The following is a 144,179-nucleotide window of genomic DNA, read 5'->3' as shown; positions in this document are numbered from 1 at the left end:
TGGAGTCTATTTAATGATTAAAGGAATTTATTTGGGGGTAAACTCACAACCACAGGAGAGTTATTGTAGGGTCCAGGAAAGCTGACCTATGTCCCATGCTGAACTGTTTGGTCCAAGATCTCAACATCCAGAGCCAAGAGGTAGCCAAGAGGCCCAGCATGCCTGCATCCCAGGTCTTAAGGATCCCAGTGGCCATGCCCCAGAGGCCGGTACCTCAAGGTCATGGGCAGGTGTAACAGCTACATCTGCCTCACTAGGGGTGGTGCTTCAGGGCACGGCTCACACAAACCCACAACACAGTAACACAGCTTCACAGAGTTAAACAAATGCAACATAAACAAAAGTAATACACCTTAAAATATTCCTCTACACAGGGGTGTCTAGGGTTTCTATTGCTGTGAAGAGACACCATGACCACAGTAACTGTTATAAAGGAAAGCATTTAATTGGGGCTGGCTTACATTTTCAGAGGTTTAGTCCACTATCAACATGGCGAGAAGCATGGCAGCATGCAGGCAGACATGGTGCTGGATAAGGAGCTGAGAATTCTATATCTGGATGTGCAGGCAGCAGAAGGAGACTGTGTGCCAACTGGGCTGAGTTTGACCATATGAGACCTCAAAGCCCACCCCCACAGTAACATACTTCTTCCAACAGGGCCACATCTCCTAATAGTACCACTCCCTATGGACCAAGGGTTCAAACACAGGAGTCTGTGAGGGCCATTCCTATTCAAACCACCACAAGGGGTTAATAGAAAGAGAAGCACTTAGGGCAAAGGGCAGAGCCACAGTTGTCTTCACAGTAGTTGGTTCCAGAGTCATGCCAGGCAGGATTACACTTGATTTTTTTTTTTCCAGAGCTGAGGACCGAACCCAGGACCTTGCTCTTATTAGGCAAGCACTCTACCACTGAGCTAAATCCCCAACCCTACACTTGATTACATAAAATACTAGACATAGGAAAGCAAAGTTAGGATGCATTACTGTGAATTAGCTTATAGTGTTTTTAAAACAATTGATTGATTGTGTGTATGTTTTTGCATGTATCTCTGCACATGCATGAGGAGGTCAGGGGTCAGCTTGAAGGAGTTGATTCTCTGCTTCCACCATGTCAGTCCAGGTGATGGAACTCAGGTCAGCATAAAATATAATATAATAAGATATGATATGATATGATATGATATGATATAATATAATATAATATAATATAAGTTTTGTATGTGGGATTCCCAGAAAAAATTCTAAGAGAGGAGTGAGGCCCTACCTGAGGTCATACACAGGCCTTAAACCAGGTTTATTGTTATTTTACATTCATATCTGAAATTATTTCTATATAGAAGAAATATTGCCTGTGGTGGTAACCTTCATACTAAATATTGTTAACCTGGATGGAATTCTTTTTTTTTTATTTTTTTCTGAGTCAGGGTTTCTCTGTGTAGCCCAGGCTGGCCTTGAACTCTGCCTCCCAAGTGCTGGGATTAAAGGCATGCCCCACGACCACCTGGCTAGAGTTCTTTCTCTTTTTTTTTTTTTTTTTTTTGGTTTTTCGAGACAGGGTTTCTCTGTGTAGCTTTGCGCCTTTCCTGGAACTCGCTTTGGAGACCAGGCTGGCCTTGAACTCACAGAGATCCGCCTGGCTCTGCCTCCCGAGTGCTGGGATTAAAGGTGTGCGCCACCACCGCCCAGCATAGAGTTCTTTCTCTTTTTAACATTAAAAGGTTTATGTTTAATTGTGTTTGTCTGGGTAGAGTTATGTGCATCAGAGTGCAAGTGCCCATAGAAGCCAGAGGCATCAGGTTCCTGGAGCTCAAATTGCAGGCAGCTCTGAGCCAATAATGGTCCTCTTGAAAGAGCAGTACAGGATCTTAACCATTAAAACTCTCTTCTGGACTAGAATTATTTTTAAAGGCTTATTTTTATCTCATGTGTGTGAGTATGTACCTGCTAGAATGTATGTGCACCATATGCATGTAATGCCCATGGAAGCCAGAAGAGGGCACTGGATGCCCCTGGAACCAGAATAATAGCAGGTTGTTAGCTGTCATATCGGTACTGAGAACCGAATTTGTGTTCTCTGCAAGAGCAGTAAGTGACCACTTAGCCATTACTCTCATCCTGGGCTGGATTTTATTTATTTATTTATTTATTTATTTATTTATTTATTTATTTATTTATTTATTTATTTATTTATTTATCTACTTATTTATAGCATGAATTGTTAGAAGGTCTTGTTAATAAAAACAAACCCAGAGCCAGGTATTGGGGTGAAGGCTGAATTATCAGAGAAGCAGACAAGCCACAGCTTCCTCACCTCTCCAATTCCTCAGCTGATCCTCTTTCCTCAGACTGGAAGCTTCTGAGTCCTCATCCAAATGGATCTCAGCTGCACTGCTGCTCAAAAGCCTAAAAGCTTAACCAGCAAGTTCCTGGTTTTCACCTTATTACCTTTCTGCTTTCTGCCATCACTTCATGGGATTAAAGGCTCTTGTTACCACACCTGGCTGTTTTCAGTGTGGCCTTGAACTCATAGAGATCTGGATGGATCTCTGCCTTCAGAATGCTAGGATTAAAGGTGTGTGTGCCACCATTTTCTGGCCTCTGTATCTAGTAGCTGTTCTGTTCTCTGACCTCAGGTAAGTTTATTGGGGTGCACAATATATCAACCACACTTATTTATTTATTTATTTTTAGTTTTTCAAGACAAGGTTTCTCTGTGTAGTCCTGACTGTCCTGTCTTGGAACTCATTCTGTAGACCAGGCTGGCCTTGAACTCAGAGATCCATTTGGCTCTGCCTCCTAAGTGGTGGGATTAAAGACATGTGCACCACCACTCCCAGTCCTGCACTGGAATTCTTGATTCTCAACTGATTAGAGGCGTTAGCCAGACTATGGAGACAGGAACTAGTTGTCCTTGTCTTTCCTGTCTCAAAACCTAGGCATCAACACCATGTGCTGTCAAGTAGTCTCCAGCCACAGGGAGTCAAGACAGAGGAAGTGCCCAGCTCCCACTGCCCTTGACTCCAGGGTGTCTTCAGCAGTGACTGCTCTACCTCCTTGCTCATTTCTCCCAGACTGACTGGCCCCCACTTCCCTCCCTCTGCCTCACTAGCTTAGGCATGGTAGGACTGCTGGCTGATGACAGTCCTAGAGGTCTTCTTGACCCCTTTAGAGCCTTGACTGTTCTGTCCCAGCCAACTTGAAATGCAGGCCGGATTGCACAAAGGTGGAGCTGTGGAACCTCCTAGGAAGGATGCCCAAAATGCCAAGCAGAGAGAGAGATTTGGGTGCAGAAAGCTGATTGTGGAAATGGGCTGGCTGGTAAGAGCTAAGAAAGGGAAGGATGGCATGAAGCAGAGGGAGAAGTTGAAATGATGTTGTGGTGCTTGATTAGGCAACACATATACTAAAATGAGAAGAATACAGAGAAGATTAGCATGGCCCCTGGGCAAGCATGACACACAATTTTTTTGAAGTATTTCATATGTACATACACATATACTTTTTAAATTAATTTTACTTTCACTATCGTTAATATTCTGACCTGCTCCTTGAAAACTTGCCCCTTAGGGCCACCTTGCGTCCTGACATAAAGGAAAAACTCCTCCCCTTCCTCTCTCTGTTCCGCTCTCTCTCCATTCCCACGAGGGGTGCACACCTCCGTTTTCTCTCCCTTCTCTTTCGTCCTGTATCCCCCTACCCCATCTGCCCAGCGTGTTTTCCCTCAGGAGTGGGATGCCCTGGCCCGGCCAGCTGGGTCCCCCTAACAACGATGGAGTCTTGGCTGGCCTGGAACTCACAGAGATGCATCTGCTTCTGCTGGGATTAAAGGCCTATCTCATCACCAACCACATTCCATATTAAAAGAGAGAGAGAAACAGACAGACAGACAGAGACAGAGAGAAAGAATGAACAGAAATGCAATTGTGACAAACGTTTTAGCTTTAGCAGTGTGGTGGCTCAACCCCAGTTCTCCGGAGACTGATGCAGGAGGATTAATGTGAATTTGATGCCATTCTGGTTTCAGTATGAGACTGTATAAGGAAACAAACAAAAAAAAAACCCAAATAAAAACCCACAACCAACAGTAACAGCAAACCCATTCTCCGTTCCACACGAGTACTGAAGTCAGTGTGGCCTGTATTGAGGCAAAAGAAGGATTTTGCACCCCAGCTCCTCATTCTCAAGGCAACACAGCTGATCTGAATTTGGCCCTAAGAGGGGACCAGCTCTGTCCTTGGCACCTTCGTTCAGGCAGGGCAGTTCCTGGGGAGGGAGTGGCTGTGAGCTACCATCAGTCCCCAAGGGAAACCGTGCGGAGGTCACAGGGTCTACCAAGATTCAAGCCAGCTCTGGTCTACACCAGCTGGGCGACCTTGACCTGGTTCTGATCCTTATTTAGCGTGCATTTCCGTTTCCTTCTCTGTAAACAAGGCAGGAACAAGGATTAAATGAAACTTTGTTCCTGGAGGGGTAGGAGGCTCACCACACCCTGACCTGGGTTGGCCTCCCTCCCAGGAACAGCTGTTAAGCGCTTGGTCTGGGGCCCTGGTGTGGCCTGGTCTCCCACTTCCTGTTCTTGGGGTGGTTGGACTTGGCTCTCCTGGCTCTTCTCCAGCTCTGGGGACAGGAATCTGAACCCATAGCGGGCTTACTTACCCTCCCTTCTCTTCCTGGCCGGAGCCCTGTCAGGTTGGGGGCCGGGGGGGGGGGGGGGGGGGGGGGGGGGGGCAGGGAGGGAGTCTCTGGTTCCTGGATTTGTCAGCCTCGATTGCTTTTCCACCACAGAATTCAGCCTGAGTCAGGCTGTGGTGGCGCACACCTTTAGTCCCAGCACTGGGGAGGCAGAGCCAAGGAGATCTCTGTGAGTTTGAGGCCAGCCTGATCTATGGAGCAAGTTTCAGGACAGTCGGATACTACACAAAGAAACCTTGGCTCAAAAAACAAACAAACAAAAAAAGAATTCAGCCTGAAATGTCACCTTAGGATCTGGCCATTTGCTTTTGTCATCTACGTGGGGATGGGGTGGAAGAGCTGTTAGGATTCTGCCACCACTCCAGCTGCATGACCGTTCATGCGCAGTTCAGGAGCTAAGCAAGCGGTCTTGCATCTTACCATCAGTGCATGCTGGTGATTACGTGCTCGGCGTGGTCACGCGATCAGCGCATGCGTGACATAGATCCTTAAGCCCGCCTGCACATGTTCACGAGAATCCTTAAAAAGCCGGATACAGCTGGGCGGTGGTGGCGCACGCCTTTAATCCCAGCACTCGGGAGGCAGAGGCAGGTGGATCTCTGTGAGTTCGAGGCCAGCCTGGGCTACCAAGTGAGTTCCAGGAAAGGAGCAAAGCTACACAGAGAAACCCTGTCTCAAAAAACCAAAAAAAAAAATAAATAAATAAATAAATAAAAAAAAGCCGGATACAGCCGGGCGGTGGTGGCGCAAGCCTTTAATCACAGCAGAGCCAGGCGGATCTCTGTGAGTTCGAGGCCAGCCTGGGCTACCAAGTGAGTTCCAGGAAAGGCACAAAGCTACACAGAGAAACCCTGTCTCGAAAAACCAAAAAAAAAAAAAAAAAAAAAAAAAAAAAAAAGCCGGATACAGATTCCTCCTCTTTATCTGTTCTCTCTCCTCCCATTACCTCTGTCTCTCTGTCTGTCTCTCTGTCTCTGTCTCTGTCTCTCTCTCTCTGCTCTCTGCACGTGCTTCTTCCCCAGGCCTGGTTCTTTTGCCCCTCCCCCGCCCCCCAATAAAGCTCTGATACTGAATTTTGTGGTAGCTCGTGCCTCATGATCTTTCCGAATGGTAACCAGCACCGCTTATCATTTTAACAAGAGCCGCAGCTGAATCCAGGCATTTCTGGGTCCCCTACATCTCATCTGCACTCTCATTGGTGGAAAAGCTGAAAAGACAGGATAGGGGCATGGGGAAGTGTGTCTCAGGACCCCCTGGGCATACGAGAACCTGTGTGAATTGGGCTTCTCTGAGCAGACACAACTTAGCAGACAGTGCCTTTGTATAAGCTAGCAAAGCTTGTCGTCCTTCCCGGGAGCTTGAGGTTCAGGCTCCCGCCTGTTGGACGCCATCGGTGGCAGTCTTGGATGAAAGTTCGACTTACTGCCCCGGGTTCAAGAGGCTCCCTGCCTCACCAGGTTTCTCAGCACTCTTTGGATTCTGGTTTGTGTGGCAGCTCATCATCTACTTAGAGCTCATCTTTCTCCAAATCCAACATCTTTCTTTCGTTCGGCCTTTGAGCCTTACATATAGCTTTCTTCGATAGCATTCATAAGATCCTAGAGTAGCCAGGGGTCTAGAGAGAAAACCAATGCCTGTTGAGGTATAGGACAGTGAAGCCTGTTTCCTTAGGGACAGACTCCCAGACACGGAGGCACCCCAACCAGCCTTTGCAATCTCGTGTCTGTCCAGCTAGTCTCCTTTACTCTGCTAGAGTGCATGCCTGGCAGTTCATCTCCCACGGACATGGAAATGGATGGCAACAGCACCCTCCCCATAAGGTGGCACTGGGTGTTGGGTAGGGCAGAAGTTGGACCTCTGGATTTAGCCAGACTTGTTCTACCCACCTGGGGCTATCCTCATGGCTTCTCCTGGGAGAGTCTATCACCACAGCAGATCTGCATTCCATCACAGTCACACATGTCACACGCTCCAGAGGGTGGAGGGAGGTGATGAAGTGTTCCCGGGCAGCGATGCAGGGTGACTTCGACGTTAGTTCAAGGGAGAAGTGACAATTATATTCTAGAGTCAGTGGATGCGTATTTGAATCTTGGATCACTTATGGGACCTCAAAGAGTTATTCTCCATGCCCTAGTTTTCTTGTCTATCAAACAAGATGGTGTTAAACTTTGAGGGTTGTTTTAAGGATTAAATGAGCAAACATATAATCAAAATCAGTAATGCTAGCTATTACAGTGGCAGCCTAGAGGTCCCAGTGGGCAAACACATTTGTCAGATTTCCATAAACTCAGTGTTTGAAATTCCCAGCAACACGTTGTAACTGGTCTAAGGAGAACCACATTGGGAGAGCCTAGCTTTCATCTATGAGGATGATCCTTGCTGTAAGGCAACCTTCCAGACTGCCCAGGCCTTCGAGGCAGCCTGGTTGCCTGTCTTGCCCTGCTCAGAACTCTTCTGATGGGCCATAAAGGAAGCACTGTGAACAGAAGCCTCATCCCTGTCAGCAGCCTCAAAGAACACATCCCATATCCCCAGCATCCTCATCCCTCACTGAGTCATTAGGGTTCTGGTGACAGCCAAAACCTCCAAGACTTTGTATTGCCAGCCTGACCTCAGTTTAGGGTAATGAGTTCTAGGAGCGGGCCACCCATGGGGACACATTCCTTCATTACTCCCCTGACAACTTGCTGGAACTTTGGGCAGAGTATTTAAGTGATTCTAGCTCAGGATAGTGGGTGAGCTCATGAAGCCTGAACCAAGACACTGGCTCCTTACTAACAGATGTTTCTCCATTTCGGCCTGTATCTGTCCAGATGGAATAAGTCTTGACACATGCCTGCGTTCTCCCTCCCTCCCTCCCTCTCTCCTCCTCTCCCCCTCTCCCACTCTGTGTTTTATGGAGCCCAGATTGGCCTTGAACAACTATGTAGCCAAGGATGACATTGTATTGATCCTCCCAACCCCACTTCCTGAGTGCTGGAGATACAAGTTACAGGCCCAGTTAACACAGCATTGAGGACTGAACCCATGGCTTCGTGCATGTTAGACAAGCACTCTGCCAACTAAGCTACATCCCCAGCCCCCGATCGTGCTCACCTCCCAGTCTTCTCATGTCTGCCACCCCTCCCCTGTGACCTCCCTCCTCAAAAGAAAAAAGAAAAGAAAGAAACCATGTACTCACTGGAGTATGATCAAATTCCTAGTGGCCAGCCTCCCAAGGAAGGATGAGTCTTTCTGCCTGCATCCATGCCAGAAGCCATCAACTGGGGAGAGCCTGAGAGGGTCCAGGCCAGTTCTCCCGTGACTATGCCACTTCCTGCCTCAATGTGCTGTGAGCTAGTGAGGGGTGGGACCAGCTCTCCTGCACCTCCTCCACCACCTGTGGTGTGGGGCCATCTCTTCTGCACTCATGGCGCTGTCAGGGCCACCCTGTAGCTGCCAGAAAGGGACAGGACCAGCTCTCCCATGGCCATGCCACTGCTGGTGCTGATGAGGAGCAAGGCCAGCTCTCCGGAGCCCTAAGACACTAGCATGACTTCAGGCAGCAGCCCAGAACATAGATACCCTCATGTCCTTTGGTAGTAACACAGGCTGTAGACATCAACATGGCCTTTGGCCATATCAGGACCACTCATAGCCCTCATTGACTGCACAGGCCATGGGTCTCAACATGGCCTCAGGTGGCTACACATGCTACTCATATCAGGATGGCCCCCCAGGGCAGCAAAGCCTGAGGATATCACTAACCCTGGGGTTTTGCTGCCTGGGGTGCCAGCCTCCAGCAAAGGGCTCAAAGGGAATCCAGGGAGTCTGCATGTATTGTGACTTTTCTATCTGAGGGGGTAAGGGAAAAGACACTCACACACTCCCTTGATGGTTTCCTTCAGACCTTTTCTTTATTCTTTTGTATTCTCCATTCTCTAGTCTTATCTCTATCCAGAAATGTCCCTTCTGTCTCTCTTGATGTTTTCCTTCTAATTCTCTCATTCGTGATGTTTTCCTTTTCCTTCCTTCCAACTCTGTGTTTTCCCCTTACAGCTTATATACCCCAGCAAGATCTTTCAGGTAATATAAAAATTACAATGTGGTTACTATTTTTCAAGTGAAAGATTACAATGAATATTAGTAAAAAACAGCATGTTTTTTATATCCTTTAATATGATTAAACATTTTATGTATTACAGGTGAAAAACAAATTATTCCAAGAACCCACGTACATTCATAACCAAGCAACTTGTTATAGATTGACAGTGTGTAGTATGCAAGCAAGGTATTCTTTCACTGGCAGGCTGCATTTTGCGGTTCCAAAGAAAGGACCATCACTTTATTACTTATCTTGAAAGGGAATCTTATAAGGAATCTTAAAGTAATCACAAACCTAAACTTTTGTATCCCCCCACAGGGTTTCTCTATGTAGCTTTGGTTCCTGTCCTGGATCTCACTCTGTAGACCAGGCTGGCCTCAAACTCATAGAGATCCACCTGCCTCTGCCTTCCAAGTGCTGGGATTAAAGGCATGTACCACCACCGCCTGGCACAAACCTAAACTTTTATATGTAGCACGAATCTTAACAGGTCTTATTAATAAAATCAAACCCGGGGCCAGGTATTGGGGTGAATGCTGGAAGATCAGAGAGACAGAACAGGCCACAGCTAACCTCACCTGGCCAACTTCTCAGCTGATCTTGTTTCCTCAGACTGGAAGCCTCTGTGTCCTCATATCTGAATGGATCTCAGCTGAACTGCTGCTCTAAAGCTTAAAAGTTTAACCAGCTCTAGTTCCTGGTTTTCATGCCTTTTATACCTTTCTGCTTCCTGCCATCACTTCCTGGGATTAAAGGCTCTTGTTACCATGCCTGGCTGTTTCCAGTGTGGCCTTGAACTCACAGAGATCCAGATGGATCTCTGCCTCTGGAATGCTAGGATTAAAGGCCGGTGTGCCACCATTTTCTGGCCTCTATATCTAGTGGCTGTTCTGTTCTCTGACCCCAGATAAGTTTATTAGGGTGCACAATATTTTGGGGAACACAATATCACCACATTTATACATGAATAACAATCAGTCAGCTCTACTTTAAATCTTCAGGGTGCATACCCACTCATCAATAGTTTTGGTTTTGTTTTGTTTTTTTGAGAATTTTTTTTATTTTTTATTTTATTTTATTTTATTTTATTTTTTAACGCTGAATACCATTTATTGAAGAAGGGAGGAGGTCTTAAATACAGGCTTACAGCACAATGGGAGAACCCCGGAGGGCAGAAGTTTGCTACTGATGTTTACAATCTTTCATCTAAGCTGTTAAAGCCCAATATGCAGATACACAAACAAGGAACTTCCCTTAAGCATTCAGGAGGGTGGAACCTGGCAGGGAATTAGCATAGGGAGGATATCAAGGTCAAGGTCAGCAAGCAAGGCAACAGTTACCCAAAATGGGGGCCAGGGCCCTACAGGTCCCCCTTTTACTAAAAAATGAGCTTCTGACTTAGGTTGTGTGGGAAGTCAGCAGGTCACCTTACCCATCATGGAGACACCTGCCCAGGCCACACAGGTATTCTGTCTTAGGTTGGTGAGCACCTCCAGGAATTACCCGTCTCTGAATACTCATTATCATACAGGCTCAATTGTGTGTGAGTTGCAGAGCCAAAGATCTCAAAGTGGCGCTGGGTTTGCAATCTGTGTGTTTGACACAGAAAAGACCAACAGAAGTCCTAACCCACCCATAGCCAGTAAGTAGGCTAAAGGCAACTGAGCCATTCCCTTCCTTAATGAGCCTTACTGAAAATTGGAGTCCTTGTAAGATGGTATCCCAAAAGCAAATGGAATTTGAGTTAATAAATTTATAATTTTCAAAGCCAATTGAAATGTATATAACTATTGAATGCCGGGCGGTGGTGGCGCACGCCTTTAATCCCAGCACTCGGGAGGCAGAGCCAGGCGGATCTCTGTGAGTTCGAGGCCAGCCTGGGCTACCAAGTGAGTTCCAGGAAAGGCGCAAAGCTACACAGAGAAACCCTGTCTTGAAAAAACCAAAAAAAAAAAAGAAAAAGAAAAAGAAAAAAAAAAGAAATGTATATAACTATTGAATTAAATTTATCATGCCCAATAGAATGAAAGATTAATTAACTGTGGTAGCTACTTTTGCTGCCAGGATCTCCACTGTGCTAGCTGTAGTAAGCAATTATGAAATGGTAATCCCAGAAACAGTAGCAGCAGTGGCCACCACTGCTATAACAGCAACAACGGCAGCAGCGATGTCAAATTCTCTTCTGGAGCATGTGGGCATCCACTGGCGTGGATACAACTCCAGGAACACGAACCGCCAAGGCCCATTTTTCTTGATCCCAGCACGACTTAAGCTGGCAGCTCTGTAAAAGAACAACTAAGAACCATAAAGAAAACACAGGCAGCTCATAAGGAGCATAATTAATGGTCTTAGAATGGCTACATTCAGGCTCATAAATTTTAAGGTATCTTCAAAGGGGGCTAAGTGAATTTTAGGAGGCCAACAAATGTTGCACAGAGCCACTCCTGAAAAGTAGGTACTACACCAGTTTGAAGAGGATTGTGAAAATGAAAAGGCTTGGCTGGCATGTTACTGTTAACAAATGGAGGTCAGTGACCTTCAGGGTTATCCTTAATCTCCAAGGTGTCTGGGTGACACGTTCTCAAACATATTTGAAAAAGCAGTTACCATACATTACCTTCTGGAGAATCCAACCTCATGGCTACAGTTCCTAGGCTTATCTTAATGCTTGCCAAAGCTGGCCATATTGGGCTCTCAATCCCCATTGGCATCAGAAGGGGAGAGTTTTTCACGAAGGCCCAATAGGTCTCTGCCATGTTGGGCTTCAGCAGCAGTCACAGGGTTCACACAGCCCTCAGGAATCCAAAGAGGAACCTCATTGTCCTGAGGAAAGACATAAACAGAACCCCGGCCCACACCAACACCAGATGGGGTCTCCTCCAAGTGCCAGTAAAAAGATCCTTCCATCGCTCCAGAGGGTGATTTGCAACAGGAGCCCTACAGTGCTTATCTGCAGTGGACACTCCAGCAGAATCCACCGATAAAAAATTTTAAATATAGGCCGGGCGGTGGTGGCGCACGCCTTTAATCCCAGCACTCGGGAGGCAGAGCCAGGCGGATCTCTGTGAGTTCGAGGCCAGCCTGGGCTACCAAGTGAGTTCCAGGAGAGGCGCAAAGCTACACAGAGAAACCCTGTCTCGAAAAACCAAAAAAAAAAAAAAATTTTAAATATATAAAACAAGAGAAAGAATAGAATAGTCTTTTATATCAGGAGATTGAGTGCAGAAATGGGTACAAGGAATTAATCATCACCTTTGTTCATCAACCAATCCTAGCAAGAAAGGTACTTCAGCTAATAATAATTGGGCTGTTTTGTTCTTGTTCCTTGATCTTAAGGAGTTCCTCATTCAACTATATGCCTTTCTAAAATTTTAGATTATCTTCTTGTGTTTTTCACATCAAAACTATTTGACAAAAATATCTTAGTCTAAGTTATTTTTGAAGCTTTGTATCAGCTATGATGCACTCCAAAACCTGTGAACACATCTTCCAACATTAAGATTAGAAGAATTGGGGGCTGGAGAGATGGCTCAGAGGTTAAGAGCACTGGCTGTTCTTCTAGAGGTCCTGAGTTCAATTCCCAGCAATCACATGGTGGCTCACAACCATCTGTAATGAGATCTGGCTCCCTCTTCTGGCCTGCAGGCATACATGCAAACAGAACACTGTATACATAATAAATAAATAAATAAATAAATAAATAAATAAATAATAAGTAAACAAATAAATAAGCCTTTAAAAAAGATTAGAAGAATTTAGCCGGGCGTGGTAGTGCATGCCTTTAATCCTAGCACTCAGGAAGCTGAGGCAGGTGGATCTCTGTGAGTTCCAGGCCAAGCCTGGTCTACAGATTGAGTTCCAGGATAGGCTCCAAAGCTACACAGAGAAACTGTTTTGAAAAACAAACAAACAAAAAAATTGGAAGAATTTAAACTATCTGGGCTACTGGGACTCAGTTGTTTTTCTTAATTATTAACTTAAGCCATAGTCTATAAGGCTCCTCAATAGAAGCTCATGTGTTCTAGCTGTGGGGCACTTCCTTGTTTTATTTTTTGTCATCAAAACTCTATTTAAACTAACAATATTGTTATCAATTAGACAGTCCAGCTTAGGAAGAAATCATCTTCATAATAGTCCACAGGTAAAAATGCCCAGTAGAACGGGATGTTTCCATGAGATAAACACACTACAATGCAGGCAGTGGGGGATCTCCCCACACCCATTCACATCATACCAGATACCAGAGAAAGATGACAGCAGCAAATACGTTAAGATACAGCAGAAGCAAAAGACATTCTGGGGTCTGTGGTCTCGGGGCCTATCTGAGATTCATCCATCAGGGATTTACCTCCTGGTGGGCTGACATCTTGAACTTCAGTTGCCACCTGCTGCTCCTCTGACATGGCCAACGGCACTGGGGCAGCAGCATGGACCACAGATACCAACATGATCTCCTCATAGACACTGGTGGTCCTTCAAGGAGGTCTAATTCAGAAAGTGAAACATCATTGCCCAGATCCGGGGGATCCCATAGCCACTGCAGGTTTGGAGACTGAGTCTGCATCTTTATAAGCTCCAGGATGCCATACATCCTACCATCCCCACTGGGCAATGACACCTGTCGACCTCAGCCTTGTCTCTCACCTGTCACGTCCATCGCGTCTCCAGTTCTGCCTCTCTCCACAGGGCACGCGCTGCTGTTTTTCTATCTTTCCCATCTCTCCATCACATTTGTTCATTGGAATGGTGTGTAGCTGGAAGTTTCTCTGGTCCTGCCTGGGCACTGTATCTTGAGTTTTTCTGCCTGGCCCACAGTCAGTACAAATCTCTCTCACCTGCCAGTCCCACAGCCGTCAGACCCAACCAAGTAAACACAGAGACTTATATTGGTTACAAACTGTATGGCCATGGCAGGCTTCTTGCTAACTCTTCTTACAGCTTAAATTAATCCATTTCCATTAATCTATACTTTGTCACATGGCTCGTGGCTTACCGGCATCTTCACATGCGACTTGTCATCATGGCGGCTGGCAGTGTCTCTCCCTCTCAGCCTTCCACTTCCCAGTTTTTTTCTCCTCCTTGTCCCGCCTATACTTCCTGCCTGGCCACTGACCAATCAGTGATTTATTTATTGACCAATCAGCAACACATTTGACATACAGACCATCCCACAGCAGGGCACGGTCGGGCGATCTTTCCCACCTGCGTCCCTTAGTTGCTTGGTCCCAAGTAAACACACAGAGGCTTATATTATTTACAAACTATATGGATTAATGGCTTAGGCATCTGACTAGCTAGCTCTTACAACCCATCTCTATTAATCTGTGCATTGCAATGTGGCTTCATGGCTTACTGGTTCTTTCACATCTTGCTTCTCCTGGTGGTGGCGGCTCGCAGCATCTGCCCCACTCTCCTTTTCTCTCCTCTCTCCAGTTCGAAAGTACTGCTTCACCTTATTCTGCCTCACCATTGGCCAAACAGCTTTATTTGTCAACCAATCAGAGCAACACATATTCACAGCATACAGAAAGACATCCCATAGCAATGGTGCCCCCCACCCCCTACTTCCTCCCCATCCCACCCCCCACCCCTGGCTGAAGGGCCCTTGGTAGAGCTCCTATGTCTTCTGGCTGGCCTGGGCTCAGCCCCCATTTTTTTTAACCTGCCTCAGCTACCTTATAATCATATACTACCATGGGACCTGGATTTGTATATGTGCAAAATCAATTATATTTATATATTTTATTTATTAGAGGGAGGGTTTGGAGCCATGGCCACGTCAGAGGATAACTTGAAAGAGTTGATTCTCTCCTATAATGCTGGTCCTGAGGACTGAACTCAGGTTGTCAAGCTTGATGACAAGCACTTTACCTGCAGGGCCATCTTGCCAATGCTGCTGACCTCCTTTTTGGCTTAAAAAGTTTCTTTTGTTTACTTTTATTATTTTTGTGTGTACAGTGCCCTAGGATGCCCGAGGCTAGAGGCCGAAAATCCTCTGGAACTGGAATTATAGGTGGTTGTAAGCCACCATGTGAGTGCTGGGAATAGAACTCAGATCCTCTGGAAGAGCAGCAAGTGCTCTTAACCACTGAGCCATCTCTCCAGCCCTCTGTGCTGTTTTGTTTGGGACAAGAGTGATATCTGGGGCGGTGGTGGCACATGCCTGTAATCCCAGCACTCGGGAGGCAGAGGCAGGTGGATCTCTGTGAGTTCCAGGGCAGCCTGATCTACAGAGCTAGTCCAGGACAGGCACCAAAGCTACAGAGAGAAACCCTGTCTCAAAAAACAACAACAACAAAAAAAAACAAAAAACAAAAAAAAGAGTGATATCTGTAGTTGAGAGATTAGTCTGGAACTCATGGCAATCTCCCTGCCTCAGCCTCCAGAATGTTGGGATTACAGTTGTGAGCCATCACAATGCTGTTTTTCATTTCCTTTTTCTTTTTTTACCTTTCTTTTAAATGTATCAAGATGCCCTTTATTTACTTATTAAGACATTTATTTTTGTTTATGTATGATTGTATGTCTAAGAATGTACGTTTGCACATGTGTATGTGGGTCCCTGCAGAGGCCAGAAGAGGGTGTCAGATAGATCCCCTGGAGCTGGAGTCACAGGTGGTCATGAACTGCTTGATGTGGGTGCTGGGACTTGAGTTCTGCAAGAGCAGCAAGTGCTCTTAACCGCAGAGTCATCTCCAGCATGCTCTGCTTTTATCTTGTTTTTTAGTTATATACAACAGTGAAGTGCACAGACCTCAAGGTCACAGATGGACGAACTTCAGCCCTGCCCTCCAGACAGATACACATATCTCCTTCCTCTGGACCACGAAGCATCCAGAAGCCACATGAGGAAGTTAAGATGTTCTACTGGCAACATTTAAAGAAGAAAGCAACAGTTGAGGTTAATGTTTAATAATGTGTTTCATTTAAAGCAACAGATCCAAACATTATTTGAGTGTACAATTAGTACTGAAACTGTGAATGTGATATCACGTTTTTCCTTACTGGGATTTTCGAGTCCAGCATTAGGTTCACACAGCATATCTCAACCAGACTGGCCATATTTCAAGTGCTCAGTGGCCACATGTGGTTGGTGGCTACTGTAGCAGACAGCAGAGGTCTAGGAAGCAAGGGATGATAGTGACAAATGGCAGTGACGCCAACAGCATTCACTGATAGGAACATAAATTGTTCAAAACCATCTTTTTCTTTTTCCTCTCCAGTGCTAAGGTTTGAACCCAGGGCCTCACGTATTAACCCTGAGCTACACCTCTTACCTCAAGTATGTAAGTTATAAAGCTCTTTATTTCTATTTTGAGTGCTGATTACTTAGTTTTCTTTTTCTTTTTCCTCTTCCTTCCTTCCTTCCTTCCTTCCTTCCTTCCTTCCTTCCTTCCTTCCTTCCTTCCTTCCTTCCTTTCTTTCTTTCTTTCTTTCTTTCTTTCTTTCTTTCTTTCTTTCTTTCTTTCTTTCTTTCTTTCTTTCTTTCTTTCTTCTTTGGACAGAGCTGTGTAACAGCTCTGGTTGTCCTGGAACTTGCTTGTACACCAGGCTGGCCTCAAACTCACCGGGATCCGCCTGCCTCTGCCTCTCAAGTGCAGGAGTCCCATCACCACCCATACTTGTTTTCATGAAAATAGACTTAAGCCCACACCCAGTCTCACTTCCCTAGCTTTTAGATCACACAACACAGGAAGTTCCTGTGGCTGCCTTTAGTTCCCTTTTGGGGTCTCTTATGAATGGAGCACGTTTTGTACATTCTTAAGCACAGGGAACATCTGAATAACAGGTTCTTCAGCTGCCCAGTAGGCTTCCATCTTTAACCTTGAGTTATATCAGCTTTTAAAGATAGATCTCATACAGGGCATGGTGGTGCACACCTTTGATCCCAGCGCTCAGGAGGTAGAGGCAGATCCCTGAATTCGAGGCCAGCTTGGTCTACAGAGTTCATTCCAGAACAGCCAGAGTAACACAGAAAAACAGAAAAATGATGTCTCCAAAAAAAAAAAAAAAAAAAACCCAAAAAGTCGCCGGGCGGTGGTGGCACATGCCTTTAATCCCAGCACTGGGGAGGCAGAGCCAGGCGGATCTCTGTGAGTTCGAGGCCAGCCTGGGTTACAAAGTGAGATCCAGGAAAGGCTCCAAAACTACACAGAGAAACCCTGTCTTGAAAAACAAAACAAAACAAAACAAAACAAAACAAGTCATACTGTGTTGGTGGGTTCCAAACCTGGCTGCTCCTGTAAGTCACCTCAGGGCCACAGCCATGTGCCACCTAATGATCACACCTGTAGTCCCAGCACTGGGGAGGTGGATGTAAGGATTGTGTGAGTACCTAGTGGTTTAGCTGAACAATGCCCCCATCTGTTCAGATATTTGAACTCCTGTCCTCAGCTGGGGTGCTATCTGGGGGGGTCATGGAACCTTTAGAAGGTGTGACTATGCTGGAGGAAGTATGTCACTGGGGCAGGACTTTGAGAGTTTACAGCCTTGCCCCAATTCCAGTCAGCTATTTGCTATGGCTCCCCATCATTATGCACTCTATCCTCCTGAAACCTTAGGCCAAAACACTCTTCCTTAAGTGGCCTTGGTCATGGTATTTTATCACAGTAATGAAAAGTGCATGTACAAGGCAGAGGGGTCAGGAGTTCAAGGCCATCCTTGCCTAGGTAACGAGTCCAAGGCTGCCCTGGGCTTAGATAGATAGATAATGATGTTGCCTGTGCTAGGTGGTGGTGGTGGTGCACTGGCTTTAACCTTGGCACTTTCGAGGCAGAGGCAGGAGGATCTATGAGTTCGAGACAGGCCTGGTCTACAGAGCGAGTTCAAGGACAGCCAGGGCTACGCAGAGAAACCCTGTCTCAAACAAGCAAAGATTATGTTGCCTAAGCCAGGGTCTGTGGCACACACTTGTGGTGTAGCCCCACACCTGCTAGAGGCCGTGGTGGGAGGATCTTAGGACTTAGGCCCAAACACACTCTTCCTTAAGTGGCCTTGGTCATGGTATTTTATCACAGTAGTTAACCAGTCTCAGATTGGCCTGGAAGTGCATGTTAGGAGAGACACTTAGGGGTAACCCACACTCATGCTCTCCAGTCTTCTCCTCTGTTACTGGTTTTCCTGGCAGTGGGTCATGGAGTCCTCTTCCCACACAGGTAAACAGCCGAGCCAGCTCCTGTTTCATGGAGACAGTTTGAAGGAGCAAGACTGGGGGAGAAAGAACCCGTTCCTCCCTTCCCCACACTTCAGCTGAGGCTAATAGCAAAGCGCATCTTCCTTTGATGTAAATTGCCCTGCATTTCTACCCAGGACACCTGCACTCCAGCCCCAAACCAGCACTAACTGGCTATGGCACTTAGGGTGTGGACTGATTTATCATAGGCCCCATATGCTACTCATACCTGCCCTGTGGGTTATAGTGAGTTACAGCTGCATAAAATAATTCAGTGGACAGCAATCGAAAACAATAAAACACTAAACACCTGCAGCAGGGAAAAGCGACACAGGACAGACAGGCACAGCCTGGCTTCCTTCCCCCTAGCCCCTGTGTGGCAGAGGTCAGAGAGAGGCGCTCTGATCCAAATCACAGACTCCAGGGACATGCTGGGGACGTCATACCCACCTATCCCCGGCTTCTGCAAAAAGAGTCTCCAAGGGAAGGCTCTTAGCCAGTCTCCAGGTTTCTGATGTCAGTCCCTTACAGAGGGGCAGGTTTCTACTGTGCCTACACTGGTGCGGCTGGGTTCCTGGAGCTACTGCTTATCTGAGGATCACAGATCCTTCACACTCCGGGCAGCCCACTGGAGGCTGCTCCCTCCCAGGTACTCCTTGTGGGTTGCAGCCATGCTTCTGCCAAGTCTTCAGGCCTGGTCCCTACCACCTCTGTCAAATCACTTCCTCTAGGACGCTTTCCCTGTCAAGCCAACGCGGTCCTTTCATGGACATCTTTCTGGTCCTGTGTGAGGCGGAGCATCTCTTCCCTAGCTACGCACAGGAGCTGTCTTTGTTATTTTCTCAGGCTCTTTCCTAACTCCTTCAAGCCTACCGGAGTCGAGAGGGGTATTCCTGGCTCTGTCTCTTAAGATGCTGGGGTTAAATTACCCTGGGCTCCAGGCAAAACCGTGGAAAACACATCCTCAGCACTTAGAGAAAGTATTTCCACCCCTCAAGAACAGTATCCATGCCCCATAAAGCAAGCTCAGGCAGTTCCGGAACTCAGGAGCACTGGCCCAGTTCCCACCTCCCTCTGTCCCATCAAGATGTCATTGTTCCTAGGTTCGGGACAGAGAAAGCCTGGCTGGGTGGACCAGCGGCAGCTCCGGACGCCTCTTCCCCAGCAGGACTTGAAGCGGGGTGGGGGCACGGAGCCGCAGGTCCGCAGCTGCCAATCACCGTGCAGCGCACGTGCCGCACGTTTCCCTGCTCCCAGTGGGGGTGCAGGGCACGCGCGCGCGGTTGGGGCGGGGGTGGGGGGTCCGCGGGCCGATGGCTGGGCTGCTGCGAGGCCTGGAGTGTGAACGCGCGGGGTGGGGGTGCACAGGGAGGTGTGAACGCGCAGGAGGACAAGAGAGATGCGCGAGGGTCTGGGAGAAGGACGCGCTGGATGGAGGAATTCCTCCCGGGATCCCGATACCTACAATCTGTCCACTCTGCTGCTGCTTTCTGGGCTATTAGAAGAGCCAGAAACGCCCCCCTACCCAGTCTGTTTGCGCCCCTCTCACTAAACACTGGGCCTTACATAAGTGGAGACAGTCTGTTGTTGATTTGCGGGTCCACCACCGACAACACCAAGGGCACGGAGTGGGTAATTCAAAGGCTAGGCTCCAGAGCACCTGCTCAGAAGAAAGCAGAGCGCCCTTCTAGACCTTTCAGTGCTCTCCACCATCCTACCTCCGGCCAAAATGTGGAGAAATGTTTATCTCTGGTTGTGGTTTTTAAACACCAAATGTGCAGACTGAAAGGTTGACGCCCAGGAAGAAGAGGGCTACTCGTGAAATGTGTTTGCAGGCCAGTACACCTGCTCACTGCTAGATGTTTGTTTTTTAGACAGGGTTTTGCTATGTACCCCATTGGCTGGCTTGGCACTTGTTGTGGAGACCAGGATGGCCTCGAACTGGTGGTAATCCTCCTGTCTCAGCCTCCCAAGTGCTGGGACTATAGTACTTCTCAAGCAGACATTAAGAAGGTGGTAGGGACTGAAGTTTCTCTGGAGAGATATTTTAGGTCTTGAGTGTATGACACGGGCCTCTGAATGCCGTTTTGGTGCGTCTGTAGTTTGCTGGGCCTTCGCTGGGCTGTCTTGTTTATTCTCCTTGAAAGGGATGCCTGTAACAACCTCCTCCGGGAGAATAGCTCCCTTTGAAGTGTGGGCAGGATTTGGGCTCCCCTGACTTCACTAGTCTGTTGTCTCTGTGGCTCCTTTGATGTGGTGGTGACTTCAGCCAGGCTTATTAGAGATTAGCTACCAGGACCAATAGATCAATCATCCCTTCAAGTTCGCCTCCGCCATGATGCACATGTCAAAGAAGATTGAGATATACCAGAAAGCATCTCAAAATTTTCCATGTCCTGTTTTTATTTCATCAATTCAGTACATATTTTTCAAATGTACTGATTTCTTCGTGTCTCGGAAATTACAATGGAAAAACTTCAGGCTGAAGAGCTGTGCCTACATTATTGTATTTAATCCTCAGAGTAACCATGAGGCCAGGTACTTGTCCACACTTTATGGAGGAGAGACCAGAGGCTTGACTGCAAAGCCATGTTACTGAGAGCCAGACGCCCTGCACGTCTCCTTCACTGAAAGTTAATTGGGTTCATTAAATGAATCCAACCATACAAATGTTTACATCAGTGCCCTGTCCACACTTCGTGCACCTGTTTTAGAAGTATTTTATATTTATTTTTGCTTTATTTGTATAAAGGTATTTATTGCTTGCATGCATACATGTGCACCAGGTGTGTTCCTGTTGATCTCAACTGGGGTTAAGGATGGTTATGAGCTACCCTGTAGGTGCTAGGGATCAAACCTCTTAACTGCTGAGCCCCCTCTCCCTGTTGTATACTTTTACTATTGCAAGTAGGAGCTGAAACGCTCTCTTTGTGACTGTGGAAAGCTCTCCTAGAATCCTAGGCAGCAGAGCTTGCTTTCTGGTAGTCATAGATTAGGGTTTGGCTTCTCTCCGGCTGGAGGAGCCTCCACCCGATGTTGGAGATGGAGTTCCGGAACAAGATGCTCCAAGACACACTTTACAGTGCCTTCCCATGGAGATCTGCTCTGACATGCTATCTGTTCTTTCCTTCCCCACTGGAGAATATTATCAGAGGCAAGCTGTTCATCTCTCTGCAGGAGACTTTGATGTCCATGAGTCTGAGCGGAATGGAATGTGGGGTTTTGTTTTTATTGACATAGATAGTGTAACTGAGTTTGTCTTAACATTTCAACATTACTTACTAAACCTTTCTTTCTTTTCTTTTGTTTTTCGAGACAGGGTTTCTCTGTGTAGTTTTTGGTACCTTTCCTGGATCACCCTCTGTAGACCAGGCTGGCCTCAAACTCACAGAGATCCACCTGGCTCTGCCTCCCAAGTGCTGGGATCGTGTGCCACCACCGCCCGACTTTGTTTGTTTGTTTTTGAGACGGGGTTTCTCTGTGCAGCCGTGGCTGTCCTGAAACTCACTCTGTAGACCAGGCTGGACTCGAACTCAGGGATCTGTTTGCCTCTTCCTCCTAAGTGCTAGAATTAAAGGTGTGTGCCACCATGCCTGGCTTTAAAATCTTTTTTTTTTTTTTTTAACTTATTTTTTTTTTCCAGAGCTGAGGACCAAACCCAGGGCCTTGCGCTTGCTAGGCAAGTGCTCTACCACTGAGCTAAATCCCCAACCCCAAAACCTTTTTTTGTTTTGTTTTGTTTTGTTAAGTGTTTAAGAGAGTGTGTCTTCTGGAAATGTTGATGTAAGGTTGAAAGAAATGATCAGCGTGAGGGACAGTGTGACCAAGGACAGATGGGGTGTAGGAGACTCAGGAGGAGGCCCAGGAGACTTGAGCTGCTAATTGTGTAGGAGGGCCCAGCCTATTGTGGGAGGTACTGTCTCTAGGCAGGTGAGCCTGGCCTGTGTAAGGAAGGTAGCTCTGGGGCTGAAGAGATGTCTTAGTGGTTAGGCTGTGTACTGTTATTGCCCAGGGCCCAAGTTCAATTTCCAGCACCCATATCTCAGTTGAGTCACACCTGCCTATAACCTTAGCTCCAGGGGAAATCTGATGCCTTTGACCTCCTTGGACACCTGTCCTTGTCCTGCACATGCGCACACAATCAAGAAGAAATAAAAAATGAATCTTTAAAGAAAGCAAGGTAGTTTCTGCTTCAGTTACCGCTTGAGCTCGGGCCCTGACTTTGCTCTGTGGTGGACGGCTTGTTTCCTGGAGTGGAATCTGAACAAACCCTTTCCCCCCCAAGTTGCTTTCGGTCATGGTGTTGGCCACAGCAGCCAGAGAGGCAAAAAAGAGTCTCCCTATGTAGACCAGGCTGGCCTCAAATTCAGAGACCTACCTGCCTATGCCTCCTGAGTCCTGGGATTAAAGGTACCTGCCACCCTGTCAGGCTCTTCTCTGCCCCCACCTCCTGAAGGGGAGGGGTGTCTCATGTAACCCAGGCTGGCTTTGAACTCAATATACAGCCTAGGATGGCCTTGAACTTCTGCTCCTCCGACTTCTACTTGCCATGTGCTGGGATTACATTCCTGCAACAAATACCCCACCTGGCTGATACCTTACACTTTCAACAGTGTTATGAGTTGATTGCCCACCTTCCCCCACTCCAACCCTCCCAATTTGTATACTGAAGCCCTAATCCCTTCAAATGTGACTTGGGATTTAGATCATCACAGATGTAACTAGTTAAGATGAGGTCATACCAGATGGAGTTGGTTGGGCCCCTACTCCATTATGACTTTTTCCTTACAAAAAGGAGATGTTTGAGCACAGACCACACAGAGAGAATGTGCAGGGAGAATGCCGTGTGAGCGTGAAAACAGATTCAGACAGGACTATGTGTCCACTAGCTGAGGATGGTTGACAGCAGCCCTCAGAAGCAGACAGAGAGCCTCGAACAGATTCATCTTCACAGTACAGAAGCCAACTATCTGCTGACACCAGGATCCTGGAGTTCTGGTCCTGGAGCCAGCCAGTTTTGGGTCTGTGTTGTGGTAGACCGCCCATGCACTCACTCGCTACACAGGGACCAGAGTCTGAGGAAGGTTCCGACTGGGATAGGGTCTTAAGATTTTAGAAACATTGCCTTACAGAGGCTAAGATGACCAGTTCTGTGTAAAATTACTTTATCTCCTTTTCTAATGGAATGGTGTATGCACATAATTTAGAAAATGAAATAGACTAAATACATAACAGCATAAAAAATTAGAGTTGTTCTTGGCTTTTCAACTCTGTAACTTTTTTCTGGTATGTGCAATTATTTTTCTAAATAATATGTTAATGTTACTATGCTAATGATATGCTAATATTAAATTCCAGATTTTTTTCATTTTTATTGCAGTGCTGGAAATTAAACCTGGGCCTTTGGTGACTTGCAAGTACTCTGTTGCTGAGCTGTAGTTATACCTTCCTTCCCAGCCTACTCTTAGTTTTTAGACCGAGTCTCACTAAGTTGCCTAGGTGGGAATTGGATTTTCAATTCTTCTGCCTCAGCCTCCAGAATACGGCCACCAGGCCCAGGGATTTTCAGTTGGGGACCTCACTTCCCACATGGTAAAAGAAGAGTTAGTCTTCTGGCATCCCCCACCCCGTATCCTTACGTCTGGATCTTTGATAGGCCATTTCTTGCTCATGACACATAGGCCCTGGGCAAACGATGGATGCCTTCTTTCATCACAGGTCCAGGATGACTTGACCTCAGGGTTATGTATCTGGTTGTGAGTAGCTGGAGAAGCAGCAATTCTGAATTTACTCTTATAGAAATTGATGTCTGTTTGATTGACTTGGCAATCATTGACTTGGGTTGTTGCTGGACTTTGCTTACAGTAGTTAGGATTTTTTTTTTTTTAACCCAAACTGAGTCCACACTTAGGGCCAGCGGTGGATGAGGGTTTGAGAGCCCAGTTTCCTTTTTTTTTTTTTTTTTTTTTGTTTATTTGAGACAAAGTTTCTCTGTATAACAGCCCTGGATGTCCTGGAAATCACACTGTAGACCAGGCTGGCCTTGATCTTAGAGATCCAACTGCCTCTGCCTTCCCAGTGCTGGGATTAAAGGCATGTGCCACGACCGCACGGCTAAAACCCTGTTTTTTAAATTGTGAGTTGCCAACCCTTATGGGGTTGCATCAGGAAATGTGGAAAGTCATGAAAAATTTTTTGAAAATTAATTTAAAAGTAAACATGTAATGCATCCATGGTGTTTCCGGCAGGGCTCACACCCTTGCTGCATCCTGTGTCCTCACTGCAGCCTTGGTTCTGAGCATAGGACACGAGCACTTTGCACTATGAGTGCTATCAGGTCACGTGATGCCAGTGGTCACGGACCGAAACATCTCTACTTAGATTTGAGACTGTTGTGTGGGGCCTGTGGTTTAGCACTGTTGGTAGACTGTTTGCCTAGCACACACAGAACCCTGGATTTGATCTCCCACACTGTATAAAATTGGGCATGATGATACATGCCCGTAATCTCTGTACACAGGAGGTACAGACAGGAGGATCAGAAATTCGAGGTCATCCTGGGCTATGTAGGAAGGTAGAGGCTATACTAGAATACACGAGAGCATATCGCAACAAAACAAAAATTTATTGTATGAGTGTAGTATTTTTACTGACATAAATATTTCTGCTCTTATAGAAACAAAATGGTTTAATACAGGAAACAAGGACTTTCAGTATTTTTCTACTGTCATACTGTCACTCATATAAGTATCAAGTTAGTGTATCTTTTGTGTTGTATTATGTTAGAATGTTGAATATTAGAAGTTGGATTTTAGCCAGATGTGGTGGTGCACGCCTCTAATTTCAGCACTTGGGAGGCTGAGGCAAGCAGATCTCTGAGTTTGAGGCCAGCTTAGTCTACAGAGCGAGTTCCAGGACAGCCAGGGCCACACAGAGAAACCCTGTCTCTAAAAACATAAATGAAAACAAAACAAAACAAAAAAGTTGGATTTTAGACTTAAGATTCATAAAAAATAGTTAAATGGATTATGACTTTGGTTTATGATTAGCACAGTATTTCTAACAATTTCTGAAATGGCCTGAAACATACTTCTGCCATTTAAAATGTTTAAATATTAATTTGTTTTACATGTATGAGCATTTTGCCTGTGTGTATATCTGTGTACCACACATGTGCCTGGTGCCCATGGAGGCTGGGAGAGGGCATCAGATCCCCTGAAATTGGAGTTTCAGAGTTGTGAGCTGCCATATGGACACTGAGAATGGAACCCAAGTCCTCTGAAAGAACAGCCAATGCTCTTAAGTGCTGAGCCATCTCTCTAGCCCTGCCATTTTTCACTTCATGTTTATGCAAAGCATCATTCTCCACATTGATTATTAGAAAATGAAAATATCAATTGACTCTAAAAAATGTTGAAGCTGTTCTATATCTTGCTGAATCGAATATTCAGGCACGATTTAATTCCTTATGTGAAATAAATAAGAACATCCAACTCACTTGTATGCAGATTTTTGAGTATAAAATTACATGTGAATTTGCCGGGTGGTGGTGGCGCACGCCTTTAATCCCAGCACTCGGGAGGCAGAGGCAGGCAGATCTCTGTGAGATCAAGGCCAGCCTGGGCTACCAAGTGAGTCCCAGGAAAGGCGCAAAACTACACAGAGAAACCCTGTCTTGAAAAACCAAAAAAAAAACAAAAAAAAAAATTACATGTGAATTAAAAAAATGGAGTACACGCCTACTAAAATATGGAGATTTTATTGTATATATAAGGGGGAAACAGACAGGGAAGAGTCCAGGCTGAACATGGCCAGCAGATTAAACCAGATCATGTGAGGAGAGACAGGAGGGAGACCAAGAGAGGTGCAGCCGACTGAGAGAGGCCGCTCGGGCCAGGAGACCAAGAGAGCTGGGCAGCCAAAATGGCTGATGGATCTTGACTAGGAAAAGGGGAAGCAGAAGCCCAGCCCCAGGGAGAGAGCGGTTTATGGTGAGAAGTGCCTGGAGGAGCCACAGGGCAGTGAGTCTGGGAGAGCTGGCCAGCGTGCTGGAACTGTTGTGGGAAGTTCTGCGTTTCGGGAGAAGCGAGCTGGGCAGGTTAAGTAGGTTCATCATTCCTAGGACAAAGGGACACACTTCTTCAATTGTGAAAATCCAGGTAGGCGACTGACAAATGCTTGGTCAGACTTTCATGATTCAGCCAGCTCATGTCCTCACTCGGCAGCATTATATATCTCCCAAGGCCCAGGAGGTGTCCAACATTTTGACACTGCAACATGATGTTGTCATTTACAAAGCTCACACCAGAGAACTGTGCAATCGATTTCCCGATATCGTACACCCGCCCCAGAAAACAAAAGCAAACCCCAAAAATGCCTTTTCCTGTGTCCTGAGGCCAGACTGAGGCTCTCTTTTTGCTCTATGGCACCAGAACATAGTCCTAGCTCCAGCAGTGAGCGCCACAGCAGGACAATCATTTAGAAAGATCCTTCTGCTCTTGGATGAAGTGTTGGTGCAAGTCTAATACTGTAACCAAACGTGGCTTTACGCTTCCAGAAAAATCTCAAGGAAACAGTAGCAGCTGCAGGATCAAGACCGAGTGGAGAGAGACAACCAGTTTTCTGGAAACTGAGAGAACTCCTTGTTCTCCCTGGAGATGGAGGCACCAAGGCTAGTCTAGCCCACAGAGATTACTTCTCTGGAGAGTGTGGTATTCTTGGGAAGTAGGTAGACCGAAATCACCATTGAAATGCATCTTGAGAAGCTGCCTGTTCTGCTAAAGTTCTCTGAAATGTTTCCTGTAAGTAATCTGCACGCCTCCCTTTTATAATAAACTGGTGATATACAAACCAAACAAACACAATCCGCCCCCAAATCTTGAGGATGTGTGTGTGTGTGTGTGTGTGTGTGTGTGTGTGTGTGTAGACCATCGGTCAACACCAGGTGTCCTTATCAGTTGCTCTCCACTTTATTTTTTGAGGCAGTCTTTCCCTGAACCTGAAGCTTACCAGTTAGGCTAACTGGTCTGGCCATTGACACCTCCACCCCTGCCAGGGACCCGCCAAAGTCTCCACCTCCCCAGCACGCTGGGGGGCGGGGGGGTTGTTTTGTTTGTTTTTAATGTGGATTCTGACGGGGTCATCTCCCCGGCCCTGGTAATATTTTAGATGAGTTTATGACTTTGTGTTGATCTACGTTCATGTCCTGGAGCATGGGCAGTGGGTTGGGCACATCAGCAGAGGAAAAGGCCAGAGAACTTTGGAATAAAATCCAGGCTGGTTTCCTTGTTTGCGACCTACCCGGTACTACTCAGAGCCCCAGCTTCCTCATCGACACAACAAGAATCAGAATGTCTCTTCTGAGGGCTGCTGTGAGAGTGACATGGTCCACAGGCTTAGCAGGAGGCAGGGGCTCCTGCAGTTGAAGCTGGTCCCAGACTGCTAGGTAGCCCTGTCCAACCTTGAACTTCTGATCCTCTTCCTCTCCCACCCAAGTGCTAGTATTATATGCATAGACCACCACATCTGTCTGGCTTATCGACTTTGAGTAAGCATTATCTTCAGAGTCATAGGACGGTTCCATGGATAAAGATGCTTCCTGTGCAGGTCTGGTGATATGGCTTTGAACCCATGTAAAGGTGGAAGAAGAGAACCTACTTCACAAAATTGTCATCTGACCTCCATGCTGTGCCATGGCATATACCCCTTGCCATACACATATCATGTACATACACACAATAATAATAATAATAACTAAAAAAACAACATGTTACCTGTTTGTCATGGCATCCTATACCATAGAGGAGGTTAAGGTAGGTTAGAAAGTTGAGTCTTAGGGATTTGGTCAATTTACTCTTGAGGCTCAAAATAAAATTGGGGCTGCAGACATAGCTCACTTGGTAGTGTTTGCTTAGCATAGTCCCCAGCATCACATACACCAGACATGGTGGCACATGCCTGGACAGGTAGGAAGATCAGAAGATCAAAGTTATTCTTGGCTACGTGACAAGTCTGAGACCAGCTAGGGGTACATGAGATCCTGTCTCAAAAATAAAATAAGTAATTTTATTAAAAATTGTTAGCATTCTGACTCTGCAGCTAACCTGGATACATTTTGGACCCTGGAGGACAAATGATGGTGAAGGTAGAGGTGTTGTGTTTGTATCAATATTCCTACTCCTGTTTGAAATATTTTGTATATTGTTACAAATGTAAAATTATATTTGTCATACTGTGTGTATGTTCTACCTCTGTTTAGGATAATTTGTATATTGATACATATTTAGGATTATTGTCACATTGCATATTGCACTATACATTCCTACCTCTGCTTAAGCTATTTTGTGTATTGTCACAATTTTGAGGTCATTATCCTTATACAGTACATTTGCTTACAGACTATTTACCTTGTTTACATGAAGTCTTAGTCCTTAGGTTATTTAGGTAGATAAGACTTACAGATCGATAGTCACCTATGCATGTCATTTCAATAGTTAGGTTTTCTAGACTTACAGAAACATATGTCAGATGGATAGGTAACCTTCAAACACTTCATAGACCTAGAGAATATGACATTTAAATGTGTTTTTTTTGGTTTTTTTTTTTTTTTTTTTGGTTTTTCGAGACAGAGTTTCTCTGTGTAGCTTTTGTGCCTTTCCTGGAACTCACTCTGTAGTCCAGGCTGGCCTTGAACTCACAGAGATCCACCTGGCTCTGCCTTCCGAGTGCTGGGATTAAAGGCGTGCACCACCACCGCCCGGCCAGACATTTATTTATTTATTTATTTATTTATTTATTTATTTATTTTCCGTTTTTCGAGACAGGGTTTCTCTGTGTAGTTTTGCGCCTTTCCTGGAACTCGCTTGGTAGCCCAGGCTGGCCTCGAACTCACAGAGATCCACCTGGCTCTGCCTCCCAAGTGCTGGGATTAAAGGCGTGCGCCACCACCGCCCGGCTTATTTATTTATTTTATGTATATGAATGCTTTATTTTCATTTATAATAGAAGAGGGCATCAGATCCCATTACAGATGGTTATGAGCCACCACATGGTTCCTGGGAATTGAACTCAGGACCTCTGGAAGAACAGCCAATGCTCTTAACTGCTGAGCCATCTCCCCAGCCCCCGGGGCAGACATTTAAATGTTTTGATAACTTAGAATTCTGTTGGTGTGAGACTTTATTGCTCCTGGCAGCACTGATCTGATCCCGAGAGAATGTTGGGCTTCTGAGACATTTAAGTTTGGAAGTTTGTCTTTTGACACAAAATGGCCTACCAAGCAAAGAACTGCCCTTGCCTTGACTGTTGACAGTACGAATACTGTCCCTTCTGAGTGAGCAGGACACAAGGAAAAGCGACTACTGAACTCTGCCAAGATAGGGTAAGATAGTCTTTCAAAATATCTGCTTTTGAAAGTGATGTCTCAGATACTTTAGGCCTGTAGCCAATTTGAACGCACCATTGATGCTGAGAAACTTTAGGTGACTGTCCAGGCTGCCAGCTGTCTCTGTCTACTCTCAAGACTCAGAAAGTTGCTTCAGTCCTTCTCCTGTTTCTTGGGTATTATTCCTTCTCAGGTCTTTGATGGAATTGAAGACTAACAGTTATAGTTACAATCTTCTTGTATCTTAGTTAGAACATACTCAGGTTCTTCAGTAGAGGACACCTTTTGGAATGATCTCTGTAATGTGCCAATTACCTATGCTCCAGACTTCTCTGGATTTTAGTATGTGTCTCTTGTTTGGTGCTATTCTTGTTGGTTGTAGTTTCATTTTTGTTTATGTTTTTACCCTTTGTTTTTCCTGGACAATACTTGATAATTATTCTTATTGTATATAGTTTGCATTAAGATTAAAACCTTCGCTGGGGTGGTGGTGGTGCACACCTTTAACCCCAGCACTCGGGAGGCAGAGGCAGGTGGATCTCTGTGATTTCGAGGCCAGCCTGGGCTACAGAGTGAGTTCCAGGAAAGGCACAAAGCTACACAGAGAAACCCTGTCTCAAAAAACAAAACAAAACAAAACAAAAAAGATTAGAACATTCTTATTTAGACAAAAAGGGGAAATGTGTGGTATTTGCTCTGCCCATGACCCTGGGATATAGGCCCAAAGGAGGTGGGGCTTCCCACCCTTGTATGTGACCTCTGATTAGGAACTGGTCTCTTCATGTACAAAGGCAGGAAGCACCACCTCCTTTGGGTTGTATAGCTCATAGTCATGGGCGGAGCAAATACTACTACAGGGCTGGGCAGGAGGGTAGGGTGGGGTAGGGTTAGAAGGTAGGGTGGGAAGGATGGGTTGGTGTTCTTGGCAATGTGCAAGTGAAAAGAGCTAGCCAGATCCCACTGATGTTAATGGTCCCCATGTAGCCTCTTTTGTAGCCTCTTCACTGTTCCCCACTTCATCAGTCTCAGATTCTGGTTTTTTTTTGTTTTGTTTGTATGTTTTTAAATTTGTTTGTTTGTTTTGAGACAGGATTTCTCTGTGCATCTTTGGAGCCTATCCTGGAACTTGCTCTGTAGACCAGGCTGGCCTCAAACTCACAGAGATCCGCCTGCCTCTGCCTCCATGCTAGGTTTAAAGGCGTGCACCACCATCGCCTGGCCAGCCTCAGATTCTGAAGTCTGCTATTTCAAAATAAATTCCTTTTCATCTCTGGGCAGATGACTTCCCTCTTCACAGCCAAGAACACTGACCACGCTGTCTCCGTTCCCCAGTGGCCTCTCCTTCCCACCCACCTGTGAGGAACTGTGAACTGGGCTGTGCCGAGTCTCAGACCACAACCACTCCCGTAATGGTCACAGGCAACCCCAGTGAGCAATTTTAGTTCACATGTGGGCCGAATGTGCCTGGTTCATCCTGTAACACAGTGAAGATCAGTGTACAAGGGTAAGCATACATATACTACCCCTGTGCATCTGTGGACCCCCGCGTCAGAGGGAATACGGGCAGACATTTGTTTTCCCTCTGAACTTGGGGTGATGGCCTCATTTCTGAGTCACGCATGGGTTGCTGAGCTGTCGATTTGCATCATATCAGATGTAAACTCAGTTCCTCCATTTCATACCCAAGGAGACTCGGGCAGGGGAGCCTCCCTGGACACACCCTACTGGCATGACACACCCGCCCAGCAGCTCACATCAAAGTCAGCTCTTCTGTGGTGCCAGTGGTTTAAAGAACAGCTCTAGGCCCCTCCTCAGAAGCACGTGTGTGAGGACAGAGGGGATGCTTTCTAGGGCAGCTCCCCCATGGTGGTGTCTGTCTTCTTGCACTTCTGTGATTGCTCTGTAGTGGGGACAGGTTGGAGTCTGTGACTTCTTGGGTGCAGTGGCCCTCAGGGATACCCTATCCCCCTTAGTCATCCTCACACCCAGGTTCTGACTCCGCTCCTGCCTCTGGGCCTGTCCTTTCTGTTGCCTTCTAGTTACCTCTTCCTTTTTAACCTTAAAAAAAAAAAAAACAAAAAACGATTTTTTAAAAAGTGTATATGTGTTTTACCTGCATGTATATCATACATTAAAAAATTAAAGCAAAAGGAGAAAATGCTTGAAGGCACAATTATGGTCCGAGGCAAGAGCAGAAGTGGGCGTTGAAATCTTAAAGGAACAGCTGACGAGTTGTTTTTCAATCCACTTAGTAAGTATTTAGGATGTACACACACCTCAAAAATAATTATAGACATGTAGAAAACTGGAAAAAATGCTAGAAAGACTTCCAATATTTCTGTCCTCGGATTCTGCAAATGTTGACATTTGTCATGTCTATTTTGTTACCACCCTCCTATCATGCATGTTTTTTTATAAACTGTCGACAATAAATTACAGACATAATAACAGATTATGTTTATCATATATGATATATATATATAAAACCTGTTATTATCTACCTATGTGTGTGTATACCCTGGTTCACTTTTATATATTTTTGTTATGTGTTTATTTACTTACTCATGCTGGGGGCAGCATATGCACATGTATGGAGGGCAGAGAACAACTTTCAGGAGTCAGGAACCTCCACCATGCAGGTTCTAGAACTGAACCCAGGCTGTCATCCTTGGTGACAGGTGCGTTTATCCACTTAGCAGCTCACTGGCCCCAGACTTAATTTTCTTACACCCCCAAATACTTTAATTCATATTTCCTCAAAAGCACATTTTTTTTTTTTTTTTGAATTTAGTACAATGACCAAATTGAGGAAAACAGCACCGATGAAGCACGGTTGTTTGAGCTAGAAACTCTATTTCCGTGTTTACCAATGATGCTATTCTAGCAGGAAGAGAGAAAGGTTTGGTTGTTATTTGTCTTGCTGTCCCTTTTCTGGTTCAGAATCTAATCTAGGAGCACATGCTGAAGTACACAGGTACATCTGTCCTGTAGTCTCCTCTGTCTGTCACTCTGTCCTTCGTGGCCTTGGCGTTTGGAAGAGCACAGGGCAGTCATTTGGGGGCTTGGCCACGTGGGCTTGTTTCACGCTCCCCAGGATTAGATTCAGATTATACACTTTGGGAGGAAATACTACAGAGATGCCGTGTGGCCCCAGCGAACTCTGTCAGGGGACACTTGATGTCGCCCAGCCCCTGACTGCTGAGTGTGACTTTGATGGCCCAGGATTGGTGTCTGCCAGCTTTCTCCACCATACGGCTACTTCCTTCTTCAGGAAGAATGGTGTCATGGATGGGAGGCACGCTGAGGTTTTACACCTTTCTGTCTCTTTTCTAAAAGGTTGTGCTGCACATATGAAATATCTGCATGTGTGTGCATAGATGCATGTGGAGGCCAAAGGCTGACAGCTAGTGTTTTCCATTGTATGTTTTGAGACAGGGTCTCTCACGGAACCACTCACTGATTGGCTAGGATGGCTGGCCAGAAAGCTCCAGGGACCTCCCTGTCTACAATGCCCTGTGCTGGGTTACAGGCTCAGGAAAGCACTCCTGGCTCTTGCTCTTGGGTGCTGGGAATCTGGGGTCCTCTTGTTTGTGCAGCAGGCACATTACCTACTGCAATATCCCCTGCCCAAATTTCTGTCTCTTAATGCTAATGTTTCCTGGACTGCATCATCAGCCTTGGCTTCCCTGGTACCTCTCAGACCTGTTCCCAGCCATGATTGCTCTGGATGACATCTCCCTCAGAGGACGACCCACAGCCATTTAATATTGCCCTTCCGTTCGAGGCCTTGCCCCTGTCCACTATAAACTTGCCCTCCTTACCCGTTCCTGACAGACAGTCCCTGATACCAGTGTGCTCCAGGCTGTCCATCAGCCCAGACCTTTCCTTTCCTCTTGAACTTCCTGTAAGATCTGCACCAGGACCTATCATTTCACATTCCCAGTTTCCCCCATCCCTTGCTTCAGGCATTAATGTCTCCTTGGACCCTGGCCACCCTCCCTCCCTGCCGCTTGTGCCCTTCCCTCTGAGTCATTATCCATCCTCTGGCAGAATGAGTTTCCTGGGGTGTAGACGTCACCACGGAGAATAGAGCAGGTGAGGCAAATGAGCTCTTAGACCCCAGTAATCCTTTCTTTATGAAGGCCCTGTCCACTTCTCCGCGGTCCATCATGTCCAATTTATGGTTTCCACCTCGGTCTTTCTTCCCTTTGGGTTTTCCCTGCATGGACTGCGTCCCTGCCAGCCATAATCACTGACGACAACTCTTGGTGCTAATTTGTATCTGTACCTTACCCTTCAGGTCACCCACCATGGATGGCATTTCCTGAACCCTGGGGCATGGTTCAGATGGCCTCCCTAGGTGTTTCCCTGGAACACTGACCTTGCCTCCACCCCGCTGTGGCCCTTCACACTTGGAAACAAATTCTTTCCTTTGGTGCCTTCCACTTGAGCTGTGACCTCTTTCAGGCCAACCTCGCACATTCCTCGCTGGGAACCAGCTGACACGTTATGGTTCCCAAACACACTCCACAAATATTTGTTGAAAAAGTAGGTGAGAGGGCGGCGGCGGCGGCAGGACTGTGGTACAACTGTGGGGTTTTGTTGATCCGGGAAAGGTGGCCAAGATTCTGGTGACTCAGAGACTTGGGTTATGAGGACACGACGATCAGTGTAGAGTTCAGCTCTCACAGGCCTACCAGCCCCAAGAGCAACACCAGGAAGAACAGAAAAGAAAAATTAAAGGCAGGACATCATCTGATAGCCAAGGTGCCTGTGACCCAGAAGGGCTAAGGTTCGACAGGAACAGGTTTTCCACAGCCTAGGTGACTCAGATAGGGTTGGGCTCCCAGGCTTAAGAGGGCGACATGCCAGATAAGAAAGCCAGGCTTCTGCCCAGGTGGCCAAACACACGGCCGAAAGCCTCCATTAACTTGGCAGCCAGTCCACCCTTCGGTTTCCTAGGGAACCAAGGGCCACATAATCTACAGTGCAACTTGGCACACAGCCTGGGACATTTTATGAGGGCCAGATGGCCGGACTCCGCACGTTGTCAGTGTTGCGGGGAAGGCAGCTGAGGGTCTTGGGGCAGGACTCAGCACCCGCGCTGGGAGAGTCTGAGAAAGGTGGGATCTTGTGTGGGCCACAGCGGCGGGATAAGCAGGCACAGATTTGGGAGAGCATGAGCCACAGCCTGGTGGCAAGTCCAACACCAAATTTGTTGACTCTGAAAGTCGAGATAAGACACGAACTGAAAATGGACCAGGGCTGAAGTGATGGCTCAGCAGTTAAGAGCATGTACTGTTCTCACAGACCACTCAAGCTGAATTCCCAGCATCCACATCAGGCAGCTAGTTCACAACCACCCTTCACTCCAGCACCAGAGGATCCAGCTGCCTCTTCTGGCCTCAGTGAACACCTGCATTCACATGCACATATCCCCACAGAATGATGTGAGAGAGAGAGAGAGAGAGAGAGAGAGAGAGAGAGAGAGAGAGAGAGAGAGAGAACGCTTGAAGAGTGGAGAGAGGAAGGGACACTACATGGTTGGAATCTAGATCAAGGGTATTAAGATTTAGAACCTGCTGCTTTCTCTATTACATCCATGCTGCATACCACACTGTCCAAAACGAGGTTTGCAGAGATGAGATCAAGGGTCAGACACCCAAAAGGATACTGGAAAGACTGGCTGTGAGCATAGGAAAGTGAAATGAACGCTTTCTGTTCTGGGAATGAAGGTAATTCCAGGAGGAGAATCACCATGTATTTGTTTTCAGTTTGCTTGCCAGGATTTATACCTCTGGTGGTAAAAAAAAAAAAAAAAAAATCATAAAGAATAAATATTTAGGGGCTATGACTGTAGCTCAGCTGGGGAAGAGTTTACCTTGCTTTGTATGCTTGAGACTCTGGGTCCAATCCCTAGCACAATCTAAAACTCAGCATGGTAGAACAGCCTTCGTAATCCTAGGTTGAGGAAGGGGCATCAAAGGTTCAAGGTCATCCTCAGCTACATAGTGAGTTCAAGGTCAGTCCAGGATACATGAGACCCTGTCTTAAAAACAAAACAAAACAAACCTAAACTATTTCAGGACTTAAATAGTAAGTAATCTTTCCCAGGTGCGTCATAGTTTCTTGGACACCCTACCTCAGAGGGAACTAGTCGGGGACACCCCACTGCTGTATAGCTCTGGGTCCAAGAGAGAGCTGCATTGGGAAGCTGAGGGACCAGCAAGAAGCCTCTAGAGTTGTGTTTCCTGAGAAGGCAGGAAATGACTAAAATGGAACTTAATTAACTCATGTTTTCTGTCTTGATCTTACTCAGTGAATGCGTAGTTTAAAGTAATTCAGAGCGTGCACACTGGCAGTCAGAATTAGGCTGTTATGTAACAGGGAAGGGAAACCATTTGTCACACATAGCTATAGATGGGTACAAACTGCTCAGTGTGTTGGATTTCGTTTCCTGATGGTAACAAAAATTAGGGAGAAGGAACATCTGGGCAGTGATTTCAGGGACTGTCAGCCAAGTGGAAAGTCCTTGATGGCTTACTGGCAGGACCCTAAGCTGGAGGTCTGGGCAGCCCACTCCAGATGTCAACAGTAAGAAACCTGGGACTCAGAGGTTCCTATAGTTCAGGCACGGGGCCTCTAACGTAGGTGGGCTGATGCCAGCTCAGTGCCTGTGGAGAGGAACAGGAGAGAAAGGAGCAGTCAGGCAGGGTGGCACAAACCTTCAATCCCATCACATGGAAGGCTGAGGCAGGCAGATCTCTGTAAGTCCAGGCCAGCCAGGCCTACATAGTAAGACCTTGTCTCAAAGGAGAGAGAGAGGTGGCTGACGCAGGGGTTGGGGGAGGGGGCAGGTACAGACAGCGTACTAGGTTGGACGCAGGCGTGTGAAGGTGGTAGAAGCCAGCCCAGCATGCCCAGGGGTCCTCTGTTTCTATAGTGTCATAAGTGAGTGTGTCTTATGGATTTAAAGTACCTGTCTTTTTTTTTTTTTTTTTTTTTTTTGGTTTTTCGAGACAGGGTTTCTCTGTGTAGCTTTGCATCTTTCCTGGAACTCGCTTTGGAGATCAGGCTGGCCTCGAACTCACAGAGATCCGCCTGCCTCTGCCTCCGAGTGCTGGGATTAAAGGTGTGCGCCACCACCGCCCGGCTTAAAGTACCTGTCTTTAATTAGGGTTTCTATTACTGTGAAGAGACACCATGACCACGGCAACCACACTTATAAAGAAAAACAGTTAATTAGGGCTGGCTTACGGTTCAGAGGTTTAGTCCTTTGTCATCACCGTGGGAAGCATGGTGACACACAGGGCATACATGGTGTTGGAGAGGTAGCTGAGAGTTCTACATCCAGATCCAAAGGCAGCAGGAAGAGACTGTGAGCCACTAGCCTGACTTGAGCATTTGAGACATCAAAGCCTGCCCCCAGTAACACATAGGAATATCTACTCCAGCAAGGCCACACTTACTAATAGTGTCACTCCTTGTGAGCCTATGGGAGCCATTTTCTTTCAAACCACTGTATCCCACTCTCTGGTCCCCATAGGTGTGTAGCCATATCATACTGCAGAAATGCATCAACTCCTATTTTAAAAGTCCCTATAGTCTCAACCCTGTAAAAGGCCAAAGTCCAAAGTGTCTTCTGAGATTCATGCAATATCTCTCTCCCTCCCTCCCCCCGCCTCTCTCTCTCTTTTGGTTTTTTCGAGACAGGGTTTCTCTGTGTAGCTTTGCGCCTTTCCTGGACCTCACTCTGTAGACCAGGCTGGCCTTGAACTCACAGAGATCTGCCTGCCTCTGCCTCCTAAGTGCTGGGCTTAAAGGCGTGCGCCGCCACCGCCCAGCCATGCAATCTCTTACCTGTAATCATCTGTAAAATCAAAATAAAAAAGCAGATCACATACTTCCTACATATAATGGCACAGGATATGCATTACCGTTACAAAACATAGGGAAGTGAGCATAGTGAGGAAATACTGGACCAAAACAAGACTGAAAACCAGCTGGGCAAACTCCAGACTCTGCATCTTCACATCTAATGCCGAAGCACTCCAGTTCTCCAACTCCTTTCAGCTTTGTTGACAGCAACACACTTCTTTCTCTCGGGCTGGTTCCACTTCCTGTTAGCAGCTCTCCTCAGCAGATATTCCACAGCTCTGGCATCTGCAACATCTTGGGGGCTCCAAGGCACCTTTCTTCTATCCTGACTCTAAAGCCAGAACCATGTGGCTGAAATTGCCAAGTTCTTCTGCTCGCTGGGGATGGAACATGGTTCCCTCATTCAATTACATCTTCACCAGCTTTCTGTTTTCGATGGTTTCCTTCACTGCCTAAGCTTGGCTGTGCTGAAACTTGATCTGTAGACCAGGATGGCCTCGAACTCACAGAGATCTGCCTGCCTCTGCCTCCAGAATGCTGGGATTAAAGGCGTGGGCCACCACTACTCCCGCTCTAAGCTTTTCTTTAATTCCTTCTTACAAGTTGGAAGCTTAGCTGGGTGGGATCTTGCCCTGAGGTCACCACTCCCTTTATTCCATTTAACATCGAGATTTTCTTCAATCTGTTTATCTCCTTAAACACAGGCGTTAGCTCCATTCCAGTTCCTGGTGCCCCTTTCTCCTTGAACTGTATGTTTTTATTTTTCCTTGCTTAGCTTGCTCCTTTTCATTATAAATCTTCATAAGAGTGAGCACTAATAACCACATGACAGAGTCAATACTAGGCTGTTTTGAGATTCCTTCTGCCAATGCAATTAATCCAAAACTCTGCACTTTAGCCTCAGGCAGACTTTTTGGATAAGGGCAAAAACAGCCACATTCTTTGCCAAACAGTCTCTAGGCCACTTCTCCTCTGAAACCTCTTGAGCTAGGTCTCCACAGTTCAAATCACCCTCAGAACTACTGTCTTCCATGTTCCTACTAGGGTTGCCCATTAAGTTCTACTTAAAGCATTCAACTGTTTTTCTAATCCGAGGTCTCAAAGTCCACATCCCTCCAAACAAAAGCATGATCAGACCTATTACAACAATATCCAACTCCTGGTGCCAGTTTCTGTCTTAGGGTTTCTATTGCTGTGAAGAGACACCATGACCATGGCAACTTTTATAAAGGAAAATATTTAATTGAGGCTGGCTTATAGTTTCAGAGGTTTAGTCCATTATCATGGTGAGAAGCATGGCAGCATGCAGGCAGACATGGTGCTGGAGGAGCTGAGAGTTCTACATCTTGATCCACATGCAAGAGGAAGTGAACTGTGTCTCACACTGGGCATGGCTTGAGCATATGAGACCTCAAAGCCCCACAGTGACACCCTTCCTCCAACCAGGCCATACCCACTTCAGCAAAGCCACACCTCCTAATAGTGCCCCTCCTGATAGGCACTATCACATTCAAACACATGAGTCTATAGGGCCATACCTATTCAAACTACCACAGGCTGGCTTACAGTTCAGAGGTTCAGTCCATTGTCATCATGGTGGGAAACATGGTGGCATGCAGGCAGACATGGTGCTGGAGAGGTAGCTGAGAGTTCTATGTCCAGATCCAAAGGCAGCAGAAAGAGACTGTGAGCCACTAGCCTGACTTGAACATTTGAGACTTCAAAGCCTGCCCCCAGTGACACACTTCCTCCAGGAAGGCCACACCTCCTAATAGAATCACTCCCTGTGAGTTTATGGGGTCCATTTTGTTCCAAACCACCACAGTAGCCATCATCATTCCTGTCAGCACCATTATCGGCCCATGACATCTACCGCTATCATCATCACCATCATTATCACCACCAAATCACTGTGTATCGATCACTTTCAATCTGTTCAATCACCTTACTTAATTCTCACAAAATACTGTAAGTTGGGAATTGTTACCCCCCAAAGGGCACCAGGTATCAGAGATGCTCAGTGACTTGCTGAAGGTCACATGCCTAGGGATGGTAGAGCTAAACTTTGGCTCCTATCTTGGGTTAGGGGCAGACTGTAGAGAGGTATTCAGTACTTGTGTGGCAATGGGCAACTCCATGACTTCTTTTTAAATTTAATTTGCAAAATGGGGAGATGGAGGTCAGAAACCTATGTCGTAAGGAGGAACTGAGGGTGGAATGGGAAACTATAGGGCGGACTGATTTCAGGGAAATGTTGTTGCCTGATTTAGCAAATGTAGTTCAAGATGCCAGTTAAATTTGAATTTTACATGATTAAATGATAGGGCCAATGAGATGGCTCAGTGGGTAAGGGTGCTTTCTACCAAGCCCGATGACCTGAGTTCAAACCCTGGTCCACAGGGTGAAGCAGAGAACCAACCTGCACAAGTTGACCTCAGACTTCCACATGGACACCCTGGCATGCACCCACACTCAACAAAATACATAGATAAATGTAAAAGTGGTTTTTAATCCAAATAATCAGTAGATAACATTTTAGGATAAAAAGTCTCGTACTAATTGGCAAGTGCTCTACCAATGCAGATGCCCAGCCACATCTTGCACTATTCGGGACATGCTTAAACATTTTAACTGCTATTCGTTGTTTAGCTGAAATTGACATTAATTTGACTGTGTATCCCATGCTTCATCTATCACCCCATTGAAGCTGCTGTGCTAGATACCTTGAGGCCACAGGTAGAGCTCTTTGCTCTCAGGAAGTCTATCTGTTGCCTCCCTGTCCATCCTACCTCCAGCCTTCAGCTCCGAGAGCCGTGTATCCCCTGCCCTCTTGTTTCTTCCTGGCCTTTCCTCCTTCCTGCTTTTGCTCCAGATTTCTGTCATCTTCATGGCATGTTCTTCCTCAGTCTTCATGGAAGACAAGCAGGCAGGCAGGCAGCTCACAGAGCCCAAAAACATGTCAGTCATACACATCGGGACCATTTGCTTATTTTCATATCAGCCCATCTGCCCTCCTAACTAGGCTCTAGAATTCTCCAGCAGGGATTGTGGGTTTTAGTTGTATGAGTGGGTGGAGAAATCAAAAGATTGTCTTGTAGCTGAGGAGCCACCTCCATCTTTGTCCAGGGCAGTCTGCCTGTGGTTGGTCTTACCCACAGCCTCTTACCCTGTCCATGCCCATGTCTCTCCAGGTCCTCAACTCCCCAGACTCTCATCCTCTCAGCCCCATCTCCCCTGACACCTTTCCTCTTGGGTCTTCAGTCCCCCAGTTTCTTGTCTAGTCAGCCCCTCGACACTCCCAGACCCTTGCTCCTGCTCCTACCCTCGTTCCTCACCCGCCCAACCATGCCCCAGGCCTTCCCCACTCCCCAGGCCTGCCCTCAAAGGCCCTAGTTTTCCAAGCCCCAGACTGTTTCATTTCTCTTTTCCACACAGAGGTAGCTTGGGCCCAAAGTTGTTTTTCCCAGAATGCAAGAGACTGCACCTTCCGTCAACTGTAATAAGGAGAGGACAACCAGAGCTTGGGAGGATGACAGTGTCTACCTCAATGTACGTCCTCACACCTCATCTCAAGAGGAATCAAGCGCTGAACATCAGAGCCCATCCCTCCACCAGGGTGAGTCCCTGAGGAACACACTGGCCTCTGATAGTCTGTCCTTCTGCACTTGTCCTTTCCCCCTGACCGGGGGTGTGCCTTTGGTGACTCTAGAGCTGTCCTCCCATTGCCCACCAGCTCACCCCATTTCCAGAGCCACGTTTTCAAACCTGTGAGATTACAGTCTTAGAGAGCTTGCAAGAATACAAATGGTCCCTACCAGGAGGTTTTCATCACGTGGGGCTGGTGGAGAAAGTGCGTGTGTGTGACAGGATTGGCATGTCTGTCACCTTTCTGGGTGATACTGAGGCCATTGGCCTAAGGATATCACCCTCACAGCTGCTGTGATGAAGTTTCTGGGTCAGTAGGGAGTTGGGGTTCAAGAGACACTTGCTCTCAGCTGTCACACTGCACACTGCACTCCCCAGGGCAGGAAGCCATCTTCTGCGTCTCCACTGTAATGCTGCCAGGTCACCAGGAGGAAAGAATTTGTTTATTTAAGACAGTTTGGTAATGGGGTGTCTTTTCCCAGCCAAGGAAGCAGCATCCAGTATTCAAGATGCCCAACTGAATTTGAATTTCAAACCATCAATGGAAGGGGCCAGCAAGATGGCTCAGGGCATCAAGGTACTTGACACCAAGTCTGATGACCTGATTTTGAGTTTTGTACAATATGAAGCACAGGCTGTTCTCGATCTCGCTCACCCAAACCGGCCTTGAACTTGTAACTGCTGCCTCAGCTTCTCATGTGCTCAGATTACAGGTATGTGTTGTCACACCTAGACTCCTCATTGCTGGTACCCTGGCCGCCTGGCTGGGAAATGCAGACTTTACCCTGAGAGGCTGGGAGTTCAAGTCTGTGTCTCAGTGTGTTTTGTAGCTAACACGAAACATGAGAAGAACAGTTAGTGGTTGGTCCTTTAGTATGTAATCATACTGTTCGGGCAAGTCCTCTGGGTGCTCAGTTCCCTAGAGGCTGGGACCTTTGGTGGGCAACAGCTCTTAGTTGAGTCTTCCAGGAATCATGCCCTTGATCAATGTCATCTCTTTTTTCCAGGACACCCCATGGCTGGTCAGCAGATGGATACAGGCCCTCTTTCCCTGCCATTTGGAACAGCTTTGAGGGGCCTTTCCAGCTTTGAATCTCTGTAGGGCCGGCTGAGGCTCCTCCCACTGGCCCCACCTGCTTCCTTCTATCAGGACAGTAACTGCTGCTGACAGTCCCAGACAGCCAGCCTCTGTCTCAGAGTCTAGTCCCTTTGAGAATTTGAGGCGTGTATTTGTCCCTAAATTTGGGGACAAATTGTAGTAGATTGTCAGTGCTTCAGGAGTTCAAGGAGGGTGAAGAGTCCTGACAGTGAGGGGTCTGACTTCCTGTTCCCACTCTCTCTCCTCACTGGCTTCCTGCTCTGTAATCTTGAGTCCACATGTGGCCCCAGCCTCTGCTCAGTGTCCTTCTGCTTCACAGTCTGCTCTATTGGAGCTAAGCTCTTTGTCGTGATCTTTGGTCATCCCCTAAAAAGCTACTTGGGTAGATGTCCTCAAGTAGAGATTATATGTGTGGTAGCACGCAGGAAGCAGAGCTCTGTGAGTTCAAAGCCATCCTGGTCTACATTGTGAGTTCTAAGACAGCCAGAGCTGTATAGGAAGACCCTGTCTCAACAAAAAAACAAAAAACCCACTGCCACCCCCCAAAAAACCCCCAAGGACCAGTAAAATGTCTCAGCAGATGAAAGAAAGCCTGACAACCTGCGTTCAATGCCTGGGAACCCCATAAATCTGGAAAGAAAGTCAAGTCCACAAAATTGTCCTTTGACCTCCACCATGGCATGCATGTACATCCCTGTCACACATGCATAATAATAATAATAATAATAATAAATTAAATTAAAAATAGAATCACATACAAGTTGGGGACACAGCTCAGTTGGGAACATGATCACTGTATAATAATTGTAGGCTTGATCTCCAGAACACATATGTCTTAGTCACTATTCTATTGCTGTGAAGAGACTCCATGACCATGGTAACTCTTTTTTTTTGTTGTTTTTTGGTTTTTCGAGACAGGCTTTCTCTGTGTAGCATTGCACCTTTTCCTGGATCTTGCTCTGTAGACCAGGCTGGCCTCGAACTCACAAAGATCTGCCTGCCTCTGCCTCCCGAGTGCTGGGATTAAAGGCGTGTGCCACCACCGCCCGGCTGACCATGGTAACTCTTATAAAAGAAAGCATTTAACTGGGGCTGGCTTACAGTTTTAGAGGTCAGTCCCGTTATTGTCATGGTGGGGCGCATGGTAGTATGCAAGCAGACATAGTGCTGGAGAAGCAGCATGTTCTACATCCTGATCTGTAGGCAGTGAGAAGAGATAGAGAGACTGAGCCTAGCATGGGCTTTTGAAACCTCAAAGACTCCCCACCCCCACCCCAGTGACACAGTCTTCAGAAAGACCACACCTCCTAATTAATCCTTCTAATCCTTTCAAACAGCTCCACTCTCTGGTGACTAAGCATTCAAATATATGAGCCTCTGGGGCCATTACTATTCAGACCACCACAACATGTTAAAATGTGGGTGTGGTGACATGCTGTCACTTGTAATTTCAGAGCTGGAAAGGGCTCAGCAGCCAGTCAGCCAAGCCTACTTGGCGAGTTCCAAGCCACTGAGGGGACCTTATCTCAAAAATTAAGGTGACTGGTGTCCTGAGACATGATACCCAAAGTTGACTTCTGGCCTACACAAACACATGCCTGTGTATGTGCAATCCCAGTGTGCACTTGTGTGAACATGCACATGCATACATGCACGCACACACACACACTCACATACACTCACACACACCAAAAAAAGAAAGGAAGGAAGGAAGGAAGGAAGGAAGGAAGGCTAGAAACAGAAATAAAATCACATCATTCTAGCTGCCTAGGCAACATACAAACCTTCAACAAGTGTTGAGTGGGTTCCTAAAGGGCTGGCCAAGCATTTCCATGGGTTCTTATCAGATAACATTGGTGATATAATCTCAAGACTGTGAAAATATTCCCACCATAGTTTGGTGCGGTTTTTGTAAGCAGTGGCTCCTGACTTTAATTTTTTTTATGTGCATTGGTGTTTTGTCTGCAGGTATGTCCATGTGAGGGTGCCAGATCCCCTGGACCTGGAGTTACAGATGGTTGTGAGCTGCCATGTGGTGCTGGGACTTGAACCCGGGTCCTCTGGAAGAGCAACAAGTACTCTACCCTCTAAGCCATCTCTCCAGCCCCAGCTCTGAGTCTTACAGAATGTAGACAATGATGGTTTGAGTAGAAAATGTGACTGAGGGATTATCTCAGATGTCTCCCACCCACTACTAGTGGGAAGAATTAGCTTCTTCTTCATGGCCGGGCACTGTAGCCCAGCACCCTCCTCTCTACAGCTGGGCACCACTCCTGTACCTCTATCATCAACACTCCCTCTCTCTCCTCCTCCTCGTCCTTTTCCCCTTGTGTGTGTGTACAAGTGTACATAGGGGTGTGCTCACGTGTCCATGTATAGGTGGAGGCCAGAGATCAATGTCTGATGTCTCCCGACCATTCTCCACTTCGTTTTTGAGACAAAGTCTCTCATGGGACGTGAAGCTTCCCATTTCAGTGAGACTGGCTGGCCAGAAGCTCTCGGCATCTGTTTTTCTGTCCTGGTACTGGGGTTAGCAGTGTACACAGGCACGCCCAGCTTTTATGTGGGTGCTGAGAACCCACACCCGGGTCCTCATGCGTACATGACAAGCACTCTACCCACTGAGCCATCCTCCCAGTCCTTCCTCTTCCTCTATACATTCCTTTCAGGCAGGGTCCCACTGTGTAGCCTAGGGTTGTCTGTCACTTGCTATATAGTCTCTGCTGGCTTTGAATTCACTAACCTAGAATTTCAGGCATGAGCCACTGTTCCTGGCCCAACCACCTTTTTGTAAATCCTCCTCAAGGGCAGGACTGTGTGTCCTTATGTTCCCCGACGCCTGACACACTGGAGGTACTTTATAAATGTTTATTGAGCGAAGAAGAAAATGATACATTTTGTTTCAGAAATAATCTAGCATGAGAAAGATAGGGCAGTTAATTTTAATTGGGACAAAACTTTATTCTTCTAAACTCCTTCATAGTGATAAAAATGGAGCAAAAAAAGCAGAGATTTGTGCTAGTGGCAGCTCACAAAATAAGACTGACTAGATAAGAAAAAAAAATGTTCTCTCTGAATCCGCGTTCATTTAATTCTCAGCTTTTCACCCCCTAGAAACTAGAACTTTCTGTATCTACTTGCACAATGAGGATACCTCAGGGGAAGGGCACAATGACCCTTAGTGTAATGCCGTGGGATTGACTTCATCTCCCAGCTCTTATTTTGTCTGGGTCTTCTTTTTTAAAGATTTATTTTATTATTTGTACTTATGTGTACTTCTGTATGTCTGTGTATGGGTAGGTGCACATGAGTGCAGATGTCTGTAGAGGCCAGAGGTGTTGGAATTGTGGGTGGCTATTAGCAACCCCACAAGAGTGCTGGGGACCGAACTTGGGTCCTTCAGAAGAGCAGTACATGGTCTTAACTGCTGAACTATCCCTCCAGTCTCATTTTTAAAATTTCTCTCTCTCTGCATGTGTGCATGCATGTGTGTGTGTGTGTGTGTGTGTGTGTGTGTGTGTGTGTGTGTGTGTGTTTAGTAAGTGCATGCCAAGGCTCACAAACGAAAGCCAAAGGACAACCCATGGGAACTAGTTCTCTCCCTCTACCATGTAAATCCTAGGCTCCAATTCAAGTGTCAGACTTGGTGGCAAACACCTGTACCCACTGAGCCATCTTGCAGGCCCATAATTACAACTAGTTGTGATGGTTAGTTTTAATTGTCAACCTGATGCAACTGAAAATCACCTGGGAAGAGAATCTCAGTGGGAGATTGTATCAGGTTGGCCTGTGGGCATGTCTATTGGAGGATTCCCCTGATGACATTAATTGATGTGGGAAGACCCAGCCCACTGTGGGCAGCACCATTCCCTGTTTTTTTTGTTTTTTTTGTTTTTTTGGTCCTGAAAAGTGAGTGGAGTAGAAAGCATATATGCATTCATCTCTGTTCATCTCTGCTTTTTACCGTGAATGTGACGTGACTCGCTGTTTTAAGTCCCGACTACCCTGAACTCCCCACAATGATGACTATTACCTGGAATTGTAAGCAAAGTCAACCTTTTCTTCCCCCAAGTTGCTTTTTGTTGTGGTGTTTTATCACAGCAACTGAAACAGAACAAGGACACTAGGCAAGACATGACACTTAAGATTCTCAGCACCTTGCAGCTCCATTCACAACTGGGAGGAAATCTGTATGGTCAGATGATAGACAGGTGCATAGAGATACCAGCAAAGCTGTATTTTTACATTTGCCAGGTAAAACATTCTATGTAGTGCCTGTCAGTGTGTCCAATCATGAAAGTGACTTTAGGTCAGTGGATCTCAACCTGTGGGTCAAGACCCCTTTGGGTCATCTAAGACCATCGGAAACCTCAGATACATTAGGATTCATAACAGTAGCAAAATTACAGTTATGAAGTAGCAACAAAAATGTTATGGTGTGGGGGAGTCACCACAACATGGGGAACTGTATTAAAGGGTCGCAGCATTAGGAAGGCCGAGAACTGCTGCTTTAGTTGCTGATGGATGTTTTGAACTGGGGCTGGTGGCACAGGCCTGTAATTCCAGCCACTTGGGGACTCAGAAGAATCATGTTTCAGGACTGCCTGGGTGACTTAGTGAGACCTGTCTCAACAACAACAAAAAACAAAACAAAAAAACCACTTGCCTCCATGCACCTAGGTCCTGGGTTCAATCCCTAGTACTACAAAATAAAGGCACTTACATACATCTCCCATGAAATACATCTATTTTTCTTTTTTTTCTTAAATCTTTCTGTTCTCTTTCTCCCCAAGAAATGATTGTTTCATCATCACTTCTTAGTCAGGGTTTCTACTGCTGCGACGAAACACCATGACCCAAGAGCAAGCCGGGGGAGGAAAAGGTTTATTAGGCTTACACTTCAGCATTGCTGTTCGTCACTGAAGGAAGTCAGGACAGGAACTCCAGAGCAGGATCCTGGAAGCAAGACCTGATGCAGAGGCCAAGAAAGGGAGCTGCTCACTGGCTTGTTTCCCCCGGCTCGTCAGCCCCCCTTTTTGTAGAACCCAGCACCCACAGCGCAGGGATGGCCCCACCCACCATGGGCTGGGCCCTCCCCCATTGATCACTACATGAGAAAATGCCTTACAGCTGGGTCTCAAGGAGGTATTTCCTCAGCTGAGGCTCCTTCCTCTGATGACTCCAGCTTGTGTCAAGTTGACACACGAAACCAGCCAGTACAATCACCATATCTTCAGTGTGTGTCAGAGTGTTGCTGGGATGGAGCCCAGGGCCTTGCATATGCTAGACATATGAACTACAACTCCAAACACAGTATCTTCATTTTTTTTTTTTCTATTTGAGACAGAGTTCCATGTAGCCCAGGATAGCCTGGAACTCATGATAGAGTCAAGGGTGAGCTTGAACCTCTGATTCTCTTGTGCCTACCTCCCAAGAATTGAGATCACAGGTGTGCGCTGGCATGTCTGGTTTACGTGGTACCGGGGAGTCAAACCGAGGGATTTGTGAAGACCAGGCAAGCACTCTACCAACCAAGCTACGTTTCCCGGCCTTAGGATGTTGAGCTGGTCGCATCTTGCGATTTCAAGGTCAGACTGACATCAGTCGTTAGGGCTGGGGTGCGAACTCTAGTCTCTAACATACCAAGCCTGTGCGCTCAGTCCCGGAGCATCCTGGCTGCCTTCCATGACTGAGAAGAGACGGGCAGGAAGCGGTGGCCTTTGCCCCATCAGTAGAAATGAAGCCCAGCTTTATCCATTTTAACATTTCCTTCCGTCTCTGACCGAGCCTGTTTGGTTTGAGCGGCTTGGCTGTGTCCTTCCAGCCACAGGGGTCACGGACGCTTACTTAGTGCAGAAGGATAGGCTATTATCTCATTCGTTCCTTATTGGTGAAATTATTAAGGCCACTCCACGTAGTTAAAAAGGGAGGTTTATTTAGTGGCGTAACTTGCAAATGAAGGGATAGGTAGGTTGCAGGGTCTGGGAAAGGCGTGGCGCAGTCCGGCGGTGTTCTCTGGAGAACTGTGCTCCGTCTCCCTCCAGCATCCAGGGTCCAGGAACCAAGAGAGAGGGCGCATCCGGATCTCGGGTCTCCAGGGTCCTCTCTTGGCCCCGCCTTGTAGGCGTGACAGTTATCAAAGCCTCAATGGGGGTTGGAACTTCCAGATCAAGGTTGGAATGGCTACCCACTACAGTTCCTCTCCTCCAGACCCCTCTCCCTTTGCCCTTCCCTCTCTGTCTACTCCCCTCTCTCTCTTTCCGGTATTTTTCAGAGAATCATTGGTTTTCGTCACAAGATGGTTTCTTCTGTTTCCACTGGTTGACCCTTGAACTTCCTTCCACACTCCCTGCCCACTTCTACTGCGCAGGCAGCAACCACGTTTTTCAGATCCCCATGTGGGCAGCACTCCCAAAATGCTCTGCTAAGGTGAATCCATGATAGAGGCACAGAACTTTCCAGAAAAAGATCTGGCGCCTCAGAAATCTTCTATTACTAATTAGTAATTTCACGGTATTCATACATTCCCGTGAGTAGGGCACGGAGCGAGGAGGGAGCGCGCAGCATTTTGCCCCTGAGGTTGAGGAGTCCTATGGATGCCTCCTTTCCCACCACAGTGGGTGTGACAGAGCGCCAGGAAGGCTGGCTCCAACGACCCCTCAGACCATTGTCCCCTCCTTCCAGAGCCACTTTCCACTAGTCTCACTTGGGTGTGACAAGGTTCCTTTTCCAGCATCATCTAGCCTGCGAGTCATTTTTACTCTGGGGATTTCCAGAGGCTTTCCGGCCTACCAACACGGGGCAGCACACTCCTCGAAAACTGGTCAGGTTTGGGCTCACATATCAGGCTTTGGCTGTCCGAGCTCCTTAAGGTATTTCTTAGAGACTGGGTGTGAATCGCTCCCTCTACCTGCTAAGTAGCTATGGTTTCCCACTTAGGAGTAAAGGGAATTCTCTGAGAATTCTTGTGTGGTTCCTATCCCAGTAGCACCAGTTCACTGTGATTCGCTACAAGGGTCTGTTTAATGCAACGTGAGGGGCTGCAGAGATGGCCCAGTGGTTACGAGCACTTGGTGTTCTTGCAGAGGACCCAGGTTTGGGTTCTGATACCAACATGGTGCCACACAAGGGTCTGTAACCCCAGTTTTATGGGATTAAGGGGATCTGTCTGCATCTTCTGACCTCCATGGCATCAGGTGCACATACATGCATGCACATACATGTGTGCAGGAAAACCATTCATACACTTAATAAAATAAATAAATCTTCAAAAATTAATGTGATATCCAAGTGGAAAGGGGATAGCTGGAAGTGGAAGGGGGATTGAGGAGTATCAACAATAACAAAGTATGCATGAAAATGCCATCATAAAGCCCATTTGTTATATGCTAATCAAAAAACTAACATGGGCTAGGGATGTAGCTCGTTGGTGGTATTTGCCTAGCGTGCAGAATGTCTTGGGTTTGATTCCCAGCACCACGTGAATTGTATTATGGTAGCACATGCCTGCAATCTGAGAACTTTCAGGAAATGAAGAAAGAGGATCAGAAGTTCAAGCACGTTCTTGGCTACATAGTGAGTTCAGTTCTACATGAGACCCTATCTCAAAAAACAAAATAAGGCTGGAGAATCTCTGTGAGTTTGAAGCCAGCCTGGACTACACAGTGAGTCCCAGGCCAGCCAGGACTACACAATGAGATCCAGTCTCCAAACAAACAAACAAATAAATAAAATATGAAACAAACAAACCAAAAAGGCAACAACTCAAACAACCCCAGCCCATATTCAGTAATACTGCTACTACTATTAAATACATTTCTATACATACATTCATAAAGAGAGCAATATTGCACAGCAAACTGATGAGGGCCATATAAACTGTTTCCCCCCCTGCAGTTATTTTCTGTGATAAGAATATTAATTTTAAAATTAGAAAAATAAAATTTATCTTTAATTTAAACCCAATTTTATCTCTTAATCAGTGCCTGTGCATGTTTGGGTGTGGGCACAGGTGTACTATGCCATACATGTGGAGGAGTTCCTTTTCTGTTTCCATTGTGGGTTCTGGGGATTGAAGATTTTTAGGCGTATGTGTGTGTATGTATGTGTGCATGTGTGTGTGTGTTGGGGAAGGATGATGACAGGACACGTGGAGCCCTGCGTCCTTGAGTCAAGGAATCGGACTTCAGGGTTTGAGGTGCCCAAAGTGGGCTGGAATAGCAGAGTTGAATAATGGAGAGAGGAAAGCCTCATGAATGTAGAAATGAGGTGTTGTGTGCTCACGTGCATGCTTGCACGCATGTGTGCGTGTTCTGAAGATCACGAGATCTGTAGAGGACTTCCCATGATTCTGCCTGAGAGAGTTCTGATCAGTGCTTACACATGAGGACACATCCAAAGTCTGGTGAAAATCATTGCAAAAGAGGAAGAACCCGCTCCAGAGCTGGGAACTGGAACTGGTTTAGTTTTTGCTTTTGCCTGCGGGAGAGGAAGTGTGGGCCACGGAGAAGGGGCCTTAGAATGGCATATGTAAGTGCTGGGTCTGAAGTACCTCTGTATTTAGGCCATTCGGAACCTGCTCAACAAAACTTAAGGGACTGGAGGATTGGCTCAGGGTTAAGAGCACTGGCTGCTCTTCAAGAGTTTTGATTCCTAGCATCCCCATGGCAGCTCACAGTTGTCTGTAAGTTCCTGGGGGGGTCCACCACCCTTTCCTGGCCTCTGCAGGCGCAAGGCACGGACATAGTGCACAGACATACATGCAGGTAAACCACCCCACACATGAAATAACAGTTTTTAAAGAAAAAATAATAAACAAAGCTTAAAAACAAGTCTCAAGGATTCAGACTACTTTTAAGTAATTTAAGTATAAAAATAATAAAAGAAACACCCAATCCTAACATTCAATAATGTAAAAGCCACAATGTCTAACCTCCAAACAAAATTATTAGGGGTGAGGGGAGGTGCTGGAGAGATGGCTCAGTGGTTAAGATCATTGGCTGCTCTTCCAGAGGACCCAGGTTCAATTCCCAGCACCCAGATGGTAGCTCACAACTGTCTGTTACTTCAGTTCCAGGGGATCTGATACCTTCACACCAACGCACATAAAATGAAGTTAAATAAATTTAAAAATTTGCTTTAAAAAATTATTACCAGGCAAAGAAACACACACACGCACGCACGCACGCACACACACACAAGAAAATATAACCCATGTTGAGAAGAAAAATAAACCAGTAGAATCAGACTCAGAATTAATATAATAATTAAAAATGCAGGAAAGTGGCCGGGCGGTGGTGGCGCATGCCTTTAATCCCAGCACTCAGGAGGCAGAGGCAGGCGGATCTCTGTGAGTTCGAGGCCAGCCTGGTCTCCAAAGCAAGTTCCAGGAAAGGCGCAAAGCTACACAGAGAAACCTGTCTCAAAAAACCAAAAAAAAAAAAAAAAAAAAAAAAAAATTGCAGGAAAGAATGAACTTGATATAGACGTTAAAGATACAAAAAAAAAAAAAAAAAAATGACCCAGATTAAATGACAAGCACAGTATCAGATCGGAAAGATTATGTGCCTGGGGCTGGAGATATATCTCAGAGACAGAAGCTTGCCTGAAAGGATTATGTAGGGATAGCAAAATTAATTAGCGGTCTCTATCCAGGAGGGTTAAGGACAATCAGGTTGGTCAGGTAGGATGAGAAACTCCAGGGAAGCACCATGAGATCTCCCTGCTGAGATAAATTCATCAGGGCTTTATGGAGGAGCTGGCATTTGAGTTTTCCTGTAAGAGACTTCAACCAACAGAGAGATGGGTATGGGGTGTGTGTGTGTGTGTGTGTGTGTGTGTGTGTGTGTGTGTGTGTGTGCTGTGACCATCAACCAAGTATTCTAAGAGAATGGATGTCACTGCTGTCTGTCTGGGGCTGCTGAGAGTGAGCATCAGGACCTCCTTCCGTAGCCAGGAGGCTACCGAAACATTCTGGGAACCATCCAGATGATGCAAATTACAACACGGGGATTGGAGAGTGATGGAGAGTGGGAGAAACCGGAGGCACCAGAGTTCTTCATGGAAGAAGGAGAAGGCCAGGTCCGCTCCTTTCAGACCGACAGGCTCAGGACGGCTTCTTCAGAATACCCTTTGATTTGTTTTCATTTTCCACAGGACAAACATGAAGGGAGCTGTTTCTGCCCCTGGACACGGCTACGCAATGATGTACAGGAAACCCCTGGCAGCCTGTAGGAAGAAAGAAGGGCGCTCCTGGGATCAGGAGGGCAGAGAGAACAATGAGAGAGCAGGGCTAGGCTGCTGCGGTGGGGAACAGAAAGGAGGCCAGTGTGCAGGAGGAGGGGAGCTGGGAGAGCAAGGAGGTGTGGCCCCCATCTGTCCTGCGGCTTGCCGGGCCTGTAGGAGCCTTTCCCATCCTTTGTCCTGGGCTATTGGGCCTGCTCCCTAAGGACGGTTGATGGAGTCCTAATCACTGCCGGTCAGACTTGGAGCTGTGCTTTGCTTGAATGAATGACACAGCCCATTCACCGTAGTCTGTTCAACACATGACAGTTGTTGTTCTCATGAAAGGGGACAATATCTGGCTCGGAGGTATCTGTGGTTCAAGAAAAACATACGTTTGGGGCCGAAAAGAACTCATTGCAAAATTTTCCTCGGGATGTGGAACCTAAACTTTTGTCACTGAAGAGACTTCGCTCCTAATTTTCCGGAATGACTCAACTGTTTGCTTCAGACAATGACAGAGTGTATCTTGCTCGAATTACTGAATTTCTGTTATTTTTGCAAGATGTGGGTGGGCAATATGACTCAGTATTTTTCCAAAAGATGTGAAAATTATATTGCCTATTTTGGATCATTTCATGTTGAGATATGGAGAATTTTTTTGCTTCAATTTCAAATCTTGGCTCTTAGGGAATTTTTGTTTTTGTTTTGTCTTTCAATCATGTCAGATCTTTTCCAGATAAGAATGTAAAGGAAAAGTACTTAACAGTCACTCTCGGTTGTGAAGTAGACCTTGAGTGGCAATTCATTCCCAACACTGTTTATGTAAAAGATTGGCTAGAGCTATTGAGACTAGTTTTAGACACAGCTCTGGACATCATCTTATTAAAAAAACTTACCATGTAGCAAGATGGCCAAGTGGGTAAAAGGCGCTTGCCGCTAAGCCTGATGAACTAAGTTTGATCTGTGGAACCCCATGGTGCAAGGAGAGATCAACTCTTGCAAGTTGTCCCCAGACCTCTACCTGAGCACCATGTCACATACATACCTGTGCGCGCGCGCGCGCGCGCGCGCGCGCGCACACACACACACACACACACACACACACACACGTATGCACATGTACATAAATAGTTGTAATTTGAAAACAAACCTTATCTGGGGACTGGTGAGATAGCTCAGTCAGTAAAGTACCCATTGTGTAAGTTTGAGGACATAGTTCAGCCAGGCATGGTGGCATGTATCTATAATCCCAGCATGGGGGTCTCCGGGTGTGTTTCATTGGCCAGCCAGCCTAGCTGATTGGTGAACTCTGGGTTCAGTGAGAGGCCTTGTCTCAAAACATAAGGTGGAGAGCAATCATTGTAGATACCTGATCTCTGGCCTTCATATGCACATGTAAGCACATGCACCATATGCTCTCTCTCTCTCTCTCTCTCTCTCTCTCTCTCACACACACACACACACACACACACACACACACACAAGCTTACCCTGTATGCACATATCTGTAGAGTAGATTTCCAGCTTCTGCTTGGATGTGATCCTTAGATGACGGAGTTCCCTTTGAATGCACTGGGTTTTTGGAGAACTCTTTCGGGAGAAGATAATCCCACTTCTGGACAGTACTGTCACTTTAACTTGAAATTAGCTTCTTTGCAAATTCCAAATGTGGTGCTGACCTTGATCATTATTCTAGATGAATTTTCTTATCATAGTTTCATTGAAGAATGATAGCTTTTGAAATGCTCACTGCTATATTTACCACCTTCCTTTTTTGTTTGTTTGTTTTTTTGTTTTTTGAGACAGGGTTTCTCTGTGTAGCCCTGATTGTCCTGGAACTCTCTCTGTAGACCAGGCTGGCCTCGAACTCAGAGATCTTCCTGCTTGGATGTGATCCTTAGATGACTGAGTTCCCTTTGAACTCAGCCTATGGAGTGCTGAGATTAAAGGCATATGCCACTACTGCCCGGCTTATATTTATTTACCTTCTTTTCTAGTACTAAAACAAAACAAAGCAAGCAGGCAAACAAACAAACAAAACCTTTGGCCTGGAGAGGTGGCTCAGAGGTTAGGAGCACTGTCTGCTCTTCCAGAGGTCCTGGGTTCAATTTCCAGCATCCACATGGTGGATCACAATCGTCTGTAACTCCAGTTCCAGGGAATCTGACATCTTCACGTATACATACATGCAGGCAAAACACCAATGCACATAAAATTTAAAAAAAAAATTAGTGTTAAGACAAGAGACTGAGCGTATAGTCTCTAAGAAGGATGAGGGCCTCTCAGGGTAAGAAAAAGAAGTCATAGGGGCAATTCCTTTCACATGGGAACAGGAGGAAGAATGGACGGAGGAAGTGTATGTACCCTGAGAGCACACCCACGTGAACACAGAGAAGTGTGTCTAGCACAAGCTCTCTCCCACCGCATTGTGCCTCCACTCCTTCGGGAACCACTGAGGGGTCAGCAGACGTTCCTGAGGTTCCAGAACAGGGAGAAGTGTATCATGAAGTGATACACTAGCTGTCAGGGCCCTAGATTTACTGTGGCATCTCCTCGTGCCCTAGGCGGGGCCTAGCAATGTGTATACATCGTGCTACTTAAAATTGTTTCTGAGCTGGAGATATGGATCGGCAGGGTCATTTGCCACCAAGCTTAAGGACCTGAGATCCCTGGGACCCACATGTTAGATGGAGAGAACAGGTTTCCCATAGGTTGCCCTCTGACCTCTACCCACAAACCATGACGTGTGTGCGAGCATGCATGCATACATGCGCTCTCTCTAAATAAAACGTAAAAGGAAATTGTTTCAAAACATTTGAAGGGAAATTGTGTAAAACTCCATTCCGACTCCCTTTCTTTCTTTCTTTTTTTTTTTTGATTTTTCGAGACAGGGTTTCTCTGTGTAGCTTTGTGCCTTTCCTGGAACTCACTTGGTATCCCAGGCTCCCAGGCTGGCCTCGAACTCACAGAGATCCGCCGGCCTCTGCCTCCTGAGTGCTGGGATTAAAGGCGTGCGCCACCACCGCCTGGCCCCGACTCCCTTTCTACATCACCTATCCCACAGTTGAGTGAGATAGGAGTAACAAAAGGCACTGTCCACATCCAGCTAAGGGCAACTGGAGCAACTATCATTTTGGTTAGGTTTTATGCAACATGTTTCTATAGTTTGCAGGAGGATCTGTCTAGAGTTATGCTATTGTTAGCTGTCCCAGAGCAGTAATGGCTACCAGGTGGGTATACAAGTGTGTTGGTTAGTTGTCGTCAACTTGACACAAGTGTGGGTCATCTGGGAAGAGGGAACCTCATCTGAGAGGATGCCTCCATTAGATTGGCCTTTGGGGCATTTTCTTGAATAATGATGGGTGTGGGAGGGTCCAGTCTACTGTGGATGGTGCCACCCTTGGACATTTGATTGCGGATGTTATAAAAGAGCAGGTGGAGGGAGCAACAGGAAGCAAGTCAGCAAACAGCATTCTTCCACAGCCTCTGCTTCAGCTCCTGCCTGGAGTTCCTGCTTCGGCATCCCTTCATGATGGGTTGTACCCTAGGAGATAAAATAAGTGCTTTCCTCCCCTGCTAGCTTTTGGCCAGTGTTTTTATCACAGCCACAGAGAACAAACCGAGACAACCAATAAATATTTATTATCAGGTCTGCCAATCCCTCTGGTGTAAATAGTTCTACCATGGACTATTCCAAACTGTCATTGTGAGATCACTAATGAGGGGTTAGGAAGGGCAGCATACCATTCTGTAGCATCTCCATTCTAGAAGAGAAGTAAATAAACTCAAGAGCATGGTTATAGTTAAATACAGTGAAATGTTTGGGGTACTTATCTTTAAAAACGTATCTTTTGTATCATTTAATTATAAGCATGTAATTTAAAGTTTTCAAATAGTAGTGTTTAATAATTGCCTCCCCAAACCCTTGATAACCTTAACCACTGGGTTTCATGAACTTGATGAAGTCTTGAGCCATCAAGATGACTTGGCGGGTAAAAATGCGTGCTCATGGGCTGGAGAGATGGCTTAGTGGTTAGCTTGCTGCTCTGGCAGAGGACCTGGGTTCGGTTTCCATCATCCATATGGCAGCTCACAACGGTCTATAACTCTAGTTCCAGGGGAGCCAGCACTTTTTCTGAACTCCACAGGCTCTTGCACGCACATGGTATGTATACATGCACTCAGACATACATACATATAAAGTAAGTAACTATATAAATGACAACAAAATAACGAAAATGCGTGCTGTGCAAGACTGACAGCATCCCCGGAAGTCATGTAGAGGAAGAAGGAGAGAACCAACTCTGCCAAGCTTTCCTCTGACCTCCACATCTGTGCTGTAACATGTGTACCCCTTACATGGGTACTAAGTAAAAGCAAATCTGCGGGGGAGTCCTGTTGCCGTAGAGACTAGGAGTTTGCCTTCCCGCCTGTTTGGATGATTTCTTCTGTTTGATCAAATAAACGTGTAGGGCAAGAATGAGTGACCTGAGGTGAACTATGTGAACAACAAAGGAGAAACACATTTTTATTGTTGTTTCGAGACATGGTGTCTCTACATAGTCCTGGCCGTCCTGGAACTTTCTGTGTAGACCAGGCTGGCCTCGAACTCATAGAGATCTGCCTGCCTCTGCCTCTCAAGTGCTGGGATTAAAGACATGTGCCACCACACCCAGTGAAACAAGGTTTTTAAAAGTAGGGAACCAAAAATTAATAGAATAAAATGAAATAAAAGTCGGGAACCTGAAGCTAATTTGTAAAAAATTCAATTTTCTGGTAAATTTGAACAGAGAAAGTTTTATTTTTGTGGGTGTCTAGTCAAATAGAAGTTCTTGTCTGCATAGACTGGGTTTGGTAATTTAGGATGGTTCAAAGTTAAAATTATTCATGCCTTCATATTAAAAATTTTGATGGTATATTAATTATTTATTGCTATGTTATAAATTACTCCATCATTTAGTGGAGTTGGGACCAGCTAGGCTTGTCTGAAGTTGACTCAGTACAGGGAGAGAGCAAGTTTTTCCCCAGACTCATGTAAGTGCTTGATGGCAGGATTCTGTTCCTCTTGGGTTGGTGGTCTGGGGACCTCAGTTTCCCACGGGCTGCTGGTTGGAGTCCCTCAGTTCCTCGTCAGGTAGGCCTTTCCATGATGCAGCTCATGACCTAGCAGCCTCTGTCAGGGAAGAAATGAAGGAGGACGCAAGGGAAAGCAAGATGGAAGCTACAGTCTTTCTGTGCCCAATGTGAGAAGTGGTGTCCCATCATTTCTGCTGTATCCTTCTTTGTTTAGAGTCACTTAGAAGTGATTGGGGCCAGCTGACCCTTAAGAGGAAGGGATAATAGAAGGGTGTGAACATCACAAGGCTGATATCATTGGAGCCTGCTACTGATAGGAGTGGCTATTTTAATAATAAATAAATAAACAAACAAATAAATAAACAAAGTTTAAATATAGTTTTTTTGGGGGGGGTGGACAGCATCTCATACCATCCGTGATGGCCTGAAATTGGCCATGTAGCTGGGGGATGACTGAACTCTTTCCCGATCCTCCTGAGTGATAAGATTATGGGCATTCATAACCACGCCGTTTATGTGGTGCTAGAGATCAAATTCGGCGTCTTGTACATGCTAGGCAAATACTGCCAAATGACCTACATCCCCAGTCCTTGAATATATTATTTTAGCTGCAATTTAGAAAATGATTTGAGCGTCTTAGTATAAACACAAGACATTATAGCATCTTAATTTGCATCTAGATGACTTTGAATGCATTTGAGTGAAGAGTGGTGGCGCATTCCTGCAGCCCCAGCACTTAGGAAGCTGAAGCAGGAGAATGTCAAGTTCAAGGCCAACTTGACTAAACACTGAAACCCTGTCCAAAAACACACACCTACATACATATATACATAAATATGGGCTGGCAAGATGGCTTGTTGGGTAAAGGCACTTGCTGCCAAGCCTGATGATCTGGGTTCAATCTCCAGGACCTACACGGTGGATGAAACAAAAACAAACAACAATTCTCACAAGTTGTCTCTTGAACACACACACACACACACACACACACACACACACACACACACACACACACTATAAAAAGGAGATACACTTCAAAGAAAATAAAAAATATGTTTAAACTTCTGATACCTCAGCCCGAGAAGAGTGAGTCACATAAACATATTAGAAAGTCAGTTCAATGATGACAGCAATAAAGACCACAAGAAATGATCATGGTTATATTATGTCTTTAGTTCAGAGCAATTGCAATTAGCTTCCACAGAAGAAAACTGGAATTTCCTTGGAACCTTACAGCTCAGATATGAAATAGCTAAGTAAAGCCATTTCTAGAATTTAACAATAATCATAAATATTTGTATAATGTTACCACTAATGATTTGTGAAATGGAAACTTTTCTAAGTTATAAATAATACTTTAAAAAATGAAGCACAGTAGAGGGACTGAGTTACCTTGCTATTCCCTATTTAAAAAAAAAAGTGGTATTTCTCCCACCTGCCTGGGAGGTTGGGATAGGAAAGGGTGAGTTTGATACCAGGGTGGGCATCATGGCAAAACTCCTGGCCCCACAAAAGGTATGCAAACCTGCCATATGAAAATGCAATAAAAAGTATATAGCCAACAAAAATTGACTTAAAAATATTTAGTGTGTGTGTGTCTGCATGTGCCATGATCAGAGGACAACTTGGAGGAGTTAGTTTTTTCCTACCATTGGGGCTCTGAAGCTAGAATTGAGGCTGCCAGGGTTGATGGTTAAGTGCCTTTATTTGCTAAGCCATCTTGCCGACTCCCAAGTTGACTTCCTTTATCATTCTAAGCTGATATATATTTTCGTTACTTAATTTGATATTTCTTTTTGTTTTCTCCCCTCTACTTTCCTCTCTTCCTCTCCCCTCCCCTCCCCTCTCTTCCTCTCCCCTCCCCTCCCCTCCTCTCCCTTCTCCTTCCCTCCCTGGCCTTGATCTCCAGAGCTGCCAAAATTAAATACATAAACAAATCATCTAGAACTCCCAGAACTTAAATTATGATCTACTTAAACGTTCAGATGAGATTTATTTATTGTGAGACAGGGTCTCAGGTTGAGGAAGGCCAGCACAGGGGATATTTAGCAACCTGGGAGTCTGCCTGGATTGGTTTATGCACACCTCAGTCTTCTAATAATGCACTTGGCGGCCCGCTCCTTTAGCTGCATGACTGTGCACACACTCTGCTCTGAACAATGCACTCAGCACTTCATCAGCCTATGAGCACACCCTCTCTGAACAATGGGATAAGTTTCTATGGCCCTAATAAATTTAGACAGTTTCTATTCAAATGTAGTCTCAATGTATCCTGGTACAAAGAATAGAAAGGCTAATCCAGCCTGAACTGGTTTTGGGTGCATGCACAGTAAGGCAAAACTGGATCTTATGCCTGTGCATAACTGGGTGTGCGTATGATTAAAATCAGATTCATTATGGGAAGGGATATGCACAGTAGAAAAATGATTATATGCCTTAACATAGCAATCAAAACAGAGGAATACCCTCACAAGCATCTACCAAATGAGCTGCGTCCCCAGCTCCAAGTAGATATTAAAATTATTTTATATATGACAAAATTATTTTCAACAATATTTACAAAATGAAACAAACAAGCAGAAAAAAAACCACAGACAAGGGCTGTTCACACTAGTATAAAAACATATATTGTTGGGCTGGTGAGGTACTCAGTGGGTAAAGGCTCCTGCTGACAAGCCTGAGGATCTGAGTTTGATCCCAAGAACCACATGGTGGAGGGAAAAAGGAGAGAACTGATTCCTATAAGTTATCTCTTGGTCTCCACTATGCTAAGATGTGCGCGTGCGCGTGTATACACACACACACACACACACACACACACACACAGAGACAGAGACAGAGAGATGACGACTTTAAAATATATCCTTAACAAATTAAGAAAAAAGAAAAAGAAACTCACCCTTCCTATGCTCCCAACCACACCACTGGTAACAGTGAAGCCTGGGCTGGCCTTGAATTCATTCTTTAGCCATGATGACCAGGAGCTTCCCATCTTCCAGCTCTCTCTCTCCAGTGCTAGATTATATGTGTGTGCCACAGTGGTGAGCCATGACTATATTTTGTCAATGTCCACTGCCAAGAGTGGCAGTCTGATTGGAGATCTGGTGAAGTCTGGGGATTTTGGTACCACAGTGTTAGATTCCTGTTTTTCGTTTTGTTTTGTTTTGTTGATGAGTGAATTTATTAAGGATATAACCAGCCAAAATCAAACAAACAAACAAACAAAATAGTAGACAGAATTACATCAGGTTCTTAAAACATCCAGCAGAAACTGACTGGAGAGGTTGAGATGGCCCGCTGGAGTGGCCCATTAAACTTTCTCTGGATGAACTACATTCCTGTTTCACCGGCAATGTTATATATGCATAGCATAGCCCACACATTTAAATTATTTTCTATAACCCTCTCCCCATATATCCTGCTAAAGGATAGACCCACTCAGAGCTCCAATTTTATTTTACTTAGAGTTAACTGCTGCATCTCTAGCTCCCAGAAAAGAACCTGAGGACAGGACATGGTAGTAGTAATAGTCCTGCCCCCTCCCTCCCCTCAGCCAGGCTGGCCTCAAACTTGAGATGTTCCTGCCTCAAGCTCCACAGCGCTCACATGTCAGTCACCACACGCAAGTCCCCGTTTCCTTTTTATCTGCCTTTATTTCTTGATCATTCTCAGGTCCCATTTCTCTTCTTCCTCCTCCATTTTTGGACAGGGTCTCAGTAGCTCAGGCTGGCCTCAATTCTCTGTGTAGCCAAGGATAGTCTACCTCCCCGGTAGAGTTACAAGCACACACCACCATACCTGGTTTTGTGCCATTGCTTCTGGAAACTTCCCGCTGCTGTCTTTCTTGGAGTCCTTACAAATTTCTGTAAATTGTTTTTCTTTCTTTTTAAAGATTTATTTATGTTTATTTTATGAGTATGAGTGGAGCACCTTCAGGTGTGTATGTGTATCAAGTGCCGGAGGTCAGAAGAGGTCAGATAACTCAGCTTGGCCTGTTGGCAAGCACCTTTAACCTGCCAAGTCATCTCATTGGCCCTCTACATATTTTGTCTCTATGGTTTTGAGTTTTTAATCTAGCTGTTCTGTCAATACATTGTTCTTGGCATATAGTAGACCCATTCGTGGTAAAATTACTCATTTCATGCTTGAGCTTAGGGACCTTTCTACTATTAGACTTTTTTACTAGGGACATTTTTTCTTTATGTATGTCTTTATGTTCTTATGCATATAGGGGTGTGTGTGTGTGTGTGTGTGTGTGTGTGTGTGTGTGTGTGTGTACGTCAGAGGTCCACATGTCTTTCTCAGCTACTTTCTATCTTACTTTTTGAGACGGCCTCTCAGCAAATCCGGGCTCCCTGATTTGGTTGGGCTGGATGGCCAGTGAGATCCACCTGTATTAGAGACCCACGATACCACACTCCACTTTTTAACGTGGGTGCTGGGGATCCAAACTCAGGTCCTCCTGCTGCACAACAGGCTTTCTGCCCTCTGAGCTGTCTCCCTAGGTCATATTCCAGAGTTACATCGATTCACTTTTTTTCCTATTTGCTTTCCTTGTAGAATCTCAATTATGGATGCTGGCCTTTCTATCTTCTATGTCTCAACTTAAAAAAAATTAAGAAATTTTATGTGTGTGGGTGTTTTGCCTGCACGTATGTCTGTGCACCACATGTGTGCCTGGTGCCTGTGGAGGACAGAAGAGGGCACTGGATTGCTTGCAACTGGAGTCACCGATGGTTGTGAACTTCCATGTGGGTGCTGAGAATGGAACCCAGTACCTCTGGGAGAACAGCCAGAGCGCTTAACTACTGAGCCATCTCTTCAGCTCCCCACCCCAACCCCATGTCACAACTTGTATTGCCCATTTCCTTCCACGTTTGCATTATGTTTGGAAAACATTTAAAGTTTTTCTCTTCCAAATCACCATTTTACATATTTGTTTGTTTTGAGATGGGACGCTCATTTAGTCCAATCTATACAGCCAAGGTTGACCTTGAGCGTCTGATCCTCCTGCCTTGCCTCCACAGATTACAGGCATGAGTCATCACATTTGGGGTACACGGTGCTGGGGACTGAACCTGGACTGTTGGGCGCTAAGCAAGCACTCGGCCTCTAGAGCCAATTCCCCACCCTGCAAACCACCTTTTTGGTCATTGGTTCTGCTCATTCTTTAGTGAACTCATTCACTGCTTGCAAACACAATGTTTGGCGGTCACACTTCAGGTTTCCCAAGGCCTTTGAGAAGGAGCTATGAGGAGCTGGGGAGTGCCTCTTCTGTACCAGGTTGCTCCTGTTGCTTAAAATTTCTTAAGTTTCTCTGAGACTATTCATTAGAATTAAGGAAAGACACTTTTATGTTCTTTAAATTGTTTTTGTTGTTGTTTTCAGACAGGGTCTCTTGCTATGCAGCCTTGGCTGGTTCACTGTGTAGACTAGGCTGGCCTAGAACTCAGAGAAATCGGCCTGCTTCTGCTTTCCCAGGGCTGGGATTAAAGACCCGAGCTATCACATCCAGCCTGAATCAAGTTTTCCCAGGAAGAGCGGTTCTTTCTCATGTTGGTTCTTTTTCTTTTTCATGTTGGTTTTTCATGTTAGTCCTTTTGTACACTGTTGATTTTCCTTTGCTGCCTTCACAGAAGCTTCTGTGTGTGGGTATGTGCTGGGCTGGTTTCTTTTCAGAAGTCTATCATGGTTCTCTAAACTGATACCCCCGTTGTGAGTATTTAAGCAAGCAAGGGGTATTTACAGACATCTTCCTGTCTGATTCAGTGTGCAGGAGGTCAGCCAGTTGGGGAACTCACTTCCGGAGTAAGAGGGCATTATTCTGGAAGACCGGAACCTTAGCGTGTCGGCAGTCCTTGTCTATCGCTTTTCGTCTCCTGCGTTGTCTGCTGTGGCGGCATGAGTTACCTTAGCTCAGTTGAGCCGCTCCCCAACCCCCCTCAGGACCCGCTTCCCCTTAAGCGAATTGCTGGGTTTCCTTAGAGAGCAGACCTACCTTCTTCAACCAAGAGCTCATGGTGGTTGGAGACCAGTGTCAGCACGACTGGGAACTGGGCGGTGTCAATTCTCTGCCCTACCCTAGACCCACGGAAACTGAGTGTGGAGCTCAGCCATCTGGGTCCTGACAAGCCCACGAGCAAACTTAGGGCCTGGTACTGGGACTCCTACTGAGGCAGAACCACTGACACGAACACCCCCACCCCCCCCTCCCCCACCCCCGCACGCCCTCGGTTCTGTGGCAGTTAGCAAGGGGCCTGCCGGCTCCTGGTTTCCTCTGAGGCCTCTGGGGCCTTCTTAGGAAGAATCGCAATGATTTTGGTGAGAATTCCTCTTTTCTTTATTAAACCATCAAGTCCTAAATGCTCTTTTTTATATGGCAATTCTATCGTGAGAACACAAGGATATCATTCCTACATTGTAATGGCTACTCTTCTTGATGGGACCAATTCTGCTTTAAAAAAAAAGAAAAAGCAGCTTGAGGCGGTAAGGGTTTGTTTCAACTCACTGTTTGAGTCGTCACTTTGAGGAAGGGCTGGTGCTGGAAGCGGCTCTCACCCACCGTGGACAGAACAGCGCAGAGAACAGGGATGCTGGTCCTTAATGGGCTTTTCTCCTTCTCCACTTCTATTCAGTCTGGGATAGTGACTGGGATAGGGGGGCCCAGTCTCCCCTCCTCAGCTAAACAATTCTGGAGACCCTCCTACCAATATACCCAATGGTAGGTATGTTTTATTAATTCCCTAGGGGCCTACTTAAAAAAAAAAAAAAAAAACAACAAACTTATGTGTGTGTGTGTGTGTGTGTGTGAGAGAGAGAGAGACAGACAGAGAGAGACAGAGAGAGAGACAGAGAGACAGAGACAGAGACAGAGAGAGAAAGAGAGAGAGAGAGAAAGAGAGAGAGAGAGAGAGAGAGAGAGAGAGAGAGAGAGAGAGAGAGAGAGAGAGAGAGAAGATTAGAGCTGTGTGTTACCATGCCCAATTTTACTTGGGTTCCTGGGATCTGAACCCAGACCTTAATCCATGGAGTCTTCTCCCCAATCTGTCCTGTACTTCTTAATCTGATCAAGTTGAGAGTTAAAATGAATCATCACAGATATCAAGCAGTATGAAACAGTTCCTAATGACAAAAGCAGACTGTGTTAGTAATGTTATGCCCTACCCATCCCCCTTCACTGAATGTTGTCCAGATCCCTCCGCTACTTTGGGACTATTGACAGCTCTTTGGACCTTGTTTCGTCATTTTTCTGTTGACTCCACATTTCTAAATAAAAACTTACATATAGCTGTTTCTTAATAATTTGGACATTAGCTGTTATGACTTCCTGCTACTGAAGACTTAACTCTTTCATTCTAGCCCCCTTGTTTTCTGTCCATCCTTAAAATTTTTTGAAGTTTCTTTTATTCAGCTGAGAGAAACAGGGAGAGAGAGAGAGAGAGAGAGAGAGAGAGAGAGAGAGAGAGAGAGAGAGAGAGAGAGAGAGAGAGAACATATGCCTGTCACAGTACCTGTGTGGTCAGAGGACAACTTTGGGGAGGAGGTTCGTAGGTTCTTTCTTTCCACTGTGTGGGTCTCTGGAATCAAACTTAGGATGTGCGGCTTTGTGGCAAGGAGCTTTCTTGGATGAGTCCTCCTTGCTTTCTTTTTCTTTTCTTTGATTTTTTTTTTTTTGAGATAGGGTTTCTCTGTGTAGTCATGGCTGTCCTGGCACTCACTTTCCAGGCTGGCCTCGAACTCACAGAGATCCAGCTGCCTCTGCCTTCCAAGTGCTGGGATTAAAGGGGTGCGCCACCACTGCCCAGCCCATCTTTTAAGAATAGTTATTTCATTTTGGTTTAAATAAACAGCCAGCGTTTAAGTGAGATGCACACAGAGCTCACAGCACGCTATGATTGCTTCCTTCCTCTTATGGCTCCAATTGTTCTGAAGTTGAAGCGGACTTATTTTCCTACTTGCACATTTTTCTAAGTGTTTATTCATGAACTCCCCACCCCGATGCTCCAATATACCCAGTTCATTCTAACGTTAAAAGACCATTTCCAGTGACCTTCCAATCTCATTGTTTTCGCTTCAGAGACCTTCACGTTCCACACAGCCCATCTTCCTGTCAGATCTGACAGGTTGTTCTCCGCGCCTGTACCCAGCCCTAGTCCTGGAGTTTGTCTTTTCCATTCTCCCAGGATCAGGAATCTTAGCAGGAAATATTTAAGCAACGCAGCATAAATCACCCTTCCTTGAATTATACTTCAGATTCCTGCCCCTGGGTCCCAGTCCCTGTGAATAGATCATTATTTTGGCATATTCAAGATCATTTAGGCAAGCCGGGCTGTGGTGGCGCACGCCTTTAATCCCAGCACTTGGGAGGCAGAGGCAGGCGGATCTCTGTGAGTTCGAGGCCAGCCTGGTCTCCCAAGCGAGTTCCAGGAAAGGCTCAAAGCTACACAGAGAAACCCTGTCTCGAAAAACAAAACAAAACAAAAGATCATTTAGGCATAGTACCTAACTGTTTTCTTTTTCCTAAAGTACTAGAGATTAAATAAATCTAGGGCCTGATGCACGCTGGGCAAGCACTTCACCACACTGAGCTGTATACTCAGTCTATTCTTTTTGTTTTTACTTTATTTTTTATTTTTTCCAGAGCTGAGGACCGAACCCAGGGCCTTGTGCTTGCTAGGCAAGCGCTCTACAACTGAGCTAAATCCCCAACCCCTTCTTTTTATTTTGAAACAGGACCTTACTAAATTGTTCAGGTTGGCCTTAAACTCACTCTGTACGGCAGTCAGCCTTGACTTTGTTATCCACTTGCCTTATCCTCTTCAGCAGTTGGGAGTAAAAGCTTCTGCCCCTAGGCCCAGTTACTTTGTTTATTCGTTTATTCATTTTATTTATTTATTTAATTGAGACAAGGTCTCATCGTGTAGCTTTGGCTGGCTTGGAGCTTGATATGTAGACCAGGCTGGCCTTACACTCAGAGATCTGCTCACCTCTGCCTCTCAAATGCTGAGATTAATGGCATGCACCACCATGCCTGGCTCTAGACTATCGTTTGTCATAATATCATCATCATCATCATCATCATCATCATAGTTATTGGTTTTTCGAGACCGGGTCTCTGTGTAGCTCTGGCTGTTTTGGAACTTGCTCTGTAGACCAGGCTGCCTCTTCCTCCTGAGTGCTGGGATTAAAGGCATGCACCACTACCACTTGGTTTTATTATTATTATTATTATTATTATTATTTTAGTGTTTTTTTTTTTGAGACAGAGTTGCGTTATGTAGCCTTTCTGCTGACCTAGACTTGCTATGTAGACCAGGTTGACCTCAGACTCACAGAGATCTGCCTACCATTTTTTTCCATGAACTGAGATTAAAATCATGTACCACCATGTCAGACCCTCTACTTTGTTTTTAAAATAGCTTTCCTAGACAGCTGTTGGAGCACATATATTACTCTTTCAAAACACCCAAACCCAAACCAAAAGGGCTTGAACTGGTGGCACATGCCTATAATCTTAGCACTTGGGAGGTGGCTGGAGGATTATCAAGGCCATCCTTTCTACACAGCAATTTTGAGGCTAGCCTACACTAGCTACATGATTCTGTTTCAAAGACAAGAACAAATGTTTCTTTTATCTGGGCAGGTTGCTGCTGCACAATTATAACTCCAGCACCCAGGAAGATGAGACAGGGTGGTGGAGAATTCAGGGCCCTCCTATTTTGCTCTGGTTTTAGAATGTGCATTACTTATTGTTATAGTGTGTATGACTGCACAGATACTAGAGCGCACACGTGGAGGTCAGAGGACAGCTCTGTGGAGCTGACTCTCTCCTTCCTTTTTAACACCAGTCCCAGGGATCTAACTGAGTTCTCCGGCTTGCACAGCAGGCCACTGCCCACGGTGCCGTCTTGCCCACACCAGCCTAAGTTTCTTGAGGTATAACTGAGATATAATAAATAAACTGCACACGTTAATGCATACAGTTTGGATTTAGGCATGTTCTGTGAAACTATCACCAGTTGGAGTTGGAGCGCTACCCTTATCTGTCTCCTACAAACCTTAGGTCCTTTGTCCTTCTGTCTTTACCCAGGGAGGATCACCCTACCCATTGTAGAGGCTCTCCTATCTGCTCACAGAGCTCCCTGATGCCAGTGAGCACACCAGACTCTTGAGTTTATTGTCCCGAGTTCCACGTGACTGTGCCTTCTTCAGCATATGGATGAGAGAGATGGAGTGACATCATGCAGACCTATAGCCAAGTCTCACTGTTCCTGTCACTAACAATGTACCTGCAGGCAAATCAAGTCTTACTTCCCACATTAGAAGAGCCCGAGGATCACACGCTACTCACGTGAAGGATGTAGATATCAAAGGGAGACTGTGTTCTGGTACTAGCCACTGGAAGATGTCCTGGCATACAATACTTGCTCTACTCTCCAGTCTCCGCTCTTGCCTCTGGTTTCACAGTCCACAGCTTTCTTTGTGTTGCTATCATTAGTTTTTCTATTTCTCTTGGACAATGAAGTTTCTCCCCTCCTTCACACCTTCTTCCTCCTGCATCAGCCTTTCTCCAGCCTCACCTCTCTCTACCTTCAGACTTGGAATGCTTCTCTTTGAAGCCTCACTCAAGAAACAGTCTGGGGTTGGGAGATGGCTCAGCAGTTAAGAGCACTTGCTGCTCTTGCAGAGGACCCAGGTTCAATTCCCAGCACCCATGTGGTGGCTGACAACCACCTGCAACTCCAGGTTTAGGGTATCTGATGCCGTCTTCTAGCCTCCATGGGCTGCTGCACCCCTGTGGAACACAGGAATTTACACACACACACACACACACACACACACACACACACACACATACACATACACACGAAAATACATAAAAAGTATAGATTCAATTAGAGAACTTTTTCTAGGCCACCCAATGCTGCTACAAATAAATGGGTCAAATTGATTCTCAGTTTCTTGTCCACCTTTTTTTTTTTTTTTTTTTGTATGTAGACAATATTTCCTAGCTTAAAGATACCCCTGGATAAGGGTGACAAAACCAAAACAGAGGTTGGGCAATTTTGCTTTGTCATATATCCATATTACGTCATCTGCCCCCCCCCAATCTGTGACTACACGTTCCCCTTTTTGTTCTAAATATAGATTAAAGGGTGCTTTTAGTTGCCTTAACTTATTTTTGGCAAGACTCAGCTCATCCTAGGCTTTAATCTTCCTAACACCTTTCATACAAGTCTGTGCCACAATTCTGTATCTGTTCTTGATTGAATGTCCCTTTCTCTAAGTGAAAATCTTGGGTTGGAGGACCTCATTATTAACTCTACTCATGGCTTCTTCACCCCTGTGGTCTATCATATTCTTAAAAGCAAGAACTATTTTTTTCTATTCCTTTCCTTTTCTTCATGGTATTGTAAAATCTTATTTTACTTTTGAAGGGGTGAGTGTGCTGAGGACCAAACCTAGAGCCTCACTTGTGCTATGCAGGTGTTCTACCACTGAGCTATAACTCCAGGCTCCAAGTCTAGTGAACTCTTAGTAACCAAATCTACTTTCATGGGCTAAAGTCACTTTTTAGTGTTTTTATTTAAAAACACTTTAGGTGTGGTGGTGCATGCTTTTAATCCTAGCATTTGGGAGTCAGAGGCAGATGGATCTCTGTATGAGGCCAACCTGGTCTACATACTGAGTTCCAGGACAGCCATGGCTACATAGTGAGATGCTATCTCAAAAAATAACTTATCTATCAAGCATATGGAGATACAACATTTTTTAAAACCATAACAAGTCCTGAATATTAAGGCTGATTATACATTTATTACTATTTTTGAAGTACTTAATAAAAAAGATAGCTGGAAATCCTGATTTTTATCTCCTACACTGCGAAGCAATGTACTGAGTGACAGTACATTGTTACTGTACACTGTTTGCAGCTTTTGCCCTGTGTCTCAGGGTGTTAGGCTTGGCAGCAAGTGCCTTCGATCACTAGCAATCTCACTGACTCCTTCAATAATATCTTTTTTATTGTTTTGGGTTTTTTGTGGTGGTTGTTATTTTTTTCCAGACAGGGTTTCTCTGCATAGCCCTGGCTATCTTAGAACTCACTCCATAGACAATGCTGGCCTTGAACTCATAGAGATCCGGCTGTATCTACCTCCCAAGCTGGGATTAAAGGTGTGTGCCACCACCAGCTGGTCCTTCAATCTCTCTCTCTTTTTTTTTTTTTTTCTTTTTCGAGACAGGGTTTCTCTGTGTAGTTTTGTGCCTTTCCTGGAACTCATTCTGTAGACCAGGCTGGCCTTGAACTCATGGAGATCCGCCTGCCTCTGCCTCCTGAGTGCTGGGATTAAAGGTGTGCGACACCACCGCCTGGCTTGGTCCTTCAATATCTTAATGTGAACTGTCAGTATAGAATTCCCTAGCTCCTGGAGTAGAAGCAAAGTCAACCACATTATTAACAAAGCTCCTAGTTTTGCATCCAAGGTCTTTTCCCACTGTGGCTCTGTTTTCCTTCTCTTCCCAGCACCCATGATGCATTCCTTCGATTTTGCAGACTTTCTCTTTTCCCCTCCATCTCATAGAATTAAAACTTCCCAGTCTTCTCACTACAAGTGTGAGGATATTTTCTGTTTCCTTTAATACGATGAGCCATTGTGAGGACCAAGTAATAGAAAGTGCTATACACAAACAAATCATGAGGATGGAGAGATGGTTTAGTGATTAAGAACACTTGTTGCTCTTGCAGAGGACCCAGGTTCAGTTCCCAGCACAACATGGTGGCTCACAACCCTCTGTAACTCCAGTTCCAGGAGATCTGACACCCTTCTAACTTCTGACACTTCTAACCTCCATAGGCATCAGGCATGCATGTGGTGCACAATACATACATGTAAGCAAACCTTTCATACATATAAATCCAAAAAATATTAAAACCTCAACAAATCACTATCAATTCATGCATGACAACAGCTTAAAGTAGAAGTCCAAAGTATATATTTTTTTTCCCAAAGAAACTGGCTGACACAGTTACAGAGACAGAAAGGTGCCAGTAGTACCATAAACAGAATTGCTACGTTGGAGCTAACATGCCTCATCAGAGCAATGAGGTTTTGTGGATGAGTACTAAACACATGCACAAAAAACTCAAGGGATCTACTGCCAGTACTGTAGCACCCACAAACTAGACAAAGGAAGCCCCATCATAATTTGTCAGCTTACACCTGTATGGAGGCAGGTGTCTTTCTGCAAGGTATTTTTCTTAATTCTTTTTTTTTTTTTTTTTCCCGAGACAGGGTTTCTCTGTGTAGCTTTGCGCCTCTCCTGGAACTCACTCTGTAGACCAGGCTGGCCTCGAACTCACAGAGATCCGCCTGCCTCTGCCTCCTGAGTGCTGGGATTAAAGGCGTGCGCCACCACCGCCCGGCTTAATTCTTTTTTAAAAATTGTGTGCGTGTGCGTGTGCGTGTGCGTGTGTGTGTGTGTGTGTGTGTGTGTGTGTGTGTGTGTGTATGTGTATGTGTATATGCATACACATTCCATGAGATGTGTGTGTGTACAGGTCAGAGGACAACTTGCAGGAGTGGGTTCTCTCCTTCCACCATGTAGGTCTTGGGGATAGAACTCAAGGTCATCAGGCTTAGTGGCAAGCACCTTTACCACTGAGCCATCTTACCAGTCCATATTTTTAAAAATTCTTTCAAAATCTAATTTGGAATAATTTTCTAGCTGCTCCTTAGTCCTCTCTAATACTATTAATAACCAAACAATTATGGATAATTACAGTTAACAGCTATATGGCTTATTATGTGCTAAGCTGTCCTCAGCAGTTGGTTATCTCATTTAATGAACCCTAAGCTGAGGCAGATATTCTTATCATTCTCATTAAAATGAAAAAAAAACAAAACCTAAAACTTGAGCATAAGTTGTCATAGAGATAGTAGGGTGCAGAATCCAAACCCATGTACGTAATTGCTATGTCTGGAGGCTGCCACTAAAATGTTGGCATTATCCAGAGTTTTACCCTGCATCTCCTTTTTCCTCAGCATTGAACATTTGTGTGCACAGCTCCTTTACCCCCCCCCCCCCTTTTAAAGATTTTTATCCTTATAGTGTACTTATGCCTGATTGTTTTCACGTGCCCTTTAAAACTATCTTCCTTTCCAAACTGCAGACTCAGTCAGGTAGACCAAACATGAATACAGGGCTTTACTAAATAAAGCTCTTTTAAAAATATATTTATTTGTTTATTTATCTTATGTGTGTGTGTGTGGGCACAGGTGTGGTGGAGGTGTGAGCACAGAGCCATTCTCTCCTTACACAGTGTGAATTCTGGGGTGGCGCATCATTAGTTAGGCTTGGCAGCAAGAACTCTTACACACTGAGCCATGGGGCCAGAGAGATGGGAAAAACGTGTGTGGTTTGGATGAGAATGGTCCTCCTAGGCTCATATATTTGAATATAAATAAAGCTCTTCTTAATGAATTCTCTTAAGTGGAATGGAAGGTCCATTTGTCACACTATTGGTGGCACTTGATCAGATAACTGAGATGGTGTCTCAGGTGCTGTCTACTGGGCTTCTCAGCATCATAAAGTTACCTAGTTTCCTTTGCTACACGTTAGTTGTTGTGGTTCTGGTGGTGTAACCTAAGGTCTTAGACAGGCTAGTCAAGTGCTCTACCTTTAAGCTACTCTCCTAGCCCTTCCTTTATAATTACTAAGAGTTTTGTGGGGATTTCCTTGAAAGTACGTATGTTACAATCCTTGTGGAACTTTCAATTTATATATTTTACACCTGTGTGATTTCCTATGCTGTATGTTGGGCTATAATATGCGATCATTAACAACAGACTGAAGCTCTGGGCCAGGGAGATGGTTCAGCAGGTGAAGTGCTTGCCATGCCAGCCTGAGGACCTGAGTCAGCCCCACCTCCAGACGGAACGGTGGAAGGAGAGAAGTGACTCTGTAGTTGTCTTCCACAAGTGCGCGTGCGCTGCCCCACAGCATGTGTACAGTCGCTCTCACACACAATAATCATGAAGCTCATTCAGTCTCAATTCAGTCTAAGAAATGCAAGTTGGCCGATAGCCTTTTGACTTGCTTTATTCGTTTTTTCGCTTTTTTTTTTTTTTTTTTTTTTTTTTTGCTTTTTCGAGACAGGGTTTCTCTGTGTAGCCCTGGCTATCCTGGAAACTCGCTCCATAGACCAGGTTGGTCTCAAACTCACAGAGATCCACCTGCCTCTGCCTTCTGAATGCTGGGATTAAAGGCGTGCGCCACCATGCCCGGCAGGTTTTCTTAAATTCTTTTATCTGACACACAATTAAGTCTCCAAGTTCATCTTGCAATCTTTTCTCCTTCAGTCTTGGAGTCGACTATTTTGCTAAGAAAAATAGAGAGTTGTATTTAGAAGCCAAACTCTGGACTCATTGTTTTATGAATTCACTGTTCACAGATCCTCTCAAGGGACAGAGTATGAACATACTTGTATTTCTACAAATAGAGACTGATACCGCTATTAGTAGCCTACCAGAAAAGGTTTTTCTAGTTTTCTTCTTCCATAGATGTGCTTTCTTTTTCAACAAGGAGAAACTGGGCTTCCATTTTCCTTAGTATAATTACCTACTGGAGCAACAGGCTGTACATAGCCAGTACCCTCTTTATTTTCTACCCAGTGTTAACTTCACAGGTGTGCCCTCAGAGAACACTATGCACCAGGCTGCTTTCTGCATGGATGCCTCCGGCTTTAACCCGACAGCTTTGGTGCCTTTCCTTCACAGGTTGTATTGTCCTTTGACCTCATGAAACCTCTACAAAAACGTTAAACTCATTCTTTTTGTTTCTTCGTTCCCTCCTTCTTTCCTCTCCTCTTGCCTCAGTGAGGTAAGTAAGGAAGGCATTATTAGCCATAATTTTTAAAAGATCTTTGGGGAATTGGTCAACCCATTATACATGTGCTAAAATTACATATGCTTCAAATTCATTGAGTTTGTGTCAAGTATGATTGTCTTTTCCTCTGATGTGAGAAACAGTGGTGTGGTACAGAAAGGACTCGGTGTAGAATGAAGAAACAAGTTTAGTTCCAGTTCGGAGACTGGCAAATTACTTTTCCCCCACTAAAAAAGAAAAAAAAAAAAAAAAAAAAAAAAAGCCGGGCGGCAGTGGCACACACCTTCAATCCCAGCACTCGGGAGGCAGAGCCAGGCAGATCTCTGTGAGTTCGAGGCCAGCCTGGACTACAGAAAAACCCTGTCTGGAAAAACAAAAACAAAACAACAAAAAAAGAGAGGCTAGAATAGACTAAGGAGATTTACTGCTTGGGAACAGTGAGTTGATTCACCTGCCCATCTTCCCAAGAAAAGTTACCTAGGGAGCTTTATTGCTTTCCCTGGATATAAATGCTCACAGAAATTCAGCTTCCAACACTTGATTTGATAATCCTTAACAGTCTTTCTATACGGTTCATTTTTCTCTATTCGATATTTGTTAGGTGCTTTTATTCGGTGTACCACCTGACATCTGATTTGGCTTCATCTTTCACTGAAAACAGTGACAGCCTGTGGTGCACCGAAGACTACTGAACGATCCTTTTTTTTTTTGTAGCATCTCTCTTCCCAGGGAAAAGACGGTTCAGATTTTCTCCCCACCTTCCCAATTAGCATAGCAGAGTAGTCACAGCCAAGTCTCGTTATTTATAAAAACGCCGGTTCTTCCTCCTCTCCCCAAGCCCATTTCAAGACTGGTGCCGCACTGGCGACAGATACTAACGGAATTCCTCCTGGAGACGAGGCTCTTCCTCCTAACAGTGGCTCCAGCCAACACACCGATTTCCAAGTTGCTCTCCGGGAATCTGAGCGCGACGCTTTCGGAAGTTCGCGTGCGTTTCACAAGGCATTCCTCCACTTCGGGAGGCACAACTGCCTGACGTGTCACCCCGGCTGGGGCCCACGCAAGCCGGGGGTGGCATCATCCTCAGTGGGCGGCTGCTAACTGACGCGAGGCGAGGCGACCCTGGAGGGCTGAAACTTCCTGGCTTCTGCGCCTCAGAACAGAACCCACCACCTCGTCTACCCTTGTTCACACGGCAGGACCCCCGGTCCCCCGGTTCCCCGGTCCCCCGGCCCCCGGCCGGGACTCTCACTCGGAACCAGCGAAGCCCGCTCCACGCACGCTCCCGCGGCCGTCCTCCGGCCGGAGCCGCGCGCCCGCCGCCGCCGCCGCCGCCGCCGCCGCCGCCGCCGCCGCCGCGCGCGGCGTCCCCGCCCCCTCCCCGACCCGCCAGCCCTTCAGCCCGTGGCCGCGGAAGGAGCCGGGAGCGCGCGCCGCGGCGGGGAACGTGCCCGAGACGCACAGCCCCGCGCCGAGCGCCGGAAGCAGCGGGCCGGGCCTCGCGCACTGCGCGCGCCGCCCCCGCCCCTGCGCCGCGACCTTGCTCGCGCGCGCGCACTGAGGCGCCGCCGCCGCTGCCGCCGCCGCCGCCGCCGCCGCCGCCGCCGCCGCCGGGGCTGCTGCTCCGGCTGCTGCAGGAGGCGGCGCTGGCTGGCGGCTGCGCTCGCTCCAGTCGGCGAGCGGAGGAGCGAGCGAGCGAGCGTGTGTGTGTGTTTTTTAAAGATGGCCGGAGCGGCGGCGGCGGTGGCCGCGGGAGCAGCAGCTGGAGCCGCCGCGGCAGCGGTGTCGGTGTCGGCTCCGGGTCGGGCCTCGGCGCCCCCTCCGCCTCCGCCCGTGTACTGTGTGTGCCGGCAGCCGTACGACGTGAACCGCTTCATGATCGAGTGCGATGTCTGCAAGGACTGGTTCCACGGCAGGTAAATAAACCCCCTCAGCCCCGCCGCCGCCGTCGTCGCCCGCGGCCACCGGCCAGCCGCTGCCGCCTGCGCCTCCCTGGGGCTGGGCCGCCGCGTCGCTCCCCCACGTCCCGAAACCCGGGCACTGAGCCCCCCGGGCCGAGCGGAGGCGAGAGCGGGGGGTCCCCGCCTGCCGGGCAGGCTGAGGAGCGGAGCCGGTGGGCTCGGCCGGCCCGGGCGAAGAGTCGCCACAACAAACAGGAACAAAGGGGCCGGCGGAGAAGTTGGCAGGGGAAGCCCGGGCGAGGGGACGCGGCGGGCGGCGCGGCTCGGGTGGCGGCGGCGGCGGAGCGCAGGCAGGCCCGCAGCCCGTCGTCCCCCCACTGCCCTGGCTGCCGCCGGCCGCCGCGTCCCGGGCTCCCGCCGCCCCGCGCCTGTCCTCGGCGGCCGCCGCCGCGCCTGCTTCGTTTCCGGGCGGCAGCCGCTCGGTCCGGCCGCGCGTCGCCCCCGCCGCGGGTCCCGTCGCGCCCCCTTCTCTCTTTATCAAAACTTCCTCGGGCGGCGCGACGGGACCCGCGGCGGGACGACGGCGCGGGGCGGCGAGTAAACAGAGCAACAGATGAGGCACTCGCGGCTCGCGAGGTGCGGGGCCCCGTCACGGCGCAGTTTGCCTGGCCGCCGGCCCACCCCGCAACACACCCCCTGCGGCCGGGGGCGGGCGACCAGGGTCCGGGCACGTCGCCGCAGATCCTCCCCGGCGTCGCCGTCGCGCCTCAAACTTTACACTGAGTGCGGTCTCCGGCCACACCGGGACGGCCCACAGCGGTGGCCCGGGCGCCGGGGCCAGCCAACTTTGGGGTGGTGCGGTGGCGGACGTTGCCCTCGGATGCCACCGCCGCGCCGCAGGTTTGACGTTTCGGAGAGCTCGGGCCGCCTCCGCAGCCAGGCCGCCGACTCGTGTGTTTTGTAATCAAAGTGTGAGGCTAATAAAGGGCGGCGCCACAGCCTCTTGACTCCAGCGTGGGAGGGATTCGCAGGCATTTAAACAAAGAAACTAGTTGGGGTTGGGCTCCCAAAGTCCTTATTTGGGTGTTGTGGCAAAGCCTGCGGTCACCTTTAGGTGAGGCAGGTTTTCTGGGCACCGTTGGATGTTGTATCTCGACGAGAGCCCGCTCGGGAGTTATAGCTGATACGGTGACTGTGGTTGTAGGAAGTATCCTTTGATTGACAGCAGGGCATTTAAATACAGCCCCCGCTTCCCCCCTCCCCAATTTTACAGAAACATTGCACCACCAGGCCAGATGTCTTAGTCTCCCTCTACTGGTCTAGGGAGAGAAAACCATTGATATTACAGGGTTCTTTTCAGTGGTGATGACTAATTAGGTAGAGTTTGACTTAATTTTCAAGTACAGTTAAATTTTACTGAGTTTTAAAGTTAGGTGTCCCTAACAAATAGCACACACAAAATTATCACTTTAAAAGCAGAGTTATGCACTCATTTTGTGTAAAGGCAGACTTGAGCAGTCTGACAAAAGGTGGAGGGTATTGTAATGTCTGCCACTTAGTAAATGTTTTCCTGTATTTTGATTTATACGCAAAGGTGAAATTTGTAGGTCCTAGACCCTTCCAATTCTATGCCTACATTCTCTGCTTCTACAACATTCCAAGGAACCAGAAAAGATTACCCAACATTAAATTCTAAAAAGAATAAAACAAGAATTAATTGCAGTGTCAGAAAGGTTGAGTTTTCCAGGGACCTGTTGAAAGAAATATGCCCCATTGTGTAATTCACAGATCTGATAGGTTAATAAATTATAGATTTGATGTTTTTAAAGCTAATTTTATTGTCACATGGGTGCTGGGGAGTCAACTCAGGTGCTCAGGCTTGGGCTGCAACCTCCCCATCCCCTGGTTCTTTTGAGGCAGGGAGTCTCTGTATTAAGCCTGGCTATTCTGAAAGCTTTGTTGACCAGGCCTCTAACTCAAGAGATCCACCTGCTTCTGCCTCCCAAGTGCTAGGGTTAAAAACATGTACCACCATGCCCAGCTGCAGTTTTTTGGTCTTAAATTAGGTGTCTTAATGCTAGGCGTTTCATGATAAACCTCTGGCTGTTTTTGTCACACATTTAAGTACCAGTTTGCACACAGGTGTTGAAGAGGCAATAAAGAAGGCCAGTATCTATCTTCGTCACATATACATGTGATTTCATCTGTGGAGGTGACTCGGGTGAGCCCAAGGTCCTTTTGATCACTAATCTTTGAGATGTTAAAGTGGTACACGTGTTAGAAGTTAGAAAAGTTAGTCATACTGCTGTGCCCTGTCAAGTGATATCTTCTTAGTAAGTCTAATTTTTAAATACTGATAATTTAGAATCTATATGCCTTGCCTATGATTGATATTTATTCTAGTGAGTCACTTTTTATACACACTGAAGTATTACTTACATATTAATTACTAAACATTATTTACGTACATGAGAATTGGTCCCTAAAGAACCCTCAGTTTTCCAAAAAAAAAAAAATGGTCCATTTGCAGAGTAGGGAAGATAAACAGTCTTTACATGGACGATTTCTTTATTTCTTCTAAAATTTGTTGTTATTGTGTATTATGATGTGTGTGTTCTAGGGGTGGAACTCAGATTGTCAGACTTGCATGGCAGGTACCTTTATCAAGCATATCTATTGTCTGGGAACCTGAATTTGTTTTAATTTCTTTTGAGAAAGAAGAAAGGGTCTTCCTTGATGCAGCTTTAGCTGCAGGGTGACTAGAACAGCTTCTTCTTGGGTTGAGACTGTTGAACTTTGGTGCATCCTTGGTGATCAGGAATTCCTACCCCTGAACCTGCCTAAGCTTTTTTGCAAGGGAGAGAATAAAAGGACACTTAACCAATAGGTTGTAATGTGTAATTGATACCCTGGGGTCAGTGAGCTGAGAGATGGGCAGGATTTTCCTAGGGAGTTTCTTTTCAACTTAAAAGTTGAAGAGTTCTTCCTCCAGTCCTGGTGGAAGTAAGACAGTGGATGCAGGTGCTCCTTGGTGCTGCTGCAAGACTTTGATGGTACTTTGATATCATCCATTGTATTAGAATGGAGCCGGGTGGTGGTGCACGCCTTTAGTCACAGCACTTAGGAGACAGAGGCAGGCCGATCTCTGAGTTTGAGGCCAGCCTGGTCTACAAAACGAGTTCCAAGATGGCTAGGACTGTTGCACAGAGAAAGAAACCCTGTTTTTGGGGGAAAAATTGTACTAGAATGTTGTGTCCTGTTTAAAATTAAACACTTATATATCTTTGTAATTACATATTCTTTAGGTTTTTTTTTGTTTTTTTCGAGACAGGGTTTCTCTGAGTAGTATTGGTGCCTGTCCTGGATCTCACTCTGTGGACCAGGCTGGCCTTGAAGAGATGGGTCTGCCTCTGCCTCCCTACTGCTGGGATTAAAGGCGTATACCACTACCGCCCAGCTATTCTTTAGGTTTTATAAGAGTAATGTATTATAAAAATTAAAAAAAAATAGAGAAATAAAAATAATATGAAAGTCCATATCTTTCATGGGTAACTACTGTTTAATGTTTGAGATAGGATTTTTTAAAACAAAATCGGAATTTGCTTTATGTATTCTGTTACTTTTTAAAACTAGTGTGTGCTTTTTGTCATATTTTTAATGCTGTTTGAAAATTTTTTTAGTGGCTGTGTAGTATTTTTTTGGCCATGTAGTGTTTAATTCCACAAAAGCACAACATTTAAAAGTCATTTTTCTGTTGTTATTACTTTACTGCACCTTGCATTTATTAATGGTGATATGATTTACACCCTTTTAACCAAAATTTTGTGGGTATCTCTGTTTCCTTAGATTAACTCAAATAGAGAACCTGGCTCATGCCAGGTATTCAGTAAGAAATTCCTTGAAAAAATTGGTGGTTAGAAGGTACAGTTGTTTTTGGTTTGACGGATCTTTGCCAGGTTGTCTTCTGAAATGTTCAGTTTGTTCTTGAGCAGTACCCATATTAGTTCCCAGTGTCTTTGACAATATAAAATGTTACTTTCTTTGATGGACAAACAACTTTGGCAATTTGTATATAAGTGAATATTATTAAAAAAAAAAAAGCCTTGGGCATAATGGTGCATGACTGTTAACTAGCATTCTGGAGATGGATGGTTAAGGGAACACAAATTTGAGGCTAGACCAGGCTACTTAGTGAAACTATCTAAAAACAAAACAAAAAGATGAAAGAAAAAGTTACCAAAAAAAACCAAAAACAAAAAAACTAGTACCCCAAAATGGTTTATAACTGTCCTCAAACTAAAACAACCCAGATATTAACAGTAGATTACACAAATTTGGTATATTCATAAAGTAGAATAAAACACAGCAATAAAAAAGAATACACTGTTGGTTCATGGAACAACATGGATGAAACTCACAAATGTAGAGTTGAACATAAAAAGGTAGATATGAAATAAATACTCTTTTTAATCCCAGCATTTGGGAGGGACAGGCAGACAGAGTTCTGTGAGTTATAGACCACCTGGTCTATGTAGCAAGTTCCAGTCCAGCCAGGGCAAATAGTGAAACTCTGTCCTCAAACAAAAAGTACAACAAAATGTTTTTAAAGTTAAGAATTGTTCAATTTGGCAGCTGACAACATTCAGGGTATTGGTAATGCTGCTTTTCTGTGGTGCATTTGTGGAAAGCCTTGTGCATATGATGTTTTAACAAAGTGCTCGGTCAACGGAAAAAGAAATTCAATATCCTGAGTGTGGACCATGCCTGAAAACCTAGGAAGAGTCAGAATGCCTGTTTGGAGAGAAGTGGAAGAGATCACTAGTTTTGTAGACAGGCCTAGTACTTTGGATTTTACTTTTGTTTTTGTTTGTTTTGTTTTTTTGAGACATGGTTTCTCTGTGTAGCCCTAGATGTCCTGGAACTTGCTTTGTAGACCAGGCTGGCTCCAAACTCACAGAGATCCACCTGCCTCTGCCTCCTGAGTGCTGGGATTAAAGGAGTGCGCCACCACTACCCAGCTTGGATTTTACTTTTAAGCAGATGATTTGCTTTGGGTTGCGGTGTCAGGAATTGACATCTTTTTTTATAAGGATCATTCTTGGTCTTGGTCTTAGTGTATAGGAGACCGGTGTATCTGAGGACCCCTGCATTTGATTCCAAGCTCTGGGGGAAACTCACTCCGCTGATATGTGAGAATACTGGAGCGGGGGAGGTGAAAGTGAAGCCAGGAAGACCATTAAAACTATTGTAATAATCTAGGTAGCAGATGCTTTAAGTGGTTGAGTCAGTTTGAGTAATTTATGAATGTCCTGTCTGTGTGTGTTACTGGAGATTGAACCTAAGGCCTTGCCCATGTCAGGCAAAGCCTTCCACCACTACCTATATCCCCAGCCCTCTTTACTTTTTGAGACAGGGTCTCACTAAGTTGCCTGGACTAGCCTTGAACTTATTCTATAGCCCAGACAAACCTTGAACTTGTGATCTTTCTCCCTTAACCTCCTGAGTAGCTAGGAATACAGTCTTGCTAGACTCAGCTTTTAAATGTCTTATATTTTTTTCCCCTTGATATTGAATGGAGAACTTTGTACATGGGGATAGAAGAATTTTGTTGGGTAATACTGTTGAATGGGCAGTTCTCATGTTATCCAGAGCCCCAGAAACTCACCAGAACACTTACTGAATGTTTTAATCAGTCTTAAGCCCTGTTTGATTACACTAGACCTTTAATTAACATTTAATTCTCACACCTTAGATAAGTGTTATTATTATCCCCATTTTACAACTTAGGAATCCAAGGGATAGGGAGTTAAATAACCTTCCCAGGATTGTACAACAACAAGGTGAAATAGTATCTGAGGTCACACAGCTGGGTCAGTAGTGTTCCTAAGTCATCTCTGTGGCTGTAGCTAGCCTAGGAACAGGGTTTTGGTTTGTCTCTGCTGGAGATGGAATAGATATTCCAGAGGGAATACCTGTAGACATCTTACTTTCTTGATTCTTTGAAGGAAAGATTATGCTTGGGGGCAGAAGAAATGGCTCCAGTGGTGAAGAGTGCATGCCCTTGCAGGAGACACATGTTTGGTTCCCAGCAACCATTGTTGGGTGGCTCACAGCTATCCATTAACTCCAGCTCCAAGGGATTGGGTGTCCTCCTCTGGCTTCTGGGTACCCCTATACACTGCACATAGACAGACAGACACACACACACAAAGACAGTAAAACTTAAAAAATATTTTAAGTGAAATATGTTAAATATGTTAAAATTGTAAATGCCTTGAGGACAGAATATTTATTAATAAAATATTGGAAGCTTTCAAAAAAAATTTTTTAATTTATTTTGCAATTTTTTTAAAATTTATTTTGCAATAGAAGCTTTCAAAATTTAACTCTGCTTTCATCCTTGTTATAATGAATTTCTTTTTTTTTTTTTTTTTTTTAAATAGGAGTTGGCAGAGGTAGGTGTGGATCTCTATGAGTTCAAGGTCAGCCTGGTCTAAACATTGAGTTCCAGGTGAGCCTAGGCTACATATTGAGACCCTGTCCCCAAAAATAAACAAACAAACAAACAAACAAACAAACAAATAAATAAATAAGGAAACAAAAAGAAAATTAGGGGCTTGGGACGAGTGTAGTAGCTTACACCTGAACCCTATCACCAAGCACCAAATTCAAGGCTAGACTGGCCATGCTAAACTTTGTCTCACCTCCTGCTCCCTAGCGGCCCTCCTCCTCCCTCCCCCCATTAGGGATTGGAATTATTTTTAAAAATTGTTTTGTAGGCCCTATCCTTAATGATGAAGTCTTGGTGTTAATATAAACCTAAGTGACTGTGTATCTCCCCATAAGAAGACAAAAGCCAGATTATTACACTTTTTGGCTACTTTTTGATTTTTTACTTCTTTTTGGGTGGGGGTGGGTCCTGCTGGGCTTGTCCTGAGAGTGCTGGGGCAACTCCTTTCCTTGGCAGGACATTTTAAGCAAAGGGGAGATAGAGTTCTTATTAAGCCTGTTGAGTTTGTTTTAACTATTAGCATGGGGCTGATTTCTGCTTGTTTACTCTTTTGTTGCCAGTGTTCTAGGGGTTAAACTGAGTTTTCTGCTCCTTTTCTTTTCAGAGTGTTGTGGAGGGCTTGAGATAGAGCAGAACAGGTGTAAAGGATTCTGCCATCAGGAGCTTTGGTAATTTCAGGCACAGAAACTCAGATGGTTTGTACAGCTTTTGAACAGCTGGTGGGTGCTGCTCTACAGTGCTGGCTGTTAAGGCTTTTGTTCTTTATAGGCACTGCATTTTATTTCTGAAATCATCATTTACTTTTCTATTAAAGATAGCTCCTTTCCTATCCAATATAGTGAGTGCGATTTAGATTTAATGCTGATATATGATTTTTCTGTTTTTATGGGAGCCCTGATCCCCTGCCTCCTCCCCACCCCCTTTTGGTGTTTCGAGACGTCCTGCCTTGCTGGAAATTAAGGATGAGCACCACCATACCTGGCATCCTTGGTCTCTTTTTATGGAGAACAGTGTTTAGAAATCAAGGTCTGTTTGTCTGTAAACTTGACATTATGTCTAGGCTTTCCCGGTAGACAGAAGTAGGAACTACAATATCATCCACATATGTGCACCTCTGTTTCTAGATCTTCCTGTCTGCATACATACAAACCAGAAGCTTTCATAGTGGTACCTTGTAGACTAACAGCTCAGGGCTTCTTTTAGTTTTTCTCCTTTCCCACTCCTAAATTTTTTGTTCAATAGTGGGAAACTTAGCTCTTTTTTTTTTTTTTTGGTTTTTCGAGACAGGGTTTCTCTGTGTAGCTTTGCGCCTTTCCTGGGACTCACTTGGTAGCCCAGGCTGGCCTCGAACTCAGAGAGATCCGCCTGGCTCTGCCTCCCGAGTGCTGGGATTAAAGGCGTGCGCCACCACCGCCCGGCGGGAAACTTAGCTCTTATATACAACTTTTGTTTTGTTTTGTTTTTCGAGACAGGGTTTCTCCGTGTAACAGCCCAGGCTGTCCTGGAACTGGTTCTGTAGACCAGGCTGGCCTTGAATTTTTATAGAGATAGGAGTGCTGGGGATTAAAGGCATGAACTACCACACCTGGCTCATCTACGGCATTCTTATTTGTTGAATTGTAGTGTGTATATAACGGAGTCCTAGAATTACTAACCTATCCCCTTGTGAGAAATAAATGTGCTACATTACTTTTTTTTTTTGGTTTTTCGAGACAGGGTTTCTCTGTGTAGCTTTGCGCCTTTCCTGGGACTCACTTGGCAGCCCAGACTGGCCTCGAACTCACAGAGATCCACCTGGCTCTGCCTCCCGAGTGCTGGGATTAAAGGCGTGCGCCACCACCGCCCGGCCCTACTTTTTTTTATATAGTTGCCTTAGGCTTCACAACATATAGTAAAAAATACTGTATAGCATTGTTTTTAGTTTTTTAGGCATGCAAAAAATTATTAAATGGTCCCGAGAAGTCAGTTATATGAGAGATAAACTCAGAAATGTAACTACCTCCTCACCCCTCCTATGACTCTCTCATTTCTCTTCTTTCTAATTTTTCCCTATCCACCCCATGTAAGAAGTTACTCTGTTTTGTGTTTTCCTTTGAGATAGGGTTTCATGTAGTCCAGGCTGGCCTTGAATTCACGGAGATCCCATCTCTGATCTCAGCACTTGGGAAGCAGAGGCAGGTGGAGCTCTCTCTGAGTTGGCACTGAACTCTCTCTTGGCTGGCACTGAACATAGTGAGAGCTCCCTCCATCCCCCATGTGTCCATGCTATCTTGCCTAGCCCTAAGAGTTCAAAATTCGTTTTAAAGGATTTAAATTTTTTTTTACATTTTATGTGTATGACATGTATGAGTGTTTTGCCTACTTGTATGTATGTGCATGCCTGGTCCCTTGGAGGCCAAAAGGGACATTGTGGTCCTCCCTACCCTCCCTGAACTGGAGTTGTTAACAGTTGTGAGCTATTATGTGGGTGTTTGGAACTGAACTCATCATGTCTTCTGCTATTGACTGATGAGCCACAAATCCACCCTTTTTTTTTTTTAAAGATAAGGTTTCATGTGTCCTAGTTTGGCCTCAAACTTGCTATGTAGCTGAAGGTGGCCTTGAACTTTTTATCTTCCTGTCTCCACCTGCACCACACCTGGTTTAGGTGGTGCTGGGGATTGAACCCAGGGCTTTGTGCATGCTAGGCAAACATTCTATTAACTCAGCTGTATCACTAACCCTGGTTTATCTTTTTTGCATGTGATGTACAAGATGCATTTTCTTGCATGCATGCATGGATGTGCTGAGGATTGAACCCAAGGCTTTACCAATTCAAAACCCGTTGTCTACTACATCTCTAGCGTGTGTGTGTGTGTGTGTGTGTGTGTGTGTGTGTGTGTGTCTGTTTCTTTTAAACTTAAATTACATTTTAATTTATTTTGTGTGTATGTGCATGTGTGTGAGCATGCATATGCTGTGATGTATGTACCTGTAGAGGTCTGATGACTTGTGGAACTGGATTCCAGGGATTAACTCAGGTGGTCAGGCTTTTGAGGCAAGCATTACACACGAGTCACCTCAACAGCCCTATTTTATTTTATTTTTTCCATGCTTGGAATCAAAACCAGTCCTACACAAACTATGTATGTTCTTTTGTTCTTTGCCTTTTTTTACTTTGCTGTGTAACTTCCCATGTTTAGTTCGAAGAGATTTTCTTTCTTATTTTTTAAATCTCTGTGACCACATAACTCTTTAATGTGGATCCTTTGGGTCTTATTCCACTTCTCTATTGTATGTGGGCATTTAAGTTGTTTACAGTGTTTTGTAGTTACTAACACTACTACAGTGAACAACCTTGTATATATCTGTATTTTCATATTGTTGGAGATAATTCTTTAGTTAGATTATTAGTAATGGTAAATGGAGTCACAGCTATAATCCCAGCTACTTGGGAGGCAGAAGCAGGAGGATTGATTGAAAATTCGAGGCCAGTCTGGGCAATTGAGTCAGATCCTTTCTCAAAACGAAACAAAACAAAATTTAAAAGGGCTAAGGAGGGCCCTTAGTTCAGTCCCCAATAATATCACTGTCATCACCCCTACCCCCAAGAAAATAATGCATACGTTGTTTTATTAGTACTACTACATTTCTTCCTGGTAACTGGATCAACTTGAATTCTCACCAGCATTTTGTATGGGTCTCACTGTGTAGCCCGGACTAGTTAGAAACTTCAGCCCAGAGTGACTTTGAACTGAGATCATCCTGACCACCAGAGTATAGACATGTACCTCCATGCCTGGCTTCTGCCTGCTTTTAAGATCTCCTGGTATATTAGGGATATTAGTCCTTTGTGGTAGTTATGAATAGCCTTTTCCAATGTTCAGTTGTCTGTTGGTTTGTTATGGTGATTTTTGAACTGTAAAAACAAAGTTTTAAGTTATGTAGTTATGTTTATCAATCTTTTAATTAGCTCTGGAGTTTGAGTTCCTTTTTTTTTTTTTTTTTTTGTTTTTTTTCAAGACAGGGTTTCGATGTGTAGTTTTAGTGCCTATCCTGGATCTTGTTCTGTAGACCAGGCTGGCCTTAAACTCACAGAGACCTGCCTGGCTCTGCCTTCCGAGTGCTGGGATTAGGAGTTTGAGTTCTTATCCTTTTTCTATCCAAGGTTAAAGAGAATTTTTACTTTTTTTTTTTTTTTTTTTGAGACAGGGTTTCTCTGTGTAGCTTTGCGCCTTTCCTGGGACTCGCTCTGTAGACCAGGCTGGCCTCGAACTCACAGAGATCCGCCTGCCTCTGCCTCCCGAGTGCTGGGATTAAAGGCGTGCGCCACCACCGCCCGGCGAGAATTTTTACTTTTTTTTCCCTAGTACTTAAGCATTCAGATTTTCTTTCTTTTTTAATAAAAAGTCTGTGCCCCAAGCAGCTTTGTTATCAATAATATAAAATTATACTAATTAATTTTTTTCTAACTGTGTCCTGGTATTGTTATTAAAAACTCCATATTGGGATGGCTCAGCCCTTCGAGCCCTGGCTGCTCCGAGGCCCCAAGCCCTGTCCCAAGTCCCCCTTGTCAAGCAGCTCACAGCCATCATCATTTTGGCTCCAGGAATTCTAACACCTCTGGCCTTCACAGGCACCTGTCACATGTGCATACTCACACCTACAAATACTAATGAAAACAAAACAAAAATGAAATCCATGTTGGGGCTGGAGAGATGGCCCAGTGGTGGTTAAGAGCACTTGTTCTTGCGGAGGACCAGTGTTTAGTTCCCAGCCCCCTCGATGGCACCTTACAACTGTCTTACAACAATTCCAGGAGATCTGATGCCCTCTTCTGGCCTCAATGGACACCAGCCATGCATGTGGTACACATACATACACACAGAGACTCACAGCCATAAAGTAAATAAATAAATAAAATACAAATAGATAAATCTTTTTTTAGAAAATTATATTGACTCAAGTGGTTTGAGATGCCCAAATCCTTGCCAATTAGTATACATGGCTGAAAATTCCATGTATGATTGATTCTATTTATATATATTCTATTCCACTAGTCTCTGTCTGTTTCTGGACCAGCAGCTCACTATTTAAATTATAGGAGCTTTTCTAGTATGTTTTTAAGTCTGGTAAGGCCAGGCTTATCCTCATAGTTCTTTGTCTTCAGTGTTTTTCTGACTATTCCTTACAGATTTAGTTTTCTGTGTGAACTTTAGTATTAACTGGCCTGAATTTTAATCTTAAAGACTTATTTTTTAAATTTATATATGAGTTTCTGTATCTGTATGTTGTGTGTGTGTGTGTGTGTGTGTGTGTGTGTGTGTGTATGCTCAAGGGGGCCAAGAGAGGGTGTAGGATTTCCCTGGAGCTGGAGTTATAAAGCGGTTGTAAGCAGTCCAATGTGGGTGCTGAGAACTGAATATGGGAAGAGCAGCAATGCTCCCATTAAGTCATCTCTTCAGTCTAATAACTTGTCTCATTTTATTCAAAAATTTAATGCTATTTTTATTGAGATTACATTAAATTTATAAAGTGCGTGCTACATTTTTTGTGTGTAGATTTTGTTCATTTCTTTTTTTGTTTGTTTTGTTTTGTTTTTGTTTTCGAGACAGGGTTTCTCTGTGTAATAGCTCTGGCTGCCCTGGAACTTACTGTGTAGATCAGGCAGGCCTCTAACAGAGATCCACCTCGCTCTGCCTCCCGAGTGCTGAGAAGGTGTGTACCACCACTGCCTAGCTATTTTGTTCATTTCGTAAGATTATTCCTAAGTATTTAATTTTCTTTACTGCTGTTTTAAATGGGATTTTCTCATTTGGCTATTGCTATTTATATGAAGATTGGATTTTTTGATTACATTTATATCTTGCTATCTTACTGGAAGAATTGAATTTTGGGGACTGGAGATGTAATTCAGGTGCTAGAGTGTTTGCCTGGCATGTGGATTTTTCTGTGCCACATAAGCCAGGAGTGGTGGTACATACCTGTAATCATGGCACTCTGGTGGTATAGACAGGGTTATCAGAGGTTGAAGGCTATCCTTTGCTACATATTGAGTTTGAGACCAACTTCCGACAAATTTGACCCTGTCTCAAAACAAAAAAACAAGAAACAGACATAAAAACCTGTTGTAGTTTAGGGTTACTATTACTGTGATGAAGCACTGTGACCAAAGCAGCTTAGGGAGGAAAGGGTCTGTTTAAAGGCTTGTGCTTCTGTGTCACAGTTCATTGAAGGAAGCCAGGACAGAAACTCAAACAGTCCTCACTGTGCAATCTTTTGATCGGTGCAAGTTTCGGTTGGATGGTTCAGTTAAATAACACCAGTCCCCTAGGATTCAAATTGCAGTCACCATGATATATTGCCTATGAGAACAGGCTTTGCTGCCAGCTCTTCAGTATGCACATCTGCAGTCACTGCATAAGCAAGAGACATACATTTGTTCTTCAGTTCACATGGGTAACAAGTGTGTCAACATGCTGTCTCCTTGCCTCCTGGTAGGAAACACAAGTGAGATGTTTCTAAATTGAACAATGGAGAAAAAACTCAGTTAAGAGGATAGTATAGCAAAGGGAAAAAACCAAAACAAACAGTGCCCATGGAAGTGAAGTCCAGTTGATTGTAAATGGAGTAACAAAGTAAAGACTCACCATCGGGGACACTGCTGCTGCTTACCGTGGAAGGATTCCATGTGAAGCCAGAGTCATTTAGTGAAGGCACACTTACCGTACAGTGTTTCAACTCCTAGTATACAGAAGATGCATTCCTTTTAGTGTTCATTCCTCTAAACAGCAACATGAACATTTTTTTTTTAAAGTAAAATCATTTTATTTAAGAAAAGAGGACACCGGACCCTGCCATTCTCGAATGTAAGGTGGAGGCAGATTCCAGATCCAGTGGAACCTGAGTCAGATAGCAGTATCACATATTCAGGCATTTTTAATGTTTTGATACATTTATAAAGGTCATGGAGTAATTATAATTTCCACCATTTAGTATTAAGATAGCTTTGCATAGTTTTGCTTATGTGGTTATTTAAAAAGTATTATTTATGTGTGTGTGGGTGTGGTGGTGGGGGAGAGAAAATGAGCAAGAGCCACATCAGCAGCATGTATGAGGAGGTCAGAGGACAAATTTGGGGATTTGGTTCTCACCTTCCATCTTGTTGAGGCTTGAGCTTTCGGACAGAAATTCTCCTTTCTCTACCTTCCATCTCACTGTCGGAGTGCTGGAATTATAGATGTGTGCTACTGGAATCAAGCTTTTGCACGTGGTTTTGGGGATCAAATGTAGGTCACCAGGCTTGTGCAACAAGCACTTTTACCTACTGAGCCATCTTGCTGGCTCCCTGTGGTTATTGTTTATGATCTTGCTCTACTGTATTAGGCAGGGTTCTCTAGAGGAACCAGAACTAGTAGAATGTAAATATGTTATTAAAGGGGACTTATTTGATTGGCTAACACAGTAGGGACTGGGGGTCCAACAGTAACTGTTTCCTGGAGGAACAGAGAACCCAGTGGTTACTCCGTTCACAAAGCTGGATGTCTCAGCAGTTCCAGTCTGCTGCTGGAGACCCGCAAGTTCTCTGAAGAGTCTAGTATCGGAGCACTTTGGAAGACCAAGGAAGCTAGAGTCTGATGGCAGTAGCAATGGTAGGGACTTGCTTAGGAAAAAGTGCATTTTCCTTGGCCCTCTTTCTATTGGCACCTGTTAGAAGGTGCCACCCTCTTTGAAAGTGGGTTTTTCTCCCTTTGCTAATTCTCCCTAGAATACCCTCAGACATGCCCAGATGCATGTTTCTTGGGTGATTCTACATCTGTCAGGTTGACAGTGAAGAGTAACCATCACAGCTGCCACGTAAAAGTGTGGATTGCCCATGTTCTTATATTTGCCAGTTAGGGATCGTTTGACCTTCTAGTGGAAATTAACAATTACCCAGTGGACTTTGAGGAACCTGTAATGACAGTTTATCTTTTGAGTGACTTCATTATATAATCAAGTAAAAAAGTCCTCCTTAATGTCATATACTTTATATTGTGCCTTGACTTGCGTGTTTTAAATGGAACTGTCTAATGTACCACCCTTTTTGCTGTCGATGAACACTTATGGTTTGTAATTTTACTGAAGTGCTTTTATTTTCTGGGTCATATGTGAAATTTCATGCGGGGATATTTATTATGGATTACATCAAGAATTTCCATGTACCAAACCCTATTTTGACGTATCCTTCATCCAGAATGGAGAAGCATGCTACAGGTATTGTTTCCTTACCCAACATAGAATGCTACCTTAGTTGCTGTCTTAACAGAAAATTCACTCATGAATGCTTTTGCTTGGCTCAGCCTTTCCTTTTAGGAAACATAGCTTGGGATTGTTACTTACAGATAAGAAAGGTTAGCAGAAAGACTAGATCTGTTTGAATTTTTAGTTGACTCCTATCCTTTGTAGCTGACTGAATCACAAATTGTTTTAGAAAAGTTTACTTGCTGTTGCTGTATCTTTTATTTCAGGGCGTCATCTCTCTCTCTCTCTCTCTGGTTTTTTGAGACAGGGTTTCTCTGTAGCTTTTTGCGCCTTCCCTGGAACTCACTCTGTAGCCCCAGGCTGGCCTTGAACTCATAGAGATCAGCCTGTCTCTGCCTCCCAAGTGCTGGGATTAAAGGTGTGTTCTACCACCACCCAGCAGGGGGTCATCTCTTTTTTTTTTTTTTTTTAAAGATTTATTTATTTATTATGTATACAGTGTTCTGCCTGCACATATCCCTGCAGGCCAGAAGAGGGCACCAGATCTCATTACAGATGGTTGTAAGCCACCATGTGGTTGCTGGGAATTGAACTCAGGACCTTTGGAAGAACAAACAGTGCTCTTAACCTCTGAGCCATCTCTCCAGCCCCGGGCGTCATCTCTTAAGCTTTGTTTATATTAAACTTTATGTAGGTGTCAATTGGTTCTAGAAAATATAGCTGTTCTTTCTATAATCAATAGTATAATACTATATATGAATAGAAATGAAACTGCAACTGGACCAAAATGTTTTTTATTTTATTTTATTTATTATGTATTTATTATGTATACAGTGTTCTGTCTGCATGTTTGCTTACCTGCCAGAAGAGGGCATCAGTTCTTAATATAGATGGTTGTGAGCCACCATGTGGTTGCTAGGAATTGAACTCAGGACTTCTGGAAGAGCAGTGCCATCTCTCCAGCGCCCAGGACCGAAATGTTTATAATGGTTATGGTTTATTTTTAAGAAATCTATTTATGGCCAGGCATGGTGGTTCATACCTGTAATCCCAGCACTTAAAAGGTTGAACCAGGACGATTGTCAACAAGTTTGAGGCCAGCCTGGGCTATAGTATAGTGTAAGATGTCTCAAAAGGGGGACAGGGGGTGGGGAGATAGGCATGGTGGTACATGCCTTTCAATCCCAGCACTTGTGAAGCAGAGATAATTGGATCTCTGTTCGTTTGAGACATAGCAAGTTCAGGCCAGCCAGAGCTATATAGTAAGACCTTGTTTCAAATCAAAACTAGTAAATAAATACGTAAAATAAACCAAAAAATAATAACACCCCCATTTCTTTCTATTTATAATCTACTTACCAGTATTATTTTTATTAACAATATGTTTGAAAAATCAAGATAATAAAGTGACACTTGGAGGTACATAAAAAGGAAACAGACTTTTTACATAAATATATAATGAGTAGGGACCCTTTGTTTCTAAACTTGCAGCCAAATCTGAAAATTAAAACAAAAATAGGTGGGGGCATGGTGGCTCACACCTTTAATTCCAGCAAACGAGAGGCAGAGGCAGGCAGATCTCTATGGTTTGAGGCCAGCTTGGTCTACATAGTGAGCTCTAGGCTAGCCAAGGCTACATAGTAAGACCCTTGCTCAAAAAAAAAATCCACAAAAAATGTTAAATCCCACTTCATCAGCAAAAGTATCAACATTTCAGAAAAAGAACTTGAAAGACAATCTAATCAGTTTATTCTCCTTCACACTCATTGTCCTTTACCTTTTATAGTACGTATTTTCTATTTTTTTAAGAGACAGGCTATGTAGTGCTGTCTGGCCTGGAATTCGCTAAGCAGACCAGGCTGGCTTCAAACTCAGGTCTGCCTGCTTCTGCTTCCAGGAGCGTTGGGATTAAAGGTGTGCACCAGCATACCCAGCTCAATGCATATTTAAGCATATCTAGGATAGTAGTCCAGACTAGCACCTCCTAATCTATTTAGCATTCCTGCTTTGTGTCAGTACATACTTTATAGGGATTGACTGTGGGACCTGTGTAGCCAGATCTGAGGAGGAATGCCGAATTACATATGAACTCTTAGCTGTGTGGAGCCTAAAGTCTTCATAGAAAGAGGTTGTGAATCAACATTGTGCTAGCCACTCTGGTAAGGTTTTAGATTCATAGTCCCCCAGTGCCATTCCCTGGCAAGCACCTGGGGAACTTGTTAAGAATAAAGATTATTGGCCTACCAATTAACTTTTCCCTGTAGATTGAAGGTGGGGCTTAGGAATGTGGTTTTGTGTGTGTGTACATGTTCATGTGTGGAGGGGCTGACAATGATGTTGAGTACCGTCCTCAACCTTTTCTTCTTTTTTAAGGTAGGGTCTCTGACTGGAGCTTGCTAGCCTTTTTTTTTTGGTTTTTCAAGACAAGGTTTTCTCTGTGTAGTTTTGGTGCCTGTCGTGGAGCTCACTATGTAGACCAGGCTGGCCTTGAACTCACAGAGATCCACCTGCCTCTGCCTCCTAAGTGCTGGGATTAAAGGCGTGCACCACCACCGCCTGGCCGCCTAGCTTTTTTGTAGATGTGGGTTCTGGGGGTTTACCTCTGGTCCTCATGCCTGCATGTTAAGCACTTTACAGACTTATCTCCCCTCCTCCTCCTCCTCCTCCTCCTCCTCCTCCTCCTCCTCCCTTAAATAAGCAGTGCACAATGCAGGTTTCAGTTGCAGAAGGCTGTCTAGTGAAAAGTAGCTCTCCCTCTCCTCCGTTCTGCATCCATTCGGTCTTCTCTCCTAGACGCTTTGGAGCTGTTACCAGTGTACTGGAAGGCCTTCCACACGTGCAGGTGGGGAACACAGAAGGACCACACCTGGTGTTGTTGCTTTTCGTGGAGATCTCATGTGTCCTCTAGAACTTCTTCCTTCTTTGGAAAGACTGCCTAGTGGCAATTGGAAAAGATCCACAGGAGATTCTAATGGGCTATGGGTTAGAAGTCACAGTGTGGGTGTTACAGGGGTTAGAAGCAGTTTTTTTTTTTTAAAATGTTAATTCCCTAAATCTTGAATTTCACAAGGAACTGTAGTCACTAAGCATTTCATGAATTTCTAGATTTATTTATAAACATTTTACATGTTTTTTCCTTGCTAGTGATTAGGTAGAACCGTCAGTCAAGAATACATGATAAGGCTCAGAGGTTAAGAGCACTTGCTATTTTTGCAGAGGACCCACGGTGGCTCCAGCTCCAGGAGATCTAACACCCTCTCCTGGCCTCTGCAGGCACCTACACTGCTCTCAAGGAAAAAATAAAAATTAGGGGTTAGAGAGATGTCTCAGCAGTTAAGAGCACTTCACTGCTCTTCCAGAGGATTTGAGTTCGGTCCTTACTGCTCACAACTGTCTGTAACTCCAGTCCTAGGGATTCCAGTGCCCGCTTCTGGACTTCAGGCATTGCACACACGTGATGCACATGCATTCATGCAGACAAAAATCCATACATATAAAATAAATCTTTAAATAAATGTTATTAAAAAGTACATGATGGAGTTGAGCTTATAGACACCTGCTTGCAATCCTAGGTAGAATTTGATAAATGTAGGATCAGGGGTTCAAGGCATATCCTCAGTTACATAAAACCAAAAATTAAAAACTGAAACATACTTAAATATATGAAGTCATCATCATGAAAGAGGTGGAATCAGCTATAAAGAAGGTTTTTTCAATCTTCAGGCTCTATTGCTGTTTTATTTTCTGTTATTACAGGAGGTGTGGGGGCGTGGTTTAGAAGATGGCAGAGGGCAGGTGGCAAATGGTGCCACAAACCTGCTCTACAAAACATTTCTTTCTATACATCTTCACTATAATACCAAAATGTAAGAGATTCTTATATTCCTGTCTGTTAGTGACTTAACTGCCCTCTTCTTTCACCTCATCTATACTTGACAAGAAGCTACTTAAGAGGGGGTGTAGATTGGCAAAGCGGAGTAGGGGTTGTTAGCCTGAAGGTAGAATGATTAGTGGAAAGACCACAGGACAGTGAAAACAGTAGCACTTGGTGGGTACTTTGGAACTGTTTCCTCCTCTGGAGATTCTCCTGGATAGAGACCTCCATAGAGAAGAGTTTATTCATAAGCTCCACTGCCAGTTGTACTGGTTGGTCTGTGTGCTCAGTGCCACGCAGGGACAGCCAAAACAGCATGCACATTCTTTAGGCTCAACAAGCAAATAGTTAAGGTGTCAACATGTGAATCATCCTGTTTTCACATACTTATCATGGAATAATATCAGTAGAATTGTGTCAACAATATTTTCAGCTTTTAAGAGTATTTTATGTCAAAATTCGTTGATTGGTTTTTCACCCTCACATTTTCTTTTTTCTCCCATTTTCTTTGTTGTTTCCTTTTATATTGTCTTTTGTTTTTCACCCTCATTAGTGAAGATGTTCGTAGCTAGTTGGGAAGCTGTGGGATACTTGGAAACATGAACCCAACTATTAAGGTAGGGGAAGTGTTTCATAGTCTGAGAAATTGTGAAATGGGGAATTTAGTTTGCAGTATGCCCATAACTGTCCTAAGATCTAACCTGATCCCAGAATTGAAACATGAAAGGAATAAGATCAAGCTGTAAACATTCTTCTATAATGTGGAGTTAATTCACCACAAAGGCCGTTGCTTTTCTTCTGTGGATATTAGTGTGGGGGCTTTGGAGGCACGGGGTAACTCAGTTCTCTGATTGTGTTAAATGCCAAAATCAAGAAATTAGATAGCTATGAGCTTTAGATGAGCTGGTGAACTTTAAAAAAGGGTGTATTTATCTATTTTTATTTATGTGTATATGTGTGTGCCTGTGTAATTTTTTGTGCTCTACCAGTGTGCAGTATGCCTTCAGGGGTTATATTAGAATGAATGAATGAACAGATGAATGAATTAGTTCATTCATTTCACTCATCTACCCGGGTGTCTGTCTGTCTAAAGGAGATTTATTAGACTGATTTACAGGCTGTGGTCCAGCTAGTCCAACAGTGGAATGTCCAAGAATCCAGTAGCTGTTCAGTCCATAAAGCTGGATGTTTACCTGGTCTTCAGTATATGCCAGAATCCCAAAGAAGTAGGCTCTAATGCCAGTGAAAGAATGGATTTGCCAGTGAGAGTGAGATCGAGCAGACAAACAGAGCAAGCTTCTTTTTCCACGTCCTTTATAAAAGCTGCCAGCAGAAGGTGTGGCCCAGATCAAAGGTGTATCTTCCCATCTCAAAAGATCGGGGTTAAAAGTGATCTTCTCACTTCAAATTATTAAGAAAAAAAAAAATCCCTCATAGGTATACATGCATGGCCACTTGGATTTTAGTTAATCCTAGATGTAGTTTTAAGTTGACAACCAGGAATGGCCATCACAGGGCCAGTGGGTGTTGGATCCCCTGGAACTAGAGTTACATGTGATTGTGAGCCATTGGATGTGGATGCTAGGAACTGACCTATCCTCTGCAAGAGCAGTAAGTGCTTTTAATTGCAGAGCCCCATCTCTTCAGCCCCAGGTGAAAACTTGTAACTGAACTAAAAATTAAAACATATAAATTTCTCTACCACAACCTCTATTATCTGAAGAAAGATGGAAACATCTATTATTTATGTAGAAGGATCCTTGTTTTTCTACATATTATTGCCTTTAGTATCATACTGAGTGAGTGAAGTCTTAAAAACTATCACATTGGCTTTTGGGTAGAATCGGTGACTAATAACAAATGTTACTGGGATCATGTGCTCATAGTACTGAGGAAAGTCCCAGGAAACCGAATTTAGGAAATAGCTTGGCACTAAATGAGTGGAAATATTTATCAGTAAAATGTGGAAGGATGTTCTGTGGATGCTTATGTGATGTTCTATCCAGAAGGAAGAATTTGGGTTTTGAAGATTAGGTAGGATAAGGCTCCTTGGTGACAAATGGAGAGATGATTTGGAGAAAAGAGTACAATCTAGTGGAATCCACTATAATAGGCTCTTAAAAGAATTTGACCACCCACTGTTTCAGCTCCAAGAGTAGAGAATATAAAAGGGTGCATTATCCAAGAGGGGGAAAATGTTTGGCAAATCCTGGTGAATCGTTGTTAGTCATTAATTCAATTCTGTTCACATCAAGTGTCCATTACCTACTCTCCCAACCCCCAAAAGCCACCTAAGCAACAATTTCAGAAGATAAGACAATAGAAAGTGCTAAAGTTGTCACCACCCCACTCACCAAATGGCAGTGAGATTGTTCATTGATGGAAACTATTCAGCAAAGGTCATATTGTCACCCCACAGGACCCCCCCCCCCCCACACACAATGGTCTAGTAAACTGAATTTTCTGCTGTTAGGAAAACTGTGACAGCTTGTTATAGGAAGGGAGGTTTAAAAAGAGAAATAGAGAGGAGACTAATCTGGTTTTGTGCCAGATTGAAAAAACAGCCTTGAAACTTTGCTTCCAGAGTTGTATATCTCAGAGTCCTGCTCTCTTTCTCTTACCATTTCTTAGAGAGATTGTAGGGTTCTTTCAGTGAGCAGTAAGAGGGTGGAGTGGATAGGCTTGATAGAAAAGTGTGTTGGTTGGGAAACATTACATTTTAATTTTAGAATTACATTTTGTATGGTTAATTTAAATGGGCCTTTTCAGATTTATTCACTTACCAAATTTACTATCTTAAAGATATTTTTATTTATTTTAGGTGAATTAGTTTTTGCCTGCATGCATAAAAGTATACTTTGTACATGCATTGGTCCCCACAGAGGAAAAGGATGTCAGATTCCCTAGAACTGGAATTAATAGATAGTTGTGAGCCTCCATATGGGTACTGGGGGCCAAGCCTGGGTCCTCAGCAAGAGCAGCAAGTACTTTTAACCCCAGCTGTCTCTCCATCACACAAATTGACTATTTCTGATTTACCGAATTTGCTAAGTGTTGAAGTTTCTAAATCAGTTTAGGTGTGTTCTTTCTGCTAGTTGGTGAGAATTAGCCAAAAGCAGAAGACAACTCTGGTATTATATTTTATATTTTAATATATATTACATTATTTTATTTTGTGCTTTTTTTGAGATAGTCTCATGTAACCCAGGTTGACCATGAACTCACTGTGTATCGAGGATGATCTTTTACTCCTGATCCTTCCTTCAGTTGTCTTAATGCTAGCGTTTGAGATGTGCATCACCACACTAGCTCACTGGCATTTTAATAAAGCAGATAGATGAGGTGAGGTGGTGGTGAGAATTAGAAGCTGGAGAGAGGAACTCATGGGTCTTTGAGAATTAATAGTCAAAACATTTAGTTTTGCCCTGAATGTCTTTAACTAATTGAATATCCCTGCCTCCTCTTTTCCCCTGAGTATTGTGAGAGTCACCCTTATGTACTTTAGATGTTTGTAGATGAGTTGATGCGATGAGCCAGTTTAGGTTTTCCAGGACCCAATACTTAATTCTTTTGGTATTACCATCCTTTCTTAAAGGAGAAGGAATGTGATAGTCAAGTTAGGGCAAGCCAGACAAGAAGACAATCCATACTGTCTTTCTAGAAGTGCTAAGTGGATTTCTGTGGGCTTAAGTCTTTGTTTTGTTGGGAGAAGAGAACCTACTACACAAGCCCGCTGTGGTGGTGGACACATTTAATCCCAGCACCTGGGAGACAGAGGCAGGTGGAGCTCTGTTCTAGGAGAGGTCAAAGAAAGTTCCAGGATAGCCAGGGCTGTTACATAGAGAAACCCTGTGTAAGAGAAGAAAAAGGGAAAAAAACAAAACAAAACAAAAAGACAAACAAAAAACAGAGAGAGAGAGAGAGAGAGAGAGAGAGAGAGAGAGCGCGAGCGAGCGCAAGAGCCTGCCTGCCTATTATACCTAATGAACGTCATTTTCAAAATCCAGGTAGTCTGGATTTGAGCTCTTGCATTGAATGCAGAGATAGCTATCACATACATATCATTATTACAGAGATCTTTTGTCTGTTCCATTTTAGCTACTCAATGTTAACTAGCCTCATCTGACCTCTGTGTGTGTATAAGACAGGGTCTCTCTGTCTTACAGAGAGTGGATGATCTGGAACTTGCTATAGAGACCCAGGCTAGCTTGGAACTTTAGATGACCCTCCTGCCTCTGTCTCTGAAGTGTTGGGAGTAGAGGTGTTATGCTTTGCTCTCACACTTGAACTTTCAGCTTTATTATTTATCTGCATATATGTATGTATACCACGTACATGTCAATAGCCCACAGAGGTCAGATCCCTTGGAACTGGAGTTACAGATGGTACAGGTGAGCTATATGGTTCTGGGAACTGAACCTGGATCCTCTCTAAGAGCAACAGGTGCTCTTAACTGCAGAGCCATCTCTTTAGCTTCCCTCATCCCTCCCTCCCCCCAAGACAGGGGTTCTTTGTGTAGATTTGGTTGTCCTGGAATTTGTTCTGTAGCCCAGGCTGGCCTCCAACTCAGAGATCCACTTGTCTCTGCCTCCTGAGTGCTGGGATTAAAGGTGTGTGCCACCATGCCTAGCCAGCTCTTCTTTTATATCTTAATTTTTTTTCTTAAAACAGAGTTTCACACCTAGCCCAAGTTGGCCTTGAGCTGGTGATCCGAAGTGGTGGGATAACAGGTGTGTGCCATGACACCTGACTGTGTCCTTTTTTCTTTGTTTTTCTCTTTTTAAACTTAATGGGTTAATTTGTAGAATTATAAAAAAAAATTATGTGTGTCTGAGTGTGGTTTATGTATGTTGAGTGCAGTACTCATAGAGGGTGGAAAAGGACTTTAGATTCTCTGGAGTTGGAGTTACAGGCACTTGTGACCTGTCCACCATGGGTGCTGTGAGCCGAATTGGGGTCCTCTGTAAGACTGTAAGAGCAACACACATTCCCCCCAGACAGGGTTTCTCTGTGCAGTTTTGGAGCCTGTCCTGGATCTTGCTCTGTAGACCAGGCTGACCTCGAACTCACAGAGATCCGCCTGGCTCTGCCTCCCGAGTGCTGGGATTAAAGGCGTGCACCACCACCGCCTGGCACAACACACATTCTTATTAACTGCTCAGCCATCTCTCCAGCCTCCTAATTTGTAGAATTTATTTCATTGTGTAGGGCTGTAGTTCTTCATAGAATATTCATTTCTGTATGGACTTCCATTATGAGAATATACTGTAATTTTATTGTTGATAGACTATTATAAATAGATTAGCCATTTGAATGTATATTCTGGTATACATTGCATGTGTTTTGTTCTCTAAAACTGCTGTATTGAATTACATTTCTGCCAGTAATTTATTTAAGTAGTCCCCATTGCTCCACACAGTCTTCAACATTTAGTATCTTCACGCTTGGTATTTTTTAGCTGGTGTAGTGGAATATTATGGAATTTTTTTTGTCATTTTAATTTATCGTTCTCATTATTTGAGATATATGAATTTGCACAGTTCATATTTGTATTGGCCACATGACTTTCTTCTTAGTAATTTGTAGAGGAGTTAATTATACTTTGGGTATAATTTCTTTAGTGAGTATCTGCATTGAAATGTCCTTCACTCTGACTTATTTTGCCCCTTAACATGAAATTGTGGTTTAATGAACAGAAGTTACTTTAGTATGACTGAAATGACCAGTTTCTCCCTTTATGGGTGCTTCTGTGTTTTAAGATAAACTGTCTACCACTAAGTTGTATTTTCAGTATTATGCTGTATACTTTTTGCACCTTTTCCTTTTGTTTATACTTAGGTTTATAATCTCATTTATAACCCCCGCCCCTTTTTGAGACAGTCTCACTATAGACCAGGCTGGCCTCAAACTCAAAGACATCCACCTGCCTTTGCCTCTCAAGTGCTGAGATTAAAGGTGTGCGTTGCAAGAACAATTGTAAGATTTTTTTTTTCTTTTTCCCATACAAATAAACGAAATGTATCTTAGTAGACCCTTACACCGAAAAGTCTGCCCTGTCTCTTTACTCTTCAGTGACCCTCCTACGTTATGCACGAGCGTCGCTGTGTACCTGGATCTGCATTTGGGAGCACTGGCATGTGTTCTGAGTGACCTCTCAGATACGTTTTCATACGTAGTAGAGCTTTGTTCTTCTTTCTAAGAATATCTGACTGTCTTGCATAGTCTTGGCTTTTTCCACCTTGACACCAGTTTTAGAATCATCTTGTGAGATTCCACACTGATTGGGGTTAAACTGAATTTGATAGTCATTTTCAGAAGAATTTAATTTTTTAAAGATTTATTTATGTTTAGAAAAAATTATTTATGCTAGGAATCCATTTGGGTCTTCTGGAAGAGCATCCAGTGGTCTTAATTGCAGAGCCATCTCTTCAGCCTCGAGTGTTTCCATTTTACTTCTGTGCAGTAACACTTGTCAGTTCTTGGGAGTATTTGCTGTGTAATATTAGGAGCCTTTTCACAAAGTCCTTGCCTGTGCCTATTTCAAGTGCTTTGCCTATTCCCCCCCCCCCCCCCAACAGTTTCAAATTTTGAAGTCTTAAATTTAAGATCTTTGGTCCATTTTGAAGTGATTCTTGTGCTGATAGGCACCTAGTTTCATTCTATGTGGGAATGTCTGGTTCCCTAGCACCATTTGTTTCTGTGGGGATACCATGCCGTTTCTGTTACTGTGGCTCTGGAGGGTAAGTTGATGATAGGTATTGTGATATTTCCAGCATTGCCTTTTCTGTTTAGGGTTGCTTTGTGCTTTCATACTATTTTAGGATTGCCTTTTCTAGTTTTGTGAGGAATGTAACTGAAATTTTGATGGGGCTTGTGTTCCAAGGGTTTGTTTTGATGCTCTTCATAACATCTTGAGGTGTATGTGCTTAGCTCAGTAATGCCAGGCTTCCTTTTTAAACACATTCATTTAAGGCTATATAGAATTTGCAAATTCTATAACCTACAAATTATATTATGTAGTGCATTCATTGTTAGATGAAAATATTGTTCAGAATCTCATTATGACTTACCTTTTGACTCAACTTATTGACAATAATTTAAGAAGATGATATTTACATAGTGCTTGAGGGTTTTATGCTTATAATTGCAATATTTTTGATGTTTTCATTGATGCTGAAAGTAAATAGCTTCATGTACATTTGGATCTATTCTCACCCACAATTATTAGCCAGTGTATGGATGGAAAGGATAATACAATTTATTCTTGTATATGTTTCAGATTTGCTATTTGAGTTATTGTACATTTCTCACCTCGAGTCCAAACATTTCTTTATAGTTAAGTGAAATTTCCATTCATATTTTGTTCTTATTTGTCTTTATCGTAGCTGTGTTGGTGTAGAAGAACATCATGCTGTTGACATCGACTTGTATCACTGCCCCAACTGTGCACTTCTACATGGTTCTTCCTTGAGTAAGTACTAAACGCTTAAATGAAAATTACATGTATGTGATGGTACTTTCATGATACTCTAATAAATATCATAATAACTTAGGGAAGGTTTCATTAAAAATACTTACAGTACAGTTTTTGTCTGAAAAGAATAATTAAAACTTTAAAGTAGTCTGATTATATAGCCCATACTGGCCCCAAATTCCTTTTTTTTTCTTTTTTCTTTTTTTCTTTTTCTTTTCCACTCTGTAGATCGGGCTGGCCTCGTACTCACAGATCCACCTGCCTCTGGAGTGCTGGGATTAAAGGCGTGTGTCACCACCGCCAGGCTAGGCCCCAAATTCTTGATCTTCTTGCCTCTTTCTCCCAAGTGCTAGGATTCCAGGTAAGCCTTTGTTTGAATTATTAAATATGCCACAAGTGTAAGGGAGAAAAATACTAACTTTTTTTTTTTTTTGGTTTTTCGAGACAGGGTTTCTCTGTGTAGCTTTGCGCCTTTTCCTGGAACTCACTTGGTAGACCAGGCTGGCCTCGAACTCACAGAGATCCGCCTGGCTCTGCCTCCCAAGTGCTGGGATTAAAGGCGTGCGCCACCACTGCCCGGCTAATACTAACATTTTTAATTGCTCATGGAGAGCCCTCAAATTTAAGTACATTTTTACATCTTAAAAAAAAAAAAAAGAAAGAAACTTTAAATTTACAAAGCATGGCAAAGAAACCCTTCCCTGATTCTGGAAACCTGTTGTGACTAATAAGATCATGTTGTATTGGAGCAATATGCAGAGTAAAGATTTGACTCTAATGGGCAGAGGCACATTGTATATTTAGGAGATGGATAGGTAAAATATTGCATGTATTTACTGAATTTGGTTGTCAAAGCGTATCTGCCTAAAACTCCTTTCTTCCCCAACTTTGGTGTCCATGGAGAGATAGACAGAGATGAGGATAAGGCCACTCAGGTCTCTGATGACAGTCTTTTCAGAGAGGACAAGGTAAAGTCTGGAATCCTTTTCTTTCACTAGGCTAGAGTATACCAGCATTAGAAACAAAACAATATTAATATTCGGTCTTTTACAGATACTTCCAAAGACTAAATTGAGATGTCATTGTACGGATGCAAGAGAAAATATTTAAAAGGCTTTGGAATATAGCTATTTATTTATGAATTTTTGACTACAAACTATAATTTTTGTGTTCATAAAATTAAAGGAAACTGTAGACTTTGTTTTAAAATTAGAAAGGCAACTGGAGAGATAGCTCAACCATTAAAGGCTAAACTCAAACTTCAATTTCCAGCACCCAAATCACCAAAGTCTGTCCCTCCAGCTTCCCTTTCCAGTACTCGGGAGACAGAGGCAGACTGATCTCTGTGAGTTCAAGGACTGCCTAGTTTACATAACAGGCTAGCCAGGGCTACATAGTGACACCTGTCTCAAAAACATACCAAACAAAACAAGAAGGAACCTTTGACTGAGGGTACTTTGATAAACTGTGGGTGGTAGGTAGGTAATCTAGAGCCTCTTTGTTTTGAATATGGAGTTTTGCCCCCTTGTACTTTTCCAAGTAGAAATTTTGTTATATGAAGATAACATGTAAAAGAGACTTAGTAACAATTAGACTGATCATTTATTAGAAATATTAATAATTTTCATAATCCCTTTATAAGAGATTTAGGAATTTAAGCTCTAGTAATGCATAAAAATAGTTTATGTCAAATATAGGTTACCTTTTTTCATAGTATACAGTATGAAACTTAAATTTAAGACACCTGGTAAAATTGTTATATGAATCTTGCTTGGTGTATGTTGTATATAAGTTAAATAAGTTTTGGTCAAGAATAAGGAAGAAGGAAATAGTACAGTATTATTATTTCAAGTCAAACAACTAAATTTTATATTGGTTTTGGTATAAAGTTCAAATATATATTCCCCAAATGAAGTGATTTGAATTTTATTTGTATGAAATACTGTGTTGCTAAGAACTAGTACTACTTCATGGGATACATTGTATTTTTTCCATATGATGTCATTTTTTAAAAATCTTATCACACTTGCTAAATTGATTCCACAGACCATAATGGATTGTAACCTACACTTTGAATAATGATGCTTCAGAGAGAAGCTTGCCTATTATTTAGCCCTTCAAGTCCCTCTTCTCTTTGAAGAACTTCATACCAGGCATTGGCCCTCTTCTGGGAAAGCATCCAACTCTGAGTACTCGGAGGGAAGATGCTCAAGATGCAGTAATCTGTTTTGCCTTGACTTAGGACTCACCTTCCCCCATTCCTTCCACTTCAGCATCCACTTCAACTTGGGTAATCTCTTTTGATTCCTTTCCCTCTGCTACTAAGTGTTTCTTGATACCCTGTCTGAATATTCCAGATGTCTTTATTATAGATATAATCAAGACATTATAATACCCATGTAATAAAGTTCATTGGATTATTCTCTATGGTTAGGAATTAAGAACCCTATTTAAAGCAGGAAGCTGCTCAGCATTTGAATATAATATTGTGTTCATGAGGCACATGCAACCAAGACAGACGTTTTCTCCCCTTTCCCTGTGACCACTACTTAAACTAGCCCTTCACTGGCTTCCTCTTAAGAAAAATTCAGTCAGCTGTTGTAGTGGATGAATTTGTTTCAAGCTTGTTGGCCAAATAGGACAATTGCATGCTTCTCTTAATCTATAGGTCAGCACATTAAAGGAAGTTATAGTATTTTGGTAGGTTATTATATACCAGATTCTATAGTGAGTAAATACTTGACTTATATTATCTCCTTCAATATGTGCAACAATGTTATATGAGATATAAAAGAAAGTATCTAATTAAATATTGTGTAGTTATTCGTCAGAGCTGTAGTTTGGACCCATAGCTATCAAATCACAAATTGAGTATACTTTACTGATTAATGTGCTCTGCAGAAATTAAAATAAAAAATGGAACATCTGGCTGGGCCCGGTGGCACATGTCTTTAATACCAGCACTTGGGAGGCAGAGGCAGGTGGATCTCTGTGAGTTCAAGACCAGCCTGCTCTCTGTAGTAAGTTCTAGAACAGCTAGTAGTATGTAGGGAGATCCTGTCTCAAAGGGAGGAAAAGCAACATCATAGTTCACTTAGCAGATGGGCAGCTTTTTTGTTGTTGTTTTGTTTTTTTTAATGATGATGCCTGTTAACACAGAGCCTTGAGCTTGGCTACCTGTATGGTAGGAATATGAATTATTCTCACTTTCCTGGAGGCTGTTTTGCAGTATATAACAAATAGCTTTAAAATAGTGCTGTTTGTATTAGTTTTTCGGTTGCTGTGATAAAATTCCATGACCAAGGCAACTTATGAAAGAAGGAGTTTAATTGGGTTTATGATTCCAGACGGTTGGCATTTGTTGTGGTGGAGTGAATGCATGGCAGCGGGTGGCTGGGCCGGCAGCTGAGGCAGAGATAGTGCACTGGGAATGGTGGGAGGCTTGAAATAGTGACCGCCTCCTCCAACAAGACCACACCTCCTAATCCTTCCCAAACAGGCACCAACTGGGGACCAAGTATTCAAATGTAGGAGCCTCTGGGGACCATTCTCAGCCAAATCACCACATTTTATTCTAGTATTTCTGGAAATTTATATTGAGGAATTAATCACAGAAACAGATTTATGTACATGGCTGTTAATTATAATGTTATATGAAGAAAGATTGAGAACAAATGAAGTGCTTGTCTTAGTTACTTTTCTACAACTGTGATGAAATAATATGACTAAAGCAATCTATGGAAGAAAGTATTTAATTTGTCTTACAGTTTCAAAGGGTTAGAGTCCATGATAGCTGAGCAAAGGAACATCTTAGAGCTCACATCTTGATTAACAACCATGGGGCAGAGAGAACATGTGTACTGGAAATTGCAGAGACTTTTGGAACTTCAAAGCTTGCCCCCCAGTGACACAACTCTTCCAACAAGACCACACTTTTTAATTTTTCCCAGACAGTTCACTAACTAGGGACCAAACATTCAAATATATTTAGCCTCTGCAAACCATTCTCATTCTAACCACTACTGTGCTTAAGAATCAAAAATAGTGGGGCGGTGGTGGCCCACGGCTTTAATCCCAGCACTCAGGAGGCAGAGCCAAGCGGATCTCTGAGTTCGAGGCCAGCCTGGTCTACAGAGCGAGATCCAGGACAGGCACCAAAACTACCCAGAAAAACCCTGTCTTGAAAAACCAAAAAATAGAAAGAAAAGAAAAAGAATCAAAAATAATTATAACACGGCACATCTACACTTTAAAATTGTCTGCTTTTAAATTGCTTTTGAATATTTAATAAGGAGAAAATGCCCATAAAACAAGAAAATAGTATAAAAACATGTGATACCAGATGGAAATAAATTTTATATCCATCTGTGTATAGTAGAGGAAAACCTACACTAAGATGCCCTTGAATTACAGGAATGGTTTTAAAGATTTGTTTTTAGTTTTATGTGTGTTTGTGTGTCTGTATATGTATGTGCACCTGTGTGGGTGCCTGAAGGGGCCAGAAAGGTCATCAGAGATCCACCTGATGTAGGTGCTGGGAACTGAACTCTAGTGTTCTGCAAGAGCAGCAAGTGTTCTTACCTGCCCAGCCACCTCTCTAGCCACTGTATGAATGGTTACAAATGAGAGAGAATAAAGCACAAGGGATACCTTAGTGGAATGTAATTTAGAAGTTTTCTTGGGAGATTTAAAGTGGGTAGGATGGCACTGAACCTCCTCTGTATTGAAGATCTAGTCACAGTTAGTTACTGGGGAATCTTGGTTTAGACTCTTAGATATAAATAATTGTGATTTCTACATCTGTTGGTTATAATTGTGACCTTTATCTAGATGGGGATCCAGTGTTATGATCGTGGTAAGGGAAATATTTAAAATAACTTGAAATTAGGCTATGGTGTAGCTCAGTTAGTAGAGCATGCACGAAGTCTAGAGGTTGATTCCCAGAACTACAGAAAACTGGGTATGGTCGTGTGCTTACCATGCCTGTAATCCTAGCACTTCAGGAAGTGGTGTCTGGTTTACCAAAATGGAAGGTCGTGTAGCCTGGGCTACATGAGACCTTGCCTCAAAAATGATAAAATATCTTGAAATCACATGGTTGTTTTCTCTATAACATTTTGTTATGAAAATGTCCAAACAAACAGGAAAAGTTGAAGTAATTTTACAGCAAGTACCAATAAGTCTTCTCATACTGTTATCATCTTCCATCACTCGCTTTACTCCTTATTTCTCTGTGTAGTTATATCACTGTCAATCATTCTTACTATTTAAAGAATAATGTGGGTTGGGGATTTAGCTCAGTGGTAGAGTACTTGCCTAGCAAGCGCAAGGCCCTGGGTTCGATCCTCAGCTCCAAAAAAAAAAAAAAATACATTCAATAAAGCACATATATTTAAAAATATGTTTTAAAAAAAGTAATAATGTATTTCTAAGTAAGTTGCTGACATCAATACCAGGAAGTTTGAATGATGGGAGTTTTAGACTTTAAAAAGGATTCTTTTAAAACTGATAGCTGTGGAGCCCCATAGGACTGGACTAGGCCCTCCAGATACAGGAGACAGTTGTTTAGCTTGAACTGTTTGGGGGCTCCCCAGGCAGGGGGATCGGATCCGTCCCTGATTCTTGGGCAGGCTTTTTGGAGACCAGTGCCTAGGGTGTGACACCTTATACGGCCTTGCTGCAGGGTGGAGGGGCTTGGACCTGCCTCATCTGAGTGTGCCAGGCTCTGCTGACTCCCCATGGGAGACCTTGACTTGGGAAATGTGGGGATGGGTTGTAGGGGAATGCTGGGGGGTGGGAAGAGGGAAGAGGGGGGATCTGTGGTTGGTATGTAAAGTGAATAGAAAATTTCTTAATAAATAAATAAACAAACAAACAAATAAATAAAAGAAAAAAAAACCCTGAAACTTATAATCTGAACAGAGACAGGAGGATTATGAGTTCCAGCATAGCTTGTGCTACATGGTTAGAGTCTTCCTGGAACATACATGCGCGCGCACACACAGTGAAATCTTACATGGTATCACACAAATGAGCTTTAGGCAGGACCACAGTGATAGAGAGGTAGCCATTTTCTTCATTGACCATCTTCCTCTTTGTTAAGGGTGTCTTAGGTATACTTTAAAAAAATCATCACTCTGTTCCATCTCCTTCATTCCCACTTTGAGAAATCTGGATCCAGAGGTGTCAAATGACCTTTCCAAGGTTGCAGAGGAAGTTGATGGATGAACTAAGAATTAAATATATGTCTCCTGATTTTCACTCTTAAGAAAGTGAAAAAATCTAATCAAGATTATCTTCCCCACCCCCCAGCTTTAGAACCATAGGAATTTAGCATCTGAACTAACCTTGAAGTTTTTTTTTTTTTTTTTTTTTTTAAATCACAGCACTGGTCTTGCTTTAATTATGTCTTGATGAACTGTCTTTGTTCTTTTTTTTTTAGATTTATTTATTTATTTATTTATTATGTATACAGTATTCTGCCTGCATATGTCCCTGCAGGCCAGAATAGGGCACCAGATCTCATTACAAGTGGTTGTGAGCCACCATGTGGTTGCTGGGAATTGAACTCAGGACCTCTGGAAGAGCAGTCAGTGCTCTTAAACACTGAGCCATCTCTCCAGCCCCCTGTCCCTGTTCTTTATGTCAGGATAAATGTGCTTATTTGGAGACAAAATCCTTATATAAAAGAGAATAGTGTTATGATGTTGGAATGGATTTTTTTTTTTTTTTTTTTTTTTTTTTTTTTTTTTTGGTTTTTCAAGACAGGGTTTCTCTGTGTAGCTTTGCGCCTTTCCTGGAACTCGCTTTGGAGACCAGGCTGGCCTGGAACTCACAGAGATCCACCTGGCTCTGCCTCCCAAGTGCTGGGATTAAAGGCGTGCGCCACCACCGCCCGGCTGGAATGGATTTTTGATGAGTAATAAAATGCCTTATCCTGAGAAGATAATTTGGATGATGTGATTAATCATAGTATGACTCAGTGTTTTAATAAACTAATTTAAAATAATTTGGAAATGTTATAGTATAGTTAAATGTGAGTAAATAAAAGACTTCATTTGCTGCTTTTAATTCTTTTATTTAATTTTTAAATTATTTTGATGAAATGATCAAGCATTTAAAAACCCACAGTTAATTATTTATAATTACAACATTAGCTTTTGTAAAATTTTCTTTTGTGGCCTGGGAATGCATAAAAAACTTGAACGTTTTCATTGTTCCTATAGTTGTTCCTTCTGATTATGTAGACTATAACAGTGAGGTAGTATAGCTACCAACCACAAAACTGTTTTCCTTTTCTGACTTTCTGACTTTTTTCTTCAGTGAAGAAGAGGAGGAACTGGCACCGCCACGACTACACAGAAGTGGACGATGGCTCCAAACCTGTGCAGGCTGGAACTAGGGCCTTTGTGAAGGAGCTCCGTTCTCGAGTCTTCCCAAGGTATGGAACCTCATTCTGGCTCAAACAAGATTTAACAGCATTGGCTAATAAAGCGGAATTATCTAAAGTGGGTTTTTCAATTTTGGTGGCACCATGCCATTGGTGTCAATTGGCTTTTCACTTTTTTCTGTAAAGGACGTAGAAGCTATCAAGTCATAGGAGGAACTATGCTTAGTTTCACGGAACTTATGCATATGCATACTGGGTCACCATGTAAAAATATTCATCCCCAGAATTTGAAATACACTGATGGAAGCAGTCCTCATTTCTGACTCCTTATGATAATGTGGCCGCTGTTTCTCTTTTTCTTTCTTCTCCCTTTTTTCCCTGTTTTGCACCTCTGTTTTCTCCAATCACTGTATCAGCTGCCTGTGCCGGGGTCCACCAGACGCATGCAGGGTCCTTGCTTCGCCTCTGATGGCATCAGGACTGAGCTTTCTGATTCTGAAAAATAATGGAGTATATTTGAGTTGTCTAGGCTAAGAGAGAGCAAAAGCATTTAATCGTGCTAATTCAGATCATTTCCTACTCACTGCCTGACATCTCTTTAAAGAGATAATGCTTAGTAAGCTTTATACAAGATCATATCTCAGCTTGTTAAAGAGGGGAAGCACAATTTAAATTTAAATCACAGTATCACATTCAGTCTATTATGGAATTTCTTTCAGGTCCTGAAATGAAAACCCTGAGATTTTCCCTCTGTCTTTAAGATTGCTCTGCTCTGTTCACCACCTTTTAGTCCTTAAACAGAAACATGATGACAAACCATCCACATTTGCCTCCCTCAGGTTGGCTGAGAAATAGAAAACATATGAAACAGTGTTTACACATGATTTTTGTTGAATTAAGCGTCTTGTTCTCAAGCTATCAATTACCAGTTTCCAAATTGCAGGAGGAAGTTTGCTTGTTTTCCCTTTTACTGGACAATGCTTGATTTATTTGGGGCCTAGCCCTAGATTTTTAGTCTGGGCCTGTTTACAGGTCTCAGAGGTGTTTTATCCCCTCCTAGGAACCATCTATGCAAATTAGTATCTGTGGGTATACATTTTTCAGGGAGAAGACATATGGCTTTCATTTATTTAAAAGATTTGTGACCCTCAAATTATTAGTAATTCATACACTTTTCTGCCAACATAAACACAGATGAGAATCGTTAGAACTGATCACAAATGCCCAGACTGTTACTGTTGTTAATTAAAGGGCTACTTTTAATTAATTCCATAAGCTTTTGATTATTTAAACTATAGTAAGATAACAGTAAGTATTGAATTAAATATAGTTGATGTAATTTACATATTGTATAAAATAAATTGAATAGGTTTTCATAATCCCCTCTGTCAGGCTTAATGTCTTTTGAGCTTTTCTTTCTACATTGAAACATTTATGTTTATAGATGTATATATGTATAATTCTTTAAAAATGTGATTGTGTTATGAATGATACACAATTTACATTTATGATCTACTTCATAGGTACCTTTTCATGTAAATATATGATTTGCCACACTCCATAACTGTTATACTGCATCCAGTATTTTTCATTCCCATATGATCTATTATTTTATTAATTAAATATGAATTTTACTTTGAGGGTTCTATGAAAGTTTTAAAGAGGAGAATTAGGTTGAGAACCACTGATACAAATACTTCCACATTCTTTCTCCATGTTAACTCATTACCTCAGGACTTTTATGAACAGCTTATCAATAAAAATAACATTTTTTTTTTGGTTTTTCGAGACAGGGTTTCTCTGTGTAGCTTTGCGCCTTTCCTGGAACTCACTTGGTAGCCCAGGCTGGCCTCGAACTCACAGAGATCCGCCTGGCTCTGCCTCCCGAGTGCTGGGATTAAAGGCATGCACCACCACTGCTCGGCTAAAAATAACATTTTATTCTTATGTTTTCTTAGTGCCGATGAAATCATTGTAAAGATGCATGGCAGTCAGCTGACACAAAGATACCTGGAGAAACATGGATTTGATGTTCCTATTATGGTCCCTAAATTAGATGACCTTGGACTCAGGCTCCCTTCACCTGCTTTTTCAGTGATGGATGTGGAACGTTATGTAGGTACGAAATTGGTTCCTTTAAGTACTTGCAAAAACATGGTAAAACTATAAATGATAGTGTCCTAAGAGTATTGATATGGAATGGAAAAATATCAGCTCTTTGTGCCGGATGCTTCATACGGGTCAGGAAAAGTGAAATTCAGTAGTGCTTCTGTTGAGTGCAACTCCATAGACCTACAATGGTCAGAAAAGAGTGAAACATTTTATCTGTTCTTATTATATCAGCCTATCCTACTACTCTCTTAGTTGTTAAATTCGATATTTGTGTAGAGAAAGTCATTGCTGAAGGGCAGCCAGATTCCAGGAAGACGTGAGAAACTGAATAGGCTCTAACATCTGCAGAATGAGGGTATCAATTCTGAGCCTAGTCTTTTGGATCCTGCTTCTTGACCTCCTGTCTCTTAGGAAGGGCTGTAAAAAGAGAAGATTCAGTTCAAACATGTACTTAGGTTAATGACTTGGTCAGTAATCACCATTTAATGATGCCTGAACTGACTTCTGATTTTGAGACCCAAGAAAGTAAGAAACAAGGCAAAAATTACCAGTTGCCAGATTCTTGGCATTTTCATTCCTTTTATTTATTCTCATTATAAAGTTTATAGATAAAGCTGGCAATCTGTACATGCCATTTGCTAACAAAGGGCAGGTGTTATTTGAGAATCAGAACCCAAATCTACATTGTCTCAGAATTATGTGTCCACTACTATACATTATTTCCTTGGCATGTCATATTGAAGAACTTGTCCCTTTATTTTCATTGATAACTGTTTCATTTAGAAAAATCCAGTTAAATGCCCTGACTTAAAACATTCGTGTAAATTTAAATATATGATAAACTAGGGGATAAGACTTAGCTTTAACTTAAACCTAATTGCCTGTAAAGTAAATGGTTAGTGTAACTTAATTATAGAAGTTGTTCGAACTGCTTTATCCACTAACTTTTAGTGCTGCAAAGCTCTTCAGTTAAAATAACAGTAGTAGAACTATTATGTTTTATGTGAAAATAAGGAAATCTGAGGCAATTATTTTTAGTGTATATGACATTACATTGACTTACAAGAGTGGAACACTTCCATTTTCTATTTCAGATTGATTAACTGTTGCCATATTTTGAATCGCAACTCATACTGTGATCCATTGTAAAAGGGGTTTTGCTTCCTAGGTGGTGCTGCAGAAGTCTGCAAGCAGTACCTTGTGGTTGTATAGGGAAAACTGTAAGGTAATCACAACTCAGAATCTGAGCATTCAGGCTGCACTGTATGAATTGACTTTAGCTGGATAACCACTGCTCTGCAAGGAGAACATTCGAAGACATGACCAGTGGAGCAAAGTCATGTGTCCTGATGACATGTTTGCTAATTCCCCAGTGCCCTCCTTTTTAAAGCAACAGAGTTAGACTCTTAAGCATTATAGAAATTAAAGGCAAAAGCCAATCTCCTCTTTTATGCATGAGGAAATTGAAACCCAGGAAACAGTGGACAGTTTTCATATCCCAGCTTATTGTTTTTTTTTGTTGTTGTTATGAGCTACCCACAAGAAATGAGTGACACATAGATGGCTTACTAAATTATATGTTTTTACAATCGATGTTAATTCTATGCAGTTTTATAGTTGGCTTAGTTATCATAATAAGCAAATATGGATTTTAGTATTTTTGTTCAGAGTGTCTATGCAGCTTTTAAGGTCAATAATAGACTACTTTTTTCTCTGCAGGTGGTGACAAAGTGATAGATGTCATCGATGTGGCAAGGCAGGCAGACAGCAAAATGACACTTCACAATTACGTTCAATACTTCATGAATCCTAACAGACCAAAAGTCTTAAATGTGATCAGCCTTGAATTTTCAGATACAAAGTGAGTATCTCTGGACAGTTTGCTTAGCATTCTCAATTTTAGCTAAGTGTAGTTTAATGATAATTTTATTTTAATGAGCATAATTATGACTTTGGTAGCTATCCATTGGAAGCAGTGATCTAAATTTTGCTTTGCCAGGCTCATAGAATATTTAGAAACAAGATGTAGCTGGCATAGTGATGCACAACTTTAATCCCAGCACTCAGGAAGCAGAGGCAGGAGGATCTCTGTGAGTTCAAGGCCAGCCTGATTGCAGGACAGCCAAGGCCACACAGTGAGACCATGTCTTAAAAAAAAAAAAAAAGAGACATAAAATGTATTTTAAATGCTTAAGTATTGTTAATCTTGAGTTCCTTTTAATTGCTTGGTTTGGGTTGATATGGGAGGAATAGTTTTAAGAAGTCTTTAGCTGGGTGGTGGTGGCGGCGGCGGCGCATGCCTTTAATCCCAGCACTCGGGAGGCAGAGGCAGATGGATCTCTGTGAGTTTGAAGCCAGCCTGGGCTACAGAGTGAGTTCCAGGACAAAAAAAAGTCTTTAATTTGTATTAGATTGGTATGTATATATGTTTTGGTTTTTTTCTTTTTTAAGGATGTCTGAATTGGTGGAGGTCCCTGACATAGCCAGAAAACTTTCCTGGGTGGAAAATTACTGGCCAGATGACTCAGTCTTCCCTAAGCCCTTTGTCCAGAAATACTGCTTAATGGGAGTTCAAGATAGCTATACAGATTTCCACATTGACTTTGGTGGGACTTCTGTCTGGTACCATGTTCTTTGGGTAAGAATAGGGTATTTCTTACTTCCTTATTAATAAAAACATGCCTTATTTTTCTGTTAGGACATTCATTTGTTCTATGTAACATTTGTAAACATTTAAATATTTTTCTGCTTCTTAAACATTTTATGCCGTGGTGCTTTCTTTTTTCTTTTTTTTTTTTTACATTTCAAGTCATAGAAAAGTCATGAGTTATTTAGCCTCCTTTTTCACTTCTATATTTTAAGTTGATTTCTGTTAGCCTTTGTCTCTTTTTTTCTCTTCTCCTTAGTCAGTTTGCATTAATCTCTGAACAAATGACTAAGAAGAAGCAAAATGATGGTGATGATTGCTTCTGGCCTTAAGATGAGAATGAGAAAACAAGTTTTATAAATCACAAACATCTATACAATTACTAATTCTTTTAGTGTTTATTTGTTCTGCTTTATCTAGAACTGCATTGCCTAATAAACATTAGCCTTTGTGGCTAGATTTAAATAATTAAAATTTAGTATAATTAAAAATTGAGTTGTTCATTCACACTAGCAATATTACCTATAGCTAATGACTTCTAGACTGGAGAGATAACACAATTAAAAAATAAAAAAACTTTCCATCACTGTTGAATTACATGGTACCTGGCCCAGAACCAGATCTGATTCAGATTCCTGTGCCTATGCAGTACTCTGGACTAGAACTGATGCTGTGTCCTTGAGATCTGGTCTTTTTCTCTGAGGATGCCAAGAGTTCACTAAAGGAAGTTTATTCACAGGTTTTTAAATATATAAGAATCTACCTGTAAGTTACCTATAGGATCTTTATGGTTCTGAAGATGAAGTATGAGAGATGATTGTGCTGCGACCCGGAGGCTGTAACATAATTGACTTCTGTTTGTGGTTCTTTATCTTCCTCCCTTGTGGTGCTTTCTTTGATAGGATTATTGACTGTCAGTTGGAGGTGGGAGGAGTTTTAGTTCCTGTGAACTTGCTGATTAGAGAATTCGCTGCTGATCAGATATGTGACATTTTTTGAACCTAAACAATATCTTAAGTTTAATTTAGATCCTTTTATTGGGAAATTGTACTAGTGTAAGCCATCCTGTGAATGGCTTTTCTTTTTCAAAGTAGTATGATTACTTCCTTCTAGGGTGAGAAGATTTTTTATTTGATAAAGCCAACAAATGAAAATTTGGCACTCTATGAATCTTGGAGTTCATCTGTGACCCAGAGTGAGGTGTTCTTTGGAGATAAAGTAGATAAATGCTACAAATGTGTGGTAAAGCAGGGACATACCTTATTTGTTCCTACAGGTAAGGTTTTAATTTCATCCCCTACTTCCGTGGTTGATTGTTGAGGGCTGGGCTGATCCGAGGCTTTCCCTGAGGTCCTGGTGCATGGAAAATGAACACAGTTCCTTGTCTGAAACCAGAAACATGCTTGACAGAGCCAGTAATAGCCTGGGGTTAGGGCCTTAGGAGCTTTTCCCTGAAGCCCTGATGTATGGAGAAGAAAGTTTCTTCAATAAAACCAGGAACATGCTTGACAGAGCCAGTAATGGCCTGGGGCTGGGACCTTGGGGGAATTGCTTCAGATCTTGAGAACCCAACTCTTGACACCTTACAAGGCTGTGGTTATCAGTCCCAAGGCTGCTGTGTGTTTTGTCTATAAAGCTCTTGAGATAACCCTGTGTTCTCCTAATGCAACATTGTTTGATTACCTTTCCACTGACTTTGTTCTACTGTATGGTAGTTCCTGCTGACTTGCTGTACTTCTTAATAAGCTTGCTTGGCATAAGACACAGCTTGTACAAGATCTCTTGACCTCACCTTTTCTGTTTCCTTTACCTTCTCATCTCCTGGCCACCTCCAACCCTGTCATTGAAGAACCACTTGCTGGTCTAGGTTAGTTGATAGTGAGTCATTTGGAGTCAGCTTATAATTAGAACCAGCTTTGGCTTTAACACATTGTTAAATAAAACAGCTTTTATGGCCTTACCTAAGAAGGACTAAGAACTTTTTACTTGATTGTTCCTCAGAGGACTTGGTCACCATCCTATTAAATGATACAGTTTAATGATTTTTAATAGATTAGTATGATCACACAACCATCACTGCCATCTAAGTGGAGAACCATTCCATTATGTCCAGAAGAAACTCCATACCTTTTAGCAGATACTGCCATTCCCCACTCCCTGGACCCACTGTAACTACTGATATACTTTCTATGCATTTCCTGTTTGGACACTTAATATGTTTCCTTTTGTGTCTAGCCTCTTCCCTCTGTCTATTTTTTCTCTCTTCTCTTCTGGTTTTTTTGTTTGTTTGGTTGGTTTTTGTTTTTTTTTTTGTTTGTTTGTTTGGGTTTTGGACACGGGGTCTCATAGCTCAGACTGGCCTGTAACTCACTGTGTAGCTGAAAATAACCTCGAACTCCTGATTCTCTTGACTCTACTGAGTGATGAGATTGTAGGCAGGTGCTATCATCCCCAGCTGTGAGTAACTTCTTTTACTTACCATAATATTTACTTGGCTCATCTATGCCATAGCACACATGAATGCTTAATCTTTTTTTAGCCTAACAATATTCCTTTACAGGATATACCATAGTTTGCTCACCCATTCATTAGTTGATGGGACATTTGGGTTGTTAGCACTTTGTGATTTTATGAATAGTGCTGTTTTGAACAATTGTACAAACTTTTATGTGAAGGCATATTTTTGTTTATTTCTTTGAAGTATGTAACAAATTGCTTTGTTGCCTTACTTAATGATGCATAATTCTTTGAGGACTACTAAACTTCTTTATACTGTATACTGCAGATAGGAGTATTGATATGTTGGTTGGCAGTGGGAGTGAATATGCAGGCTCTACTCTCTGGGCCCATGGGTTTGAGAACAGTGTTCCTTTGGCTTGGGTGACCTCAGGGTTATAGAGTTTACAGGACTATTACTACATGTTCTGCTTTGCTACCTTGCCTCTCGTATAGAATAATTACGCTTGAGTAAATTAATTAATCATCATACTTACCTGGCAGGGGAGATACCATGATCACGAAGGTGGTTTTCCCAGGGCGAGGCTTATCCATTGCACTCCGGATGTGCTGACCCCTGCGATTTCCCCAAATGCGGGAAACTCGACTGCATAATTTGTGGTAGTGGGGGACTGCGTTCGCGCTCTCCCCTGTAAAAAAAAAAAAAAAAAAAAAAAAAGAAAAAAAAATTAATTAATCATTATCTAAAGTATTAGGATTTATGTCTAGCTTTTGAAAGGCTACATTTAAGTCTCCTAGTGGTATTTATTATAATTTTTACATTGTATCCTTTTTAAAATCAAATTGAAGTCATAGATTATTGAACATCCTACCTAAATAACTTGTAATGAAGTCAATTTAGTGGCCTACTGGAGTGTGTAAGAAAGAAGTTAAAAGATTAATTTATGAAGATATGCTGTTTTTCTATGTGCGTGTACTCACAGCAACATTAGTCATGAGTCTGTAAAGCAGTACATGTGAGCTAGGGATGGCTGAAATTCATCAGCATTGGTGTAGCTTGGGGTCTGTCCAGCTTCATGGGAGCATAGGGATCACCAGGAGGGCTTGGTAAACCACAGACTTCTGGGCCTCCTCCTTAGGGCTCTCATTCAGTGCATGTAGGATGGGCCTAAGACTTTGCATCTCTAACAGGTTGCTGACTGATGGTGCTAGTTTGAGGACTGCATTGGGACAGTCATTGCTCTAATCAATGGGATTTTTTCCTAAGATGATTAGCAACTTTCTAAACAAACTATGCTATAGTTTTCTTTAATGTATAGAGTAGTTGTATTCAGTGCCAAAACCATGTATAAGTACATTGTTTAAATAATGGAATTTTAGTTTCTAGTCCTGGTTTATATTGAACATACTTTGTTACCTATATGAATGCCCAGCAGAATTTATATTTTTATGTCTTTGTGTTCAGTCTCCTAACATTTAAAAAGTTAGACATCATCTGTTAGAAATGTCTCTCATTTTGAAAACACCCTAATGGAAATAAAATATTTAATCATCAGCATTTAATGTACATAGGCCCAGTTTCCCACCCATTTAAATGTGGGTGATCTGTCTTTCCTACTGCTGGAGCAGGGTGTCACATGATTTCCCTGATCTTTCCCTGCATATTCCTTCATGATGACACTTGTGAAGCAGATTGCTCTGTCAATCTTATATTCATTAGGGAAAATGTTATTTCCTAATTCAAACCAGATTTGACTGGCCTCAGAATAAAATCTTCCATTGTAAAGGTGTTTTTTTTGTTTGTTTGTTTGTTTGTTTTAATTTTAAAAACAAAGTATTGATGGTCACAACCCCAAACCTGTACTTTCCCCTCAGGCTCAGCACAAAGCCTAGCACATTACTAGCTTTTACTAACTACTTAAGTGGATGAGTCAGTCAGTTGTAATAAGCACCAACTTCTTTAGTGCTGGGATATGAAGTAAAGTGATGTCAGTTATTTGAGTTATTTACTTCACAGGTAGAATAGCATCTGTTTAGTTTAGAAATTGAAGCATCATTGATCTGTGTGTTTCAGGGTGGATTCATGCTGTGCTCACTTCTCAGGACTGTATGGCTTTTGGGGGTAACTTTCTGCACAACCTCAACATTGGCATGCAGCTCAGGTTTGTGTCATCAATATTGAAAGGATCTTTTGTTATTAATTAGAACATTTGTGTTGATTTCTTACAAAAAAGTTAAAATATTTTGAGATCTTGTGGAGATATAGGCCTTGAGGAATGATTAGGAACTTTTTAACAAAAATATTTTAAAAACATTATTTGAAGGATCCTTTCAAATCTAAAGTAAAATTGATAACTTATGAATTATGATGATACCTCCCACATCAAAATTTTATAAAATGTGTATGCTTTTCTTAGTCTATAAACTAGTGTTATGAAAATGAATTAAATTAATCAGATTTGTGTATAGCCTGTAGAGCTGGAACAATTCTTATGTCGGGATTGCTATTAGAACGCCTTTGAATTTTGTTGTAGGTAAAGGATGGACAGTTACTCTCCTTTTGATGAGATCTGGCCTTCGTGCTAACTTTGTTCCTTCACTGTACTTAGAAAGGGTTAGGGTTAGCCAATTCCATATGGCCAGCATGCTTCCTGATGGGCACTGCATGAGGACTGAGAAAAGGGGAAATGCCTTGGGAGGTTGTGTATCATTGGGATTTCCCAAAAGTGGTGACTCTTGCAACTCTGTATGTGCATGGGAGCCCTGGATGCTTTGTCTTTGCGATTAGCAAAGGGGCTGGTGGCTCTTACAGAGGACCAGGCTCTAAGCTGTGGTAGGTCGTGTGTCTACCAGGTAAAAGCTGTAATCTTTTCGTACCTCAGTTATTTCTGGAAGAGAGATGGCTTCTTCTACATGTGCTGTTGTTAGGACTCTGACAGAAGATCGATATTGTGCAAACTGTGGTCCCTGTCTTTATACCTTGACTAATACCAAATATGGTCTTGATCTTGAATGCTTGGTAGAGCCTCCAGAGAACGTGGATGGGGTTTGCAGTGTTGTCCAACACATGGAACTGATCTTAAAAACTATTTTATTAGTGGAACCCTCATGGAATCCTCTTTTGTTAAAATTAGGATACAGAGCCTAAGACATGATCTTTTACAGTACCCAGTGTAATTCTTAAGTAGATTAGCAAATTTATTAAAGTCAGAACCTGCATAAGATAACAGTTCAGTGTTGTCGAAAAATTTGTATCATGGCCTGTTTATTTTCAGTTGATTACCTTCATTTAACTTTGAAATGCTAATATTAATACTATTCTTTAAATTTTATTCATTTAGGTGTTATGAGATGGAGAAAAGATTAAAAACACCAGATCTTTTCAAATTCCCTTTCTTTGAAGCCATATGCTGGTTTGTAGCCAAAAGTTTGCTGGAAACCCTGAAAGGTAATGAGTGGTTTGTACACTCTGTTGTGTGCAAGATGTGTGTTTGCACATTCCTTCATGCAGACCCTTTGCTAGATGTCACCCTCACTTTTATTTTATTTCTACTTTTAATTATGTGTATGTATGGGGGTTGGGGGTACACATGTGAGTACAGTGCTGAGAACGCGGGTCCTCTGCATGAACAACACATGCTCTTACCTTAACATCTCTCCAGTCTGGCTTCCCTTTTTAAAACAGTATGTATTTCTTCCCCCTTCCCTGTAAGAATCGTTTTAGCCGTTAGAGCAGTCGTTCTCAGCCTTCCTAATGCTGCGACCCTTTAATACAGTGCCTCATGTTGTGGTGACCCCAACCATAAAATTATTTCATTGCTACTTTGTAACTGTAATTTTGTTACTGTTATGAATCATAATGTAAATATCTGATATGCGACCCCAAAGGGGTCATGACCCACAGGTTGAGAACCACTGAGGTAGAGTATCTAGTCTACAGCTATCCCTTCCATATTCTTAGACATCAAACACCTATATCCATATTATTGGAACATAGCCATTTCATTCAGTGAGTGAGTGGCCTGCACACATTTTAGTGCCTTGCTCTCAAAAATGTAGCTTGTATCACTAGACAGACTGTTACATAACACTTGTTCTGAAATATTTGCTTAAAAAATTAGAGGAGTTGGGGATAGGCATAGTGGCGCATGCCTTTAACCCCAGTACTCAGGTGGCAGAGGTAGGCAGATCTCTCTGACTTGAGGTCAACGTGGTGTACATAATGAGTCCTAGGCCCGCTGGGGTTATGTAGTAAGACCTCTATCTCAATAAACTTTAAAAAAAGAAAAAGAAAATAGGGGAATGATTTATGTGTTCTGAATCATTAAATGTTTGTGCCATCAGTCAACATTATGACCATTAAGCTAGCCAGTTTAATTCACATGTTAGCATATAAACCCAACTGAAGAAAAACATTTTTAGCTGGGCCTAATGGCACAGACCTATAATTTTACTCAGCTATTTGAGTGGCTATGACAGGATTACAAGTTCGAGAACAGCCTGGGAAACTTGGTGAGATCTTGTCTCAAAGTAAGAGGGCTGGAGATACTATAGCCCGTTGATAAGCAGGAGTGAGGCCCTTGGCTCAATTCCCACTAACACACACATACACACACACACACACACACACACACACACACACACACACACACACAAATGGTTTTAAAGAATCCATTTATAGCTGGGATGTGGTGGCTCATGCCTTTAATCCCTGCACTTGGGAGGCAGAGCCTGGTGGATCTCTGTGAGTTCGAGGCCAGCCTGGACTACAGAGTGAGTTCCAGGAAAGGCACAAAGCTACACAGAGAAACCCTGTCTCAAAAAAACAAAACAAAAAACAAAAAAAGAAAAAGAAAAAAAGGAATCCATTTATAGTTAGACTTGAAGATTTTTTTTACATGGTACAATTTCAGATTTTGATATTTTTGTATTTTGACTTAATGTTTGAGCAGTCAAGTTGTCGACTGAATGGAACTTCATCCATTTTCTGCTTTTCATTCTCTGTGCTAGTGAGAATATATTTTTTTTGTTTTTCTAATTAGTTTGCAAATGGTGATACTCTTTAAATATTTATTTTTTTAATTTTATGTGTGTGAATGTTTGTCTGTATGTGTTTGTGTACCATGTGCAACTGGTACAAGAAGGGGGCATGAGATTGCTCACAACTGGAGTTACAGGTGGTTATGGGCCACTCTTTTAGTTAGGGTTTCTTTTCTTTTTTCTTTTTTCTTTTTTTGGTTTTTTGAGACAGGGTTTCTCTGTGTAGCTTTGTGCCTTTCCTGGATCTCTCTCTGTAGACCAGGCTGGCCTCGAACTCACAAAGATCCGCCTGCCTCTGCCTCCCGAGTGCTGGGATTAAAGGCGTGCGCCACCACTGCCTGGCTAGTTAGGGTTTCTATTGCTGTGAAGAGACATCATGACCAGAGCAACTCTTATGAGGAAAACATTTAATTAGGGCTGGCTTACATTTCAGAAATTTAGTCCATTATTGTCATGGTGGGAAGCATGACAGCATGTAGGTAGACATGGTGCTGGAAACGTAGCTGAGAGTTCTGGATCTGCAGGCAGCAGGAAGAGAGAGAGAGACACTGAGCCTGGCTTAATCTTCTGAAATTTCAAAGCCCACCCCCAGTGGCACACTTCCTTCCACAAAGCCACACCCACTCCAGCAAGGCCACACCCACTCCAGCAAGCCACACCTCCTAATAGTGCCACTCCCTATGAACCTATGGGAGCCACTTTTCATTCAAACCACCACAGCCACTATGTGAGTAATGGGAACTGAACCTGGGTCCTCTGCAACAACAACAAGTGCTGTTAAACTGCTTTGCCATGTCTAGTCCCAGATGATGATACTGTTACAGTTAGCTCTCAGGAAAACAGATGTAGAGGTACACAGTGGTCTAGAGTCTAGACATTTATTTCTTTATCCATTTAATAGTTTATAAGAAAAAAAGGTGAGCCGGGCGGTGGTGGCGCACGCCTTTAATCCCAGCACTCGGGAGGCAGAGCCAGGCGGATCTCTGTGAGTTCGAGGCCAGCCTGGACTACCAAGTGAGTTCCAGGAAAGGCGCAAAGCTACACAGAGAAACCCTGTCTTGAAAAACCAAAAAAAAAAAAAAAAAAAAAAAAAAAAAAAAAAAAAAAAAAAAAAGAAAAAAAGGTGAAATGAAAAAAAGTAACAACCTAAAGATTATTTTTAGTATGGTGTATGTACACACACACACAGACAGACAGACAGACAGTAAAACTCTGGGGTCATTTCCCTCCAAAGAAAAAAAGGGGCCCAGCAAAGATGGCTCAGTGTTACGGTGCTTGCTATAAGTTTGACCACCTGAGTTTGAACCTTGGAACCACATAGGAGTGAAAGGAAAGAACCAATTCTACATTTGTCCTCTGAGCTCCCACACATACAAAATGATAGAAAACAAAACAAAAAACATTTATAAAGACACCACCTTATTTTGAATGAAAGGTGAGAACAATGAGTCCTTGCAGTGCAGTGTCAGGAGAGAGGCTGTGACAGTTTGAGAAGTATGTGTGTGATGGGTTAAGGTTCCCCAGATGAGGAAGACCATACAGGAACACCCTGTGCTCTAGAAATGAGTCCTTAGTGTGAATCCATGACTCCGTCAAGTATTGTTCTTGCTGAAGGGATGGAAGTGGATTACAGAGTTGCACCCATTTCTCAGTGACCAGGTTTTGTTGTTGTTGATTTTTTCCCTTGAACATAGTTTCCAAGTTCAAGTCTAAAACAGCGGGAAGTTGTATCACACACTTGTTAAAAATATCTATAAATGTCTTTGTTTTGGAAACACAGTCTGATTCCTGAATTCTCTTGTTAAGAGACCGGAAGTTTTACACTTGGTTGGTAGTACTTTTTCTTGCCTCTTTTCTCTTACTCTGACTCAGGGACATCAAGTTCATATCATCTGGTTAGCTAGATGAAGCTCTACTAATTCATATTTATTCTGTCTGCCCACATCCCCACAAATCTTTGCCACTCAGAAGCCCACTAACCTTTTAGAATAAAATAGAAATTTATCTGAAAGATGAAATTTGTTACTCATTAAATTATGGCACTGATTTAGTCTCAGAAATAACTAGTATTTTGTCATATCACATAAAAATTCAGAAATACTGAGGTCTAGACATTCGTTATTGAGGCGCCCCCCCCCCCCCCCCCCCCCCCCCCCCTTTTTCTTATTTTTTAGATAGAGTGAGTATGTAGCCTTGGCTGCCTGGAACTCACTATGTAGACTAGGCTGGCTTGAACTCATAGAGATTGGCTTGCCTCTGCCTTCTCAGTGCTAGGATTAAAAGCATGTGTCGCCACACCTGGCCCATCACTGGGTTTTCTAAAGAATGATCATGGAGCATTTGTCTCCATCTTCTGTAATATCTTTTGAAGTTTTGTAAAACCTTGCACTTACAGATCTTGATAGATTTATTCCTAGGTACTTTTCATTTTAGTGCTGTTTAAAAAATAGCATACTGTTATATATTATTATTCCCATGGTGGGTTCATGTAAAATTGCTATTTTCATATTTCAAAATGGTCAAATACTGACAACTCCATTATGGTTCAGCCTATTAATAGCAATGTGTTGGTAGGGTCAAACCCAGGGCCTTGTGCATACTAGGCAAGTGTTCTACCACTAAGCTACAATCCCAGCCCTGAAACAGACTTTTCTGTTTGTTTTGTTTGAGACCGTTTCTCTATGCCACTGTGGCTGTCCTGGAACTCACTCTGTAGACAAGGCTGTCCTCAAATTCATAGGGATCGATGCTTGCCTCTGCCTCCTGAGTGCTGGGATTAAAGGCATGTGCCACCACCATCTGGCTACACCAGCATTTTTCAAAGCATTAATTAAGTTGTTTTTGTTTGAATAGCAATTACCTGAGTAATAGTCTTCTTTAAACTAGGTACACACATGTATATATGTTGGCCACTATCATAGGCATTCATCCAAGAAAAATCTTGGTACCATCCCTACCGTATAATTAAATTACATCTTCCTCCTCTTCTATAGTTAACTACTGTCTTGACTTTTGCAATGATCCTTGTTTTTTCAGTTTCACCACCCATGTTTTAAATGGAAATAATATTTTCTGTTTGTAAATTACATATAATTTCGGGGCTGGAGAGATGGCTCAGAGGTTAAGAGCACTGGCTGTTCTTCCAAAGGTCCTGAGTTCAATTCCCAGCAACCACATGGCGGCTCACAACCATCTGTAATGAGATCTGGTGCCCTCTTCTGGCCTTCAGGGATACGTGCAGGCAGAACACTGTATACATAATAAATAAACAAATCTTTAAAAAAATTCATATAATTTCAAACTGATATTATCATGTGGCCTTTAAAATTATATTTTATCTATTTATTTTGGTATGGGAGGGTTGTGAGTCTGCCACTGCATGTGTGTCTGTGTGTCTGAATGTGTGTACATGCATGCGAGTGTCCTCAGAGGCCAGAAGAGGGCATCAGATTCCTTGGCCCTGGAGTTAGAGGTAGTTCTGAGCAGTCTGATGTGGTGCTGGGAACTGAAACCCAGTCCTGTAAAAGTAGCAAGTGCTCTTAACTGCTAGGCTATCTCTCTGGTCCCAGTGGTTTTAAAAAAATCTTTTAGTTTGTATGTTTCTTAACATCTATAATTTTAAATTTCTAAACATTTGTTATCTGTTACTGTTATCTATGTTGTTGATTTCTAGCTTAATTGCATTTTGAACATATAAGTGATTCAGATCATTGTGTATTTGTTGAGGCCTCTTTATGGTCCTGTAATGCAGATGATGTGCTGAGTATGTCTGAAAAAAATGTGCATTTTGCAATTCCCAGGTGCAGTATCCTATTTGACTGTTGAACCAAATTTTATACAGCTTGAGTTGAATTATCTGTTTTTCCAGTCCAGTCTGTGTTTACTGGTTTTCCTAGAAATATCCCACTGTGATTGTGCAATTGCTGATTGTATTTTGTGTTTTGTCTTGCTTTTTATATTTCACGATTGTTAGTGTGCAAATTTTAAATGTTTTTTCTAGTGAATTGAAATTTTGAACGTGTTGAAATGATGCTTCATTAATAATAGTATATTACTACAGCTATCTGAACTTTATTTTCAAAACTTGACATCTTTTTCCCACTGTTTTAAACTTTCCTGTATTTTTATATGCTTAATATAAGCATTTGCTATCATTACTTTTTTTTTTAAAAAAAGGTTTATTTATTATGTGTATAGTGTTCTGTCTGCATGTATGTTTGCACGCCAGAAGAGGGCACCAGATCTCATTGCAGATGGTTGTGAGCCACCACGTGGTTGCTGGGAGTTGAACTTAGGACCTCTGGAAGCGCAGTCAGTGCTTCCACTGAGCTATCTGTATCATTACATTTAATGTAGTTCTGCTTATTTTTCTTTCTTGCCTTTTGAATTATTTCCTGTGCTGTTTTGGGTGTTAAGTTTAATACTTGATACTCGAGATATCCTTTTGTAAACTTTTAATTTCCTTCTCTCCCTTACTTCATCCCAACAGAACTGAAAGAAGATGGGTTCCAGCCTCAAACTTACTTAGTACAGGGAGTGAAAGCACTCCATACTGCTTTAAAAGTATGGATGAAAAAAGAAGTAAGTTGTTTTTGCTGATTTTGTTTTTTTTTTGTGTGTGTGGGGGGGGGGGAGAGGAGGTAAGATCATGAAAACAGTACTTTTGTTGTGTGGGCAGCATTCGTGTGCCAGTTGTAAAAGGAATGGAAATTGTATTTTATATACTGTTTGTACTCTATGACATACTATATACAGATGTACTAATTCTGATTAGAGAATAAAGAACTTTGGCTTTTGTTCTTGAAAAAACAAAATGCAAGTATATTTAAGACACTGACTAGGAAACAAACATGCTGATACAGAGTAACAAGCCATGTTGAGCTCTTAGCATGTCAAGCACTGTGCTTTGTCTTTACCTGTGTGACCTCGTTTAGTCTTCAGAGTGACTATGTGGGGCCTGAGTGCTGCTGGTGTTCCCATTTAAGTAACTTTCCCAAGAGAACCATCACGGCTAGGATAAAAAGTTGGACTCTTAAGATTGCAAGTCCCTGCTTTTTACCACCGTGGTAGGTTTATAAAAAATGGACGGGAAGGAAGGGACAAGACTCTTAACTTGTGGTTCAATTGTTGCAGTTGTCCCAGGCTTTTTCTGAGAGTTCATCCACATCTCCTTTTGGAGTTAGTGTTTCCTCTTACTTCCCTTATGCTTCTGCAGCATATTCTTATGCACTTAGACCTAAAACTAATGTGTGTGATGTATGCATGTTTCCTTCACTAACTGTTTGAACTCTTACTCAACCCCATGGAGCTTCACATGTAAGAGTAAATAATATGAATGATGTATATGTGTGCTAATGATTTCCAGATCCCTGATATCCATTTAAAATAAAATTCTTGCTATTAAGGGAAAACGAGAGCCAGTGAGAAATTCAGTGTCTATGAAGCACCTGCTGTGTAAGCCTGAGAACAGTTCAATCCTGGGGACCAGTGTAGAGGTGGAAGGAAATGCCACAAAGTTGTTCTTTGACCTCCACTCATGTGCTTTGGTGTATACACACATCCCTTTCTCTCTCTCTCTCTCTCTCTCTCTCTCTCTCTCTCTCTCTCTCTCTCTCTCTCTCTCTCTCCACTCATGTGCTTTGGTGTATACACACATCCCTTTCTCTCTCTCTCTCTCTCTCTCTCTCTCTCTCTCTCTCTCTCTCTCTCTCTCACACACACACACACACACACACACACACACACACACACATACACACCCCTTCTCTCTCTCTCATCATCATCATCATAATCATAAATTTTTAAAAGGAGATACTGGGATACAAGTACTAGGCTATGGTCCAGGCAATTTTATGTTCCATTTTACTTTAGGATTAGTGGTACAAATCTATTAGGGCAAGGTGCTATAGAAACACCCAGTAAAGACATGCCTTCCACTGTTAGATTTTATCATGTGTATGAGGAGGAAAAGCCCAAGTAAGTTAACAGCTGTGTAACGTGATGAAGCATAAGCTGTGGAAATTGTGTACCTCTGTCTCTGGTAGAGGCTTTGGATGGGTGCTTCTCAATTGTGTGTTAGTGTTGCCTTGAGAACTTCTAAAAAAAAAATAGTCCCTGCATCTTACTCAGAATTATGGTTTTAATAGCTCTGGAGTAGAATTAATCCTAAAAGCATCCTACATGATTTCTGTGCATAGTAAACTTTTATCACAAGTATGATTAGACATTGGAAATAAAGTGTATTTCCAAACATGTCTACATTTTTAGTAAATTTGTTCAAAGACAGGAGGCAGTTCAGTATACTGGTTGAAACTTTGGATTCTGGAATCAGATATTTAGACTCAGATCTCATCTCTGCTAGTAAGCTGTGTCATTCTGGACATACTTCCTAATGTCAGTGTCTCAGTTCTCTCAGTTGTAATATGGCAATGATCATCAGAACCTGGAAAAGGTGAGCACCCCCAATCTGAACTCTGAAACATCTCTAGTCCCAAGTATGTCAAGTGAGGAATCTCCTGCCGGAAGTATGTGTCATCCTGATATTGAGGGATTAAATGAGTTCATGCTTACCAAGTGTACTTAACAGTATCAGAACACAGAGTTAGCACTATTCCATGTTATTGTTGCTAACTAATTTGTTCCAGCAAGTTATATACTAAAAACAAGTCGACTATAAAGCAAAAATAGAAACTAGTATGTGTCTAAAAATTGAATGTTCTTAGATACAGAGAAGTAGTATTTGTAAATAGACATAAAAATAATGGTATTAGTTTGTAGTTAGTAAATATGCTCACTTACTAATTCATTTCTTGTTCCTGTTAAAGGTGTCTTTCTCATTTGCTTTTGATTATTAAACTTTTAACTCAAATTTATTCAAATTATACTTTCCATGAAAAACAAGGATTACTTAGTACCAGTGTTCCCTGTAAAGATCCTTATATATTTTGAATTAAATGTTAGGCTTAATTTCTTAGTAGTTGTATTTAGAATCACAGTGGGATTTGAGGTTTCGAATGCATTATAAATAAGATTCACTGTGAGACAAATCCATTTTAGACTTTAAAATAAGAGGATTTTATTTGATAATGTGGATCCCCTTAGGTGACATTACACCAAGTACATAAACTCTTGAGAATGGCTTAACATTATCAGCAGTGTCTTTAAAATATAGAGAACCTTATAAAGTAAATTGGGTTTAAATATTTAAGTGACTTTCATTTTCTTATCTTTATTACTCCAAATACAGCTTGTATCTGAACATGCCTTTGAAATTCCAGACAATGTTAGACCTGGACATCTTATTAAGGAACTTTCTAAAGTAATTCGAGCAATAGAGGTAAGAATAGAAGTTATGTGTTTGCTTGCTGTCGCCTTGAGAAGCAAATGGATCTGCCACCATGCTGTAAATATTGAAAGCACTTACATATGTGAAGGAATAGAATGGGCTGAGTTAGCTTTACAGCTTTTAGGCTTCTAATGTCTTATGTCTTTTTTTTTTTGGAGCTGAGGACCGAACCCAGGGCCTTGTGCTTGCTAGGCAAGCGCTCTACCACTGAGTTAAATCCCCAACCCGGCTTCTAATGTCTTACAGAGAAATATAGAGTATTGCATTGTAATAAAACAACAAAGAGGCAGTTCCAGTTACTGTAAATTCTTTAAGTTCCTCCAAAAGTTCGAGCAGAAGTCACACTATGATGTTTAGACCTATTTAGTTTTAATTACCTAGAGATGAATGTATGTGAAGTAATTAGAGGAAGGGATAAAATAGTAAGGTGAGTGAAACTGTGTTGGAAAGAGTATTAGGGAATCCCTTGGCCAAAAATACTGGAGCAACTTGAGAAGTCAATGCCTTTGATAAAAACCCATAGATGAGGTAAAGTGTTTTAATTTATTAAAGAGCTGATGTTGGTATTGACAAAAGGGGGTTTTCATTAAAGTAGTTCTTCAGGAAAGTAACTTGCTTAGTGTGTAGTTTAAAATAAGAGGAAATTCTCTGGAGGAATGGAGGCCCCCCTGGTAATTACATTAGATAATTTACATTTACACCTAGTAATTTACATAAGTCCTAATCTTACATTGGGACTGTGTTTGTAGAATGGGAAGCAGAGCTGGAAACATGGTTCAGCAGTAACAGGCTAGGGTCACAACATGATGTCAAGAATGGAAAGCAGTATACATCTAAGAAAATTAATCATGTCTTTTTGTTCTTGGTGCTGAACCCAGGACCCTGTGCTTGTTAGGCAAGTGCTCTCTACCACTGAGCTAAATCTTCAAACCTCCAAGAAAGATTACTATGCTAGGTTTACAGTCCATGGATAGAATATTTCAAGTCTTTTCAGATGTATCAAAAATTATTAGAGTGATAGTAATGGCATGTAAATGGGTTTCTATCAAAAGTCTTATCAAATATATATAAAATATATAACATACTACATGTGATATATATGTGCACATGTGTGTCTCATGCACAGTAAAACCAAAACAGAATAAACTCAATATTGATAGTTTAGTAACAGGAGTATCATTTCTGAAAATGTCAACTCAGTTTAACATTACAAATTTAAGATGGAAGTTTGGTATGGTGGTGCATGCTTGTGATCCTAGCACTTGGGAAGCAGAGCCACTCCCAGCCCCACCCCACCCCCCAAAATCTTCCCAAAGAAAACAAGGAAATGCATTGTTCACAAAGTATGTGGAGGAAAAGAGAATAGAGATCTCAGGAAAGCTGAGGATTTGATTTTCGTCTTAGATGATTAAATAGGATGTTTATGTTTTTTAGAGTATTTTTATGCTTAATTGTTTAGTTGGGTAGGTATATGTATAAGGAGCCTTGCCATAAAACATACTCTGAATTTGATTCTTATAGGAAGAAAATGGCAAACCAGTTAAATCTCAGGGAATTTCTACTGTGTGTCCAGTTTCACGACCTTCAAATGAAGCATCTTCACCATATCATTCCCGGCGAAAGATGAGGAAACTTCGAGATCATCATGTCCGAACTCCTTCTAACCTAGACATCCTTGAGCTCCATACAAGGGAAGTCCTCAAAAGATTAGAGATGTGTCCATGGGAGGAGGCAAGTATATATGAGGATCAAAAAAGCGCTAGATAGTACATGTAGCCATCTGACTAGTTTCTACTGCAGGTTTATAGAGACTAGTATTTTTGTCTGTGGGAGATCATGAAGTCTAGTTTTTCTAGTCAAAAGTGTGGTGTTCAGGTACCTAGATTTCATTCATTTGCTGACATATTTATTAGTAAATAAAACAAATAAAAAAGCATTTATCCAAATATCATACATTCTTCTGGGCTGTGAAGAAGATGCCAGAGCAAGCAAACTTGAGTCCCTACCTTCATGTAGGTTTTATCAAAATTTAAGTTGGAAGATAAAGATATAGATTAAAATAATACAATTTTAAACTAGGCATGATGGTACATGCCTGTAATCCTAGCATTTGGGAGTCTGAGGCAAGAGGATTATTGCAAGTTAAGGCCAGCCTGGGCTACACAATGAAACCCTTTCTCAAACAAACTTCAGCAACAAAATATGTTTCCAATGCTGAGTGTTTTGAGGGGCCCAGAACAGTAGGCAGCAAGGAAGTAGAGGCTGGCTGCTTTGCTGAAGTGCTCTTAATGCCTTTCAGGTGGTGCTGTTTGAACTTAGACTTAGCTAACAAAAGAAGTCAAATGAAAACATAGCTTTGAATTAGTATAGCCAGCCAATACAAGAAATTGTACAAATACAGAAAACCTGTCCTTGAGTCAACAGAACCAGTCCAGCTATCAGAATGGGAGACTGGGTAGAATAAATCTATTTAAGTTGGAGAAGTTCTGGTGTACTGGACAGAGGCAGGAGAGTGTGGAGTGGTGGCACCTTATAAACCATGCTACTGAGTTTGTGATAATTCATAATTTTACATCTCAAGTAGAGGATTGACAGATAGTTGAAAGTTAAGATAGATGTATTGCTGACTTAAAATACTAAAAGAAGTTACAGTCATTACAAACTTATGTGTAAGTTTTATATTTGGTATCATTACGCTGTTTTAAGATTAAATGGTTCTAAACCTACTTAACCCATAGTTATTTTGGGAAGCTTATTATGAAAATTTCTATTTATTAAGAGGAAGACGATCTCAAAGAGGATCTTTTATATGTTTTAAAAAAAACTCAGCCCCTATTATCTCTCTCTCTTTTTTTTTTTTTTTTTTTTGGTTTTTCGAGACAGGGTTTCTCTGTGTAGCTTTGTGCCTTTCCTGGAACTCACTTGGTAGCCCAGGCTGGCCTCGAACTCACAGAGATCCACCTACCTCTGCCTCCCGAGTGCTGGGATTAAAGGCGTGCGCCACCACCGCCCGGCCCTATTACCTCTTTTAATAATAAAGTGGTGGCTCTTATGCCTAGTGGTAACAGTGTGGAAGCGGACAGTCTTGGTGGGAAGGAATGAGGTCAGAGTTAGGGTGAATGGGAAGGCCCCACAGCTGTACTTCATCAAGAAAAAACAGCCAAGGAACATGAGACTGCCTAAGGCCATTTGACTCCAGCCCTTTAGCATCTGCAAGAAAGGGCTGTGTTTGGATTTGCTTTATGCAGATTTTGCATTTTATATTAGAAAATTATTTTATTGCTAATGGCCCTGCTGAAAGATGAGCAATCCTGTATGTGTTGGAATGAGGAGCTCTGGATTGTGGGACACTGAGATATCTGTAAGCGTAGATGGCTGCCCATCCCCCTACAAGGCAGGACCATGGGAGGAGGGGTAGTATGCAGTCTTTTTTCAGTTGAACAGGCCTATCTGGAGAATAAGTCAGTTCTGCTTTGTACTTTTAAGGACATACTGAGCTCTAAACTGAATGGAAAATTCAACAAACATCTCCAGCCATCCTCCACGGTACCTGAATGGAGAGCAAAAGATAATGATCTACGATTACTGCTGACAAATGGAAGAATAATTAAGTACGTAAAGTAGATCAGGCTGTCAGATTAATTTTTAGTGGATCCTTTTGTTCATGTAATCCCTTGTCTACATCATTGCACAGCCAAACGTATTAGGGGAAGGGTCTCAGTTCTCTGCTGTGTCTGAATGGAGGGGACGGGAACACAGGGCCTTGCACGACCAATCGTATTAGGGGAAGGGTCTCAGTTCTCTGCTGTGTCTGAATGGAGGGGACGGGAACACAGGGCCTTGCACGACTTCTGATGCCGTTTTCCCTCCATGGCACAGAGATGAGAGACCGCTGTTTGCAGATCGGAGTCTTTATACAGCAGACAGTGAGACTGAAGAGGACCAGAAACCAACAAAGAAGGCAGACATCAAGACAGAAGAGAGCTCAGGAAGGGAGGGGGCAGCAAGTGAAGGCTCTCCAAAACCACTGAACAGTATGCTTCTTGTTCTTTCACTAATGTGGCAGCGGGGAACTTGCTGGTGTTTGAATTGTTGTAGTTTATAATACTGTTGGAAAATCCAAAGTATTTTTGAGTAGTTCATCGATTAGGAAAGTTCTGAATGTGAATGCCAAATAAGGTGTGGTAGCCAGGGACAGATTACCAGTGAAGGGGTTTTTAAAGTCTTTTAAAAGTTCATATGCTTTATGGCCTCTACTCCCCAAAATGAGTTTCAAGTTTAATTTCATTTCACATGTGGCTTTTGCTAATATGTCTTTGGTTCTCATAATTAAGAGACATCTGGTTGGCTGATCTGCAGCTAGTGGAAATCCAAGTAGTGTGGTGCTATTTGATTGACTAGGAAGCTTCTACTGGTGTGTTAATTGATTATCACCAAGTAAAGTAATGATAGGAATGTCAGACATTGTAGTAATACCACCTTCTCTTTAGTCTTTCTTCTTTGAATAAATCTTAATTCCTAAACAGCTTTCAAGAACAGCATATACCTTTCCATCTAAAAAGTAATTAAAATCAGTATTTTTTGATGAGTAAGTGTTCTGCATAATGAATATTATTGGATTCATTTTGAATATCTGTTTCCAGTGTTTCCCAGTAAGTCTGGTCCTCTGTGGTTGGTAACTCTGCCTTTGTTCACATGTCAGAGCAAGGCAGTGAGTGTATCACTGAGAACTGATGGGACAGTTGCTATGCAGCGGTGCTTGTGGAAGAGAAAGGCAGTGCTAAGAGCCCGGATTATAAACTGCTGGAACCCAGAGTCCGTGAATGCAGTGAGCTTTGAGAGCTGCCTTTTTGTTCTCTAGTGAGAAGGTGCAGGGAAAGTCAGAAGCAGCTTGTAGTTCATTTTAGTTTTAAACGTTGTTTGTTTGTTGTTTTTTGTTTTTTTTTTTCTGGAAAGAAAGAAATACCACAAATGTTTTAAGGACATACGTCAGTCAGTGTGTATCTTGGTCAATTAGAGAGAGAAAGATTGGGAAATAAAAACAGTGAGAAAGGAGAGATATTGTGGGGAGATGGAAAGACATCTTGAAATTGTTAATAGAGATCACTTTTTTCAACTTGCCCCAAAGTTTGAATGACTGTTTCTTGTCCTTTCTCTTTATGAATTCTTTTTCAGGAATTTTTACAAGTGTGAAATCAGAACTCAGGAATAGAACATCAGAATATTCTGATGTTTCTGATTCAGAAGACTCTGGACCTGATTGCACTGCACTGGTATGAGTAGAGCCCCGAGGTTTATGGGTGATAAACACCTGGGAAAAGAAGGTTGAACCAGCTTTTCCCAAAGCTTGTCTCTGGGCTGTGCAGCACAGACTCTCCCTGTGGTGTGACTGTGTGTACACACCATCCTGTGACTGGGCACATTCTTAAGAGTTTTTGTTAGGTTCTGGGAAGGGTGGAGGCAGAGATTCTGCTGCTTACACTAAGCGCTCATGTGGTTTATGTTCTGACAGGTTATATTTTATTTTACCTTAAAGTGTGTAAGTGTGTTTTGTATTCAGGCAGTAGGTTATTACTATAGTTACTAGAAAGTTTTAGATTTTGATGTGAAACAGAATTTTATGATAATTAAGATTCTAACTTCTAAACAGGTAAACTTCAATTAGTCTGTACAGCCTTGGTCAATTTCTTTTTAGCTTTGTTTCCATTTAATGATTTATTATTTCAGAAAATTAATTTTGCCACTGAAGATTCTGAAAGTTCAGGTGATGAAAAGAAACATGAAATAATATCAAACTTTAAGGAGGAATCTGATATAGTGAGGAACCTCCTTCAAAAGGGCCAGAAGCCATCTAGAAATGAAATTCCAATTAAAAGGTAGGCTTGTGGATGGTAGTTGTTGTTTTATATTGTGATGTAAATGCTGTGAAAACACCATTTAGTTTTTCAGTTTTACTGAATATTTTATCAGAAAAAATACACTGTTGTGTTTTTGGATCACCTGCTCCTAGGGAATGTCCTACCTCGACGAGCACAGAGGAAGAAGCTATTCAGGGCATGCTGTCTATGGCAGGGTTGCACTATTCCACGTGTTTACAAAGGCAGATACAAAGCACAGACTGCAGTGGTGAGAAGAACTCTCTCCAGGATCCCAGCGGCTGCCACGGCAGTAACCCTGCATTTAGGCAGTTGTATCGCTGTGATAAGCCAGTGGAATTTGGTAAGAAACACAAACATCAATCTCTGAAAAGTAGTATATGACTCCCAATTTAAAGTGCTGTGATCCTAGTGAGGTTAGAGATTATATGAATAAGGACTGTTCACCACTAAGAAATACTTCAGTCATGTAAGATACAAGCATAAGCACTCAGAATGTATGTCAGCAAAGTAGCCCAGTGGGTGATGGATGACCCGAGTGTGATTCCCAGAACCCACATGGTGGAGGGAAGAACCGACTCCTACAAGTTGCCCTCTGACCTCCACATGCATGCTGTGGCACACGTGTACCTACACACAACAGTTCATTAAACTGTAAATGATATGGGACCGAGAATTGTGTGAACTTCTATCATTGCTCTTGTAAAGATAGTCTTGTTTACCTGTCTCCAACTGTAAGAGCTCCCAGAGTGGAAGGAATGTTTCTGACTGAGGCTATGTTTTCTCAAACTCTTTGAAAAGGAAATAGTAGGAAAAGAGCAGACACAGCGTGTCAGTAATGCCACCTAGTGTTTCTTCCCTGTGCTTTCAGAGGAACAAAAGATGATTTCCCAAAAATCTTAGGATTGAGAAAAGGACATGTAGTAATTGTGTTCAGTTCATAAATAGGGTCATGTATGCACTAGGACCTTGACCTCCATTTTACATGAAAAGGAAATATGATTTGATGAGGTTAATTTAACTTGCACACAGTCTACATAGGTATTATTTAAATCTGTTGGAATTTGAACCCAGGATCAACCCCAAATCTTTGCATATTGCATAAGAGCAAACTGAACCTTGGAAAGGTTTAATAGCTTATCTAAAGTTGCATTGGTATTTGGAAGAACTCAAGAATTTAAATCTGGGTTTGCCTGTCTTTCTCTGCTCCATTTTTGCCTTCCCATAATCTGTTCGGTCCCTTAATTCAGGAAAATATACCTTTGTCCTGATAAAAATATGTCATTTTAGAGACATGTGTATTGCATTTGGTTTACATCAACAACACATGGCCATAGTACTTGACTGTAGGTCTTCTGGCATCTAGCACACAACCTATCATCTAAAGATAGCTTCAAGAAAATTGAAAGAAATAGCAAATTTGGTTGTGAGCTGCTAACTGTGGGTTTTTGTTTTAAGGAATATAGTGAAAGAAAAGGTATGTGAATAAATAGTTAATGTATAAATGAAATGTTAGCATACATTTGCTTTCAGTTGTAAGCACTGGGCTAGCTTTAAGATAAGTTTGTGCAAAGATAACTTAATCAAAACTTCTTTTTAGGATACCATGACAAGACTGCAGATCAAGATTTGAGGACCTCTTCTTGGACTAAACAGTTTGATAGAACTTCCAGATTTAATCCTCAGGTATATTCCAAAGTGGAAATATGAAGAAGAGATTTAGGATGTTCAATATTGTTTTTGCTTTTCTCTTTAAAACTTCATGTTTCTATTCAGTTCCTTTCTCTTTTGATGTGGTCATGACCATAATTTCAAGACTTATCAGTAACATTTTTTCCCCCTTAAAAATTGACTCAATTATTGTAAGAGATTCAAAGAGGACTTCTAGTTAAAAGAAAAACCAGGCTTGAGCCTGGATCTTGGAATTTTTCTAGCAAACAAATATAGTAGAGATGAACCTTATACTAGCTATGTTTGAAAAGAGGTAATATGGGGCGGGGGCAGCAGGATGGCTCAGCTGTTAAAGGTGCCTGCTACCAGGCCTAATGGCTTGGGTATTCCTGGGACCCCCATGGTGGAAAGAGAACTCTAAAAGGTATCACATTGCAGTGAGAACCATGATGAGCCAAGGAAACCGTGGGCCCACTGCTTCTATTTCAGTTTTCCTCCCAATTCTAGGATAGTAGGCAGCACTTCTGCTTGTTTGATACTACTTGCTGAAGTAATAAGAACTAAACTTCCAAACCTTGGGGTCTGTTATGGACTGAATTGACCATCATGAAGGGTAGGTACTGTCGAGCCCTGGTTAAGAGCACTTGCCACTAAGACTAATGGCCTGAGTTTGATACCTGGTACCCACATGATGGAAGGAGAGAAACAATTCCCACAAGTTGTTCTCTGGCCCTTACACATACATCCTGATGTTTGAGCAGGCATGTGTACACACACACACACACATACACACACACACACACATTTATACACACACACACACACACACACACACACACACACATATATGAAACATAATATAGAAGGGGGATAAAACCAAAATTGAGTAGTTTATTTCCTCATCTTTGGTGATTGTGCTAATGCAGAGAGCTTAAATATGTCATTTATCTGAAATATGAAAAAATGCAGCTACATTTTTTTTATTTCCTTCTTTAGGACTTAAGTAGAAGCCAGAAATACATCAAAAAGGAAAGCTCTTCAGAAATCAGTCAGAAGGCACAAAGCAGGCATTGTGTGGACAGCAGTAACTCAAGCATTCAAAATGGAAAGTACATGCTGAATCCCAGCTTGGTTTCAGGGCCATGCCAGATAAGAAATGGCAATCTAAGCCCAGAAAGGCCTATTGGTGAAACTTCCTTTTCAGTGCCCCTTCACCCCACCAAGAGACCTGCATCAAACCCACCACCTATCAGCAACCAGGCAACAAAAGGTAACTTTCATACATTAGCAGGTTAGGTATATTTGTGACTCTGTGTAAAGGCAGGTAGCAGGTAGGTACAGTCTCTAGACCAGTGGATCTCAACCTTCCTAATGCTTCAACCCTTTAATACAGTTCCTGATGTTGTGGTGACCCCCAACCATAAAATTATTTTCATTACTACTTCATAACTGTAATTTTGCCACTGTTAGGAATTGTAATGCAAATATCTGTGTTTTCTGATAGTCTTAGGCGACTCCTGTACAAGGGTCATTTGACCTCCAAAGGGGTTGTGACCCAGAGGTTGAGAACTGCTGCTCTATACTCATCATCTTTTGCATTATGGACAACAGCATGATAGCAGCGGGTATGAGCTCCTGTAGTAACAATGAGAGGATACTTAAGCCAATCCTAAGGGACAGGAGTGGCTTTCTGAGGCTCAGGAAGGAAGTAGAGGCTTAAAAAGGATGAGGAGTTTGCTAGGCTGAGTTAAGGGAAGTACAGAACAGCAATGAAAACAGAGGAGAGCATGACCTGAGGCACAGAAGGGCAGTGGTTCCTGGGGAATGCATCAAGTTGCAATCTACTTTGTTGCTGAAGCATAGTTTGGAGGGATGCTGGCCTTTCTCTTTTGTGTGATAAAGTGGCTGGGTTTCTAAGATCTTAAGTCTTCCAGGTATGATATGACAAATACACTTCTTGTGAGTATTAACAGTGTTGTTGGTGTTTTATAGGTAAACGTCCAAAAAAAGGAATGGCAACAGCCAAACAACGTCTTGGGAAGATCCTTAAACTGAACAGAAATGGCCACGCACGCTTCTTCGTGTGACAGCTGCTGCGGCGGCGGCGGCGGCGGCACTCTTCCTTTGGAGTCCAGTCTTGGGGTGTGGAAGCCTGGAGTTTCCACCGTCCCCTGCCTGGAGCAGTTTGTGTGTACAGTAATACTGCCCGAAGAACAGAACGAACCTGATGCTGCATTTTCACTGTGCCACACCCACTCAGCAATAACCCTTTGGACCTGGTGGGGGAGAGGAAGAAGGAGGGTAGAACCTTAAAAAGAGACCTTGAACTGGAAAGGGGTCTCTTGTCAGGGCTTGAATTTAATTTTGTTGTTGGTAGTGTCTTGATTTATTTTCAATAGTAGGATAAAGAATTATCAATAATTTATTTAACAGATTTTTTTTTAAAGTTAACAGCTTTTAAATTCTTTCTTTTTTAAAGCTATTTATTTGGAAGATTTCTGGAGAAATATCTCACTAATTTAGATTTAAGAATGTGAAGGTTTTTAAATTATTTTTGATAGTGTATGTGTTACATGTGGAGAAGAGCCACAGTAACTGTAGCTAGTCTGGACTCTTAAATTTGATATTCAGGTTAAAGTCTTAAACAGGGATTTGATGCATTAATTATTTTAAATTAAGATGTATATGAAATCATTTTATTTTATATATTTCATGTGTTTTTTATAAGCTATTAGCTTCGCTTTTGCTAACATCCAAGGTGCATACTGTTATCCAGGTTGATTCCCTTACACCCCACCTTTCCACTGCAACCCCCCACTCCCCCAATGTATTGAGACAACCCAAGACTCTTCTCTTTGCAGGGAAACACCTTCATAGCCAATGTTTAAGAACCACATAAAAGAGTCCTCATTTCTCAGTTCTTTTGACATTGTGGTTTTCTTCTATATGTAAAGAAACAGGCTTGTTTCATTTTCATTTCTCCTGATGATATCTGGGTCCCAAAGAGAACAGCTTTAATATCTTTTTCCTAATGGGGAAAGTATAAGTTTGGTTAAAATGTCATGTTTGTAGTATTTCCAAAAACCTTTATAATTACAGAGGGCCTTCTTCATACTGCTAGTGTTGGAAGAGCCAACATCTACCACAGGTTATATCTTCCCATGCTTTTATTATCTAGACATAATTTTTTTAGAAATACAATTTGATTTAGGATGTTCAAATCTGCATAAAAGCCGTAATACAATAGGACTATACTATATTAAGATGTATAGAAGCAAGCATGTTGGAATAGATCTGTGTGTGTGTGTGTGTGTGTGTGTGTGTGTGTGTGATTTTCTGAAGAATTATTTCAATACAGATTTGGAGTAAAATGGGTGCTTTTTGCAGTTTCTTCCATCTGTCTTGGCTAGTAGCATATGGAGGTTAAGTGTCTAGTTAAACTTTAGTTAAGATGATCATTTATCTCCTTTATATACAGCTTTTACTAAATGCAAGTTTTCAGTTGCTTATAATAGTTTTTAGTCTCCCTATTTTCCCCCCATGGCATAAAAGTAAATTGATACTGGGGGTCTGATGGTATCATATTTTACAAATTCCTGCAAAGACAATATAGGCAAATAACATGAAATTTATTTTTAGGGAGAAATATGGCTGTATAATGAATTTTTGTCATTTTCACTCAGCAAGGTAGTTGGACTTTCCCTTCTGCACTAAGCATTAAGTTGTAAGGAAAGAATAGTGTACCATTATCTTTTATAGTTGCATTCAAAACATGTATTTCCAAAGAAAAATATTTCTTACTCTGCCTCTTTTACAGTATTTCATGGTATAAGGAAGTTATGAGTTCACCTTTTTTGGTCCAGATTGTCTGGACCAAAGTTTCGATCTTATTTTGGGTGTCAGGAAGAAGGATTTTGTATGAAATTTAGTATCTGTAGAAGCGTCCCTAGCCCTTGCCTACACTATGCCATAACCAGTGGAGAGAGGAAAGCAGTCCAGATGGTGGTCGTGTCTCAAGATGCAAAACTCTAGATTGACTGGCCCTCCTCGCCTTCCCACAATCTATCACTGTGATGTCTTTGTTTTCTGTTTTATTGTTAGAATACACATTTTTATTTAGATTAAGAAATAAGATGGATGATTTCTTTTTCCAATTATAATGATTTGGATTTTTTTTATAACTCTTAAGAATTTTAACTACTTTTTTTTGGTAATAAAAAATAAATATTTTTATGAATTAAAATTGTGGCCAGTATCCACCCTGTATCTTTAGGCTGATAAAACACTAATTTTGAGTTGCCAGTATTTGGAATTTTTAAGTAAAAGTACTGTGGATTCATTTTGGATCATTTTAACCCACAACTGACTAAATTACAAAATTTTTAGCAAGTTAATATAGCCACTAAGAAAGAATCCATGTATCTTTTTGTAAGTTGATAAAAATTCAGCTACATAGCCAGTGACTTTTCTAATCAAACCTCTTATATATTCCCCAACTGTGATGTGTCCTTTTATCTCATAGAAATGGCTGGACTTTGAGGTGTGACTGCTGCTCGGATCTGGGTTCAACAGTGATAGGTAGTCTCATTTATAAGCAATATACTACAGCTTAAGTAAGAAGACTGCAGTGATAGCATTTAGTTAGTTATAAGCAAATAAAATTGTAAAATTGAAAACTAATGATTTAACATATGCAGCTTTAATAGCAGTAGTGATCCTGTTTTAATTCAACTAAGTGACTCTTAACCTGGAATCTACTGTACTGTAATTCACAACATTATATAATATCATGCTCTCCAATACTGGTGAATGATTAATACAAAACTGGCAGCTTAGTAGTTCAGAATCTTTGGAATACATTGAAATTCATAAATACAGTTCATTTTTGAAGCACACAGAATTGAACCATCTACTGAAACCACAAACTCAGAGGAGACAAGTCCATCTATATCACTAGTTTATTACTTAGCTTAATACTTAGTTAAATACTAGTTGAATACTATTCTGTGTTTTACTAATCCTAATTAATCCTTTTCAATGTATTTTAGTGTAGTTATTCAAACGAGATCAGCAGGTATTTATCAGACATCTACTGTGTGCCCAGAACTAGTTAGCACTGTAGAGGAATCTCAGTTTCAGTTTTTGTCTGCCTGTGAACGTGTGTCTTCTCCAGGATGTTAGCAGTATTGTTTTCACTTCCAAGCAAACTTGAGCAGAAGGTGACCCATTTGTAAAGAGAACAGAACAGAACAAAACAGTCTCACTTCGTTAGTTTCAACTGAGATGTACCACTGTAGAAGTGTTAAAAAACAAAAAGACCACGGTCCTTTAACATTTAAGAACAATTCCACAAGTTAGTCATTTCTGTTGGTAATATAAAGGTGTGGTACAGCTTAGAAGGAAGCAAAAGTCCTGCATTTTGGTCCATGCTCTGCCATTTATGTCAACTGAGCAATCTTGAGTCAGTATATTATTCTGAGTTTTATTTCTGAGTCCTAGTTTTGTTGTTTGTAAGTTTGGATAAAAATAAATGATACTCAGTGAAGACCAGCCAGCACTCTTCAGCTGTTATGTCAGCTAATTGTTAAGTCAGACCTGATGCTGAGTGCACCTTTAGAGAAGTCTGTAAGTGAAAACTGCTCTAACCATCACACTTACTTGATATCTACTCAATGCTCAGAGCATGCTACCTAAAAACCTGAAAAATTCCCAACAAGGTGCTGAATTAGAATCAGGCTTTATGCCTGAAGTGAAAGAAAAAGAAGTGAGCTGGTTTGTGGAAAGAAGAGTGAGAGCTTTCATCAAGTCAGTGATATTATTTAGCACAACAGAAAAGCTAGCTTTAGGTTTTTCTCAAAGAGGAATTAGTATAGTACTGTTCTCCAGATTTGGACTAGGGGAAAAATAAGGTGATTAGGAAAAAGAACTCCACAAAGACATTTTCAGGTTAGGTACTAATAGCCTAGGGAGAGAGAAAAGTCACAGGAGTAGTGTAGAAAGGCTAACTCAGCTGGAAGTGTTCAACAAAAATGAGTGTTGGCTTGCTTCAGAAGATGCTCTGCAGCGGCAAGCTGGGGGGGCGGGGAATCATGGTGTGGCCTAGTGTACTGCTGCTAGAAAGAACTATCACAGCAAATGTGCATTTTTAGTTTCCACATGGAGAAATAAGAAACTTCATAATGCAAATCTAATTATCTCTCAAGAATTCATCTTTCCGGTTATATATTAAACTAATTGCTCCCTGTGTAGGAGAGAAGGTCTTGGCCTTTCATATGTGTAAGGCCTTAGGTTTTATCCCTAGCACCACAAAGAGAGCAAGAGGAGCTGAAGCTTTCAGACTGGTCCTGGTACCCTAGACTTTTATCTAATTCAGTCTCAAAAAACTAAGCATTGTATCTCTTGTCTTGGGAAAGCTGGTCAAAAAGGGTGGCCAACTGAAATGGGACAGGTTTTCCTAGGGACACACGGTGGCTTTGGGGTTTCTGGTCCTTGTTTCCGTACATAGACCCTGCTCTGTGGCACTGTAGCCTCTTCTGGTTTGTGGATGCTGTCCATATATGTTCTCAAGAATTAGTGTTCTCCTAAATTGCAGTTGAGAGTGACTAACCTCCCTACTGTAGCCTTACTACTAACCTTTCCCTTACTTTGCTTTCATGCCGTAAGTGAAGTAAATATTTGATACCCTTTCTATAAATATTTTTTAAGATATAAACTTTTTTTAAAACGCAAGTGTCTATTTCCAAAGTAGCTGGCATATCACTACCATGGTTTAATTCTTCTGTAGTAAGTCTCCCCTCTTTACTGGGGAGAAGCAAATAACACTCCCTGGAGAAGCCCTTAGGTTCCCCTCACCCTGGGTGTCGTCCTAGTTTCTCAAGGCTTTGTCTTAACTGGGACATTACACTTTCTGTTTAAAACCTTTTAAAGGATGTATCCAATGATTCTTCCAACAAATTTACCCGCTCTGCACTATTCATTAATGAAACCCTGGCTACCACGTAGCCCTTGACCTCCAAGTAGTTTACCTATGCAAGACCTGTGATACTCTAGATTCACTTTTCATTACAGAAAGCAGTCATAAATGTAACTTAATCATAAAAGGTTTGTCTTCAACAAGTTTTTTTTTCTTTTTCAAAATAATCAGTTATTTTCCCTCCATATTTTTTACCAAAACAATTATCATAAGTGCTAGAATATATACTATTTTGCAGGAATAAAATAACCAAGACATATGCTTATATTTCTTTGGTGGATTTTGTTTGGTAAGAAATGCCAGCATTAACTGTAGAGTTGCTTGCTTGCCTAGAATATTTTTTTCCTCTTAAGATTCATAAGTAACATTTTATTTTCACAAAGCATGCATATAACTTACACAATGTAGTCAGGGACCTGAGGTGTAACTTGCTAAGTGAAACCCAAGGTTATTTTATCTTGCAAAAGAAACCTAAACCAAACTAAGGGCCTTACAGTTTATGGTTAGACCGAATCAATGCTGTAACCTCGGTTTTTCCACAGACAGCTCTTGACTGCACAGGCAAGTCATGCAGTTGTTGAGTAGGAAATAGCACTGAGAGGAAATGCATGTGCATCTTTGCAGACTGTATTTCCTTTGGAAAAGACTTTTCTACTTTTAATATAATTAAGCCATAACAGTTTCATGCTGTGGAAAGGATGAAAAGGTTCATTTTAAGAGATTATATAGTATGAACTTTCACATTTATTGTGAAACATCTAACTTTGCCAGTGTTTCAGCAAGTTTTCTTTTGGGGTGTTGGAGGGTGGTAATGGGGAGGGGTAGTATTGGTTTAGGGGTTTTAACTCTGTGAAATTTGAAAACAGGACAGTTGTTGGCTATGGTACTTACTAGTTTTGTAGTAATGTTTTGCTAGCCTGACTTTCCTTACTGGTTTTTATGTCCATGGTCCCTGGTGACTGTTACTCTTCTTGTTTGGGGTGTGTGCAGAGTAGTGTCTCATCTGTGTGTAGGCAGTCAGTGTGTGTGCACGTGTCCTTTGACTACAGAAACACACCGTGTGACAATGGAATGGGGTGTGGCTGGGAGTGGGATGCCGAAGCTTTAAGAGCGTTTGTTTTTATTCAGAACAGTATTTCCCATCTTTTGCCTGCAGGCGGGGAAAGTGTACAGTATTTATTTTGTTTCTGTTTTACTCTGAATTTGTAAGTCTTTAAGTAGCTTATATTATTATTATAGAGGAAGACAAGTGACTTGCTTAAAGTTGTACTTAGAATTCTTACTTCCTAATTTCTGTATTTTTAAATATTGAAATTAAAATTGTATTACTTCTGTTTTGATTTTTTTAGCACTCAGTGTATTTTTTTGCTTTTTGTTTAAAAGTATAAATGTTGAAAGTTGTATAAAAATGTGTCTGAAAGAAAAAAAATCTGAATTCTATATCCAATTCTGACTTTCTGCTCCCTTTTTCTGAATCTCGAGGCACTACAGTGTGGTAAACTGTTGTGTTCTTACCATTTCTGAGGATTTAAATGTGAAAAGTAA

The 144,179-nt window shown here is 42.8% G+C and overlaps 1 protein-coding gene and 2 non-coding genes across 3 annotated transcripts; all 3 read left to right on the top strand.

The window, feature by feature from the left end:
- Positions 1 to 3,381: 3,381 nt before the first annotated feature.
- Positions 3,382 to 3,489, top strand: LOC128100173 (U6 spliceosomal RNA). Its single transcript, XR_008214692.1, has one exon. It is a non-coding gene; the product is annotated as a U6 spliceosomal RNA (small nuclear RNA).
- Positions 3,490 to 74,728: 71,239 nt separating this feature from the next.
- On the top strand, positions 74,729 to 143,974 carry Kdm7a (lysine demethylase 7A). The gene is made up of 20 exons (XM_052719827.1): positions 74,729 to 75,056; positions 101,035 to 101,120; positions 108,447 to 108,564; positions 110,472 to 110,632; positions 112,345 to 112,486; positions 113,077 to 113,263; positions 114,386 to 114,548; positions 117,804 to 117,891; positions 119,071 to 119,177; positions 125,259 to 125,350; positions 128,016 to 128,105; positions 129,636 to 129,845; positions 131,601 to 131,725; positions 131,994 to 132,148; positions 133,290 to 133,387; positions 133,842 to 133,990; positions 134,125 to 134,333; positions 135,591 to 135,676; positions 136,658 to 136,931; positions 137,654 to 143,974. The coding sequence occupies exons 1-20, from the start codon at positions 74,863 to 74,865 to the stop codon at positions 137,746 to 137,748; spliced, it is 2,829 nt and encodes a 942-aa protein (XP_052575787.1). The 5' UTR covers positions 74,729 to 74,862; the 3' UTR covers positions 137,749 to 143,974.
- Positions 116,258 to 116,421, top strand: LOC128100234 (U1 spliceosomal RNA). The gene has a single exon (XR_008214746.1). It is a non-coding gene; the product is annotated as a U1 spliceosomal RNA (small nuclear RNA).
- Positions 143,975 to 144,179: the final 205 nt, after the last annotated feature.

The sequence above is a fragment of the Peromyscus californicus genome, unplaced genomic scaffold (assembly GCF_007827085.1).
Source record: "Peromyscus californicus insignis strain IS unplaced genomic scaffold, ASM782708v3 Scaffold_6__1_contigs__length_162567912, whole genome shotgun sequence".
NCBI lineage: Eukaryota > Metazoa > Chordata > Mammalia > Rodentia > Cricetidae > Peromyscus > Peromyscus californicus.
The sequence above is the reverse complement of the archived record's forward strand: the minus strand, read 5'-3'. Positions and strand labels throughout refer to the sequence as shown.

Excerpts from the sequence above, each read along its gene's own strand:
- Kdm7a (XM_052719827.1), top strand. The coding sequence starts at position 74,863 with ATGGCCGGAGCGGCGGCGGCGGTGGCCGCGGGAGCAGCAGCTGGAGCC. Across the intron at positions 132,149-133,289 it reads CTCTCCAAAACCACTGAACA|GAATTTTTACAAGTGTGAAA; the intron begins GTATGCTTCTTG and ends ATTCTTTTTCAG. Across the intron at positions 135,677-136,657 it reads CTTCCAGATTTAATCCTCAG|GACTTAAGTAGAAGCCAGAA; the intron begins GTATATTCCAAA and ends TTCCTTCTTTAG.